The sequence below is a fragment of the Hemiscyllium ocellatum genome, chromosome 30 (assembly GCF_020745735.1).
Source record: "Hemiscyllium ocellatum isolate sHemOce1 chromosome 30, sHemOce1.pat.X.cur, whole genome shotgun sequence".
Lineage (NCBI taxonomy): Eukaryota > Metazoa > Chordata > Chondrichthyes > Orectolobiformes > Hemiscylliidae > Hemiscyllium > Hemiscyllium ocellatum.
Genome location: NC_083430.1, coordinates 55,248,385 through 55,371,051, shown reverse-complemented (window position 1 = coordinate 55,371,051; position 122,667 = coordinate 55,248,385). Strand labels below are relative to the sequence as shown.

General features: G+C 42.6%; 2 protein-coding genes across 11 annotated transcripts; one reads left to right on the top strand and one right to left on the bottom strand.

The window, feature by feature from the left end:
* The first annotated feature begins 11,655 nt into the window (after positions 1-11,655).
* LOC132830043 (histone-binding protein RBBP4) lies at positions 11,656-89,307 on the top strand. Of its 9 annotated transcripts, none has more exons than XM_060847505.1 (15): positions 11,656-11,823; positions 13,206-13,346; positions 15,565-15,712; positions 17,389-17,534; positions 20,442-20,615; positions 24,324-24,439; positions 25,033-25,193; positions 32,300-32,426; positions 40,039-40,116; positions 48,495-48,571; positions 55,125-55,182; positions 59,168-59,278; positions 62,274-62,325; positions 66,929-66,996; positions 89,170-89,307. In XM_060847505.1, the coding sequence occupies exons 1-14, from the start codon at positions 11,808-11,810 to the stop codon at positions 66,976-66,978; spliced, it is 1,455 nt and encodes a 484-aa protein (XP_060703488.1). In that variant the 5' UTR covers positions 11,656-11,807; the 3' UTR covers positions 66,979-66,996; positions 89,170-89,307. The 9 variants fall into 9 exon arrangements, with proteins under 9 accessions (XP_060703488.1, XP_060703489.1, XP_060703487.1 ...); XM_060847506.1 differs by lacking the exon at positions 89,170-89,307 and adding an exon at positions 70,743-72,965 and having other exon boundaries at positions 15,568-15,712; XM_060847504.1 differs by lacking the exon at positions 89,170-89,307 and adding an exon at positions 70,743-72,965.
* On the bottom strand, positions 67,156-120,580 carry LOC132830045 (syncoilin-like). Of its 2 annotated transcripts, XM_060847514.1 has the most exons (5): positions 120,514-120,580; positions 102,891-103,670; positions 89,830-89,954; positions 73,378-73,500; positions 67,156-67,377 (listed from the first exon to the last, which is right to left on the bottom strand). In XM_060847514.1, the coding sequence occupies exons 2-4, from the start codon at positions 103,662-103,664 to the stop codon at positions 73,410-73,412; spliced, it is 990 nt and encodes a 329-aa protein (XP_060703497.1). In that variant the 5' UTR covers positions 103,665-103,670; positions 120,514-120,580; the 3' UTR covers positions 67,156-67,377; positions 73,378-73,409. The 2 variants fall into 2 exon arrangements, with proteins under 2 accessions (XP_060703497.1, XP_060703496.1); XM_060847513.1 differs by lacking the exon at positions 67,156-67,377 and having other exon boundaries at positions 73,102-73,500.
* Between the last annotated feature and the right edge of the window lie 2,087 nt (positions 120,581-122,667).

Below are 122,667 nucleotides of genomic sequence, written 5' to 3'. Positions count from 1 at the left end.
TTGACAGACAGGAAATTGCCTGAAAAGAAATGGGTCTTTTTCCAAGCAGTAGGCAGTGACTCTGCATGACACAAAGATGCTTGGATTCTAGTTATTCATGCTAGAAATAAATGACCAAAATAAGATAACCAAATGCAACACTTTCAAGTTTGCTGATAACATGAAACTGGGCAGGATTGTGAGTTGTGAGGAGGATGTAAGGATGCTTCAAGGTAATTTAGACAAGTTGGATTTGTGGGGCAACACATGACAAATTCAGTACAATATGTCCAAATGTGAAATTATGCATTTCTGTGTGAAAAACAGAAAAGTACAATTTAAATTATTACAAAAAAAAATGCTGGAAAAGCTCAGCAGGTCTGGCAGCATCTGTGGAGAGGAATTAGAGTTAATGTTTCAGGTTCAGTGACCCTTCCTCAGAACTAATGGTAGTGAGGAAAACGGTGTTTAAACAGAAACTAACAATGAGGAGGATGGGGTTGGGAGTAAACAATGGGTGGAGATAGAGCCCAAAGAGAGAGAAGGATAGTCGGACAGACAAAGGAGTGGATAATGATCAGGCTTGGAGGATAAATAGCTATTAATGGGGACTGTTAGCAGCTAACAGTTGTGTGTAATAGCACACTGTACAATAACAAGGCTTGGTGTGTGGGATTGGTGTAAGGACACTTCAACACACCATCTTGTTCCCTGGCCAACATCTCTGTCTCTGGTTTGTTACAGTGCTCCAGAGAAGCTCAGCACAAGCTGGAAGAACAGCACTTCATTTTCTACTTGGGAACTCTGCAGCCTTCTGGACTCAATATCGAGTTCAATAACTTCAGGGCTGGAGCTTCTCCCAAATTCTGGTTGCCACACTAGCAGAAAGATATGGATGCTTTAGAGAGGGTGCAGAGAAGGTTTACTGGGATGTTGCCTGATCTGGAGGGTTTTAGTTATGAGGAGAGCTTGAATAAATTCAGATTGTTTTTCATTGGAAAGACGGAGGCTGAGGGGCAAACTGATAGAAGTCTACAAAGTTATGAGAGGTTTAGATAAGTTTGATAGTCAGGGCTTTTTCCCGAGATGGAAAGGTAAACTACAAGAGAGCACAGGTTCAAGATGAGAGGGGGAAGGTTGAAGGGAAACGTGCGGGAAAAAGTTTTTCACCCAGAGAATGTTGGGTGACTGGAACACACTGACAGTGGAAATATTAAAAGCAGGTATATTAGCAATGTTTAAGGCATATATTGATAGACACATGAACAGGAAGCGGACAGAAACTGCGCACTGGTAGTATGTAGTGGGTCTAAATAAGGATTGGAAAATCAGTGCAGGCTTTGTGGGCCGAAGGGTTTTTGTCCTATATTGAATTGAAAATAAAATTCACTTTCGCTATTTCCTTCCCTTGTATATATTTGGAGAAGCTATCCATTTTTATATTTTGCATTTGTTTTCCTTCATAATTAACCTTTGTTCTTTTTGTTTGGTGTCTGCAATACGTTAAGCCTTAGCTTTTGTCTTTATGTTATCTTACGTTTCTTGCTTAGCCATGGATTTTTTTACCCACCTTTTACAATCTTTCTTCCTCTCTGAAATATATTTTAGATGGGAGGAATTGAATATTTCCTTTAACATTTATCATTATTCATCAACTGTCCTTTTTTTTTAAGTTTTCCTGCCCAATGAATTGGGGCCAAATCTGCCAATGTTTTCAAGAGGATCATTTCCAATGAGATGATTAATTATTCCCACCCCATGACACAATATCAAATTCAAGAGGTGAGATGAGAAGCTACCTTTTAAGCTATTTTGCTTAATCCAGTCTATATGGGTATTAAAATCACCCATGATTATTACGGTAACTTACAAGGCCCAGTATTTCATGGTTATACATTGCCCATCTGCAGAATTACTATTTGGAGATCTACAGAATACTCCCACAAAGGACTTATTTCCCTTGCTATTTCTTATTTCTACCCAGACCAATTCTGCGTCATAATCTCTAGTGCTGATATAATTTTCACGACAGCACTGATCTTGTTCTTTACTAACAATGCTACACCATCTCCTTTCCCTTCTTTTAAAACACTGAGTTTGCACAGCCTTTAAGTTTGTTCCATTATCAGAGTTCCCATCTCTTGTATGATTCCTTGGTGCAATATGACCTGCATAAGTTCTGTTCCTTGCTTTTATTTTCTGGTAACAATAAACCCCATCAATCGCTTACCTCATCACTAATTCCCACCTTATCCTTTAACTTTGATTGTCAAAGTTTCCATGCAAATGAACCCTTCCAAACCCCAGTTATAATTTAAAATCCTACATATTGCCCTAGTTTTGTGATTCACCCAGACATTGCTCCCAACATGATTCAGCTGGAGCATATCCCATCAGAACAGATCCTGCCTCCTGCAACACTGGGTGCCAATGTTCTATGAATTCAAATGTCCCATTTCTCCTGCATCAATTTTTGAACCACACATTTAACATTTTAATCTGATTAACCTTGTCAATTAGCTGGCGGCTCAGGTAGCAATCTGGAGATTATTAACTTTTTGGTTCTTTTTAATTTAGACTCTAGCTGCTCAATAGAACATTTTTCCTCATTCTGCCTAAAGCTTTGGCACCTACATGGATGATGACTACTGGATCTTACCTCTCTGTTTCCAAATGACTTTGCAATGAGTTATCCTGAACTCTGACTTGAGGCAGGCAAAACAGCTTTCAGGACTCTCAACCCTGGCCACAGAGAGCATTATCAAGATTAGAGTGGTGATGAAGGGGTCCTGCCTGAAACATCGATTTTTCCTGCTCCTCGAATACTGCCTGACCTGCTGTGCACTTTCAGCACCACTCTAATCATGAATCTAATCTCCAGCATCTGCAGTCATCACTCTCTATGTCCATAACTACGTATACCATCCCTGAATATAAAAACTTTGTTGTTTTCTTCCCCCACATGAATGGTTCCTGGTTTGTGACCATGGTGTTGTGGTCAGTTTGCTCATCCTCCCTACCGTCCCCCTCTCATCTGCAAAGGGACCAAGAATCTTGAACCTTTTGGACAACGGCAAGGGCTTAGGCTCCTGCAACACTACTTTGTGGATTCCTCTACCTGCCTCACTCATGGTCACAGCTCCCTCCCTGACCACAAGTCAAATAGGTAATTAATTTAAGGGGTGTGACTCTGTCCTGAAATGTAATCTATATAACTCTCCCACTCCCTGATATGTAACAGTATTCAAAGCTCAGACCCTAGCTCATTAACATTGAGGCAGATTTCTTCAAGCAAATACCATTTACTGGATGACATGGTGGCTGAGTGGTTATCACTGCTGCCTCACAGCACCAGGACACAAGTCTGATTCCAGCCTCAGGCTGTGTGGAGTTTGCACATTCTCCCTGTGTCTGCGTGGGTTTCCTCCCACAATCCAAAGATGCGTAGGTTAGGTGAATTGGCCATGCTAAATTGCCCATAGTGTTCAGGAATGTGTAGGTTAGGTGCATTAATTAGGGGTAGATATAGGATAGGGGAATGGGTTTATGTGGATTACTCTTCAGAGGATTTTTTTTTATTTCAAAAATATACTTTATTCATAAAATATGCATAGAATAATTTGATACACTGTACATTAGGTAATGCCATTCATATTTCCACATTTACATACACAGCTCCGAATTATCATTATTATATACAGATCAGTGCATTTCTCACTCATATATTGAGCTGAGGCGTCAGCGGAGCCCAAATGACTGCATGGGCCCCCTGCTTTTCTTTAGACAGGCAGATGTTAAACGGTGGTCTTTCCCCACCGCGCCTTGGCGGCAGCTGCCCAAGCTTCAGCGCGTCCCTCAACACGTAGTCCTGGACCTTGGAATGTGCCAGTCTGCAACACTCAGTCGGGGTCAACTCCTTCAGCTGGAAGATCAACAGGTTTCGGACCACCCAGAGAGCGTCCTTCACCGAGCTGATGATCCTCCAGGCGCAGTTGATGTTCGTCTCGGTGTGCGTCCCGGGGAACAGGCCGTAGAGCACGGAGTCCCGCGTCACGGCGCTGCTTGGGACGAACCTCGACAAATACCACTGCATTCCTCTCCAGACTTCCTCTGCATAGGCACATTCCAGAAGGAGGTGTGTGACAGTCTCGTCCCCCCCCGCAGCCGCTTCGAGGGCAGCGTGCGGTGCGGCTGAGAGTCCGGGCGTGCATAAACGATCTCACAGGTAGAGCCCTTCTCACCACCAGCCAAGCCATGTCTTGGTGCTTGTTGGAAAGTCCTGGCGATGAGGCATTCTGCCAAATTGCTTTGACAGTCTGCTCAGGGAACCACTCAACAGGATCCGCCCTCTCCTTTTCCCGAAGGGTCTCGAGGACGCTACGTGCTGACCACTTCCTGATGGACTTGTGATCAAAGGTGTTTTTCTTCAGAAATTTCTCCACGAAGGACAGGTGGTACGGAACGGTCCAACTACTCGGAGCGTTCCGCGGCAGCGAGGCCAGGCCCATCCTTCGCAACACCGGGGACAGGTAGAACCTCAGTACGTAGTGACACTTGGTGTTTGCGTACCGGGGATCCACACACAGCTTGATGCAGCCACACACAAAGGTGGCCATCAGGGTGAGGGTGGCATTGGGTGTATTTTTTCCCCCGTTGCCCAGATCTTTGTATAGTGAGTCCCTTCGGACCCGGTCCATCTTTGAACTCCATATGAACTGGAAGATGGCCCGGGCAACTGCAGCGGCGCAGGTTCTGGGAATAGGCCAGACCTGTGCCACGTACAACAGCAATGACAGTGCCTCACACCTGATGACCAGGTTTTTTCCTGTGATGGAGAGCGACCGTAGCCTCCATCTGCCCAGTTTCTGCCTCACTTTGCTGATACGCTCCTCCCAAGACTTGGCGCACGCCCCAGCCCCCCCGAACCAAATACCCAGCACCTTCAGGTGGTCGGTCCTGACGGTGAAGGGGATCGAGGATTGGTCGGCCCAGTTCCCGAAGAGCATGGCCTCGCTCTTGCCTCGGTTTACCTTGGCCCCCGAGGCCCGTTCGAACTGGTCACAAATGCACATGAGTCTGCGCACGGACAGCGGATCCGAGCAGAAAACGGCGACGTCATCCATGTACAGGGAGGCCTTAACCTGCAGGCCCCCGCTGCCCGGAATGGTCACCCCTCTCAGGCTCGCATCCTTCCTGATGGACTCGGCAAATGGCTCTATGCAGCACACAAACAAGGCTGGAGAGAGAGGGCAGCCCTGTCTGACTCCAGATCTGACTGGGAAGCTATCTGATTCCCACCCATTGATTGAGACTGCACTGACGATGTTGGTGTAGAGCAGTCTGATCCAATTGCAGATTCCCTCCCCAAAGCCCATTTTGGAGAGAACATCTCTCATATACATGTGTGGTATCCTGTCAAAGGCTTTCTCCTGGTCCAGGCTGATCAGGCAGGCGTCCAACCCTCTGTCCTGCACGTAGGCGATCGTATCCTGAAGAGTGCGAGACTCTCAGCGATCTTCCTGCCTGGCACAGCACAGGTTTGGTCAGGGTGAATCACCGACCCCAGAGCAGACCTGACCCGGTTGGCAATTACCTTTGACAGGATTTTGTAATCTGCATTCAACAGTGTGATCGGTCTCCAATTTTTGAGTTCCTCCCTCTCCCCCTTCCGCTTATAGATGAGGGTGATGATGCCTTTCCTCATGGATTTGCTCATGGTACCTGCCCGAAGCATACTGACATACACCTCCAGCAGGTCCTGGCCAATCAAGTCCCACAGAGCGGAATAGAGCTCGAGCGGTAAGCCATCGCTTCCGGGAGTTTTATTCTTTTCGAAGGACTCGAGGGCCTTGGTCAGCTCGTCCAGAGATAGCGGCTGGTCCAGCCTCTCGCGTGTTCTGTCGTCTAAGACCTCCGTGATAGACGACAGGAACGACTGGGAGGCCGCGCTGTCGGTCGGCTTCGCGTCATACAGACTGGCATAGAAGGATTTACTGATCCTCATGACGTCAGCCTGAGATGACGTTGTCGAGCCGTCTTCTTCCTTCAGGCTGCTGAGCACAGAGCTCTCTTTGTGCACCTTCTGGAAGAAGAAACGTGAGCACGTCTCGTCCTGCTCCACCGAGCGGACCCTGGACCGGAAGATTATCTTGGAGGCCTCTGAGGCAAAGAGCGAGGCTTGCTGGCCCTTCACCTCCTTGAGGTCCTCTGTGACATTGACCCCCATCGTCTGCAGCAGGAGCAGGTTCTGCATACTTTCCTGGAGCTGGGACAGTTTTCCCCGCCTCTCTCTCGCCTCCTGAACACCTTTGAGGATGAAGAACCTCTTGATGTTCCCTTTAACTGTTTCCCACCAGTCTGCTGGAGACTCAAAGAGGGGCATCACGGTTCTCCAACCTGCGTAGTCCCTCTTGAGCTCCTCAATGTTTCCCGGGGTCAACAGCTTAGTGTTCAGCTTCCACGTTCCCTTACCCGCCCGCTGCTCGTCCTGTAGGTGACAGTCGGCCAGCAGGAGGCAGTGGTCAGAGAAGAACACCGGCTTGACGTCGGTGGATCTGACCGAGAGCGTTCGGGACACAAACAGGTAATCTATCCTTGAGCGGATAGACCCGTCTGCCCGTGACCAGGTGTATCTACGCTGCGCTCCGTCTGCAGGGGTGCTGAAGACGTCGTGCAGCTTGGCATCTTTTACCGCGTCCATCAGGGCTCTGGACGTGGCGTCCAGTTTACTGTCCCCTCCGCCGGATCGTCCATCTGCATCAATGATACAGTTGAAGTCTCCGGCCAGAATGACCGGCCTGGACGTAGCCAGCAACAGTGGAAGCTGCTGCAGGACGGCCAACCGTTCACTCTTACCCACTGGGGCGTACACATTGATCAGTCTCAGGGGAGCATTCCTGTACATAACGTCGGCGACGAGGAGGCGCCCGCCCACCACCTCCTTAACCTCGGAGATGGTGAAGTTGCTTCCTCGCAACAGGATACCCAGGCCGGAGGCGCGGCTATCGTTGCCTCCCGACCAAACTGACTGCCCATGGGCCCACAAGCTCGACCATCTCCTGTAGCTGCTGAGGTGCGGTATCCCACACTCCTGCAGAAACAGGAGGTCGGCTTTAACGCTGGCCAGGAAGGCCATCGTTGAAACACATCGCGTAGCCGATTTGATGCTACGCACATTGATGCTGGCAACTTTAAACCCCATTTTAACAATTTACAAGGTTAATAGTGTCCATTTGCTGCTGGTGTTGCTCCTCTGGGGTAGCTGTGTGCATCCCCGTGGTGACGGCAAACTGCTGGACCATCCCAGGGCTGAGGTAGCTGTCCGGCTCCACGCTGGAGCCATTTCCCCGCTCTGGTGTCTTTGTGTCAAGCCCAGGGTCCGCACCGTCCAGTTCTCCATCTGACAGCGAGGCTGTCACAGGACCGCTGCTCCCAGTTACCTGGAGCTGTGGGCCGGTGGACACCTCTTGGTTCTCACCGGGTAGGGGGAGGCCTTTACCCATCCCCACAGAGGGATCGTCTTTCCCTTCTTGGGTGGTGCTGCCCTCCTTTCTCCCCATGGCGCTCTGTCTCTTCCTCTGGTGGCGACCCTTCTTGCGCCCGTCCTCACCATCAGGACCTTTTGGCTTGGAATATGTGTAGTTCCTGAGGTCCAGAGGAAGAGATTCTGCTCGAGAGCTGCAGGTTCGACGCTGCGGAAGTGCGCTGGCGGGAGAAAAACCAAGGGGTTCGTGTTGCGAGTCGTTGGAGCTGCTGGAGACCATCGCTGGATCGTGATTGGCCGCTGGAGGATCGTTTGGTTGTGCTGACCTGCTCTTGGTGGATCTTTATGCTGGCTTCGGCCTAACGCCAATTCAGGTATCAGCCAACCTCAGAGCTATGGCCTCAGCAGCCGCTCGCAGCCCTGGCCAGGGCATTCGCAACACAGTCAGGGTGACTGTGAAGAAGGTGGAGGAGCACACACCGGTCGATCGGACGGTGTTTGTGAAGAAGGTTTTGCTGGAGTGCTGTGGGTTTGCAGCAGCGGACGTGTACTGCCTGCAGGATTTCCCTGGGGCAGGCTACTTCGACGTGACCTTCAGGAGCGTGAAGCATTGTGAGCAGCTCCTGAAGGTCTTCAAGGAGAAGGAAGGGGAACCTCTGTTCTCCATCTTGTCGGTGGTCCCGTTGTGTGTGCTTCCTGCGCAGAGGAGTCGGGTTGTGACAATCCAAATGTACAACCCTTACGTCCCAGCGGCAGATGTTCTCACCTTCTTGAAGAGGTATGTCCAGGTGGAAGGCGAAAGCACTGATGTGGTCGATCCTTTCGGGATCTGGACCAGTAAGCGGCAGGTCAAGGTAACCCTGAGGGTCGATGGCAGCGGGAACATCCTCCACCCACCCTCCAGCTTCGCCATCGGAGGAAGCAGAGGTTACCTGACATACGCAGGGCAGCCGAAGGTGTGCCGAACCTGCGGGAGGTCAGGCCACATGGCGGCCGACTGTAAGGTGACTGTATGCCGAAATTGCAAACAGGAAGGCCACCTGACCAAGGATTGCAAGGAGGCCAAGAACTGTAACCCGTGCGGAGAGGCAGGGCACATGTACAAGGACTGCCCAAGACGAGGAGCCGCCACCTACGCACAGATGGCCAGAGGTGGCAACACGAGCCGGGGACTGCCAAAGCCCAGCAGGGCACCACAAGATAGCACGGAAACGGTGGCTGGAGACACCCAGAAGGAAGAGCAGGCGGTAGCGGAGCAGACGGCAGACAGCGGGGAGGTACAGCAGCTGATCCAAGCTCCTTCAAGGCAGGCGGAGGAAATGGAAGAGGAGGAATCAAAGGAGGCAGATGACTGGATCACAGTCAGAAATAGGAAGAGGAAACCTGTCTCGGGCCCCAAAGTCACCCAGAGAAGGGGGAAACGACACCTCCAAGTCGAGGATACAGGCAGCTCTTCTGATTACTCTTCAGAGGATAGATGAGGACTTGCTGGGCAAAGGGTCTGTTTCCACACTGTGGGGATTCTATGATTCAGATATGGTCACTATGAACCACAACAAGGTCAACACATTGCTTGATCCTGATTTTCTATTTTTTCAATTAATTTAGAACTTGTTCCATAAAATCCCATACTAGTCTTTAGTTTTTTTATATGTAAAATATTTTACCTACCTACCTTTTAATCTGAATGCAATTTAGAATAGATATTCAAATTAGCAGTTATTTACCAATCAATGAACTTACAGTTGATTCCCCATGCAGTAAGATTGATTTGACTGGGCCTGTATCCAAAAAAATAGAATAATAAGAGGGAAACATAAAATTCTAACAGGACTAGTCAGACGAGATGCAGAGAAAATGATTCTACTGGTTGGGAAATGTAGAATCAGGGTCTTAGGACAGGTGTACATCATTTAGGACAGAAATGAGGAAAAAGTTTACTAACTCAGGTTAGTAAACCTGTGGAATTATCTACCACAGAGGGCAGCACGGTAGCTCCGTGTTAGCACTAATGCCTCACCGTACTAGGGATCCAGGTTCAATTCTAATCTTGGGTGACTGTGTGAAGTTTGTGTATTCTGCCTGTGTTTGCCTGGTTTTCTGTCAGGTGCTCTGCTTCCCTCCCGTAGCCCAGGGATATATAGGATTAGCCATGGGAAAAACAGGGGTAGGATAGGGAGTTGTGTCTGGGTGGGATGCTGTTTGGAGGGTTGGTGGACTGAATAGCCTGCTTCTCCATTGCAGGGATTCTGTGGAGACCAAGCCACTAACTGTTCAAGAAAGAGATAGATTTTTTATTTTAAAGGTAAAAATCACACAACACCAGGCTATAGTCCAGGTGTATATATACTAGGTTTATTCGGAAGCACTAGCTTTCGGAGTGCTGCTCCTTCATCGGGTGGTCGTGGGGTCCAAGATTGGAAAACACAAGAGTTTAAAGCAAAGTTTTACAGTGTGATGCATCATCCAAATAAACCTGTTGGACTATAATCTGGTGTTTGTGATTTTTAACTTTGCAGAAGTGGGTACTGCAGATGCTGGAGATTAGAGTCAAGATTAGAGTGCTGCTGGAAAAGCACAGCAAGTCAGGCAGCATTTGAAGAACGGGAAAATCGACGTTTTGGGCAAAAGCCCTTCATCAGGAATGGGGCTGAGAGCCGTGGGGTGGTGAAATAAATGGGAGGGGGGTTGGGGTTGGGGCTGGGATGAAGGTAGCTGAAAGTGCAATAGGTAGATGGAGGTATGGTAATAGTGATAGGTCGGAGAGGAGGGTGGAGCGGATAGGTGGGAAGAGAGATGGTAAAAACAATGACTGCAGATGCTGGAAACCAGATTCTGGATCAGTGGTGCTGGAAGAGCACAGCAGTTCAGGAAGCATCCAACGAGCAGCGAAATTGACGTTTCGGGCAAAAGCCCTTCATCAAGAATAAAGGGAGATGGACAAATTGGACTGGTCATGACGGTGGTGCCTGGTTGGAATTGGGGTAAGGTGGGGAATGGGGAAAGAAACTAGTGAAATCCACATTGATGCCGTGGGGTTGGTGGGTCCCGAGGCAGAAGATGAGGTGTTCTACCTCCAGGCATCGGGTGGTTAGGGAGTGGTGATGGAGGATGCCCAGGTCCTGCATGTCCTTGGTGGCATGGAAGGGGGAATTGAAGTGTTCGGCCAAAGGGCGGTGGGGTTGGTTGGTGCGGGTGTCCTGGAGATATTCTCTGAAGTGCTCTGCGAGTAGGCACCCTGTCTCCCTAATGTAAAGGAGACCACATTGGGAGCAATGGATACAATAAATGATGTGTGGGAGTGCGGGTAAAATTTGATGGATGTAGAAGGCTTCTCTGGGGCCTTGGACAGAGGTGAGGTGGGAGGTGTGGGCGCAGGTTTTGCAATTCCTGTGGTGGTAGGGGAAGTTGGTGAGGGGCGTGGACTAGACGAGGGAGTCACAGAGAGAATGATCTTCATGAAAAGCGGATAGGGGTGAGGAAGGAAATATATCTCTGGTGGTGGGGTCTATTTGTTGGAGGTGGAAATGGTAGAGGGTAATGGGATGTATACAGAGGTTGGTGGGGTGGAAGGTGGGGACCGGGGGGTTCTGTCCTTGTTGCGGTTGGGGAGGGTGAGGTTTGAAGGCAGTGGGAAGTGGTTGAGATGCGCTGGAGGGTATCATCAACCACATGGGAGGGGAAATTGCCGTCTTTAAAGAAGGGGGCCATCTGTGGTGGAACTGGTCCTCCTGGGAGAAGAGGTGGCAGGGACCAAATGTCAAAGGGGCTGAATGGTCTCCTGATGCAGCCAAAAGTGAGGTCTGCTATTGCTGGAAACCAGAGTTTAGATCAGAGTGGTGCTGGAAAAGCACAGCAGGTCAGGCAGCATCCGAGGAGCAGGAGAACTGACGTTTCAGGCAAAAGCCCTTCATCAAGAATAGAGGCAGGAAGCCTCCAGCGTGGAGGCTTGCTCCTCAGATGCGGCCTAACCTGCTGTGCCCTTCCAGTACCACACTGATCTAAACTGGTCTCCTCATGCCGCCAGCATCTGGGGGCGGGGTCCCCTGCCGGCCATCACCTTACAACTATCCAATGGTAGGGAGCACCGACACCTGGCGCGCCGTTGTCTCGGTAACCATCCTGATTGGCAGCTCTTCAGCGCCTTGTGATTGGACAGCTGTGCTGGGGCTACCGGCTCAGTGGTTTGGCGCGCAAACGGTAGTGGCGGCGCAGGCGCAGGGACAGGCACAAAGGCGGCGGTAGTGGTGGAGGAAGAAGCCGAGCTCCTGGACTGAGACCGTCAGGTTTCCTGACCGCCCCCTTCCTTCCTCCCTCCCTCCCCATTCCCCCGTGAGCTGCAGGCATGACCGACAAAGAAGGTAATCGACAGCTTGGCTGGGCGGCCTCGCGCAACAGCAGCCTCCATCTTGATTCAGCCCTGTCCACATTAGGGGCCGACATGTTGCGGAATCGTGATTGTGGGCCCGGGCCCTCCCGGGGGTCTCGGGCCCAGGGCTTCCCGCCGCCTTGGGCCTCGCGCTGCCGTTCCTCCCTCTGTCGGCGTTTTTCTGGGCCGCAGGGATTCGCGCCGCTGTCTGTGAAGGAGCTGGTTGTGGGCCCTGGCGCTGTTGGCTCAGGCCCGGCCCGGCCCGGCCCCGGCTCCGGCTCCGGCTCCTTTCCGCCCTGTCCCGGTGTGCGGCCCGAGGCTTCCAGCGGAATGTCGCTGCGATCAGAGCGCGGTTTCTGGAGATGGGAAGATGATGAAGTGAGCGGAGGGTGAATTCCTTGTTCCAGTTGATTGTGGACTATGAAAGCGCCTTCTGTTCGCTTGTTGACTGCATTGGCGATGACACATTTGTAATTTTTAAAGCTCGTGTGAAAATCTTATTTGTACAATAGCGACCCCTTGGGAACGACGACTTCTATCAGCAATGCAACAGATTTTGTCTTTGATATGAATTTCACTTTTGGAAGATTTGCCCTCGTTGACGTTTGGAAATTGGCACAGATTTGCCTTCTGCCTACAGTGCCCAATATGTCAATGATCCACTGTCTCGTGCCACCAGCCTATTTAATCAATGTACAGTTCAGAATTTCATAAATGAATTTAAAACTGTTTAGCCCATTTGCTAGAATAGTATTTGAATATTTTTCCTGTTGTATTTAAAGTAGTTCTGAAGTTTAACTGCAAGTAGCCGTCATGCTCACTTTATTTTGAATTTGTATTGTGCTTTATTACAAAAGTGATTATACAAAGTCGTTTGTACAAAATGATTACAGAATGACTTGTGTGTCTAGAAATAAACTAGTCCCCTTCTGCAAATCTGTGTTTTCCTTCTCAGTTAGGAGAGTGGGATGTTGCTGCCAGTATCCCTCTGTTCAAACTATTAGTAGGTGCACTTGATAAATGTAGAAAGGAACACTTGTCAGCCAGTTTTCTTGTTTCATCATCCCAGATGATTTAGCATTTAAAAAAAACTCCTTACCTAGGTTCTGTCTCCACTGTCATGTCTAAAATTAAAATGTCTGAGCACGGATTTTGGTCTTGAGTGACAGTCAAATTCTTGTGCTCCAGCTCTATACATTGGGCCTTAGCAACACTATATTTTAAGGGGATATGAGAAAAGAATTAATTACAATGTAAATATATAATGTATGCAAGGTACTCTGTCCTGCATTTTATGTAAATTTGTCTCCCTGTAAACTGCATGTACTATTTTCAGACTGTTCAGATTATTTTTCTTTAATTTTGCACCTCTAGCATCAGATGCCCATTATGATGTTACACCTGTGACGTCACACACCCACTGTTCTTCATTACTGACGGCCGCCTCACCTGTGCAGTCCACTCATCTCGACACGACGCCAGCCATTTGTCATGAATGGAAACGAGGAAAAAAAAGTACCTTGTATATATTATACAAAATAACGGATGGTCAGGAGATGAATTAGAGACGTGCATGGGAAACACCATTACATTTTGGCCTTGGGTATTCACTAGTGGCTGTAACACAAAGTTCTCACATTAATCCCCAATTCAACCAAAGCCCAAATACACATCTGTAATTCACCTCATGCCATTGATTATTTGTTCTAATGTAAAACGTGACAACTGTTCAACAAATGTACTTTAATGCTTTTCAGTGTGTAAATTGTACTGTTATACATCTCCCCTTAAAATTAAGTGTTTTGTAAGTTTGTCACATGGCCCTTTCCAATTTAACTTATAGTAAGTGATTCATGAGTAAGGGCGAGGATGATAGTTTATAGATACACTATGCAGAAATTCTGTGGGTTACAGGCATGTAGTACTGTATCAGTGTGAGATTAATGAAGTAAATGGCCTTTAATGAGAATTTGTGTAGGTGGTTTCTCTAAGCCTGATCACTTTACTGGGTCTTGGAGGTAGCATAAAGATTATGGCCCCTGCATATCATTTTCTTTATACTCTGTTTCCTGCTAGAGAAGTGCTTTGATTGTTGAGACTACCTAGTCATTCATTCCTTGCAAAAACTATACATGAAATGTTTTTTTCCCTTTCCTGAGCTGAAACTACATTGTGCCTTGGCATGCTGTTACCAAATGCCCTTGCTTACATCTGTCATGAAAATCTTCGAGGAAAAAGTGAGGTCTGCAGATGTTGGAGATCAGAGCTGAAAATGTGTTGCTGGTTAAAGCGCAGCAGGTCAGGCAGCATCCAAGGAACAAGAAATTCCTGATGAAGGGCTTATGCCTGAAACGTCGAATGTCCTGTTCCTTGGATGCTGCCTGACCTGCTGCACTTTAACCAGCAACACATTTTCAGATCTGTCATGAAAAGTTTGGTTAAAAGTTTGCATTCAGTCTTTTAAGTCAGTATTCACCCATATCATCTTTCTTCATACTCGCCAATCTTATGACAGTGCAGTTGGTTCTGAAAGGCATCTTTCTGTAATATTATCAGAAATATTTGAGGTTTTGAGAACAGCTTATAACTGGCCATGGTGTTGTAAATAAACAAATGTAAAAGCATGTTGATATTTTAAAAAGTTTGTGGGTTCAGCTACATACTGCATAATTTTAGCTGACATGCTGACACTGTGTTGTGGTATTATGTGAAGGGAGTCTTGCGTTGTAATGACCATATTGTTGAAACCTTTCTGCTCCCAGTTTGTTTTTTGTTTTGTAGACTGATGTTATATTTGTGACTGACTTTGTGCAGTGACCTCAGGAGTTCTTATCTGTTTTGAAATATTCAATTGGTAGAAGTGCTGAGTCTCCAATACAGTTCCACTGGAGTCACCATTAGTCAATTCTGCCAATTGGAATAAATATCTGCTATGCCTACTTTAGTAGGAGAAAGTGAGGTCTGTGGATGCGAGAGATCAGAGTCAGAAAGTGTGGTGGTGGAAAAGCACAGCAGGTCAGGCAGTGTCCAAGGCGCAGGAGAATCGACATTTTGGGCATAAACCCTTCATCAGGAACGTTCTGATGAAAGGCTTATATCCGAAATGTCGGTTCTCCTGCTCCTCGGATGCTGTCTGACATGCTGTGCTTTTCCAGCGCAACACCTTTTGACTTTGCCTATTTTACATGTGTCTTAGCAATTTCATACTCATTTCAATAGGTCCTCTCCATTTCCAATGCTTAATTTTTAAATCTTCTCTGAAATTTTATTGACTACCTTCTGAAAGTTCACATAGGTTTTATATCTGCCATATCAGTTACCTTTGCAAAGCATTCAATTGTTAGCCATGACATGCGTTGCATATTCATTTGCTCCAAGTTTTTTCCTTTGGTGACTGCATCTTCTCTTTGGTCTTTCCCCTGTTGCCTTGCCCAAGATAAAATGCAGATCAGGATTTGTTTCTTAAGTTCTATTGAAGTTGCATTCTAAATTATTTGATCAGTGAGCCTTTTTGAATAAATTTACGTAGTTTACTAATGACTGGAGGTTTATTGTTAGCTTGTATTTTGTAATAATAGATATGCACAGTAGTACTGAGTAGAAACTTTGGTGACTGCTTCAAAAGAAAAATGCTAGCAGCTGGTAGGAAATAAATGTTTGCCCAGTGGTGCATAGGAATAACTTGAATTGATGCACTTCTGTATGCTGTTAATGACAAGTTGTGCATTTGCAGCAGCCTTTGATGATGCCGTGGAAGAACGTGTCATTAATGAAGAATACAAGATCTGGAAGAAAAATACTCCCTTTTTGTATGACCTGGTAATGACGCATGCTCTGGAATGGCCAAGCCTGACTGCACAGTGGTTGCCTGACGTTTCTAGGTATGAACGTTTGAAGGATAATTGATGTGAATGTCAGTATTATTTGGTAAATGAAGATGTCTATGCTGCGTATGCATTTAGATTCCACTTTGGGCTAAAAGGCTATGTCCTCGAATGTACCTCGTGTTCTTGTAACTTCTGACTTTTAAATAGCTTGAAGTAGAAGAGTTTTACCCAATCTCGGTCACTTATCTGCAGTATTCTTTGTGTTTTTGTCTCCATTCCATTTATTACTAACTTATCTTGTTTCCTCGTTGAAACACATTGACGCTGTTTGTTCTGCCACCTGTGAGAATACATTCCTCTGATTTTTCTATTTTCTTTGTCTTGACTTTGTAAATGTGACCACTTGTACTTACCTTTTTGTCAAATACAGAATTTAGCTTCAACCCAGTTATTCCAAATCCATCAGATTGAACACTTCTATGAATTCCTTTTGTAATCTTTATTTTGAGGTAAAAACACAGACTGCTTAAATTTTCTATCTGTTGTGTCCTTCAGTTCAGCAATCTAAATAATTTGCATAGTCCTTCTGTGTCCTCTCCAATAATTCTTTCCCGTCAGACATAGGGCAATGTAAACTACATGAAGAATTCCACATGTTTCTTTAGGATTGAATACAGTTTTGTTATTATCTATGAATTTATGGAGTATTCTTTGCTATGCATCTTGATATTCTGATTTGCTTTCTTCTAATAGAATAGGTACAATAGAAATAGCAGGAGTAGACCATATGACTACTTGAACATGCTTTGCTCTGCAATAAGGTCAATTCTCATGTGATCCTGGCTCCATTTTCATTTTCTTGCCTGTCTTCCATAATGTTTGACTACGTTATGAATCAAAAGTCTGTCTGGACCTATAGTTAATTTGGTAGTAGAAATTTAATTCATTTGCCTGTTCAGCAGCCTACAATGTACAGTAATATGAAGGGTCTTCCTGAAGTCCAGTTAAATAACATGTATAATATTGTTGATCTGCATACTATGCTTGTTATCAAACTAAGTCCATATTTCCAGCCTTTGGAATATTGCAATTACGTGCTTAAAATTTTGTCTTTTGGATTTATGATCTCTTTTCCTGAAGTTGACTAGTTGGGAACAGTAATAATACCCACATCTCACCTAGAAAGAGCAAAATTTGGTATGTAAACTGTTTTGTTTTGCCTGTCACAGATGATTCAAAGTGCTATCACACTGGAAAATCCTTGCTTGATATTGTCTCATGCAGCTTTATTTATATTAACATTACTGACCAAGTAGAGCCCTGCATTCTTATTGCAATATTGCTGTTTCATATTAACATCAGTATATGCCTGGATGTTCCCAGGTTGTGTTTGAGAGCTGGGTGTCTAGTAAAGCGGGGAGCAGGATATCTTTGGAGAGTGTTTTTGAGCTTCAAACATTTTCGCATAATTGGTTTTGCGTGACATCAGGTTTTCCAGGAAGCACTTCATCTTTAAAGAAAGACTTTGTGTCCTTGAACCAGACCTATTTTCCAGCGTCAGCTCTTACATTGACTGCAGTCAATTTTTGATGTTTTCAAGATGTTTTGGTCTGAACACTGAATAAGATTTGCATCAGGTTGCAACTGTTCGCAATGTCCTATTTTAATATTGTTTTTGCAGGCAAAAATGTATGACTGAATAATTTAGTAACACCATATTTAATCTGCAGACCTGAGGGAAAGGACTACAGTGTTCATAGACTGGTGCTGGGAACCCACACATCTGATGAGCAAAACCATTTGGTCATAGCCAGTGTTCAACTGCCAAATGATGATGCGCAGTTTGATGCTTCACATTACGATAGTGAGAAAGGAGGTAAGAGGTTTTTTAAACCCCTTTTATGCGTATGGTGTTGTGACCTATATAGATAGATGAGCAAAATAGCATGGCAGTTAGTTGCTTTAAATTTATGGTTCACTCAGGTGAGCACATGTTAAAGTGCAGCTGACTTAAAACATCCAGTTTTTCTTACTGTGATGTCGAAAACGTTATTTAAGAGCTTTTAAACTTTTCTCTAGAAGTCCTGTAGTTGCCAAATGTTTTTTGATGGGTGGTACCTTTTTGGCATATGACACTTTGGAGACTGAGTAGATAACGTATTTAGAAAGTGAACAGTCTCATTCCATGACATTTAGTTTTTAAAGATACTGCCATGTTTGTTGAGTCACTGTGTGTGACAAACGTGAGGTTATTATTTGTGTTGCATAATTTTACAACCTATCTTAATCACAAGAGCCCTGTCAATTCACTGTGGCAGGTCTAAGTGTGAATAAAGTCTTTGAAGTGGTTCTGTGAATACAAATGCTTGTTTTTATGAAACATTAAAAATGTGAATGGAATTCTTTTTGTCTAGCGAACGAGTTCTTAATGCTTTTTTAATATTCTAAAATATTATCTGCAGCAGACACTTTGAACTTTTATTTCTTCTTGGATTGAGTCTGAGGCTGTGATGAAAGTTGGGTGATTCATGTGGAGGGTAATGAAACAGCATGTCGTGCATGGAGGCATGAGTCTGAAGAAGGGCATTAAAGGGTTCTGGGGTTCATGTACAGGAGTATGTGACAAGAGTAGGAAGACGATTAAGTCCCGAAAGCAGATCTTGGAGGGTGTAGGAAAGAAATTAAAAAGCAGAACCACCAGATCTCAATGTCAGGATTACTCCCAGTGCCATGTGCTCGTGGGCAATAAAATCAGGAACATTGATTGAACACTTGGCTGGCCATCAGATTTGAGGCATCGAGACCAGTGCTAGGGCAGGTGAGATGAATTTCAACTTGACATGCCTACGACTGATTCTCGCAGGGAGATTTGCTAGTGCTGCCATTGGAAGGAAGTAAATTTGGTAACTGATGGTACAAAATTTGTTTGGGAGAATAGAAGGCAGGAAAAATAAACCTGGGCATAAAGGCAGTCTATCTAAAGGGGCACAGCATTTGCAAGTAGTAGATAATCTAAAAGTACAAATGAAGTTAAATGGGTGTGGTCTAATTGCTATTACAGAAACATGGCTGTATGATCAAAGTTTGCGAGAAGATTTGTAGCTCGGGTGCTCGTTGTTGTGGTTCTGTTCGCCGAGCTGGGAATTTGTGTTGCAGACGTTTCGTCCCCTGTCTAGGTGACATCCTCAGTGCTTGGGAGCCTCCTGTGAAGCATTTCTGTGATCTCTCCTCCGGCACTTGTAGTGGTTTGAATCTGCTGCTTCTGGTTGTCAATTCCAGCTGTCCGCTGCAGTGGACTGCACAAAACACTACTTAGGGCAAACAGGAATACAGCTAACGACCCGCATCCATGAACACCAACTAGCCACGAAACGATATGACCAGCTATCCTTAGTAGCTACGCACGCAGATGACAAGCAACATGAATTCGACTGGGACAACACTACTATTATAGGACAAGCCAAACACAGAACAGCCAGGGAATTCCTAGAGGCATGGCACTCATCCACAGATTCAATTTGTGGGCGGCACAGTGGTTAGCACTGCTGCCTCACAGCGCCTGAGACCCGGGTTCAATTCCCGACTCAGGCGACTGACTGTGTGGAGTTTGCACGTTCTCCCCATGCCTGCGTGGGTTTCCTCCGGGTGCTCCGGTTTCCTCCCACAGTCCAAAGATGTGCGGGTCAGGTGAATTGGCCATGCTAAATTGCCCGTAGTGTTACGTAAGAGGTAAAATGTAGGGGTATGGGTGGGTTGCGCTTCGGCGGGTCAGTGTGGACTTGTTGGGCCGAAGGGCCTGTTGCCACACTGTAAGTAATCTAATCTAATATAATCTAATCTAACCTAATCAATAAGCACATCGACCAGGACCCAGTATACCGACCACTGCAAAGGACAGCTGGAACTGACAACCGGAAGCGGCAGATTCAAACCACTACAAATGCCGGAGAAAAGATCACAGAAGCGCTTCACAGGAGGCTCCCAAGCACTGGGGATGTCATCTAGACAGGGGACGAAACGTCAGCAACACAAATTCCCAGTTCGGCGAACGGAACCACAACAATGGCTGTATGATGACCAGGACTAGGATCTGAACAGCCGAATGTAATACATATCGACTGATTTGGATGTGGGGACCATATGTAATAATTCCAAAGTTACAAATGATACAAAGCTATGTAGGAATGTTAGTTGTAAGGAAGATGTAAAATAATTTAAGCAGAATTTGGAAACTTACTGACTTGGTGAGAACATCACAGATGCACAATTATGTGGGAACATTGAGTTAGCATATGCATTTCAGCTGGTATTCGTAGAAAACATTGTGAGACTAGGATTACTCAATATTATAGAGTCATCTGCTATGTGCTTTTAGGACGTTTGGGTGAGTAAAAGGAACAACTTGCAAACAGCATTGCTCTGCTAACTTGAACCCATCAGACCCTTGCCCTTGCCTCACTGTTTAAAGGTACTTTTGAAACGAGCACCCGTATACTTTTGAAACGTTTGTAGTCTTAGCATACAGATATTGTTGAAATCCCTGAAGGGATAGTATGATTTGTAAAAACTGTTTTTGTGTAAGTGCATTGAACCAAAGGGTCTGTTTCCGTGCTGTACATTACTGACTGCATGACTCCTCATTAATTGAGTTAAGATATTCAAAGTTGAAAATAAATATAAGGTGACATTTGCCTTTGATTTACTGACCGCTTAGTTTATAAGATTGCCACTGGGTTGTTTAGTGAACCATGAAACCTATTTCTGCTTGTTGCTTCTATTACAGAATTTGGTGGATTTGGTTCTGTTAGTGGAAAGATAGAGATTGAAATAAAAATAAACCACGAAGGGGAAGTAAATCGTGCTCGTTACATGCCTCAGAATCCTTGCATTATTGCTACTAAGACTCCCTCCAGTGATGTGTTGGTCTTTGATTATACGAAACATCCTTCCAAACCAGGTAAGCAGGTTGAATTGGGAGATCAGGACATGGTATTATGAATCAAATTGATTTTCTTGTCTTTCTGTTTAAATTTTGGAAACTTTGTTTTGCCAGTACCATCCTTGTAGAAGAGCATCAATTACCTTAATCTCTAGAATAAGTTCATTTCATTCATGAAGCAGAAGTTGCTTCTTGACTGATGGTGTTCTCCAAATCTTTACAAGCTGAACTGGTGTGGCAACCCTTGACAGCTCTAACTGCCTCGTATCCTATCCCTTGTAAAGAGCCAAATGAATAATCTTAAAATATAAAATCATTGACTCAGAATACTTTTGTGAAATAAAGTGCAATCTTAAAAAAAATACATCATTGACTATACACAGTATTTTCTAGACAGTCATTTATGGCATAGAAGAAGGTCATTTAGCCACTCATCCATAGCTTGAACCCCACAGATAATTCTGGTCTCTCCATTCCCATAACTCTGCTAGTTCATTTATTCAAGTGTCTCTCCAGTTTCTTTTCAAATCATTATTTTTAGTACAGCACAGTACAGGCCCACGATGTTGTGCCGAGCATTTATCTTAATCTAAGATCAACTTAAACTACACACTCCTTAATTTACTGTTGTTCATGTGCCCGTCCAGCTTAAATGTCCCTAATGTCTCTGTCTATGACTCTACTACCACCACAGTCTGTGCATTCCATGCACCCACCACTGCTTGCACTTCTCATGGGTAGTATTTACCAGGTCATTAATTCTTACTGCATGTAAAAGAAAAAGATTTCTTCTGTTTTCGCTCCTCTTCCTTCTTTAATTTTAAATCTGTGTTCCATGGTTGATAGTTCCACAGTCAGCTGCAATAGTTTTTCTTTGTCTACCTTGATCTAAGATTTGTCATAATCTTGTAAGCTAAAGTTTTAAACTCTGTTTTTGCTTGAAAAGACTGGACATGGTAGAGATACTCATCTGGTCTGTTCTGCCAAGGTCACCACTTGTCTTGTGCTGCCTGCTGGTCCACTCTCGAATGTTTTAAAAACTCCGTTTTCTTCAGCTTTTCAACTTCTGGTCTCTTTGAGGCTGAAGATGGATACAGAAAAAGGAGAAACTGTGTCTCCACTCTGCACCAGAGCTCCAGTTTCTGAACAGGAATAGGTTTCTAATTTTTGAACCGAATAACTGGAACCATTCTTACAGGCTCCTTTTTCAATTGGTAGCTACCATATCTAAGAAATAAATTTCAGGCTTAGCCTTTTGACTGAACAACTTCTTTATCCAGAAGGAAATTTTAGTTTTCTTTGAAGTAAAATAAATTCACATGCTGTTTTTGCAGAACAGCTCCCATTTTAATTTCACAATGTTTACTTAAATGGCTTTTCCATGTGTGAGCACTCACCTGTGAATCATTGTCTCTTCCACTGTTATGCTGAAATCGTGTTTGCATTTGCCCTTGCAGCTGTTACAAAATCTTCTGGCCCCTTACCCCATTTTGATCTTTTCATTGAGAATTCTTGATGAGGCATTGGCTATCTCTATTTCTTTGCGCCCCCGCCATCCACACTAACTGCTTCCCTTTTGACCTTACTGCAATACGTTCACTCAGGGCTCACCCTGATGTTTTTTCAAAATGCACTACCTTGCTCTCATGATTACATTTCTGTCTGCGGTCATCTATAATGTTCCGACGTAACCCAACTCAAGAACAGCAGCCCATTTTTATAATTTGGCACTTTACAGCCTCAACACTTTTACGTTCAACTTAGGGCCCAGTTCATGATCTTATCAGTCAAAGCATTTAATACATTAGCCAAGGAGGTTATGATGTAACTGTGTATAACATTATTTAGGCCACAACTGGAGTATTGTGTGCATTTCTGGTCGCTACACTAAGGAAGAATGCAATTGCGCTAGACAGTGGTGCGGAGAAGTTTCTCCAGGATGCTGCTTAAGTTGGATTCATCTATGAAGAGACTAGACTGTGGTTTTCCTTGGAGAAGGCTGAGGGGGAAGAATCTGATTGAGGTGTACAAAGTTCTGAGGGGCATATGCAGAGTAGATCGAATCCTTTTCACTTGGTAGATGGGTGAATAACCAAATGGCACAGTTGTAAGGAGCAGGATGTCTAGAGGAGAATTGAGGAATTATTTTTAACATCTTGTGGGTTGTGAGTATTTGAATTTCCCAGCCTAAAAGGGTGGTAGAGGTGGAAACCCTCAGAAGTTTAAGAACTATTTGAATGAACACTTGGTACACATACATATTACAAGGTTATGGGTCAAGGATTAGCAAATATGTTTGGATATGATAGACTCTTCTGCCTATCTTAAAATAAATTCTGACCAGTTCAGCTCTTAGTGAGATTTGAGAAGATTTGTAGCTCAGGTTGAGGTTCTGGATGTAGGTTTGCTTGCTGAGCTGGAAGCTTCATTTCCAGAAGTTATGTCACCCAACTTCAGTGGGCCTCCAGGTGAAGCAAGCACTGTTGATAATTCCTGCTTTCTATTTATATGTTTGGGTTTCTTTGGGTTGGTGACATCATTTCCTGTGGTGATGTCATTTACTGTTCTCTTCTCAGGGGGTGATTAGTTTCCCGACAGTGTGGAAACAGGCCCTTCGGCCCAACCAGTCCACACCGAACCTCTGAAGAGTAACCCACCCAGACCCATTTCCCTCTGATTAATGCACTCGCCCAGACTCATTTCCCTCTGACTAATACACCTAACACTATGGGCAATTTAGTATGGCCAATTCACCTGACCTGCACATCTTTGGACTGTGGCAGGAAACGGACCACCCGGAGGAAACCCACGTAGATACGGGGAGAATGTGTCTGGAGTTTGCACAGTCACCCAACGATGGAATCTAACCTGGGACCCTGATGCTGTGAGGCAGCACCTGAGGCTAACCACTGTGCCACTGTGCCGTGGGCTGGTGGATAGGGTCCAAGTCAATGTGTTTGTTGAGAGTTCTGTTTGGAATGCCATGCTTCTAGGAATTCTCGTGCGTGTCTCTGTTTGGCTTGTCCTATAATGGATGCGTTGTCCCAATCGAACTGGTGTCCTTTCTCATCTGTATGTAAGGATACTAATGAGAGAGGGTCATGTTGTTTACTAGCTAGTTGATGTTCTTGTATCCTGGTGGCTAGTTTTCTGCCTGTTTGTCGTGTAGTATTTGTTACAGTTCTTGCATGGTAATTTGTAAATGATATTTAGTTTTGCTTGTTGTCTATATAGGATCTTTCAAGTTCATTAGGTGCTGTTTTAGTGTATTGGTGGGTTTGTGGGCTACCATGATGCCAAGGGGTCTGAGTAGTCTGGCAGTCATTTCCGAGATGTGTTTGATGTAGGGGAGAGTAGCTAGGGTTTCTAGACACATTTGCTTCTTTAGGTTTGTTGCTGAGAAATCTGCGGACTGTGCTCATTGGGTACCTATTCTTTTTGAATACACTGGATTTGGATGGAATACAGAAGCAATCATCCCAGCTTAAACCTTGAATTTTTCCAAATAATGGCAATAATTGAAACTAATTAAAAGTTCAACTTTGCTCTACTCCCTGTTAACATCTTAAACTATTTAAATTTAATTGGTGGTGAAGATTTCAACAAGCCTGTTAATTGTCAGCCTTTTGACTTATCCATCAAATGTGGTATATTTTGTAAAATATTGCATGATTTATTTATTTTGGCGTAAAGTGGAAAAATGATTACTTTACTACAACTACACAGATCCCTCTGGTGAGTGCAGTCCAGATCTTCGGTTACGTGGGCACCAGAAAGAAGGCTATGGGCTCTCATGGAATCCGAATCTAAGTGGCCATCTACTTAGCGCTTCAGATGATCATGTGAGCATTGTCTTGTCACTTTTGTATTGTGGATTTTAGAAAGCAAAATGTATCTTGAGTGCCAAGGTCAGTATAGTTACCTACTTAAAGGATGGCCATTTTATATTTGTTCTAAAAGCAATGTATTTTTTATTATAAAAATCCAATCTGAATACTGGTTAGTAGATATGCATTTCAACAGTCATGTTTTAGTTGGTTGGACTTTGGACTCCACTATTTCATTTAGCAATAAATGTAGTCTGTCTTGAAAGTGGTAGTTTTGTTTTGTTTTGTTTTGGAAAAGTAAAACATCAAAATTGCATGCGCACTCATTCTGAATAAATATATCCTTTTTTTTAATTAAAAAAAAGCAGACTGCAATTCAAGCAAGGTATTTCAGATATTTCCAAATTTTAGAGGTGTATGCATTTCTGAATGAAATTCCGGCTTATGTAAGTTAGTTTTTTAGGTTAATGTGCTGCAAGCAAATAAAATGTTGATGTAAAGTTACTGATGAAATAAGTGCGCATGTCAGCTGACTAGAAATCGATACCAATATATAAGTTAACATCGCATTATAAACCTGATCTGTAACTGTTTTTGTTCTCCCCCAGACTATCTGCTTATGGGATATTAGTGCGGTACCTAAAGAAGGAAAAATAGTTGATGCGAAAACTATCTTTACTGGTCATACAGCAGTAGTAGAAGATGTGTCATGGCACTTGCTGCATGAGTCACTGTTTGGTTCAGTGGCAGATGATCAGAAACTAATGATGTAAGTTGATGAATTTTTCTCTCTCATTCATAGTGTCAATGTGGACTTGTTGGGCTGAAGGACCTGTTTTCACATTGTAGGGATTCTATAGTTTTAAAGTCTTTCAAGGTAGCAAAAGGCAAAATGGTGCAAATCTGAGACGAAAGCAACAAATGCTCAGAATAGTCAGGTTAACCACCCTCCACAGGAGAAGAGGGTAAGGTTAACTGTTCAGGTTTGTAAATGACTTAAGTGAAATGGGGAGGGAGGTGGTAGAGATGAGTGCAGCTAAGAGATACCTAAAAGAATTGAATAGAATTTGAAACTGACTGATTAGAGTTGAAAATCTAGCGTCTATCACTCAAAGTTGTCAAATGATGAATAATTGGGGAAAAGTATGAGGTTGTTCATTTCCAAAGGGAGAACAAAAGAATACTATAATTTAAATGGAGAGAAAACTACAGAAAGCTACAATACCGATTTGGGGACACGTGAATGAATCTCAAAGCTAGCCTATGGATGCAATGGATAATAAGGAAGACTAATGGAATGTTGGCCCTTATTTCATGTGAGTTGGAGTATAATAGTCATGGAGATGCACAGCATGGAAACAGACCCTTCGGTCCAACCCTTCCATGCTGACCAGATATCCAAACCCTAGTCACACCTACCAGAACCCAGTCCATATCCCTCCAAACCCTTCCTATTCATATACCCATCCAAATGCCTTGTAAATGTTGCAATTGTACCAGCCTCCACCAATTCCTCTGGCAGCTCATTCCATACATATACTACCCTCTGTGTGGAAAACATTGCCTCTTAGGTCTCTTTTATGTATTTCCCCTCTCACCCTAAATCTATGCTCTCTAGTTCCGGACTCCTCAACCCCAGGGAAAAGATTTTGTCTATTTATCCTATCCATGCCCTTCAATAATTTTGTAAACCTCTATAAGGTCACCCCTCCACCCCTGACACTCCAAGGAAAACAGCCCTAGCTTGTTCAACCTCTCCCTATAGCTCAAATCCTCCAAGCCTGACAACATCCTTGCAAACCTTTTCTGAACACTTTCAAGTTTCACAACATCTTTCCGATAGGAAGGAGACCAGAATTGCATGCAATATTCCAACAGTGGCCTAACCAAGGTCCTGTACAGCTCCCCCAACTCCTGTACTCAATACTCTGACCAATAAAGGAAAGCATATTAAATGCCGTCTTTGATATCCTATCTACCTGCGACTCCACTTTCAAGGAGCTATGAACCTGCACTCCAAGGTCGCTTTGTTCAGCAACACTCCCTAGGATCTTACCATTAAGTGTATAAGTCCTGCTAAGATATTTGCTTTTCCAAAATGCAGCACCTGTCTTTTATCTGAATCTGCCACTTCTCAGCCCATTGGTCCATCTGGTCAAGGTCCTGTTGTAATCTGAGGTAACCCTCTTCGCTGTTCACTACACCTCCACTTTTAGTTAATAAGTTTGCAGATGACACTGTACCCCTTATGCTCACATCCAAATCATTTATGTAAATGACAAAAAGTAGAGGATACAGCCCCGATCCTTGTGGCACTTCACTGGTCACAGGCGTCCTATCTGAAAAACAATCCTCCTCCAGCACCTTTTGTCTTCTACTTTTTTGAGCCAGTTCTGTATCCACATAGCTAGTTCTCCTTGTATTCCGTGAGATCTAAGCTTGCTAACCAGTCTCCCATGGGGAACCTTGTCGAATGCCTTACTGAAGTCCATATAGATCACATCTACCACTCTGCCCTCATCAATCCTCTGTCAAGCTATCCTGTCTATACCTGACATATGCTTCCTTCCTTTTCTCAACCAAACTCTCAATTTTTTTAGTCGTCCTGCATTCCCTAAAACTACCAGCCTTTCCTTTCACCCTGACAGGAATATACTTTCTCTGGATTCTCGTTATCTCATTTCTAAAGGCTTGCCATTTTCCAGCTGCCCCTTTACCTGCAAACATCTGCTCCCAATCAGCTTTTGAAAGCTCTTGCCTAATACTGTCAAAATTGGCCTTCTCCATTTTAGATCTTCAACTTTTAGATCTTGTCTATCCTTTTCCATCACTATTTTAAAACTAATGGAATTATGGTTGCTGGCCCCAAAGTGCTCCCCCACTGACACCTCAGTTACCTGTCCTGTTTTATTTTCCAAGAGTAGGTCAAGTTTTGCACCTTCTCTAGTAGGTATATCCACATACTGAATCAGAAGACTTACTTGGACTCACTAAAAAAGTTCCCCTCCATCTACACCCTTAACACTATAGCAGTCCCAGTCTATGTTTGGAAAGTTAAAATTCTCTCTCTCGTGCTCGCGCGCGCCGCCCTCTCTCTCTCGCGCGCGCCGCCCTCTCTCTCTCGCGCGCGCCGCCCTCTCTCTCTCGCACGCGCCGCCGCCTCACTCTCGTATGCGCGTTCTCTTGCTCGCCGTCCGCCCTCCCCGTCTCTCTCTTGCGCTCTCTCTGTCTCGCGCGCATGCGCGCCCTCTCTTTCTCATGCCCCCCCCTTTTCTCTCTCTCGCGCCCAACACCCCCGCTCTCTCTCTCGGGCGTCCTCCCAGTCTCTTAATCATGTGCTTCCTTTGTCTGTTCTTCTCCCTTTTAAAACTGCTGCTGTTTTGACATTTTTTTATTCCAAAGTTCAAAAACAATGCAACAGCATACAAAACAGTATTTGCTGCTCCTGGAATTCAAGGAAATCGCCTCCAACACCTAAAATACCTCAAAAAAAGTGAAATTTTACTGCGACTGATGTGGAGTACTTTGAGCAGTTTTGGTCCCATATTTAAGTAAATATATTATTTCATTAGAGGCAGTTTAGAGAAGGTTCACTAGTGTGAGCCAGACATGGAGGGATTGCGTTATGAGCAATGGTTAAAAAGGTTGGGACTGTACTCATTGGCATTTAGAGTGAGAGATGCTATCATTGAAGCATCTAGGATTCTTAATAGGTTTGACAGGAGAAATTTGACAGGATGCTTCCTCTCATAGGAATGTCTTGGACTAGAGGTCTTAGTCTCAGAATTAAGGGGTGCCAATTTTAGACTGAGATGAGAAGGCCTTTCTTCAAGAGTGGAGAATATTTAGAACTCTTGCACAAAACGGGGCAGGAAAGTGGACGTGAGGAGTGTTCCACCTGGCACGAGGAGCTGAGCAACCTACTCTTGTTCCTATTTTGTACAGTTATATTCCATGTTTCCTCAGTAGAAACGTAACAATGTGATATTCGTTCTTGACTCAAACAAATTATTTTTAAAAAGTTTGATCTTTACGAACATGTAACCTTGATCACTACTCTCATTCTTTCCTTATTTATCATGGCCTGATGAGACAGTTGTAGAAATTAAGTAATTTCTGCCACATCATGTGATACAAACCAGGTGCCAATATCTTGTTATCTATCTCAACTGTCTCCTCTTCACTGTTTTAAATTTGTTCCTGGAATGGATTGTCCATCCATAAATATTATTCCCCCCAAAGAAGTGTGCAATCCTTGTATAGATACACTCTGTAATATTGATCCAGTGGCAGAAGGAACTGAAATATTGTTGCAATTCAGGATGGTATTTGGCTTGCAGGAACTCGAGAACTGCTGCCCTCATTCCTCTAACTTGTGCAGGTTGTTTGGAAAATGCTATCTTTGAGTTGTTGCCATACATCATCTACACCTTTTTTTCTTCTGTTGGTTTTACTAAGTTGGTCATTGTATTTTTAAAAAGCCCTTCATGAATGAATTGTAGGTTGTTAGGTAGCAGTTCACACCAGTTAGATCCATGCTTTTTACTTATTTATTTTCATTTTTTGGCTGTTGATTGACTTTGACTTTGGTTACTTAATCTCCAGTCACCATCTTATGACAGACCTTCTCTTGTTTTTCATTATTCCCTTTCTTTGGTTCTGAAAGCACGTCATTGATCTGAAACGGTATCTTTGTTTCTCTGTACACATAGCTGGAGTTGTTTCAGCATATTTGCTTTTATTTATGGAGTTGTGTTTTATTGTTGTTTTGCATTGATGTTGGTTAGCTCAGTTGATTGGATGATGACAAGAATGAGGTGTTGAATGATGGCAGTAAAGCAACCCAATCCTCTGTAATGGCTGTAGTATGTCATGAACATCTGCACCTTGTTTTGCTCCCCAGCTTGAAACAGAGATTCCACTCAAGTTGCATAACCATTTCATATATAATCATGTATTACAAAAGAGGCTCTTCAGCCCATCAAATATATACTGCTAAAAATAAAAGATTACCGATATGTGGACTTCACCAATTTCTTCATTTTTCCCCTCCCTCTCTTCCCCTTCCCCCCCACCTTATCCCAGTTCTAACCTGCCATCCTCATGACCTGTCCTACCTGCCAGTCTTCCTTCCCACCCATCCCGTCCTCCCTCCTCTCTGACCAATCACCTTCACCCCCCCCCCCATTCACCTATTGTACTGTTAGCTATCAGGTCCCGTTTCAACTGCCTCTGCCTGAAAGAAACGACCCAAGCTTATTCAGTCTCTCTTCATAACTGAAATACTCCATCGCATGCAACACCAAGGTAAATTGCCTTTGCCGCATCCCCCCTCCAGTGCAATCACATCCTTCCTATATGTGTTGACCAGAGTTGCATGCAGTACTCCAGCTGTGGCCTAACTTGAACAATTCTGACCTGCCTTCCTTACGCTTATTATCCATGCTGTCACTGTTAAAGGCAAGAATCATATAGCAGCTTTAACTACCCTATTAACTTTTTTTGCCACCTTCTAGGACCTGTGAATGTGCACCCTACGATCCCTCTGTTACTCTGAGCTTCCTCATTTAGTTATTTGTTGAGTATTCCCATGTCTCACTTCCTCTTCAAAGTGCATCATCTCACATAAGGGGGGCAGCTGGTCAGTGGATGGGTGGAGACAGGGCTCAGAGAAGGTCAGACAGGCCAACGTAGGAATTGTTGATAGTAAGTTGGGGAAGAAGAAAAGCTGATAAGGGGCAATGAGTAGATGAAAATGGGCTTGCTGTGCTGAAAGCAGTTTGTCATGACCGGGTGTCAAGGTGGGTAAAGAACCTGTAAGGAGGTGTTCACGCTCTAAAACTTCAGCTGACCCAAGACAGAAATGTGGCCGGGAACATGGTGATGCATTGAAGTGGCAGGCTGACCACATCACCTACTTTTTGTGCATAAAAATGATCAGGTTTCCATTTGGCCATTTGAAAGACAGAAGGAATGCCCACCAATCACCTATCTGTTTTCCTGCAATGATACTTTGGTGATTTAAAAAAAAACAAATGTTATCTTCAGCTCCTGTTTTTTATTCTTGCTGTTGGCCTTCTCAGGCAGGTCTGCTCTCTTTACGAAGCTGCTTACTCGTACTGCCATGTTGCTTGAGAAGCCGTTGACTTTGTGCGCTCCCCTGCTCTGTATGAAACTGTTGTCCCAACACCAGTGCACTGTTTTATGAGCTCCGGCTCCTCCTCTCTTGCTTAGTGTGCTTCAAAGTGATGCAGCCTCACAACGATACTAACTCACTGAAGGCACCTCCCAGACCCCTTAACTTCTCATGTTACCTTCAATTCATGCACCCCTATTCCTAGCTGTCCCTCTTGCAGTGCTTTAGAATTGATTGAGAACTTGTCTGCTTGAAATTGTATCATCCCTCTCATCACTTCACAATTTTTGTTCATTCATGCATTAATTTCTTTTTCCCTGTTAGCTGCTCAGTCTACAGACTGTCTACATCCTGTTGACATCTATCACTATCCTCAGTTTTAAACTTTGAAATGTGGTTCTGCACAGCCAAATACAGTTCATTAATATGGATCAAGAAGAGTAGAGTTCCTGGTACTGACTTACCAATATACTCTGCTGCATCCTGGGAGGTGACAAGAGTCAACCATTTAACCTTCACATCTTGTTCTGCAGGTTGATTAAATTGTAGTTGATCATCTACTTCGCGTCCACTTGCCAATGCTATCTCTATATTCCTTGATGTTGGTCTCCAGAAATTTATCAATGTTTGTCTTTAACATGTTGTATGATAAGTAATCTAATCTAATCTAATTGCAGTTACATGATCTTTTGGGGAAGAGAATTCCAAAGATTCACCACTTTTGGGAGGGGGAGAAAGTTCCTTCTCTACTCAGTCTTAAATGGCCAGTCTTTTATTCTGAAATTATGTCCACAGTTTCTAGACTCACCAGCAAATAGTCATTGAATCTATATTTGTCTTTTTTATCTGAAATCATTCTTCATTATACTTGTTCCTTATTTAAAGTCCTACCCCACCACCTTTTTCATATTGCTTGTGCTCCACGTGCCAATCTTGGATGTCCACTGTCTCTGCAGTGACAATTAAATGATACCCATTTACATTTGTGCATTCAAGTCATCAGTCCTTTTTAACAGATGACATTGTTATAAGCCAGATCATTCAAGCACTCTTGCGCATTCACTCAAAATATAGGAAGGAGACACGGCATTGTGGTTGACTCTTAACTGCCTTCTGATAATTAGGATTCAGCAATAAATGCTGTGTAGCCAGTGATGCCCTCATCCCATGAATGAATGAATGAATAAAAAAATCCTCTCCGCTCCATGGTTGGGTCTAGACTGCTTCCCCTTGCTCCTGTTCTGGGTCACCTGACCCACACTTTTAAGGCAACACACCCAACTACATAGATAACAGGAAGGCAGGAGGTTTAGAGGGGATTTGAAGAAAATGTTCTTCACCCAGAGAGTGGTGGGGATCTGGAATGCATTACTTGAGTGGATGGTTGAGGCAGGAGAGATTTCAAACTGTAAAAGTACTTAGATGAACGTGTAAAATGTCATAACATTCAAGTTTTTGGACCAATGTAAGAAGTAGGATATTTTTGGCACTGCAGACTTGATGGGCAAAAGGGATTCTTCTGTATTGTATGATTCTTTGATACCACTAAGTGTCCATTTAAGAGTTTTCAGAAATTTCTGACCATGTTACAGTTGAGAGAAAAATGCCTGCGTATAGCCAGACTCGTGTTAGTTTTGTAAGATATACTCTTAGAAAAAATATTGTATTCCATGGTGCAGTGTTTGGAAGAGAAGCATGATTTTCTTTTGCCTTCATTTTAAATTAATCTTTTCATGCAGCTGGGATACAAGATCTAACAATACATCTAAGCCAAGTCACTCCGTTGATGCACATACAGCAGAAGTGAACTGTCTCTCATTCAATCCTTACAGTGAATTTATCTTAGCAACTGGTTCTGCTGATAAGGTAAGACGTTTTTTCATAAATTCAACACACCAGGTAGTGAGGGCATGCTTTATACAGTGATTATTTTCGCTGTACTTAACTGCAACTCTGAATTCAACTTTTAAATGAAACCATTAATTACTAAGTGCATTCTTAATTTTTTTTTCAGTTATCTTCATACTGATGTCTTTACAGTGAAAAATGTACCAAATTGTTTCTTGGTTAGATTGGGAGAGAATGAGCAAAACCTGATATTTAAGAGGAGTAGAGCAACGCTGAAATACTTAATGAGTATTTTGTTGGTATTTATGAAGAAAAAGAAAACTAACGAGAAACAAAAGTGGCTAATGAAATTGATGAGGAAATGGATGAATGAAAATTGAGGGGCAGGACATTCTGACAAGAGTAGTTAATACTCAAGAAGGGGAAACTTTCTGGTCTGAATGGCCTGCTTCCCAGGTCTTAAAAGCAAGTAGGATTGGAGATAGTAAAAGGTTTACACATATGAGAACAAGGGTTGAGTGGTCTCTCCCTCTTCCCACTCTTCATTTAACTGCAATTTTTGAAAAGGATCTGTCAATTTGAGAGTATTTTAACTCTTAAGTACCGTGATAAAAGACAAAATAAAGCAGGATTTTTGAGTTTCTTTAAGGATTATTATTGGGTTCAACTCTGTCTAACTAAGATAATAAAGAATGAACTCAGTCTTTTACATGAATGTTCACATACATCACATTACGGAATGAGAGGATCGATTCAGCAATTTAGGGTCCAGTAAAATTAAAGGAGCTCTAGAACATAGAACTTGGATATAGGACTAGGCAATTTGGCTGTTTGAATTCTCTTCAGTATTCAGTAAGATTATGGTTGATCTGATTGTGGTCTCGGGTCCTTTCCTGTCTGGCCCCCATAACCCTCAGCTCTCTTGCTTATCAAAGATTTATCTAACTATCCCTTTAATACAGACACCCAGCCTACATTGTTCTCTGAAGAAGAGAATCCTACACTCTAACAACCCGCTGAATGGAAAAAATACCTCATCTGTTTTAGTATTCTTTAGTAACCTCCTGATCTTAGTGTCTCCCACAAGATGAAGCATCTGCTGGCTACCATACCAATCCCCTCCCACCTGAATGTTTCTATACAATCACCTCTCATTCTTATAAACTACAATGGATATAAACCTAACTTGTTCAAGTATTCTTCATGGTCTGAACCCATCATTCCAGGAATGAATTGAATTAACCTCTTGTGAACTGTTTCCAAAGGAGTAATGGCCCAAGTTTCTGGACAATTGGAGACTGGCCGTAACCCTGAAAGATGTGCCGAGGCTATGCAGAAATGCTGATGCCGCTGACAAAAAGAAATTGGAAGTTGATACATCGTAGTTTCAATGTTAAATGATCATTAAAGGGGTACAGTCAGTATGCGAGATTTCATTTGAGCTCAAGAAAGCCTTAGTGATTAAATCTGGGAATTTGGTTTGAAATCTGAATTCAGTATATGGAGGAAAGAGGAGCTTTAAGCAAGATGTAGTGTGCTGAGTCAGATGTTTGATGAAGTGTCAGGAGGAGCCTTGTTTAATATCACTATTTATGGGTAGCAAATTATTTTGAACATGACATCTGTCAATAATTGCTTGCATCTATAAGTCATAGAGATGTACGGCACGGGAACAGACCCTTCGGTCCAACTTGTCCATGCCGACCAGATTTCCCAACCCAATCTAGTCCCACCTGCCAGCACTCGGCCCATATCCCTACAAATCCCTCCTATTCATACACCCATCCAGATGCCTTTTAAATATTGCAATTGTACTTGCCTCCACCACTTCCTCTGGCACCTCATTCCATGCATGTACCATCCTCTGATTGAAAAATTTGCCCCTTAGGTCCCTTTTATATCTTTCCCCTTAAACCTATGTCCTCTAGCTCTGGACACTACTACCCCAGGAAAAAGACTTTGTCTATTTACCCGACCCATGCCCCTAATTTTATAAACCTCTATAAGGTCACTTCTCAGCCTCCAACGCTCCAAGGAAAACAGCCCCAGCCTATTCGACTTCTCTCAATCGCTCAAATCCTCCAACCCCGGCAACATCCTTCTAAGTCTTTTCTGAACCCTTTTAAGTCTACAACATCTTTCCGATAGGAAGGAGACCAGAATTGCATGCAATATTCCAACAATGGCTTAACCAATGTCCTGTATTCAGTATTCTGGCCAATAAAGGAAAACATACCAAACACCTTCACTATCCTATCTAACTGAGATTCCACTTTCAAGGAGCTATGAACGTGCACTTCAAGGTCTCTTTGTTCAGCAACACTCCCTCGGATCTTACCATTAAGTGTATAAGTCCTGCTAAGGTTTGCTTTCCCAAAATGCAGCACTTTCTATTTATCTAAATTAAACTCCATCTGCCACTTCTCAGTCCATTGGCCCATGTGATCAAGATCCCGTTGTAATCAGAGGTAAGCTTCTTTGAGGTGTCCACTACACCTCAAATTTTGGTGTCATCTGCAAATTTGCTAACTGTACCTCTTAAGGTCACATCCAAATTAATAATATAAATGATGAATAGTGGTGGACCCAGCATGGATCCTTGCGGCACTTCACTGGTCACAGGCCTCAAATCTGAGAAACAACCTTCCAACACCATCCGCTGTCTTCTACCTTTGAGCCAATTCTGTATCCAAACGACCAGTTCCCAGCTTATTCCATGAGTTACAACCTTGCTAACCAGTCTCCCTGAGGCAGCACCTGTTTCTTCACCACGAAAACCTGCTCAGCATCTACAAGGCACAAGTCAGGAATGTGATAGAATACATGGGTGGCATGGTTGCTCAGTGGTTAGCACTGCTGCACAGCACCAGGGATCCAGCTTTGATTCCAGCCTGGGGCGAATGTCTGTGTAGAGTTTGCATATTCTCCTCGTGTCTGCATGGATTTCGTCTGGGTGTTCTGGTTTCCTCCCACAGTCCAAAGATGTGCAGGTTAGGTGAATTGGCCGAGCTCAATTGCCCATAGGGTCCAGGGATGTGCAGGTTAGGTGCATTGGTCAGGGGAAATGTAGGGAATTGCTCTGGATAAGACCCTCCCTGGAGGGTCAGTGTGGGCATGTTGGGCTGAAGGGCCTGTATCCACACTGTAGGGATTTTATTCTATGAAAGCACCTTCCAAACACGTGGCCTTGACTATGTTGACGAGGAAGTGTAACAGACACCTGAAATACTATCACTACACGTTCTTCTCCAAGACCCCATTGTGCCTTTGAAGTATAATCACCACTTCTTCAGTGTTACAAAATCAAAATCCTGCAACTCCCCTCCCAGTAGCACTTTGTGTATATTTGTACGAGATGAACTGCAGCAGTTCAAACTGGTGCTCATCAACACCACCTCAAGGATATTGGGGAAAACAGCCTAGTTGCCTTTGCATGCATCCCATGAACGCATTAAAAATGTAGTGTAAATAAAGTTAAGACTGAGGTGCAACAGAGTAAGGTAGCATAGTAGTTGTTACTATTTTAAGGCATAGACTGAAGACCATTTCAAATTTTGCTTGAGTAGGTGGGAAACTAAATAACTAATCAAATCGGCAACATTTGTAAGGGTGACCACAAAACTACTGAATTATAATATATATTTTTCAAAAACTGGTTTATTAATAGGGAAGGAGACAAAATAGGGCTAAAAGTAAGCAATTTGGCCCCTTATGTCTTCTATATTTAGCCCCTCAAATCTGTACTGCCATTCCATAAAATTCTGGCTGATCTGAATATAACCTAAAACACACATGCTTGCCTACACTGACAACATTTTAACCTCTTAGTAAGAATTTATCAGTTTCTACCTTTAAAATATTCACATGCAGTGCTTTCTTTTCCAGAGGAATGTTCCAAAGAGGTTTACCTTTACCTGCGTAATGTGTAGTTCCAATCTCCTGTCCCTGAAGTGTGACTACCTCCTAGTACAAAGAATTCAGTTAACATTCCTACTTGCTGATGCGTCAGTGTGGTAGTTCAGCTTCCATCTTGTAGTTTGAGCAGAAGCTGTTCAAACTGCCATAGACATGCTTGGTTCAGATTAAGCTTGTATCCAGGAACTACCATGCACTGCAACTGTGAAACATTACCTGTCTAACCATCGTTAATGTGTTTTAAGGAACTAACTAATTATTGTGTTCAGTGTTATACGGATCTCTTTTTATTAAGCTTGCAACCAATTCCTATATTTTGAGCTTCAGAAATAGAATAAAACCTAATCATTTACCAGGTACTTAACAGTTAAGCAAAGTAAGAATCTAGTTTGGGAGGTTAAACAAGTTTAGATAAAAGCAACAGAGCATCTTTTTGCTTTCCTCACCTTTAACTGTCTGAAGTATTTTACTCTAGCACTCTGTTCCAAGGCACACTCCTGTGCTAAGCCACATAAAGTTGGCTCCTAACATCAAAGTCTGATTCACTTAATGAATATCCAGTTTAATCTGGCTCTTAGTTACAGTGCTCTTTCAGTGGACTCGTTACAAAAACCTTAAGGCTGGCAACTGTAGAATTTAAACTGTAGATTTCAGTTTCATGCTAACTATAAACCACAAACTAAATTAAATTTGTACAGAATAAAAATCTTCGACTTGCTTACCTAACCACTGTATTCACTCAGTCTAATCAATAAGATGACGGTTGATCTGTTTGTTTTGCATTCCAAATTGCATCTACCCACTAAGCTTTGATTCCTTTTTGTAAGAATCTATCCACCATTGTCTTAAAAATATTCCATGATGTCACCTCCATCACCTTCTGAGGCAGAGTGTTTCAAAGTTGTACAACTCTGAGAATTTCTTCTCATCTCTATACTGAAAGGATGACCCCATTTTTAAAATTCTGTCCCTTAGTTCTGGACTTACCTATAAGAGGAAACATCCTTTCCCTATCCGCCATGTCAAGATCTTTGACAATAGTCAATAGGTGCAGGAGTAGGCCATTTTGCCCTTTGAGCCTGCACCACCATTCAATATGATCATGGCTGATCATCCTTAATTAGTATCCTGTTCCTGCCTTATCTCCATAACCCTTGATTCCACAATCCTTGAGAGCTCTATCCAACTCTTTCGTAAGTGAATCCAGAGACTGGGCCTCCACTGGGGCAGAGTATTCCACACAGCCACCACTCTCTGGATGAAGAAGTTTCTCCTCATCTCTGTCCTAAATGGTCTACCCCATATTTTTAAGCTGTGTCCTCTGTTTCGGCACTCACCCATCAGCGGAAACATGTTTCCTGCCTCCAGAGTGTCCTATCCTTTAATAATCTTGTATGTCTCAATCAGATCCCCTCTCAGTCTTCTAAACTCAAGGGTAAACAAGCCCAGTTGCTCCAGTCTTTCAGCATAAGGTAGTCCTGCCATTCCAGGAATTGACCTCGTAAACCTACGCTGCACTCCCTCAATAGCCAGAATGTCTTTCCTCAAATTTGGAGACCGAAACTGCACACAATACTCCAGGTGTGGTCTCACCAAGACCCTGTACAGCTGCAGAAGAACCTCTTTTTGCTTCTATACTCAATCCCTCTTGTTATGAAGGCCAGCATGCTATTAGCCTTCTTCACTACCTGCTGTACCTGCATGCTGGCCTTCATTGACTGGTGTACAAGAACACCCAGATCTCTCTGTATGCCCCTTTACCTAAATTGATTCCATTTAGGTAATAATCTGCCTTCCTGTTCTTGCCACCAAAGTGAATAACCATACATTTATCCACATTAAACTGCATCTGCCCACTCACCTAACTTGTCCAGGTCACCCTGTAATCTCCTAACATCCTCATCACATTTCACCCTGCCACCCAGATTAGTATCATCAGCAAATTTGCTAATGTTATTACTAATACCATCTTCTACCTCATTAACATATATTGTAAAAAGCTGCGGTCCCAGTACTGATCCCTGCGGTACCCCACTGGTCACTGCCTGCCATTCCGAAATGGAGCCGTTTATCACTACTCTTTGCTTCCTATCAGCCAACCAACTTTCAATCCAAGTTGGTTCTTTGCCCCCAATACCATGCGCCCTAATTTTGCTCACTACCTTCCTATGTGGGACTTTATCAAAAGCTTTCTGAAAGTCCAGGTACACTACATCTACAGGATCTCCCTCGTCCATCCAGATGTGTTGTAATTTCATCCTTTATAATAGACTCCAGCATCTTTCCCACCACTGAGGTCAGAATAACTGGTCTATAATTTCCTGCTTTCTCTCTCCCACCTTTTTTAAAAAGTGGTACAACATTAGCCACCCTCCAATCCGCAGGAACTGATCCCGAATCTATCGAACTCTGGAAAATAATCACCAACGCATCCACGATTTCTCGAGCCACCTCCTTCAGTACCCTGGGATGTAGACCATCAGGCCGCGGGGACTTATCAACCTTCAGACCTAACAGTCTCTCCAACACCAATTCCTGGTGGGAACTTGTAGGCTTCAATCAGATCATCCCTCACTCTTTTAATCTTCACAGGAACATGCTCAGTCTGCCCAAACTATCCTAGACAATTAACTCATTCCAAGTTTAAAGCTACAATGAATTCTGCTGAAGAGACATATCAGACTCGGTATTAACATTTTCTCCATCCACAGGTGCTGCCAGACTTGCTGAGTTTGTTCATTTTTTTTTTGTTTTTGTCAATCTAGGATACCTCCTGCACTATCTCTAATGTATTTGTATCTTCCTCTACATAAGATCAAAACTCTGGATGTAGATTTGCTCACTGAGCTGGAAGGTTCAGTTTCAGAAGTTTTGTTACCATATTAGGTAACATCTTCCGAATGAAGCACTGGTGTTGTAACCTGCTTTCTATTTATATGTTTGCGTTTCCTAGGGTTGGTAATGTCATTTTCTGTGGTGACATCATTTCCTATGGTGAAGTCATTTCCTATGCTTTTTCTCGGGGTGGTAAATGGGGTCCAAGTCAATGTGTTTGTTGATAAAATTCTGGTTGGAATGCCATGCTTCTAGGAATTCTCGTGCGTGTCTTTGTTCGGCTTGTCCTAGCAGGGATGTGTTGTCCCAGTCAAAGTTATGTCTTTCCCTATACATCCTGCAACTCAACTTTCAAGGAACAATGAACCTGCACTCCTATGGTCTGTGTTCAGCAACAATGCCTCGGACCTTACCATTAAGTGTATAAGTCCTGCTGTGATTTGCTTTTCCAGAATGTAGCACCTCATCTATCTAAATTAAACTCCATCTGCCACTCTCAACCCGTTGGTCCATCTGTCAGGTAACCTTCTTCGCTGAGGTAACCTTCTTTGCTGTCCACTACACTTCCAATTTTGGTGACATCTGCAAACTTACTATACTTCCCATGATCACATCCAAATCGTTTATATAAAATGATGAAAAGTGAACACAGCACCAGTGGATTAGTGTTAAGAATTCTGAAAGTGATGCTTTGTGTACAATAATTACATTTTAGCTAGAAGCTCCTTTTCATATTTGCGTTTTCAGCTTTGTGTCTGCACTTTGGATGTTAAATAGGTTTATTTAATTATTGATAGTCTTTATCTTATTTTGTTAATCCTTCTTTCTAGTTAATTATTAATGTGTAATTCTAAAAAGGTACATGTTTTATTTTTTACAGACTGTAGCATTGTGGGATTTAAGAAACCTGAAACTAAAGTTACATTCCTTTGAGTCACACAAGGATGAAATTTTCCAGGTACAGCTGTTACTTATGCAGCTTTGGGTACGGGGACGAAAGCATATGAAATAATTATTGAGAGATATGCTGAGTTAGAGAACCGTCCTTTATCTTGGGTCCGCTAGGGTAAATGTCCCATTCTTTCTTTGCAATTGTTACACCGGAAGGAATAAGTTTGTCAAGTCTGAATCCTGCTCCTTACTTGAAAGTGTAATTTCATGAGAAGCAGTTCAAAGATTAGGTCACCGACCTCCCAGGAAGAAGTGATTATTCTAAAAGTTGGACATCCTGCCATAGTCATTATCATGGCATCATATTTTGCATGCAGTGTCACAGGCATCACTATCCCAGAGTACTTTTTGTAGCATTGTGGTCCACAGGGTGGAGTGATTACCTTGGAAGCCCTCAATGTTGACTGTGGGCCACATGAAGATTCATGACACCAGGTGAAACCTGGGAAAGGAACCTCCCACTGACAACCACTTGCTGTGTCCCTTTCGACACCTCTCTGATAAATCGTTGCTTTTCAATGTTGAAAATCAATTAAAAGAAGCGTGGTGGGAATCAGGGGCACAAAATGTACTGAGTGGGTTTCAGGGTCATCACCAAGATTGACTTGGTAGTACTGCTACAGACTAACTGATCAAGCCATAAAGAACGGAGCTGCTAGACTGGGTCTGTGGCAGACTGAGGGAACCAAATACAGGTCGTTCTGTTAAAACATGTTTGTCAATGCAAATTGGCTATAATGCGATTCACAAATTGTGGACACTGTTTGGATAACGTGAATTTTCTACTGAACAGGTAAAGCATTTTTTTTTTTACAGTCGTTTTCTACTCCGTGATTTTGTATAGTGGTTTCCCATAGCGTGATTTTCTGTAGCATGAGATCGCAGAGGAAGGCAACCATCACGTTATATCAGAAGACCCTGTCGAGAGAAAAGGATACTTGACCTAATTCTCTCCAATCTGTATGTTGCAAATGATTCCTGACTTTCTTGGCAGGAGTAGTCACTGCCCATTCCTTGTAGAGACAGAGTCTTTATCATGGTGAAACCCCCTTAATTGTGTTGTGTGGCTCTTGCACCATGCTAACTTGGGTAGACGTTGAACGGATCTAGCAATTTAAACTGGGTGGTTGATTTGTAGTGTACTGTAATGCCAATAGCATTGATTCAATTCTTGCCCCAGCTGAGGTTACCATGAAGGAGTCTTCTTGACTACTGTCTCTGCATGAGGCAAGGTGACCTTGGGTTAACTCACCACCAGTTGTCTGTTTCTGTTAAGAGTGCAGCCCTAGGGTCTAGTGGAATATGGTCACTTCACCCTTTATAAACAATTTCCACAAGTGACTTCTTACCTTTGCTATTTCTCATTTCTTCCCAAACACACACTACGTCATGATCCCCAAAACCAAAGTCAGCTCTCTTTTGTACTGATGCCTTGTTTAAAAGCTCTTTCTCCACATTTTTCTACTTTTCTGTCCTACCTAATTGTCATTAATTTTTGACCAAGGCCATTAGAGGAATGGCTACAAGTTCACCTATTCATTATTTAAATTTGTTATTAATCCACTTATTTTGTTATAAATGATCTGTCTTTCAGATACAGAACCTTTCGTTCATATTCTCTCTCTCTCTCTCTCTCTCTCTCTCTCTCTCTCTCTTCCCTCCCCTCTCTCAATATGTCAACTGTCTAGCCCCATCTATTGTGATATTGAGGTTTGTATACTTTATCCTTTCCTGTCAGTCATTGAGCACAGAAACCGACCCTTTGGTCCAACTTGTCCATGCCGACCAAGTTTCCCAAACTAAACTACTCCCTCTCATTTGCCTGCATTTGATCAAATCCCTCTAAACCTTTCTTACTCATGTACCTATCCAGATGTCTTATAAATGCTCTACCTGTACCTGCATCTGTCAATTAATTTCACACACAAGCCACTCTGTGGAAAAAGTTGCTCTTCATAGAGTCATACAGCACAGAAACAGACACTGGTCCAGCCTGTCCATGTCAACCATAATCCCAAACTAAACCAGTCCCACCTGCGTGTGCTTGGCCCACATGTCCCATTTAAAGCTTTCTCCTCTCCCCTTAAAAAAATGCCCCCCAGTTTTGTTTTCAAACAATGTTAAGAAAAGACCTCTGCTGTTCATCTTATCTATGCCTCTCCTGATTTTATAAACCTCTATAAGATTAGATTACTTACAATGTGGAAACAGGCCCTTCGGCCCAACAAGTCCACACCGACCTGCCGAAGCGCAACCCATCCATACCCCTACATTTGCCCCTTACCTAACACTACGGGCAATTTAGCATGGCCAATTCACCTGACCTGCACATCTTTGGACTGTGGGAGGAAACCGGAGCACCCGGAGAAAACCCACGCAGACGCGGGGAGAATGTGCACACTCCACACAGTCAGTCGCCTGAGGCGGGAATTGAACCCAGGTCTCAGGTGCTGTGAGGCAGCAGTGCTAACCACTGTGCCACCGTGCCGCCCACTAAGGTCACCACTCAAATCTCCTACGCTGCAGTGAAAAGTGTCCCAGCCTATCCAGCGTCTCCTTATAACTCAAACCCTGCAGTTCTGGCAACATCCTGGTGAATCTTTTCTGAACCCTCTCCAATGTATTATCCTTCCCAGAGGAGGGTGACCAGATCTGTATGCAGTACTCCAAAAGTGGCCTCATCAACATAATGTCCAACCTCAACATGATGTCCCAACACCTATGCTCAATCTTTTGAACAATGAATGCTGGTATGCTAACTGCATTTTGTAACCAGCCTGTCTATCTGTGATGCATCTTTCAAAGAACAATGCACCTGAACCTCGAACAACACTATCTAGGCCTGACCATTAATTGGACAAGTCCTGCCCTTGTTTGACCACAATGCAATACCTTGCATTTATCTAAATTAAACTCTGTATGCTACACCTCAGCCCATTGGCCCAAATGATTAAAATTCTTTTATAATCTTGGATGATCTTCCTCATGGTTGACTATACCACCAATTTTGGTGTCATCCACGAACTTATTAACAGTGTGTCCTAAATTCCCATCCAAATCATTTTCTATAAGTTACAAACAAAAGTGGACCCAGCACTGGTTCCTGCAGAACAAAACTGACCACCGGCATCCAGTTCAAAACAAACAACTTCAACTTCCACCGCCACCCTCTGTCTCCTACTGTCAACCAATTTTTATATCCAGTTGGCAAGCTCTCCCTGAATAACATTTAATTTTACTGATGCGTTTACATTATTTCCATATTGTTGCCATGCTCTTCTCTATTTCATAAAATCCTGACCGTGTGGAAGCAAGCCATTTGGCCCATCAAGTCCACACTGACCCTCTGAAAAGCATCCCTGTAACCCCACATTTATCATGGCCAATTCACCTAGCCCACACGTCCCTGGACACGATAGGCAATTTAGCAAGATTTGTCTATCTACCCTGCCCATAATTGGTCTGTATGAAGAAATCGGAGCACCCAGAGGAAACCCATGCAGGTACGGGGAGCATTTGCAAACTCATCATAATTGTCTGAGGATGGAGTGGTGTTTGTTGTGAAGTAGCAGTGCTAACCATTGTGCCACACATCCATCAGATCTTGCCAAACTTTTTTCCTGCACCCTACTATTTACCTTAAAATCCTCTGTTCTGCTCAAGTTATGCAAATCACCAGAAAACTAGCCTCAGCAAGGGTCAAGTAAAGACTATACAGTGGTGCAGCTTTCATTTTCCCCAGTACAGGTTCATGTGCCTTTTAATTTTTGAGATGTCTTTTTGTAGAAGTTGCAGAATATTGTGATTTTTGTGCAAGACTGAGTCTTTTATAAATTGTTCATAAATAATACTCTTATTTAATGTAAAAGTTAGTGAGACAATTAAATCACTATCAAGTTATAATTAGGCTAATTAGTCAAGTTAGATTCAGGGAGAGCTTGCCAATTGGATGCCAAATTGGCTTGAAAGTAGGAGACACAGGGTGGTGAGGGAGGGTTATTTTTTGGACTGGACACATAGGGTTAAGGAGAATCCAACAGGTTTTTTACAAATATGTTAAGGACAAAAGGGTAACCAGGGAGAGAATAGGCCCCTCGGAGATCAGCACGGCGGCTTTTGTGTGGAGCCGCAGATGGTGGGGGAGATACTAAACAAGTATTTTGCATCAGTGTTTTCTGTGGAGAAGGACGTGGAAGATATAGAATGTAGGAAAATAGATGGTGACATCTTGGAAAATGTCGATATTAGAGGCGGGAGTGCTCGCTGTTTTGAAATGCATAAAAGTGGATAAATCCCCAGGACCTGAGAACTCTGTGTGAAGCTAGGGAAGTGATTGCTGGGCCCCTTGCTGAGGTATTTGTATCATCAATAGTCACAGGTGAGGAGCCAGAAGACTGGAGGTTGGCTAACGTGGTGCCACTATTTAAGAAGGGTGGTAAGGACAAGCCAGGGAACTATAGACCGGTGAGCCTGACGTTGGTGGTGGGCAAGTTTGAGGGAATCCTCAGGGACAGGATGTGCATGTATTTTGAAAGGCAAGGACTGGTTAGGGATAGTCAACATGGCTTTGTGCGTGGGCAAATCATGTCCCGCAAACTTGATTGAAATTTTGAAGAAGTAACAAAGAGGATTTATGAGGGCAGAGCGGGAGGTGTGATCTATATGGACTTCAGTGAGGCGTTCGACAAGTCCCCCATGGGAGACTGGTTAGCAAGGTTAGATTTCACAGAATACAGGGAGAATTTGCCATTTGGCTACAGAACTGGCTCAAAGAAAACAGAGGGCTCTGGTGGAGGGTTGTTTTTCAGACTGGAAGCCTGTGAGTGCCACAAAGATCGGTGCTGGGTCCACTACTTTTCGTCATTTATATAAATAGAGTCATAGAGATGTACAGTGTGGAAACAGACCCTTCGATCCAACCCGTCCATGCCGACCAGATATCCCAACCCAATCTAGTCCCACCTGTCAGCACCCGGCCCATATCCCTCCAAACCCTTCCTATTTATATACCCATCCAAATTCCTCTTAAATGTTACAATTGTACCAGCCTCCACCACATCCTCTGGCAGCTCATTCCCATACACGTACCACCCTCTGCGTGAAAAAATTGCACTTTAGGTCTCTTTTATATTTTTCCCCTCTCACCCTAAACCTATACCCTTTAGTTCTGGACTCCCCGACCCCAGGGAAAAGACTTTGTCTATTTATCCTATCCATGCCCCTCATAATTTTGTAAACCTCTATAAGGTCACCCCTCAGCTTCCGACGCTCCAGGGAAAACAGCCCCAGCCTGTTCAGCCTGTTCCTGTAGCTCAGATCCTCCAACCCTGGCAACATCCTTGTAAATGTTTTCTGAACCTTTTCAAGCTTCACAACATCTTTCTGATAGGAAGGAGACTAGAATTGCATGCAATATTCCAACAGTGGCCTAACCAATGTCCTGTACAGACGTAACATGACTTCCCAACTCCTGTACTCAATACTCTGACCAATAAAAGAAAGCGTACCAAATGCCGCCTTCACTATCCTATCTACCTGCGACTCCACTTTCAAGGAGCTATGAACCTGCACTCCAAGGTCTCTTTGTTCAGCAACACTCCCTAGGACCTTACCATTAAGTGTATAAGTCCTGTTAAGATTTGCTTTCCCAAAATGCAGCATCTCGCATTTACCTGATGAGATCATAAGAGTTAGTAAGTTTGCAGATGACACAAAAATTGGAGGTGTAGTGGACAGCGATTACCTCAGATTTGAACGGGATCTTGATCAGATGGGCCAGTGGGTTGAGGAGTGGCGGATAGAGTTTAATTTAGATAAATGCACGGTGCTGCATTTTAGGTAGGCAATTCTTAGCAGGACTTAGCACTTGATGGTAAGGTCCCAGGGAGTGTTGCTGAACAAAGAGACCTTGGACTACAGGTTCATAGCTCCTTGAAAGTAGGGTTGCAGGTAGATACGATGGTGAAGAGAAGGTGTTTGGTATGTTTTCCTTCATTGGTTAGACTATTGAGTATAGGAGTTGGGAGGTCATGTTGCGGCTGTACAGGACATTGGTTAGGCCACTGTTGGAATATTGCGTGCAATTCTGGTCTCCTTCCTATCGGAAGGATGTTGTGAAACATGAAAGGATTCAGAAAAGATTTACAAGGATGTTGCCAGGGAGAACATAGAAAAATACAGCGCAGTACAGGCCCTTCGGCCCTCGATGTTGCACTGATCCTAGCCCACTATCCTCCATATGTCTATCGAATGCCCATTTAAATGCCCATAAAGAGGGAGGGAGAGTCCACCACTGCTACTGACAGGGCATTCCATGAACTCACGACTCGCTGAGTAAAGAATCTACCCCTAACATCTGTCCTATACCTACCGCCCCTTAATTTAAAGCTATGTCCCCTTGTAACAGCTGACTCCATACATGGAAAAAGGTTCTCATGGTCAACCCTATCTAAACCCCTAATCATCTTGTACACCTCTATCAAGTCACCCCTAAACCTTCTTTTCTCCAATGAAAACAGCCCCAAGTGCCTTAGCCTTTCCTCATACGATCTTCCTACCATACCAGGCAACATCCTGGCAAACCTCCTCTGCACCCGTTCCAGTGCCTCCACATCCTTCCTATAGTATGGCGACCAAAACTGCACACAATACTCCAGATGCGGCCGCACCAGAGTCTTATACAACTGCAACATGACCTCAGGACTCTGGAACTCAATTCCTCTACCAATAAATGCCAGTACGCCATATGCCGCCTTCACAGCACTATTTACCTGGGTGGCAACTTTCAGAGATCTGTGTACATGGACACCAAGATCCCTCTGCTCATCCACACTACCAAGTGTCCGACCATTAGCCCAGTACTCCCATCTTCTTGTTACTCTTACCAAAGTGAATCACTTCACACTTAGCTACATTGAACTCCATTTGCCACCTTTCTGCTCCGCTGTAACCTGCCACATCCTTCCTCACTGTCAACAACTCCACCGACTTTCGTATCATCCGCAAACTTGCTCACCCAACCTTCTAGCCCCTTCTCCAGGTCATTTATAAAAATGACGAACAGCAATGGTCCCAAAACAGATCCGTGCGGAACACTGCTGGTAACTGCACTCCAAGATGAACCTTTACCATCAACTGCTACCCTCTGTCTTCTTCCAGCCAGCCAATTCCTAATCCAAACCTCTAATGCACCCTCAATGTCATACCTCCGTAGTTTTTGCAGTAGCCTACCATGGGGTACCTTATCGAACGCCTTGCTAAAATCCATATACACCACATCTACTGCTTTACCCTCGTCCACTTCCTTGGTCACCTTCTCAAAGAACTCAATAAGGTTTGTGAGGCATGACTTGCCCTTCACAAAACCATGCTGACTATCACATTATTCCTATCCAGATGTTCATAAATCCTATTCCTTACAATTCTCTCTAAGACTTTGCCCACAACAAAAGTGAGACTCACCAGCCTATCGTTACTAGGGTTATCCCTACTCCCTTTCTTGAACATGGGAACCACATTTGCTATCCTAACCTATCCTAGGTTGGAGGATTTTAGCTATCAGGAGAGGTTGAATAGGCTGGGACTGTTTTCCCTGAAACATTGGAGGCTGAGGCTGTGAGGTGACCTTCTAGAGGTTTATAAAATCATGAGGGGCATAGATGGGATAATTGACAAAGTCTTTTCCTTGGGGTGGGGGAGTCCAGAACTAGAGGGCATAGATGTAGGGTGAGAGAGGAAAGATATAAACGGGACCTAATGGGCAACCTTTTCATACAATGGGTGAATACATGAATAGGAAGGGAATACAAGGATATGGATCCTGTAAGTGAAGACAGTTCCAGTATGGAAAGGCAAAATGTGTCAGTTCAGGCTTGGAGGCCCAAAGGGCCTGTTCCTGTGCTGTGTTGTTCTTTGTCTTTTTTGAAGGATAAAGGTAAAGTGAAGAGCGGTGTATTTCCCCTCGGGTGGGGGGTGCGGGGTTTAAGGTGAGAGGAGAAAGATTTTTTAAAAAGCATGAGGGGCTTTATATAGAATAGTTTGTGTACGGAATTACAAATTTCAGAAAAAATATTGGATTTGGAGATGGTTACAATGTTTTTAAAAGACATTTTGATGATTGCATGAATAAGAAATATTTGGAGGGATATGTGCCAAGTGCAGGCTGATGGGGCTAGCTTAGTTTGGGAATATGATCGGCATAGACTGATTGGACTGAATGGTGTGTTTCCATGCTGTATGATTCTGACAACATCTTTAAAGCACCTTTTCTCTTTTCTTTCTTTTTGAAAATAGTTATTTTTTGAGTGCTGAAAGAAAATGGGATAATTATTTCACTTTTTCCTCTTGCACACTTTATTCACAAAAGACTTTTTGTATTACCAACAGGTTCAGTGGTCTCCTCATAACGAAACAATCCTGGCATCAAGTGGAACAGATCGCAGACTAAATGTGTGGGATTTGAGGTAGGAGTTCTTCTATCTGACTGCAGTCACTGATCTTCGAATTCTTCAACCTTCTATAGGTTCTTAACTGTGCTTTGTCCTCCCACATATGCCTATTTTATAGTACTTTTAGGATTGGGAAGTGCAGTACAAATGCAGTCGAGCTTTAAGAAAACAAGGGCAGTAGATTGGTAAAGAGAGAGAGTTGAAGTTACTTGAGCAAATAGATTTTTTTTTCCTAACTGTGAAATGCACATAGATTGTTTCTCTGTTCTTACTGAAGATAATTGTTTTCTCCTCAAAAATAGATTAAAAATCCTCAAAATATAGTGATGACCACCTTTATAAAAGTTTGTGGAGATTGGGCAACTCACAGATTGAACACTACTATTTGAGGCCCTTCAATATGATTCGTCTGAGGCTGTAGACCTCTTATGTTATAGAGGTCCCAATTTAAATGAACTTAGATAATCACTAAATATTGTTGAGCATGACCTTACTATACGAAACATGCAAATTGGCAAACTCCTATGATTCAAGAGAGTGGTGCTGGAAAAGCACAGCAGGTCAGGCAGCATTTAAGGAGCGGGAGAATTGACGTTTCGGGCAAAAGCCCTTCATCCTAAGTCCGAAACAGCGATTCTCCTGCTCCTCTGATACTGCCTGACCTGCTGTACTTTTCCAGTACCACATTCTCGACTTTGATCTACAGTCCTCACTCTCTCCTAGTTGATTTTACAGTCTTATAATTGCAAGCTTTGTTGTAGAGATGTACGATGGTCATTTTTTAGGGTATGTTTCTGTTGAAGGAATAATTAAGTATCACAAAGTTTTCTTCTGCTCAGTACACAGTAGCAATAAATTCTAAAAATTGTTTGTAGGTATAAGTTATTAGGCTATTCTCAATGGATCTTTATCAGAGTTTGCTTATTTCGGTGCCAACTGTCTACAAGTGCTACTTTCCTCATGTGGCACTGTCTATGTTGGGGCTGATTGGAAATGAAAGAAACAAAATCAGTATTTTTTTTTGACAGCCACTGTTAGGACATTGCTGCTTTTAATACACTGAATTGTATAAATTTTTGCCACCTTTGACAGAAAATAGAAATTGAGTCCTTTCTGCTATTCAGTGTCACTATGGTTGATCGTGCAACTCAGTAACGTGTTCCCACTTTCTCCTCTTACCCTTTGATCCCTTTCTCCTCTTACCCTTTGATTCCTAAGAACTATATCTAACTCTTCCGTGAAAATCTCTCATCGTGAAAATTCTCAATTAGTGGCCTGGTGAATATTCTCTACAGCCTCTCCAGTCCAGTCATGTCCTTTTAGTAGTATGGTGACTGGAACTGCAAACAGTATTCCAGCTGTGGCTTAGCCAGTGACCTATAAATTTGTGACTAGACTTCCTTGCTGCTATATTCTACACCATCGCTAATGAAGGCAAGCATCCCACATAGTTACTTCACCACCCTGTCTATCTGTGCTGATTCCTTAAGGAATCTGTAGAAATGTACACCTTCGTTCCTCAGCACTCCCTGGGGACCTATCATTCATTATGTATATACTTAGCTTTATTAGACTTTTCAAAATATATCACTTCGCACTTGAGATTAAATGATCTGCCATTGCTCTATCCAGTTTACCAGCTGATTGATATTAGATTGTAGCCTGAGACCAACAACCTCACTGTTAATAACACCATCAATTTTTGTATCATGTGCAAACTTCTACATTCATATCCAAGTTGTTACTGTACACTACAAACAGCAAGGGTCCTTGTGGAATACCACTGGTCACAGGCTTCCAATTACAAAAACGGCTGTCCTCCATCACCCTTTGTCACCTGTTTTTGATCCAATTTGGCACTTGCCTTGGATCCCATGGGTATTTAATATTGGACTAGCCTATCACATGGGGCCTTGTCAGAGGCCTTACTGAAGTCTATGTAAACCACATCAACTGCAATATTCTCGTCAATAGATAGTTTTTTTTCAAAAGATGACAATTAAAATAGTAAGACAAGGTAATCTTCTAACAAATCTGTGCTGACTATCTCTGATCAATCCCTGCCTTTGCAAACATTGAATCCTGTCCTTCACAATTATTTTGATTAATTTCTCTACCACTAACATCAGGGTAACTGGTCTGTAATTACCTGGCCTACCCCTGCTGCCCTTTAGCAAAGGAGCAACATTAACTGTCCTCTGGTCATTTGGCACTTTGCCTGTGGCCACAGCAATAATAAATACATCTACCAGGCCCAACAATCTCCTCACTTGCCTCTCATTGCAGCCTGCGATACATTCCATAACACCCTGGGGAATTATGCACCTGTATGCTTGCTAAAATATCTAATACCACTTTGAATGTGTTCTAGAACCTCCCCCTTCCAGCTGATATCCCCAGCTACAATGTCTTTCTCTGTAAATACAGATGAGAAATATTAATTTATAACCTCACCCACTTCCACTGGTGCCATGCACAAGTTGCCCCTTTGGTCATTAATAGGTCCCATTCTTTTCCTGGTAATCCTCTTACTCTTAATATATCTATTAAAAAAAACCTTAGTTTTCCTTGATCCTATCTACCAAAGAGATTTCATGGCCCATTTTTGCCCTTAGAATTTGCTTTTTAAGCAGCATTCTACAGTCTATGATTTGGAAATGCCTCCCCTGTTTTTAATGTGCTATACCTGACATGCGCTTTCTTATTTTCCTTCATCAGACTCTCTATCCTAAACAGCTAGGGACCTACTGCTCTTGTCCAGTACATTCCTCTAAGAATGATAGACATGAATTTTCACTATACAACTTTTACAATACTTCAGTTTCCAAATGTAGACTTAGACTGGGAGCAGCTACTTGCAGTTATTTGCCAGATCCTAATATTGAAGTTGGCCCTTTCCCCAATTCAGGTATTTAACTTATGCACTATCCTTAATCTTTTCCATATTGACTTTGAAACTTATGGTGACTATTCTGAAAATGGAAGAAGGTTTGCTTGCTGAGCTGGAAGGTTCGTTTTCAGATGTTTTGTCACCATATTAGGTAACATCTTCACTAAGCCTCTGAATGAAGCACTGGTGGTGTATCCGGCTTTCTATTTTTTGTTTGAGTTTCCTAAGGTTGGTGATGTCATCTCTTGTGGTGACATCATTTCCTATGGTGAAGTAATTTCCTGTTCTTTTTCTCAGGGGGTGGTAAATGGGATTTCAGTCCATGTGTTTGTTGATAGAGTTCTGGTTGGACTGTCATGCTTCTAGCCAGTGGAATACCAATGAACACGTTCTACCAATTTCTGAGCAGTAAACCCAAACAAGCAGATAAAACACATCCAGAAACCCTCGCCACTCTCTGACATTAAAGACATCTCTGAAATGACTGCCAGACTGCTCAGACCCCTTGGCATCATGGTAGCCCACAAAAACAGCAGCCAATGAACTTGAAAGACCCTATACAGACAAGCAAAACTAATGTCATCTACTAAATACCTTGCAAAAACGGTGACAAACAGGCAGAAAACTAGCCACCAGGCTACATGAACATCAACCAGCCACAAAACAACGAGACCCACTCTCACTAGTATCCTTACATAAGGGTGAGGAAGGACACCACTTCAACTGGGACAACACAGCCATCCTAGGACAAGCCAAACAGAGACATGCACGAGAATTCCTAGAAGTATGGCATTCCAACGAGAACTCTGTCAACAAACACATTGACTTGGACCCCATTTATCATTTGAGAAAAAGAAACGGGCCATAAAATTACCATAGGAAATGATGTCACTACAGGAAATGACATCACCAACTGCAAATGTGTTGCTGGTCAAAGCACAGCAGGTTAGGCAGCATCTCAGGAATAGAGAATTCGACGTTTCGAGCATAAGCCCTTCATCAGGAATAAGAGAGAGAGAGCCAAGCAGGCTGAGATAAAAGGTAGGGAGGAGGGACTAGGGGGAGGGGCGATGGAGGTGGGATAGGTGGAAGGAGGTCAAGGTGAGGGTGATAGGCCGGAGTGGGGTGGGGGCGGAGAGGTCAGGAAGAGGATTGCAGGTTAGGAGGGCGGTGCTGAGTTGAGGGAACCGACTGAGACAAGGTGGGGGGAGGGGAAATGAGGAAGCTGGAGAAATCTGAATTCATACCTTGTGGTTGGAGGGTTCCCAGGCGGAAGATGAGGCGCTCCTCCTCCAGCCGTCGTGTAGTTGTGTTCTGCCGGTGGAGGAGTCCAAGGACCTGCATGTCCTCGGTGGAGTGGGAGGGGGAGTTAAAGTGTTGAGCCACGGGGTGATTGGGTTGGTTGGTTCGGGCGGCCCAGAGGTGTTCTCTGAAGCGTTCCGCAAGTAAGCGGCCTGTCTCACCAATATAGAGGAGGCCACATCGGGTGCAGCGGATGCAATAGATGATGTGTGTGGAGGTACAGGTGAACTTGTGGCGGATATGGAAGGATCCCTTGGGGCCTTGGAGGGCCCTCCAAGGCCCCAAGGACCCACACCTCCACACTCACTTCCCTCCAAGGCCCCAAGGGATCCTTCCATATCCGCCACAAGTTCACCTGTACCTCCACACACATCATCTATTGCATCCGCTGCACCCGATGTGGCCTCCTCTATATTGGTGAGACAGGCCGCTTACTTGCGGAACGCTTCAGAGAACACCTCTGGGCCGCCCGAACCAACCAACCCAATCACCCCGTGGCTCAACACTTTAACTCCCCCTCCCACTCCACCGAGGACATGCAGGTCCTTGGACTCCTCCACCGGCAGAACACAACTACACGACGGCTGGAGGAGGAGCGCCTCATCTTCCGCCTGGGAACCCTCCAACCACAAGGTATGAATTCAGATTTCTCCAGCTTCCTCATTTCCCCTCCCCCCACCTTGTCTCAGTCGGTTCCCTCAACTCAGCACCGCCCTCCTAACCTGCAATCCTCTTCCTGACCTCTCCGCCCCCACCCCACTCCGGCCTATCACCCTCACCTTGACCTCCTTCCACCTATCCCACCTCCATCGCCCCTCCCCCTAGTCCCTCCTCCCTACCTTTTATCTCAGCCTGCTTGGCTCTCTCTCTCTTATTCCTGATGAAGGGCTTATGCTCGAAACGTCGAATTCTCTATTCCTGAGATGCTGCCTAACCTGCTGTGCTTTGACCAGCAACACATTTGCAGCTGTGATCTCCAGCATCTGCAGACCTCATTTTTTACTCAATGACATCACCAACCCAAGGAAACTCAAACATGTAAATAGAAAGTGGGCTACATCACCAGTGCTTCATTCGGAGGCTCACTGAAGATGATACCTAGTATGATGACAAAATGTCTCAAAACTAACCTTGCAGCGAGCAAACCTACATCCAGAACCTCAACCTGAGCTACAAAGCTTATCAAAATTCGCAATCCCTAAAATGCTCACCCATTGAAACTTCATTCACTTGGCTGGCTGTGTTCCCTAGGATTAAGCCTGGCACTGTCATCCCTAGTTGGACTTTCTGTACTAATGCAAAATGCTCTCCTGGAGGCATTTTAAAAATTCTACTCCATCTAATCTTTTCTCACATGGGTGATCTCAGTTACTGTTTAAAAAGTTGAAGTCTGCTGCAACTATAACCCTTTTCCTCTCGCGCCTTTCTGTAATATGCCCTACATATCTGCTCTTCCATCTAGCTGTTAGTGTTGGGACCTGTTGTATAATCCCAGGAGGGCAGTCACCCTCTTTTTATTTCTCACCTCCATCCAGATGACCTTATTTGAAGACCCTTCTAGGATGACTGCCGTTATGACTGCAGTGCTGATTTCCTTTGTCAATAATGCAATTCATCCACCTGCACTCTCTCCTTCCCTCCACCCAAATTGTGCCTGAAACTCCTATATGTTGGAATGTTGAGCTGCCAGTCCTGTCCTTCAACTATGTCTCAGTGATTGTAGCAATATAATTTTCCCACATGCTGATCTATGTTCTAAGTTCATCAACCATAATCTGTCAAGTTGCTTACATTAAAATAGATAACAATTTAACTTTCTAGACATTCCATGTCCTGACCATGTCTTATCTGCCTCCTGGATTGTCCTATATCTGATTGGACCTTGCTACTGATTTTTACACCAACTCTGTGTCTCACCCCTACCAAGTTAGTTTAAAACCTCCCCAACAGCACAAGCAAAGCTCTCTGCAAGGATACCTGTCCGGTTCAGGTGCAACCCATTCAGTTTGTACATGTCTCACCTGCCCCCAGAAGCTGCCCCAGTGATCCAAAGACATTCAAATAGGTCTATCTGAGAGGGTCTCCTGCACTGTGTGCTCAAACTTACTAGTCTTTATGATGGTCACCCAGTGCTTTTCTGCCTGTGTAGTCCTGATGGTGTGACCAGCTTGCGAAACACGCTATCCACACTATCCTCAACATCATGGATGTTTTAAAGTGAGTCCATCCACAGCTCGAACTACTTCACACAATCAGGAGCTGCACATCTTCTACATAAATGATCCCTGATTTCCCACTTGTTACACGAAGCAGAGTTCTCCCGCCAATTTTGAAGCTAATGCTGACCTTAACAGGTTCATTTTTCCCCCTTCCTAGTAAAATTGGAGAAGAACAGTCACCTGAAGATGCCGAAGATGGTCCTCCAGAACTGTTGGTAAGCATGCATTATAAATTTCGTCAATTAATCTTCCTCCTTTTCACTTCTGATTTTCCTCAATGACTTGTTTAAGAGCGAAGTCCCTTAGGTGGATGTATATATTTGAAGTATTACCTGATATTACTTGTGTGTGTGTGCAAACCCAGAGAATCAGACAGTCTGAACTTAGCAGGTATGAACTGAAATGTTCTTCAGTGTGCTTAGTATACTATCTCAATTGGTACCTCTTACGACCATTTTATTTTCCTTGTTGAATGTTACTGTCACCATCTTCAGTCTTTAACTTCTCCATCTTCCTTGTTGAGAACAGCTAACTTAGTGTTGACTGGAGGACCTAGCTTGGGACCTTCCTTGTCTATCTTTGTATTCAGGATTCTGGTCATTAATGAATCCACTCACAGTTGCCATAGGACAGATAATTCCTGGATCTTTCTCTATTGTTGAGAATTCCAGTATGCTTGATTACCAGCAGAATGCATCAAACAATACAGAATTCTTCATGTATGAAGTTGATTTTATTCTGATTTGAAATAAATCCTGTGAGGAATATGGATCCTTTACTGCTACTTACAGTTTGAAAGTATTATATAATATGAAACTCCGCAACCACATTTAGTTTTTTGAAGCATTTGGTATTAATTCCATTGTGGCATGTAAGGGCAAATTGAATAATTTAACAGAATTGTAAAATGGTTGTAACATAGGAGACCTTTTAATCCAACAGGTCTGTGCTGATTCTGAAAGGGTGCACCGCTACCTCCTTGTATACTCCTACATCTTATTCAGAAATGTTCCCTTACTATCCTGAAGAGCGTTGCTCACAAGGTTATTTAACTTGGTACAAATACGTGACAGCATTTCACATGTAATTTATTCCCCTTTCTTACAGCTCAAAATTCATTCTCGCTTTTCATTTGGAATTTTGTCTACAATTGTGGACCTTGATGCCCTTGTAATGTGAAATTTTTTTTGTGTTTTGTTAAAACTCAAGTGATGGGAGGACAATAGTTATAGTTTAGATGTCATTTTCCTTCACAACAGTGGGAATACTACATGAATTTTGTTTTAAACGTGTGGCATGACTGGGTCACTGGCTAGGCCAATATTTATTACTCACCCTTATTTGCCCAGAAGGCAGTTGAGATATTCACATTGCTGTGTGTCAGGAGTCACATGCAGGCTAGACCAAGGTAAGGTTAGCAATTTTCTTCCTTAAAGGGCATTAGTGAACCAGGTGGGTTTTTCCAACAATGGTTCATGGTCATCATTCGGCCTCTCAATTCCAGATCTATTTATTGAATTCAAATTCCACTATCTGCTGGGCAGGATTCGAACTTGGGTCCCAAGAAAGTTAGTTGGATTTCTGGATTAACAGTCGAGAATGGGGTGCTGGAAAAGCACAGCTGGTCAGGCAGCATCTGTGGAGCAGGAGAATCCATGTTTCGGGCAAGAGCCCTTCATTAAGAATGGGGCTTGTGAGCTGAGGGATGAATGGAGTGGGGGTGAGGAGCTGAGAGTGCGATAGGTAGACGGAGATGGGGGTAATGGTGATAGGTCGAGAGGAGGGTGGAATGGATAGGTGGGTAAGAAGATGGACAGGTAGGACTGTTCATGAGGGCGGTGCCAAGTTGGAAGGTTGGAACTGGGATAAGGTGAAGGAAGGGGGAATGAGGAAACCGGTGAAATCCACATTGATGCCCATGGAAGGAAATTCAAGGCTTTGAGAACTGGAAGAAATATGGTGAATCTACTAATTTAGATAGTTGAAGCAGAAAAATTCAGATTCATACAGCTCAGGAAAGGCCCTTTGGCCCATTTTGAGTCTGCACTGACATAACTATCACTAAAGGTATGCTTGTCCCATATCCTTGAACGCTATGATGATTGAAGTGCTCATCCAAATATTTTTTTAAAGTTTGTAAGACTTCTGATCTCCACTACCTTGCCAGACAGTGCATTCAAGATTCTGACCACCCACTGAGTGAAAACATTTTTTCCCAAATCACATCTGAATCTCACTGCCTTTTAACATAAACCTGTTCCCTGTCATGATTGATTGCTTAACTAAGGGAACAGCTGCTCCTTATTTACCCTGTCCATACCGCTCATAAACTTATACACCTTAATCATGTCCCCCTTCAACCTTCCCTGCTCTAGGAAAAACGGTCCAAGCATATCTAGTCTTCCTGTGGCTCAATTTCTCCATCCCAGGCACATCCTGGTGAACTTCCTCTCTATCCCCTCTGCTGTTATCATATCCTTTCTGTGGGGAGGTGACCAGAACTGCACACAGTATTCCAGCTATGACCTGACCAATGCTCTGCACAGCTACAACATTACCTCTTTGCTCTTATACTCTTTAGGTATGACTGATTATGCATGGATAATGTGAATACACTCAGTCTTTTTCCCAGAGTTGGAGAATAGAAGGCATAAGTTTAAAGTTAATGGGGAAAGAGTAAAAGGGAACCTGAGGGACAGCTTTTTTATACACAGGGTGGTATGCGTATGGAATGAGATGCCAGTGGAAGTGGTTGAGGCAAGTACAACATTTAAAAGGCGTTTGGAAAAATGCATGGATGGGATAAGTATTAGAAAGATATTGGCCAAGTGCAGGGAAATGGGGTTAGCTTGGGCGTCATGGACCAGTTTGGGCCACAGGGCCTGTCTCCACACTGTGTAGGTCTCTGACTCGAAGTGTCCCATGTACTACCTTTACTATCTTATTCAGGAGCTCTGCTGATTTGGGGATGTGTGATTAATTACCCCCAAATCTCTGTGTTCCTTTAAGCTATCCAGTGTCCTGCCATTCATTTAAATACACCTTCATTTTGTTTGTTCTTCCAATGTGCATCACCTTACCCTTATCAGGGTTAAATACCATCTAGATGGGTCGGTCTGTCCATCTGACCAACCCATCTATATTTTCCTGTAACCTCCAATCATTGCTATTAACCACCCTACCAATCTTGGACTTACCTGCAAATTTGCTTAACATTCCTCCCATATTTTCATCTGTATCATTTATGTATATAGCGAACAATGGGTCCCAGTACTGATCCTTTTCATACACTGCTGAACACCAGCGTCCAGTCACTCTCGGCCTTCTAACGTTACCTTTTGTGTCCTATGACTAAGCCAGTTCTGATCCATCTTGCCAAGTTTCTTTTGAATTTCATGTGCTTTAACCTTCTCAATAAGTCTCCCTTGTGGCACCTTGTCAAAAGTTTTCCTGAACTTGATAAAAACTACATCAACTGAACTTTCCTCATCCACAGGGATTTTAAAAAAAACTGCTGGTGCTGGAATTCAAAGTAGACAAACAAGAGGCTGGAAGATCACAGCAAGCCAGACAGCATCAGGAGGTGGAGAAGTTGACATTTCTGGTTGAGACCCTTCATCGGCCCTAATAAATTCTAATAAATTTGTGGGGCATGACTTGCCTCTGACAAAACCATGATGATTATCTTTAATTAACTCATGCCTTTCCAAGTGGGTGTTAATTTCCTCTGTCAGAATTTTCTCTAGTAGGTTCCCTGTCACTGATGTGAGACCCACTGGTCTGTGATTTCCTAGTTCATCTCTACCGATCTTCTTAAAATATGGAACCATTTAAGTTATCCTCAAATCCTCTTGTCTGCGTGCAGCTCCCGACACACACACTTTGTGTCAGCATCCCTGCAACTTCCTGGCTCACCTTTTCACAGCAGCCTGCCAGAGGTATCCTTTGTTTTTAAGTCTCTCAAAGTCTCCAAAAACCTCCCCATTTCCTATGGCAAAATGTGCAAGTTCCTCAGTCCTGTTTCCTGAATTCCCTACCCATATTCTCCTTTTCCAGAGTGAAGCTGAAGAGAAGTATGCATTCAACACCCTACCAATATGTGGTTTCTCTCTCACATTGGTCTCTTGGTCCCTAATGGGCTCAACTCTTTCCCTGGTTAACTTTTCTTTTAATGTATTTATAATGCTCTTTGTATTTCAGTTTATTCATGGTGGTCACACAGCTAAGATCTCAGATTTTTCTTGGAATCCAAATGAACCATGGGTAATTTGCTCTGTATCTGAAGACAATATCATGCAAGTTTGGCAGATGGTGAGTCCTGATGCATTACTATGTATCTATATTTTTCTCTTTGACAATTGAAAGCACTTCCATGTGAGTGGTAGATTGTGTTTATTGGCATAAGTGTTGAGGCAGCTCAGCTAATGCTCTTTACTGGTTATATTTAATGTATTCAAGGTACAGTGAAATTATTGATCCTTGCATTATCCAAAATGCATGGCATGAGTTGCATGTGTATGTTGATGACACCTATCACCACGACAACATCACCTCTGACTCTCCATTGTTGCTAAATATTAGACTGCTAATACTGGGGGTTTTGCTGGATGAGCAGAAATTTTCCTGTTTGTTAAATACTGCAACGGTTTAAGCCACCGCCTTAAAAACCCTTCCTGAAATTATGTTCTCAAACTACCAACTACATCCCTTTTCCTGACAACTGGGACTAAACTTGGCTATTAGTACATTTGATGTCATATTTGACCCCAAGATGAGCTTTCAACATTGTATTAATCATCATCTAAGAATATCTATTTCTACCTCCATAATTTTGTCCTATCTCAGTTCATCTATTGCTGAACTCCTTGCCAATTCCTTTGTTAATTTGTAATTTAAGGTTCATAAAATTATTGTTTGGGCTCTAAAGTGGAGGAATCCTATATAGCCATAAGTTTGATCTGTATTACTATATGGAGAAAGTGAGGTCTGCAGATGCTGGAGATCAGAGCTGAAAATGTGTTGCTGGAAAAGCGCAGCAGGTCAGGCAGCATCCAAGGAATAGGAGATTCGACGTTTCGGGCATAAGCCCTTCTTCAGAAGCCCTCCTGAAGAAGGGCTTCTGCCTGAAATGTCGAATCTCCTGTTCCTTGGATGCTGCCTGACCTGCTGTGCTTTTCCAGCAACACATTTTCAGCTCTCTATTACTATATACCTGGTTCTGATAAAACAATAATTCTGTTCTCATGCGATCTTGTGTTGTAAGAAAAACACGCAATAGCCACTCCATTTAAACTAATGGGGGTGGAATCATCTGTAGCCAATACAGGTAATGAAAGTTTGTCGTCTTTGAATAACAGTCTAAATTCTTCAATGAGATTTAAGCCATTTCGTGTTGAAGAAACACTGGTTATAGTAGATAGAACTGAATTGTGTTAAGGCTTTTAGATTCATTTTAAATTTGTTCTGAGTTATGCAGGGGTGTTTGGAGGTTTGCTTATGTTTTAAAATTAGGTCTTTTCTACTCCACCTCTATTAGCTGTTCCTCTCAGGGTTTGAGGGGAGGCTATGGTGACTGGTGTCCAGTATCTCAAAGGCAGAAATGTCAAGAAGCAGTCAGGCAATGTGCTGGTTAATTTGGAAAGTAAAGGTCTGTAGCAGCAGAAGTGTTGATGGGTTAGCTGTCTCCATAACGGAACAGAAGGAGAAGTCCTGAGTGCCTTGGAAGAACCACACTGGTTACTGGACTAGTGTTAAATAGGTGAGCTGTGACAAAGATGTTGTCTCATTGAAATAGCCACTGAGTGAATGTGGGAAAAAAAAACATCTGTCACCATGCCAAAGGAGATTAAAGTAGAGACAAGTGAACTGTCAGAGCATATAAGGATTGAATCTTTATTTCTGATGTTTGTAATTAGATGACTTCAAATAGTCCTTTTATAGTGTAACAGATTTTGTTTTCTCTTCCTGTGTCATAAATTTGAATGTTTTGCTACAAGTATATTGGCAATCTCTTCTGAATATGTTCAATGACTGACCGCTATGGTGAAATTAGCATTTGTTGTCTGTCGACCCAGCTTTCATACTAGGATCTGATTTGTCTCGTATCATTGTCAGCTGAGACCATAACAATCTTAATTTTTTTTACTCTGCTACTGGCCTCCTTTTGTTTGACTGAGAGCCAATGTCCTTTAATTTGAAAATTCTCCATATGTTCAAATCTCTCCCTAATATTACCCTAAATCCTATACTTCTTTTGCCTCCCTTTAAGATATTTTAAAGGCTTTTGGCCATCTCAGGTTTGATGTCCTTAATTTTAGTGAATTTTGCAACACTTGAGACACCTGAGCATATTTTTATTACAACAAATATTTATTGTTGTGCAATACTTCAATTTAATACCGGTAGGCACAACACTTGAATGCACACAGTTGCAATGTGTTTTGGCTATATAAGCTTAAAAGTTTGTGTTTGACCTCAGTGTCATTACATATACAGCTAATGTTCTTACATTTCATTTGGTTGTAATTAAGATATTTTAAAATTATAACCTGGCATATATTCAGTGCTTTCAGCCCCTGAGTTGATAACCAGATGAAACATACATTTGAAATAGTTATTTGTAGAATTTTAATACATAATTTGGACAGTTACATAAAAAGGGATGAGAAGGACATAGGCTAAATGCAGGGAAATGGTGTTAGCGTTGACTGGCATTTTGATCGGCTTGGGTCAAAGGGCCTGTCTCTATGCTGTAGGACTCTATGACTCTATAATAGGAAATGGTCAAAGTTCAAGTCTGATTGTACTTTTTGCTGCTTAGGTAACAAAAACTTTAGTTTATTCTTTCTCTGTTCTGCATTTATGTTCTTATGGTCTGAGTTGTACAGTTTCTGAACAAATGATAGCTGAAATATAACATTGGGAAGTTCGCACTTTTTAAAAATTTTGTTTTGTTTATTTGTTTTTTGGAAAAAAAGTGTTCGCTATCTTTTTTTTTCAAACCTCCAACTGAGTTCTTCACTGGAAGACTTAGACATTGTTTACAACACCTTTTAACAGTAATCCTGGGTATGATTTATCAGCACGCACCAGGAATCAAATGTGGCTTTTATAACACTGGAGGAACTGTTGTTGAAAGATCCAATTACTATTTTTCTAATACTTCAGTTCTTGATGCAGAAATGGAGTGGTCTAAAATGTTTGCTATTCTAACAATATTTTTAACAAGACTGTAACTTCAACGAACAGCTGTTCTATAAACTTTACTACTGCTTTAATTTTTAATTACCTTGTTTTTTATTTTCAGGCTGAAAATATTTACAATGATGAAGATCCTGAGGGAGCTCCTGATCCGGAAGGTCAAGGCTCATAGTTGATTCTAGTTTTCAATCATTCTTTTTCTACACAAACATGAAATTCTGCTAATGCTGTTTTGGGAGAGCTGGTTGGTGTAAAACCACCATCTCCTACTGAGAGAGTTTGGATAAAATGTGTGTCCTCCAGAAAGGACGTAAAAGTTTTTATGATTGCCTGTTCCCCATATGTGCCAGTCATAGTATTGTACTGATATGTCTGCATTCCTTCAAAAGCAAAATATTCTGGATGCTGGAAATCTGAAATAAGAACAGTGCTGAAAATGTAGCACCTGTGGAGAGAAAAGCAATTATTGTTTCTGGTGTGTCTATCACCTTTCTTTACAATGGTTCTGATCAGTTTTCACAGAGCTTAAGTTAACAATGAGCTGGCTGTGCCCCTCTGCTGGGTGTGTTTTTGATAGGTGGGCATGGTGAACCCACAATATTCTACGCAGCACCAAACTCTTGCCCTCAATATGCATCAAAATTAGCAGCCCAACCATCATGTGTAATAATTGAGTCATTCAAGCTTGCTAAAAGCTTTAAAGCAAAATATCGTGGATGCCTGAAGTCTGAAACAAACACAAAAAATGCTGGAGAAACCGGGTAGGCTGGTAGCATTTGTGGGGAGACCAGTAGAGTTAATGTTTTTGAGTCCAGGATAACCGTTCAGGAAAGTCTTGCAAAGTCATTGTGGACTCAAATGTTAACTTGGTTTCTGTCTCCACAGAGGCTGCCAGACCTGTTGAGTTTCTCCAGCGTTCTGCATGTTGATTTAAAAACTCAATTGACCAACTAATACTAGAGACATAAAACTGCAGATGCTGGAATCCAACGTAGGCAAACAGGAAGCTGGAAGAACACAGTTCTTCTATAATACGATGAGTTCTTGTGCAACCCCACATCATAGAACAATTGTGCTTTAGAAATAGTGCTTAATGTGTTGGTGAAACAGCGTTACAGCCAACACAAGTTTTAAAGTTTGCGTTGTAGAAACAGTGCCCCAATTTGTCAATCGCGCTACAGCAAATTTCTGTTAATGAAACATGCATTATAGCAGAACGACCTGTAATATGTTGCAGAATGTAGTTGATATGGGCAATTGGCAAAATGTGGACAGTGTCTTTAAAGCAGATTCCAAAATTGTGGGAAGAAGGGTGGGTTGCATCCGTCAGAGCATCCCCCCCCCCGGAGGTTGTGCACTGTTATTTCCCTGGGCTTCCAGGATCCATGTTGAGTTCCTCATGGGCCTGCTAGTAGTCTCCCCAATGAGTTCATGGTACTGCTGCAGCTCCTGAATGTAGGGTGTCCTTTTCATTGAGGGGCACATGTCCCGCAATCAGACCGCAGAGTGAGCCTGCAGCATGCTCTGGCTGCTATGGCAGGCTTCTTTCTGGCTCATTGGCTCACTACCAACTTTCCTTTTTTTTGGAGGATGGGGATTGGCAGTAGTCAGCCCACTCCATGCTATCAGCCCTATGTTTTTCATTGCACAGATGTTGCCTGACGTGGATGTTTTCAGCATTTTCTGTTTTTATACCTGCATTTCTATTTTGCTAATAGAACATAAGCAGTTTGATATCCTGTTGCGTACCTTGCATATTTAAAGCTTGCCCCGACTATCTGGATGCTGCAGTGTGTTGTGCTTATTGTTTCTTTTTGAGATACGAGTCAGTTAAACCAATTGAATATTCTCTATGAGAGGGTCTTGCTAAACAAGTGTATTGCTCCCAATAAAATGGATGTTTTTCTACATAATATTAAATGTGAATTTCTTTACCTGTCTTTTGTTAAATTGCCTTTCTCTGGTTCATAAATTGCTGCAGTCTGTCAGAATACAAGAAGTGCGCAACTCTAGTTTAAAAAAAATCCTCTTTGCTCAGTTTTTAATAATTGGGTCTCTTACCCTGAGACTATGCCCCTTAGTTTTAGACAATCCAGTTAGTGAAAGCAACTTTCCAACATCTTCCATGCAAAGTCCACTCGAGTTTTATTTCAGTTCAATCACCTCTCATTCATCTAAACCTCAAACATGAAGCTCACTCTGAAGGATCTCCTCAAAGGGACAGTCCTTTACTACAGCAGTCACTATTTTGAGACTTTGTAGCGCTTCCTCCAAGGCAAGTATTCCATTCTTGAATAAGGAATCTGAGATTCTGTGTCTTACTCCAGTGTGGTTCTCAGCAAAGCTCTGTGCGATTGTAAATCTGAATTCTTGTATTCCTAAATGTTATCTTTGTTTCTTGTACAAGGATGCTCAAATCTCCCAAAACACCAAAATTTATTTTTCAACATTTTACTGTTTTTCCAACCAGAGTAAATAACTTAATGCTCCCCATATTATATTCCAGCTGCCATCTTATTGCTCACTCAGTAACCAATCAATGTTTTCTTGCAGCCTTTGTGTCCCCTCAACATGTACCCACATGGCATTAATTCATTTAACAAAGTTAGATTACTCTGGTCCTTTCATATTAAGTGATTAATGTAGATTTTAAATAGCTGAGGTCATAGAACTGATGCTTGCAACATTCCATTTAAATGCTTCCAACTTGGACTTCTCTTAATTTATTAACCATTAACCAATCTTTAATACATTCATATTAACCCAGCCCCATGAGCTATTTGCCTCATGTAATGTTTTAATGTGGTACTTCTTATATTTAGATTTCCAGAAGATATTTAATAAGGAGTAATTCCTGTATTTGTATCCCACTAGTTATGCCCACAAAATCTAATATTGTCGGATAGTATTTCCTTTTCATAAACTTCGTTCTGTCTTGTCAACACATTCCTAATAATACATTCCCGAACTTAACACAGTGGAAGGTTAACTGATCAGTTGGGGCTTCTCTTTTCAATACTGGGATCCTTTGGAAAATTTAACCTACCACAAATGAATTTGGAAATTAAAAATACAGATTGCTGTCTTTACTTTTTCCCTGTTTGATCCTTACAGCAAAATGCACTCTCAATACTGTGTTCTGAAGAAGGTTCACTGGACTTGAAACGTTAAGAATCCTAGAGTTCTACAATGTAGGAGCAGGCCATTTTGCCCATTGAGTCCACACTGACCCCTCAGAAGAGCATCCCATCCAGAATCCCACCCCCTTATCCGTGTAACCCTGCATTTTCCATGGCTTATCCACCTAGCCTGCACACTGGGCAATTTAGCATGGCCAATCCACAAAACCTGTGCATCTATAGACTGTAGTAGGATACAAGCACCCAGAGGAAACCTACCCAGGCATAGGGAGAACCTTTGTGTGGAGTTTACACAGTCATCCAAGGGTGGAATTGAACCCAGGTTCTTGGTGCTGAGAGGCAGCTGGGCTAACCACTGAGCTATCGTGTTGCTATTAACTCTGCTCTCTGTCCACAGATGATGCCAGACCTGCTGAGTTTCCTGAGCAATATCTTTTTGTTTCACTAAACAAGCCCATTATCTGCAGCCATCTCTTTTGGAAGCTTAGGAGGTAGTTTGCATGGATCCAGAGAATGTCAGAGTTTAGTCAGTTATAACGGCACAAAAGGTTATTTGGCTCAATTTGCATTGATTAGAAGCAAGTCACATTAGGCTGTTGTAGTCCATACTCATTCACTATATAAAGAAAATCCTCAAGTCTGCTCTGCCATTCAATGAGATCATACCTGAATGTACTTAATGCTGTTTCCCTTGCATGATGCCAGTACCCTTCAAGTTTTAAGATGCGGGCATTTAATCTCCATTTTAAGTATCAATTGAGCCTCTACAAAAGATGTCCACAGCCTCTAAAGGAGCAAATCCCTCCTGATCTCAGGCCTAAAATGGTCTTCCCCTTCTTCTGGGTCTCTTCTCCATCACTCAACATGCACCCACCCACCCAGTGGAAGCATCCTTCCTGTGATTTTCCTTGCAGAATTTTGTATTCTTGAATGAGATCATTCTTTAAAGCGTGTCAAAACATTGGATTGTTTTCTCCTTATCTGATTCCAAAGGAATACTGATGCTTGGCACCATTCTTGAACCTTACCAAAATGGGTCCCCTCAAGCTTGAACAATAACTGAATAGGCTGTCTAATATCAAAGTATCAATCAACACTCGATCCAATCAGAAATCCAGCACCTATCCACACGAGACGCAATTAATCAAGCAGTACATCTTGTAATGATGCAGCAACACTGCTGGACTTTCCCTGTTGTAGCGTAGGAGCACTCAATGATGCAAATGAGATGTATGCAAATTTGGAGATTGGGTTAGCGCATTAAAGTCCCAGCGTGCTGGGCTGTTTGGTGTTTAGATGCAGGTTTCAGCTTTGAACAATTGTGTAGTTGCTTTAGTTGATGTATGTTTTGTTACGTTATGTATCAGATGAAATTGAGCATTGATCTGGTACAAAAGCTTATTTCAATATCTGGACTAAATGGTTGTGTAGGATATTTAATGTTGATTATAGCTAAACCAAATTAAATCAGTTGAAATGTTAATATCTATTCAGAAAGAAATTTGCATGGGTTAGGAGCAAATCACATTTGCCTCTTGTAGTTCGTGCTGATAAAAATATTTTAAAAATCTGCCTGATTCTAAACTAATCTATATATTAATTCCATCTACTACCTCATTAGGCCTACCAAAGATGCATCAATTTCAGACTGGGCATTTTCAATTAACTTGACCAGAACCGCTTTTGGGAGTGAGTACCTGATTTTTCATTTGTCATCAGCGTTTTCAAACATTTCTCATGAAATACCTAACTTTTTAAGGTAATACCACTGTATCCTGAACTCTGTTTGCCAGAGACTATTAATTTATTTTATTGACATTGTCAACTTTAATCATCTCAAACACCTCCATTTAATTCATCCTTAATCTTCTATAATCAAAGTAATAGAGTCATACAACATGGAAACGGACCCTTCAATCCAATTTGTCCATCCTTACCAGATATCTTAAATTAATCCAGTTCCATTTGCCTCTTAAGTCCTTCCTTTTCATATATTCATCCCATTACCTTTTAAATGTGTGATCGTACCAGCCTCCACCTCTTCCTCTGGCAGTCAGAATTGAGAACTATCTAAAGAAGGGAAAAAAGTTACAGCTACAAGGAAACGGTTGGGACAAGCCAATTTGCTCTTGAGGACCAACACAGATTTGATTTACCAAATGGCCTCTGTTTTTAATCATTCTATAATTGTAAAAGACCAATTTTTCCAAGTATTGTGTTGTACACTGTGATTTTGTATTTTAATGTCTCTCAAGCTTCATACCAAAACAAACAAAGACATGAAGCAAGGCTCGTTCTTATAATGACACTACATTTTAACCAACTGTTTCGGTGTTTGATCTACACATTGATTAATTATTTCACTAATGGACTTAACCATACAACAACAAAAATTGTAATCTTACACTGCAAGATAAAATAACCAATATAAATGATTGTCAAAAAGCAAACACAAAACAAATGCTCACCAAGATAAATATGACAAACAGCAAAAGTGAGCAAAAACATCCTGAATGTAATGTTATATATGAACGTGAAACTACGTTGTTGATCCATGAGCAGCATACATATATTTTCCATGATTAGGAAGAAAAGAATGTGAACGTGGGCAAATATAACTTGAGACACTAAATACTTTAATGCACTGTGCTGCTGCCTCACAGTGTCAGGGACCCAGGTTTGATTCTAGCCACAGGCGACTGCCTGTGTGGAGTTTGCACATTCTCCCCTTGTCTGCGTGGGTTTCCTCTGGGTGATCCAGTTTCCTCCCACAGTCTAAAGATGTGCAAGTCAGGTGAATTGGCCATGCTAAATTGCCCATAGTGTTAGGTGCATGAGTCAGAGGGAAATAGGTCTGCGACGGTTAGTCTTCAAAGGGTCAGTATGGGATATGCTGGGGCGAAGGACCTGTATCCACACTGTAGGGAATCTAATCTAAAATAACTTCACTTTGTTCTATACAATTTGCAACATGAAGCAGTGAACCCATTGTAATTTAGTCCACTTTGAAATAAAGTTATCACCATGACCACCTGCAATTGGTGAATAATTCCGATAAAATTAATCCACTGAACAGCTTAATCCTTTACAAACTTACAAGGCAATGTATCCGAGAGGGTGATTTTGCTGGTTAGTCAGAAATACCTAAACTCTTTTCATTGTCAGCTCTACTGCAAATAAATGTTTTAAAAATAATTTTTATTTCGATCTGAAAGAAAACAAGTTAGGAAAAGCCTATACATCTCCAACTCTCTCGTTTTTCCTGTATCAATTCTTTAACTTGTGGCCTGTATAATGGACTGAGGACATGAAGAGAAATCCCAAAGAAAACTGTCCTATATTTCTGTTTATGTTATAGACAATAGATACGGGGGTAGGCCATTTGGTTCTTTGAGCCAGCACCAGCATTCATTATGATCATGGCTGATTATCCAAACGGTATCCTGTTCCTGCCTTATCCCCATAACCCTTGATTCCACTATCTTTAAGAGCTCTATCCATCTCTATCTTGAAAATATCCAAAGTCTTGGCCTCCACTGCCTTCTGGGGCAAAGTATTCCATGTATGTTAAAAATGGACAATCTTTGCTGGACTTCTTAAACAGCTGAGGCAACTATATGATCAAATTTCCAGAAGCTTCTGAGCTCCCTACATTGTTTAGCTTAAGTTGACACAAAGTTCTCCCCACCTCTTCCTCCGCTACATTGATGACTGCATTGGCGCCACCTCGTGCTCCCGCAAGGAGGTTGAGCAATTCATCAACTTCACCAACACATTCCATCCTGACCTTAAATTCACCTGGACCATCTCTGATACCTCCCTCCCCTTCCTGGACCTCTCCATCTCCATTAATGATGACCGACTTGACACTGACATTTTTTACAAACCCACCGACTCCCACAGCTATCTGGATTACATCTCTTCCCACCCTATCTCTTGCAAAAATGCCATCCCGTATTCCCAATTCCTCCACCTCTGCCATATCTGCTCCCAGGAGGACCAGTTCCACCATAGAACACACCAGACGGCCGCCTCCTTTAGAGACCGCAATTTCCCTTCCCACGTGGTTAAAGATGCCCTCCAATGCATCTCGTCCACATCCCGCACCTCTGCCCTCAGACCACATCCCTCCAACCGTAACAAGGACAGAACGCCCCTGGTGCTCACCTTCCACCCTACCAACCTTCGCATAAACCAAATCATCCGCCGACATTTCCGCCACCTCCAAAAAGACCCCACCATCAGGGATATATTTCCCTCCCCACCCCTTTCCACCTTCCGCAAAGACCATTCCCTCCGTGACTACCTGGTCAGGTCCATGCCCCCCTACAACCCACCCTCCCATCCTGGCACTTTCCCCTGCCACTGCAGGAACTGTAAAACCTGTGCCCATACCTCCTCCCTCACCTCTATCCAAGGCCCTGAAGGAGCCTTCCACATCCATCAAAGTTTTACCAGCACATCCACTAATATCATTTATTGTATCCGTTGCTCCCGATGCGGTCTCCTCTACATTGGGGAGACTGGGCGCCTCCTAGCAGAGCGCTTTAGGGAACATCTCCAAGATACCCGCACCAATCAACCACACCGCCCAGTGGCCCAACATTTCAACTCCCCCTCCCACTCTGCCGAGGACATGGAGGTCCTGGGCCTCCTTCACCGCCACTCCCTCACCACCAGACGCCTGGAGGAAGAACGCCTCATCTTCCGCCTCGGAACACTTCAACCCCAGGGCATCCAATGTGGACTTCCAACAGCTTCCTCATTTCCCCTTCCCCCACCTCATCCTAGTTTCAAACTTCCAGCTCAGCACTGTCACCATGACTTGTCCGGACTTGTCCAAACTGCCTATCTTCTTTTCCACTCCACCCTCTCCTCCCTGACCTATCACCTTCCTGTCCTCCCCCACTCACCCATTGTACTCTATGCTACTCTCTCCCCACCCCACCCCCCTCTAGCTTATCTCTCCATGCTTCCAGCTCACTGCCTTTATTCCTGATGAAGGGCTTTTGCCCGAAACGTTGATTTCGCTGCTCGTTGGATGCTGCCTGAATTGCTGTGCTCTTCCAGCACCACTGATCCAGAATCTGGTATCCAGCATCTGCAGTCATTGTTTTTACAAAGTTCTTGGTTCACCCTGGATAAGGAAAGCTTCAGAACCCATTATATTGAATGAGGTGCTAGTAATTGGCAGTAGCTCTTCACCTGCATTGGAAATCTGGACAGGTAAAGTGTTGGTTAATGACTTTCTAATTTGCTCAAGGTGGGTCCTCAGCCCCTAAAAACCTTGTCTTTATCACATGACTGATATCTGAGTTTAAGCTGTAATATACAAATCTGAGATTCTAGGTTGCTTGCTGTTTGACTCCTGACGAAAAGCAAGACTCCAGGCTGATTTGGTATTCTTACTTGGACTCTTTATCTTTGATTTCAAGTTACTGGATGGGAAGAGGCCTGCACAACTAAAGATGACAAAGCCCAGTTCACCAAAGAAGCTGTTATTATGTACTGATCTCCATGAAGTTATAATTCATGATTCATGTCAAATGACTTTTAAATACCTATGGATTTACCAAAATTTGTAGTTTCTCACCTATCTGCTATCTTATTGTCTTTAATCTCCTGGGAGCTTGTGTGTGTGATCGGTAACAGAGAAATCCCTCCATAATTTAACTGTTTTGATTGTATGTTAGTAAGAAGGGTAGCAGGGATAATTTGTAATTACAGACCTGTGAGCTTGATGTTAGTGGTAGGGAAGCTACTGGAGAAGATACAGCGGGATAGGGTATATACCCATTTGGAAGAAAATGGGCTTATCGGTGATAACATGATTTTGTGCAGGGAAGGTCATGTCTTACAAATCTAATAGAATTCTTCAAAGAGGTGACAAAGTTGATTGATGAGGGAAGGGATTTAGATGTCATATACATGGACTTCAGTTAAGCATTTGATAAGGTTCCCCATGAAAGGCTATTGAAGAAGGTGAAGTCGCATGGGGTCCAGGGTGTTCTAGCTAAATGGATGGAGAACTGTTTGGGCAACAGGAGACAGAATAGTAGTGGAATGAAGCTTCTCAAAATGGAGACCTGTGACCAATGGTGTCCACAGGAATCCGTGTTGGATCCATTGTTGTTTGTAATATACATAAATGATTTGGAGGAAGGTGTAGGTTGCCTCATTAGCAAATTTGTAGACGACACGAAGATTAGTGGAGTAGCAGATAGTGAAGAGGACTGTTAGAGAATACAGCAGAATATAGATAGTTTGGAGAATTAGGTAGAGAAATGGCAAATACTGTTCAATCCTGATAAATGCGAGGTGATGCATTTTGGAAGATGCAATTCCAGAGCAAACTGTACAGTAAGTGGAAAAGTTCTGGGGAAAATTGATGTGCTGAGAGAACTGGGTGTTCAGGTCCATTTTTCCCCAAAGGTGGCAACGCAGATCAATAGGATGGTCAAGAAGGCATACAGATGCTTTCCTTCATCAGACGGAGTATTGAGTATAAGAGTTGGCAGATCATGTTATAGTTGTATAAGACTTTGGTTGAAAGAACAAAGACCAGCCACATTTGGAAAACTGCATACAGTTCTGGTCGCCACATTAGCAAAAGTATGTAGATTCTTTAGAGAGAGTGCAGAAGAGATTCAACAGGATGTTGCCTGGTATGGAGGGTGCTAGCGAGGAGAAGTTGAGTAGATTAAGATTTTTTTTTAATTGGAAAGGAGGAGGTTGAGGGGGATCTGATTGAAGCCTACAAAATCATGAGAGGTTTAGACAGAGTGGATGGCAAGAAACTTCTTTTCCCAGAGTGGAGGACTTAATTACTAGTGGTCAAAAGTTCAAAGTGACAGGGGAAAAGTTTAGAGGAGATATACTTGGAAAGTTCTTCACGCAGAGGGTGGTGGGTGCCTGGAATGCGTTACCAGCGGAGGTGGTAGGGACAGAATTATAGCGTTGTTTAAGATGTGTCTAGATCGATACGTGAATAGGCAGGGAGCACAGGGATACGGATCCTTAGAAAGTAGGCGGCAGATTTGGATAGAAGATATGAATTGGTGCAGGCTTGCATGGCCGAAGGACCTGTTCCTGTGCTGTAATGTTCTTTGTCTTTTGGGAAAATGGCAGCATTTGAAGAACATCCATACAACTACTTCAGTGAGGGACAGAAGTCATTCATTGGGGCAGTCCTATAGGTGACCCTAATACATATTTCACTATGTAATTCACTTCTATTTCTCAAACCATGTTGTTATAAGTTTACAGTTTCTGCTATGTTGCAATACCATATTATATCATGAAAGCCTACTCTGAAGAATTAGGAGTTGGCAGAAGGTGGGGATGCAAAATAAGGAGTGACTTCTCAGAGCCCGCGGCAGCAGTGGGAGTGACTTCCAAGGGCCTGCGGTGACACTGAGACTTGAGGTTTTGGGGAGGGAAGCCCAGCTATAGCAATAAGACTTAGATTCAGATGCTTCACCCTTTCTTCTTGGCTCATTTTTATTTTGTTTTTCAGATTTTGTTTTGTTTTTTGTATCTTAGATGATTGTTTTGGTTTTTGTAGCTAAAATGGCTGTTTTCTTAAAATTCGGGTTTTTGTACCTAAGCTGGTGACGTTGTACACTTTTCACTGTATTCTTTTACTTCACTTGAATATATGTGACAATAAAACTTAATTCTACAAGGGAAAAGGAATAAACAATGCCTTACTGTCTCCTGCTTAAGAATTGAAAATTGATTATACTATACATTCACATCCCTTTTATGGTAGGTTTTTAATCAGGTGACCTTGCATTACCTTTTCTGGCTGAGTTTTAAAAAAAATTCTCTTGAGATGTGGCTGTCGCTGCTGGCCAGCATTTATTGCCTGTTGTCAATCGCCCTTGAGTCTCACTGTTTTAAAAAGTTGTGAAGTGCAAAGAAAATAGGCTAGGAGGAGGCCATTCAGCCTGAATTCTGTTCTCCCATTTAATGAGATCATGAGGGATGTTGTATCACCTTAAAGACGTTATAAGAACTCATTTGCATATAAGTAAGAGATGCTCTTGAACATAAAGTCTACGCAAGTACCTTGACCAATTTAATTGGAAAAATGCATGTGACTAGTATTGAGGATTTTCTTGAAATTTTGAATTCTTCAAATCCGACTTGTTTGAAGATTCTGTAGAAGTTCCAAATGCTGTTAAACATTCCCTGCAAAGGAAAACACATTGTCAAGAAGTTTTTCATATAGAAAGTAAAATTGAATTATCTTCAATGAATCATTCTTTTTCCCCTTCTCAAGGTAAACTGCATTTGTAAAAACCACATCTTTATTTTTCTGTATATTTGACTGGACTGAAAGGATCAAGCATCTTAAATGATGCTATCACCTTTTCCCTCACCTTCATCCACCTATTGCTTTCCCAGCTACCTCTCCCCAATCCCACCCATCTCCCACTTATCTCTCATTCCTGAAACATTGATTCTTCTGTCCTCAGATGCTGCCTGACCTGCTGTGCTTTTCTAGCACCACATCACACCCTGAAAAAGTCAATGACAATTGATAAATGGCTCCAACTAATTATTGAACGGAATTTTTTCGACAGCAGTTAAGCACTAAACTGAAATGTTTGTTTCCATTAAGAATGAGTTAAACATATTTCTATACATTTGTTTGTGTCAAGAGTGCACTTTTCAATATTGTCATTATCAATAGACTGCTAACGTTATTTCCTGTTAGGGTGCCTTTTGATTACAGTCCATGCTGGGTAATGGATGATTTTGAAAAATTCATTCACTCAATAAAGGCATTTATTGCCTATCCCTAATTAACCAGAAGGCAGTTAAAGGTCACCCCACCCCGCCCCAACATTGCTGTGGGTCTGGAGTCACATGTAGTTCAGACTGGATAAGGATGGCAGTTTCCTTCCCTAAATGACATTAGCAAATCAGTTTTTCAGATAATCGACAGTGGATTCATGGTCATCATTCCAGATTTTTATTAAATTCAAATTCCACCATCTGCCAAAATTGTGATTCAAACCCAGGTCCCCAGAACATTACCTGGATCTCCAGATTAACTCCACTAGGTAATTAATAGCAGTGATAGTACCACTAAGCCATTGCCTCCCCTCTGTCACGAGTATATGGGAATGAGGGGCTATGGGAAACTGGGAGAATGACATGGTAGGAAGCATGATGCTTGGATATAGGGGCATAGTTGGCATGGATGGCACATGGAGAGTATAGGGATGAGAGCAGAAAAACAAGTTCTGTTTCAGTTTTTATTTTGCAACTTTTAACATGGCTGGTACCTTGAGACAGATTCGAGCTCTTTCTCAGTCATCTGACCAGACTTCCAACACCCTTTCCATATGGTTGAAAACCAGAAGAAATATTGTTTGACTCTGGAGTTTCCTGCTTCTGGGGCTTTTTGAGTTAGTTAGAAGGGAATATCATTAACAAGACTTCCTCCACTAGAGCTCACATTTTGTGTTACTAATCATAGGTTCATAGAGCCCATGAACCCATCAAGTCTGTATCACCAAAGATATTTTAGTGCTTTTTACCAAAACCCTCTGTCTCCTACCACTTATCCAATTTTGGATATGACTTGCCAAGTTATCCTGGATTCCAGCTTATACCAATTGCTCAAGAACTTCACAGTCCACCTTCTTGAATTCTGTGCTTTCATCCACCTCCTTCTGAGTAAAGACAGATGTGAACTACTCATTTAGCATTCTGCCAATGTCTTTTGGCTTCAAACACACTTTGTTCCCTTGGTTGCAACAGGCCCTTCCTTTTTCCAGGTTACTGTCTTCCCCTCAATATACTTGTAGAATTTCTTGGGATTCTCCTGTACTTTTCTCATTGGTGTTTTCTCACGCCCTTCTACTCTAAATTGCTATCTTGAACTCCCTTGCACTTTGTATATTCCTTTAGTGCCTTAATTGTTTTGCTTCCTTTGTACCTACTCTCTCTCTTTTCCTTTTTATCTAGCCATGAATATTCCTAAACATCTAGAGTTCTGTGGGCTTGTTGCTCCTACATTTGAACCTAAAGGGAACATGGGCATGTATTCCTCCAAGCGCATTTTTGAATGTCCCTCAATATTCTGCTATAATTTAACCACAAATAGCTGTTCCCAGTCTATTTTGGCCACATCTTACCTTATTTTAATAAAATCTGCCCTCCCCAATCCAAAGCCCTTTCTTGCAAATCATCTTTTTCTACTTCCATAACAAACTTAAAATGTATGATGGTGTGATCACTAGCACTAAAATGTTCCTCTACTGTCACCTCAAACTTCAGCTTCATCCCCCAGAATTCAGTTCAGCACTGCGCTGTCCCTTGTAGGACCATCTACATGTTGACAAAGAAAGCTTCCCTATGTATATTACAAAATATTTGCTCCCTCTAAACTCTTTATGAAATTACTCCGTATAATCACCCTAATTTTGTTTTTACGCACTTTAGTGAATTGACAACATATCTGTTCCTCAATTGCCTGCTGACTGGGTTCGAGAGTGTGCTGGAAAAGTACAGCAGGTCAGGCAGCATTCAAGGAGCAGGGGAGTCGATGTTTCGGGCATAAGCCCTTCATCAGGAATGACCTGTGCTTTTCCAGCACCACACTCGACTCTGATGTCCAGCATCTGCAGTCCCCACTTTCTACTTGCTGACTGGGGACCTATAATATGTTCCTAACAATATGATTGCCCAAATCCTAGCCAAAGGCCTCTCTGGATGACTCTTTCAAAATATTATCCCTCTTCACTGCAATAACTGACATCTTCACTAATAGTACAACACCACCTTCTCTTTTGCACCTGGCCCGTCCTGTCTGAAGTTCCTTTACCCAAGAATGTTATCTTGCCACTACCTTAACCATATTTCTTTGATGGCAATAGCATTGCATTTATAGTCATAGAGATGTATAGAATGGAAACATACCCTTCAGTCCAACTCGTCCATGCCGACCAGATATCCAAACCTAATCTAGTCCGACCTGCCAGCACCTGGCCCATATCCCTGTAAGCCCATCCTATTCATATATGCATCCAGATGCCTTTTAAATGTTAAAAATCTCACACCACCAGGCTATAGTCCAACAGGTTTATTTGGAAGCACTAGCTTTCGGACTGCTGCGCCTTCATCATGTAGTTGTGTCTGATGACCTGATGAAGGAGCAGCGCTCAAAAAGCTATGCTTCCAGGTAAACCTGTTGGACTATAACCCGGTGTTGTGTGATTTTTAACTTTGTACACCCCAGTTCAACACTGACATCTCCTAATTATGACTTTTAAATGTTGCAATTGTACCAGCCTCCACCACTTCCTCTGGCAGCTCATTTCATACATGCACCACCTTCTGCATGAAAAAGCTGCCTCTTAGGTCTCTTTTATATCTTTTCCCCTCTCACCCTAAACCATGCCCTGTAGTTCTGGATTCCCCCACCACAGGGAAAAGACTTTGTCTATTGATCCTATCCATGCCCTTTATAATTTTATAAACCTCTAACAAAACCCCTCTGCCTCTGACGCTCCAGGGAAAACAGAACCAGCCTATTCAACCTCTCCCTATAGGTCAATCCTCCAACCCTGGCAACATTCTTTAAATCTTTTCTGAACTCTTTCAAGTTTTACAACATCGTTTGGATAGGAAGGCGATCCAAATTGCATGCAATATTCCAGCAGTGGCCTAACCAATGTCCTGTACAGCTGCAATATGACCTCCCAACTCCTATACTCAATGCTCTGACCAGTAAAGGAAAGCATACCAAATGCCTCCTTCACCATTTTATCTACCTACAACTCTACTTTCAAGGAGCTATGAACCTTCACTCCAAGGTGCCTTAGTTTAGCAACACTCCCTAGGACCTTACCTTTAAGTGTATGAGTCTTGCTCTGATTTGCTTTCCAAAATGCAGCACCTCGCGTTTATCTAAATTAAACTCCATCTCCTACTTCACAGCCCACTAGCCCATCTGAGGTAACCTTCACTGTCCACTACACCTCCAGCTTTGGTGTCATCTGCAAACTTATTTAGTATACCACCCATGTTCACATCCAAACCATTTATATAAATGATGAAAAGTAGTGGACCTAGACCGATCCTTGGGGCGCACACTGCTGGTTACAGGCCTTCAGTCCGTTTTCTATGAGCCAGTTCTGTATCTAAATGGCAGGTTCTCCCTGTATTCCGTGAGGTCTGACCTTGCTAACCAGTCTCCCATGGGGAACCTTGTCAAATGCCTTAATGAAGTTCATATAGATCACGTCTACCACTCTGCCCTCATCAATCCTCTCTGATACTTCTTCAAAAAACCCAATTAAATCTTCGCACAAACTTTAAACCCAATCAAGTTCGTGAGACAGGATTTCCCATGCACAAAGCCATGTTGATGATCCCGCATCAGTCCTTACCTTTCCAAATACATGTAAATCCTATCCCTCCGGGCTCTCTCCAACAACTTGCCCATCACTGACATCAGGCTCACTGGTCTATAGTTCCCTGGCTTGTCCTTACCACCTTTTTTTTTACAGTCCCCTAATCTGAGGAGATTCTGAATCTCCTGTTGATTTTTTTTCTGTTTGTATTGTTTAATAAAATATTATATAGTTTACAAAGCAATTAACAATAACAGCTGTATACAAAGAAACAGCAATTTTATAAGGGAGAGGAATGGCAAAGCCAGGCCCTAAACCCTACCATTTTCAGGGAAATGAGGACAAACCTGAAATCCCAGTTTCAATCATTACAAAACAGTAACAATGACAATTTTTCATAAGACAGTGCAATTGCATAAAAAAGTATACATAATACCGACCCCAAGAACCCAGCAAGGCCCCCTCCCTCTCACCTTCCGGCCACTCTCAGGCAGCACGCCCCTATGCACCTTTCTGCTCTCGGTCCACCCCATGTCCCTTCCAATTCTCAGTTCGTCCTGACACACCTTCCGACCACCTCTAAGGCAGCCCGTCCTGCCTCCCCAATCCCCCAGGACTTACCAGCTTTCTTAAATAGTGGTGACCTCCTGTCTTCCAGCACCTCACCTGTGACTATCAACAATACAAATAGCAAGGGGCTCAGCAATTGCTTTTTACAGAGTTCTAGAGTACACCTGATCAGGTCCTGTGGATTTATCCACCTTTATGCGTTTCAAGATATCCAGCACTTACTCCTCTGTAGTATGTTACAAAGATGGGGGTGTACCTTTAAGAGAGTGAAGGACTTGGCAAGTACAGAGTGCTAGAGAATTTACTAAGTAACATGTGATTCAAAACAACAGCACTCGCTGAGTTGCTATGAGATAAAAACACAAATTTGAATTCAGCCTATCAGTTTAAATTATACTCTAAAAAATATCAAACTCCAATCCGATTTAAATTGAGTATATTGACAATCCTAAAAGCCAATGACACAATCCGATGCTTTGGAGGCATAAGACCAGGGAAAATTGAGCAGTTGAGAGGAGAACTGCCAAGCCCAACATGTAATCAGACTGCTTGAAAATATGATTCGGAAGACTTGAAAATATCTCTCTTAAAAGTACCTTATCGATCAGTAACCTGTGACGTAGAAATTCCTAAGAAGATGATACAGGAAGATCTGAATAAAAGCATGAAAGCTGTCCAGTTTTGAGATAAGCATGGTTTTGTAAATCTTATTTGGGAGTTTTATCAGACTAATATTATAGAAGGGAAGGTAAAAGATAGCTTAGCGGAAGAAATTGTAAATGATAGTAAGTTAATTATTCTCTATTATACCCTAAGAAATAAAGTTGTTAATTTTTACTTTAAATGGTTCTTGGCAACTCGGACTTTTACAGATTACTGCACGGGATAAATCTTTTCTGTGTTGCTGGTTTTAAATTAAGCAGGCGAGTTTACCTGGTGTCGTTACTGTTTGGGGGCTCATCTGAGATCTGCACTGGTTTAGACAGATTTTAATAGATTTGGGGATATGAAAATTCCCAGCAGATTTAAACACTTGCAGGTTAGTGTCTTTAATCTATAAATACAAAATAGGTGAGACAATTTGTTTAATTTTGGTGATTTGTGGTTGATTAAATTAAAAGTGAGAGAAATGGCTCTTAAAATTGCTAAAGAGGTTCTGGGATTTGAAGATGATTCTCAGATTTACCAAGATAGTTTAGAAGGAAAGAAAAAGGCCATACTTTTGGAATTAGCAAATAAGTTAGATTTGGGTTTAACCAAGGATAAAAGTAACGCTGAAATTCTAAGGGAATTACTCAAACACTTACGTGTGTCAGAGAAACAGACAAGTGCAGTAGAGGTAGAAAAACTGAAATTATAATTGAAGAAAATGGAATTAGTAGATAAACAAGAGAGAGAGGGTTCTTGGCTGAGCAAAGAGAGAGAGAATTTGAACTTGAGAAGTTGCGACAGTCAGCAAAGTCCAGTTAACAGGATGGAGATTAAAAGAGAAGGTAATGAGATATATAAATATGTCAGAACGCTGCCACATTTTGATGAGAAAGATGTTGAAGCCTTCTTTATATCATTTGAAAAATTGACGAGGCAGATGGAGTGGTCTGAGGATTTATGGGTAATGCTAGTTCATACTAAACTGGTAGGTAGAGCTAGTGAGGTATTTGCCGCGATGTCAGTTGAGAGGTCAAGAGATTATGAAGAGGTTAAACAGGCTATTTTAAGTGTTTATGTGTTGGTACCAGAAGCAAATAGATAGTGGTTCAGAAACACAAAGAACCAGGTCAGACGTACGTTGAGTTTGAAAGAATTAAACATAGTCATTTTGATCGATGGATGCCTGCTTTCAAGATAGATAAGACATTTGAGGCTCTAAGAGAGATTATTCTGCTGGAGGAGTTTAAAAACTCACTTCCAGAAATGGTAAGAATTCACATAGAGGAACAGAAAGTTCAGGAACTGACAAATGAATGCGTTGCTGGTGCATATGACAAACTTCCGGCCAGAATTTCGTCTTGTGAAGGATAGAGGTTGGGAGAAGGGGAGATCCTACACTACGAGTGCACAGTTAAGATTTTACCACAGGTTAAAGAAGCCCAAGAGGGTGGACAGGAGATGAAAGGCCTCAGGTGGTTTCACTGTAATGGAGTGGGATACAGAAAATTGTGGTTTCAGAAGGGCACTGGGAAAAGGTGTTCTCACTGCCAGAAGGTGGGACACGTAAAGACACAGTGCTAGTTGTTAAAGAAAGGTGCTGTGGGAAGAGATGTGGTAAAAGACACTAAGCCAATGGCATTGGTGAAGGTAGTAAAGGAGGCCCAAGAAGAGCTGACGAGCTGCAGGAGAGTGCACAGCCTAGGCAGAGGGTATGGTAGTACCTGATCCCAAAAAAGAATTTGCCTCTGTGGGTAAAGTTTACTCAGAAAGAACAGAGGGAAGTTATAATTTTGAGACATACAGGATCTAACCAGTTGCTGGGAGTAAGGGATGAGCAAATATGCACTCTTTTTGATCTGTTACCCTTGAGTGTGGTAATTTGTGGAAAAGATGGACAGGAATTTAGCATTCCCCTATGTAAAATCAGGTTGGTGTGCCAACTTAAGACTGGAGAAGTTACAGTGGGAGTGTTTGATAAAGCACCAGTTCCAGGAATTCAGGATCCAAGTTGGGAGTGACACCCTTGTTGTGGAAAGCCCAAGGAAAACCAAGAAATGAAAGAATTAAAACAGAAATATCCTGGTATTTTCCCAGATTGTGTAGTAACCAGATCCTACTATCACAGCACGAAACAAAATGAAGCATAAAAAGAAAGATGAAGGAGTTGAGGTTCAGTTAGCGGATACCCTGTTTGATGTAATGGTGCAGGAAAAACCTGAACAGGCAGAGGGTCAGACAGAAGTGTTTAGTCCTGATACTTGCAACAGCAAGACAATAAAAGATGTATATGTGGATGCATACTCTGAAAGAGAGAATCTTCAGACAGAAATGGAGACCGCGGCAGATTAATGCAGAGGAGAAATGGACTGAAGTGCACCAGACTGTGTTGCCAGTAGCATCCAGACAGGAGGTGTTACGGTAGTGCACATGAACTACCTGTTGGATGTCACCTAGGGATACGAAAGACTCAGGCTAAGGTACAAAAACAATTTTATTGGCCTGGAGTGCACAAGGATGTGGTTAACTTTTGCCATACGTGTCATACATGCCAAATGGTAGGTAAGTTACGGGCGCTAACAAAACCAGCACCTTTGTTGCCAATTCCCACATTTGAAGAACCTTTCACATGGGTTATAATTGATCGTGTAGGTCCCCTCCTGAGAACTAAAAATGGGAACCAGTACTTGTTAACCATTATGGTTTTTGGAGATTTCTGGAGGCAATTCCATCACGGAGTATCAAGACAAAAAGGGTCATAGAGGATTTAGTAGCTTTCCTCACATGGTATGAGCTACCCAGACATATTCAGTCAGGTAAACGGTCTGATTTTACTGCTAGGCTGTTTAAGGAGGTTATGGATAGCTTGGGTATATAGCACTTTAAACCCAGCGCGTATCATCCTGAATCCCAGGGAGCTTTAGAAAGGTGGCATCAGATCTCGAAGACTATGTTGAAAGTATACTGTCAGGATTACCCGAAAGATTGGGATAAAGATGCCCCAAACAAATCTACTCAGTTTACTCCTTTTGAGTTAATGTTCAATTATGAAGTAAGAGGCCCTTTGAAATTAATTGAAGAAAAATTGACAGGACCACACTTACATTATATATTGGAGGTGAGGGAGAGACTAAATCTAGTAGATGAGTTAGCTAAACAGCACCTAAAGAGGGCACAATTTAGAATGAAGCAGGTGGCAGATTAAAGCTCTGAGACTCAGATGTTTTTCCAAGAGGATAATGTGTTAATACTATTATCAGTGATAGGAGATCCCTTCAAAGCCATGTTTAGTGGTCCCTATTAAATTGAGAAAAAGTTGAGTCAAGGTGAACTGTTTAGTAAAGATGCCAGATAGGAAAAAAACATGTCGGGTATGTCATGTGAATATGTTGAAACCGTATTACACAAGATGGAAAGAACTGGAGAAACAGAGCCGCAGAGTGAGGAATCAAATGCAGATGGTATGGATTTTGAGATACCTCAAAATAGATTAAAAAATAAAGAAGTCACTGAGGAGTGGGATAGATTAGTAAGCTATCTGTCTAAGGAGCATAGAACAGAGTTGAAAGATTTGTTGCTACAGTACAAGCTGCATTTTGGGAAAGCAAATCTTAGCAGGACTTATACACTTAATGGTAAGATCCTAGGGAGTGTTGCTGAACAAAGAGACCTTGGAGTGCAGGTTCATAGCTCCTTGAAAGTGGAGTCATAGGTAGATAGGATAGTGAAGAAGGCGTTTGTATGCTTTCCTTTATTGGTCAGAGTATTGAGTGCAGGTGTTGGGAGGTCATGTACAGGACATCGTTTAGGCCACTGTTGGAATATTGTGTGCAATTCTGGTCTCCCTCTTATCAGAAATATGTTGTGAAACTTTAAAGAGTTCAGAAAAGATTTACGAGGATGTTGCTAGGGCTGGAGGATTTGAGCTATCGGGAGAGGTTTAACAGGCTGGGGCTGGAGCGTCGGAGACTGAGGGTTGACCTTATAGAGGTTTATAAAATCACGAGGGGCATGGATAGGATAAATAGGCAAAGTCTTTTCCCTGGAGTTGGGTAGTCCAGAACTAGAGGGCATAGATTTAGGGTGAGAGGGGAAAGATATCAAAGAAATCTAAGGGGCAACTTTTTCACTCAGAGGGTGGTACGGGTATGGAATGAGCCGCCAGAGGAAGTGGTGGAGGTGGGTACAATTGCAACATTTAAGAGGCATCTGGATGGGTATATGAATAGGAAGGGTTTGGAGGGATATGGGCCAGGTGCTGGCAGGTGGGACTAGATTGGGTTGGGATATCATGTTGGCATGGACAGGTTGGACTGAAAGGTCTGTTTCCATGCTGTACATCTCTATGACTCTACGGACATTTGTACGAATCAGATGGGGAGGACTAATGCTATTATACATGAAGTAAACATAGGAAATACTGCTCCGATAAAACAACACCCATATTGGCTTAATCCTCTCAAAACCAGACAGATCCAGATGGAGGTGGAGACCATGCTTGACAAGAACATCCTTGAAACAAGCCAGAGCTAGTGGAGTTCGCCGATCGTCTTAGTTCCCAAACGGGACGACTCAACAATTCTGCGTGGATTATCGGAAGGTCAACGCCATTACAAAATCAGATTCATATCAATTCCTAGATTGGCAGTCTGTATCAAGAAAGTTGGACAAGCTATTTATATCACCAAGTTTGATTTAATGCGTGGTTACTGGCAGATACCTTTATCAGAGTTGGCGAAAGAAATTTCTGTGTTTGTAACACCAAATGTGCTATATCAGTTTAAAGTGATGCCCTTTGGAATGAAGAACACACCCATCACATTCCAAAGACTCATGAACAGAGTTGTGGCTGTGTAGTGTATTTGGACGATGTAGTGATCTTTCGTACGTCCTAGAAAGATCACAGCGTACATTTGGCAGAGCTCATTGAATGATTACAAGAAACAAAATTCGTGATAAACTTAAAATGGAATTCACGAAAGCAGAGGTGACGTTCTTGGGACATAACATCGGTCATGGAAGGTTGAGCCCACGGAATGCAAAGACGAAGGCCATTGAAGAATTTCCACAACCAACCTCGAAGAAAGAGGTGCTTTGATTCTTCAGACTCAGCGGATTCTATTCGGAGGATTGTTCCAAACTTCAGCAGTGTAGTGGCACTGTTAACCGATTTGCTGAAGAAGAACACAAAGTTTCGGTGGACAGAACCATGCCATGAGGCATTCGACCATTTGAAATCAATATTAACCACCAAACCAGTTTTAGCTACACCAAACTTTTCAAAATGTTTTAAAGTCGCCATCGATGCTAGTGACAATGGAGTTGGAGCTGTACTCCTACAGGAAGATGAGGATGGGATTGAACTGCCAGTTAATTATTTTTCAAAGAAGAACAACATCCACCAGAGAAAATACTCCACAATTGAAAATTAACTATTGAGTTTGGTACTAGCCTTATAATATTTTAATGTGTCATAGACAGTTGTGTACACTGACCACAATCCTCTTCACAGAGTCATAGAGATGTACAGCATGGGAACAGACCTTTCAGTCCAACCCGTCCATGCCGACATGATATCCCAACCCAATCTAGTCCCACCTGCCAGCACCTGGTCCATATCCCTCCAAACCCTTCCTATTCATATACCCATCCAGATGCCTCTTAAATGTTGCAATTGTACCAGCCTCCACCACTTCCTCTGGCGGCTCATTCCATACCCGTACCACCCTCTGAGTGAAAAAGTTGCCTCTTAGATTTCTTTTATATCTTTCCTCTCTCACCCTAAACCTATACCCTCTAGTTCTGGACTCCCCAACCCCAGAGAAAAGATTTTGCCTAATTATCCTATCCATGCCCCTCATGATTTTATAAACCTCTTTCAGGTCAACCCTCAGCCTCCGATGCTCCAGCCCCAGCTGTTAAACGTCTCCTTATAGCTCAAATCCTCCAATCCTGGCAACATCCTCGTAAATCTTTTCTGAACTCTTTCAAGTTTCACAATGTCTGTCTGATAAGAAGGAGACCAGAATTGCACACAATATGCCAACAGTGGCCTAAACAATGTCCTGTACAGCTGCAACATGACCTCCCATCTCCTGTACCCAATACTCTGACCATTAAAGGAAAGCATATCAAACACCTTCTTCACTATCTTATTTACCTACGACTCCACTTTCAAGGAGCTATGAACCTGCACTCCAAGGTCTCTTTGTTCAGCAACTCTCCCTGGTACCTTATCATTAAGCGTATAAGTCCTGCTAAGATTTGCTGTCCCAAAATGCAGTACCACTACACTTCCAATTTTGGTGTCATCAGCAAACATACTAACTGTAGCTCTTATGCTCACATCCAAATCATTTATATAAATGATGAAAAGTAATGGACCCAGCAATGATCCTTGTGGCACTCCACTGGTCGCAAGCCTCCAGTCTGAAAAACAACCCTCCGCCACCCCCTGTCTTCTACCTTTGAGCCAGTTCTGTATCCAAATGTTGAGGTCTCCCTGTATTCCATGAGATCTAATCTTGCTCATCAGTTTTCCACGGGGAACCTTGTTGAATACCTTACTGAAGTCCATATAGATCACATCTACTGCTCTGCCCTCATCAATCCTCTTTGTTACTTTAAAGAACTCAGTCAAGTTTGTGAGACATGATTTCCCACACATAGAGCCAGGTTGACTATCCCTAATCAGTCCTTGCCTTTCCAAATATATGTACATCCTGTCCCTCAAGATTCCCTCCAACAACCTGCCCACCACCGACACCAGGCTCACTGGTCTATAGTTCCCTGGCTTGTTCTTACTACCTTTCTTAAACAGTGGTACCACGTTAGCCAACCTCCAGTCTTCCAGCACCTCATCTGTGACTATCGATGATACAAATATCTCAGCAAGGGGCCCAGCAATCATTTCGTTAGCTTCCCACAGAGTTCTAGGGTACACCTTATCCGGTCCAGGGGATTCATCCACTTTTATGCGTTTCAAGACATCCAGCAGTTCCTCATCTGTAATGTGGACATTTTTCAAGATGTCACCATCTATTTCCCAACAGTCTATATCTTCCATGACCTTTTCCACAGCAAACGCTGATGCAAGCTACTCATTTAGTATCTGCCCTATCTCCTGCAGCTCCACACAAAGGCTGCCTTGCTGATCTTTGAGGGCCCCTATTCTCTCCCTAGTTACCCTTTTGTTCCTAATGTATTTGCAAAAACCCTTTGGATTCTCCTTAACTCTATTTGCCAAAGCTATCTCATGTCCCCTTTTTGCCCTCCTGATTTCCCTCTTAAATATATTCCTACTGCCTTTTTATACTCTTCTAAGGATTCACTTGATCTATCCTGTCTATACTTAACATATGCTTCCTTCTTTTTCTTAACCAAACCCTCAATTTCTTTAGTCATCCAGCATTCCCTACACCTACCATCCTTTCCTTTCACCTTAACAGGTATATACTTTCTCTGGACTTTTCTAATTTCTGAAGACTTCCCATTTTTCAGCCATCCCTTTACCTGTGAACACCTGCGCCCAATCAGCTTTCGAAAATTCTTGCCTAATACCGTCAAAATTGGCTGTTCATGCTATGTTCCCCTGAGAATCCATCACCCTCTACATTTTCCAAAACAGCATATGTATTTGAAATGGGGATAGCCACAGAAGTCTCCTGCACTACCTGCCTACCTCTCTTACCTTTCCTGAAGTCAACCCATCTATGTGACTATATCTGCGGCTTTTCTCCCTTCCTATAACTGTCATCCATCACATCCCCTTGCTCTTATAAATTCCTCATTGCTTCTGTTGCTCCAACTGATCCATTTGATCTGATAGGATTTGCAACCAATGGCATTTGTTTCAGATATAATCCTCAGTAAGGTATAAACTCTCCCTAAACTCCCACATCAGACAAGAAGAGCGCATCACTCTACTGAAGGTCATTTTGCTTCTTCCAATCCTCCAGAAAATAGCACTGTCTTATTCCTCTACAAAACACTGCTGCAGGCTAACTTAATACTTCTGACTTAAGAGACATATTTCAATAAAACATATCATCAAGAAAGAACCCACTCTACTCACTATTGTAAATTTACAGCAAGACTATACTTAAAACTCTTCACTTATCTGTTTTTGTGCTGTGACCTCTCCCAAACAGGTTCCTCCAAGATCAGTTATGAATTTTGCTGTTTGTTAAGTTTTCCTAGATGCCCTCCAATGTCCAGCGATACATGAATTCAAACAGCAAAGGCGGTAACTGCACAGGTTCACTGCTGTGTCAGTGAGCAATGTGGGTTTCTTTGTCTCCCTCTGTCCTGCACAGACCATGTGCTGCTTATTGTCTGTCCTTCTCCCTTTTAAAAGTGCTGTTGTTATGACTTTTTTATTTCTCCAAAGTTCTAAAAGAATGCAACAGCATATAAAACAATAATTGCTGCTCCTGGAATTCGAGAAAATCACCTCCAACACCTAAAATACCTCAAGAAAGGAGCAGCCTGTTCCAGCCAGAAATGTTTCCCATCCTCCATCTTGGATTACCCAGAATCCTCTTCTCACATATAAGTCCATATCCTTAAATTGCCTCTCTTACTTTCAATACTTCTAACATTAAAGTAGAGGTCGTGCAGCCTCACCTTCCTCCCTTGAGACACAACATGTCTAAACTCACTCCCTTAGAAAAGGAACCAAAAGTTATCTTGTGCTGCTATTGAACTAATGCACTGTGTCCCTTGTCTCTGCTGGCTAGTTTAAACTCTTCCCAATAGCAGAAGCAAACTCTCCTGTGAGGATGTTGATTTCATTTTGGTTCAGGTGCAGACTATACCACTTATAGATATAGGTCATTCTGCTATAATGCAATGTTTTGTCAGCACAAATTGGCTATAATGTGATTGATGAATTGTCAATGTTTAGATAATGCAAACTTTCTCCTGGATGGGTATAGCAATTTTCTATTAGTGATCTTTTACAGCGCTACTTTCTCTGAAATATGAGGTTGCAAAGGAACACAACTGTCGTTTTATAGCAGAACGACCTGTATAGAAACATAGAAGAGAGGAGCAGGAGCAGGCCATTCTACCCCTCAAGCCTGTTCCACCATTCAATATAATCATGGCTGATTATCAAGCTCAGTACCCTAACCCCAATCCCCCAATATCCCTTAATCCCTTTAGCCAATAGAGCTGTATCTACCCCCTCCTTGAAAACATGTAACATTTTAGCCTCAGCAACATTCTGTGGTAGTGAATTCCACAGGGTCATCACTCTTTGGATGAAGAGATTTCTCCTGATATCAGTCCTAAAAGGTTTACCTCTTATCCTTAAACCATGATCCTTGGTCCAGGCTCCCCCACCATCAGGAGCATCCTCCCTGCATCTGCCTTGTCAAGTTATGTTAGAACTTTATAGAATTTTTTGAGATCCCCCTGATTCTTCTAAATTCTGGTGAATACAATCATAACTGACTCAATCTCTTCAACATACTGTCTAACTATCACGATTGTTAACAGCTAACCCGAGAATGCAACTTTTTAAAAAAAGGTTTTGTGATTTACACATGAAAAAAGTGAAACTATCACGGTATTCTAACAGATGAAAGGCTTAACAGACAATTAATTTTTCAATGTATAATTTCAATTACATCACACTGTAAGTTTTTGCTATAAATTCTGTGTGTTAGGATTGAGCCCTCCACTATCACCTGATGAAGGAGCGATTCTCTGAAAGCTTAGCGTGCTTCCAATTAAACTGTTGGACTATAACCTGGTGTTGTGTGATGTATAGCTTTTACATTGTCAGCATTAGTATCTTTCCTCAATATTGTGTTAATATCTTTAATTAGTAATGCAACTCCACTGCCTTTTTCTTTTTGCCTTCCTAAATACTGAATACTCCTGGATATTCAGTTCTTACTCCTGATCACCATGCAGTAATATCGAAGTCCCAACTTCTCCAGAAACAGTCCCAGTGATTCCGGAACTTAAAACCTTCCCTCCTGCACCAATGCTCGAGCCAAGTATTCGCCTATCTCGTTCTCCTATTTCTGTACTTGCTCAAACATAGCACCAGGAATGGCAGAGATTTCAACCTTTATGGGTCTGCCGTTTAGTTCACTGCATAGCTCCCTGAGTTTTTGATGCAAGACCGCATCCCTAATTCTCTCTATATTGTTGGTATAAATGTGTTCTATGATCCGGAGTTGCATCTGCCACCACAGAAACACCTGTCTCTTCCCCTAACCTAATGTTGTTTCTGCTTTCTGATTCCTCCCTTTCTGTACAGTTGGCCTGTTTGTGCCAGAAACTTGGCTCTATCTGCATTCCCTCGAAAACCATCATCAGCTTCCAACATGGAAAACGGACTTATAAGCGGGACCCCAGGAGACTCCTGCACGACTTGCTTGATTCACTTTGACTGCCTGGTGGACCTGATAATAGTAACCTATATTCTTGTAAATTCAGAAAATACGAATTAAAAATAATGAACTTAATTTTTATAAATTGGGTAAGGAATTAAGAATAGATGGGATGAGAAAATGCTGTTTTTTAATTGTTCAGACTCTCATTACTGATAGAAAATGACACTAGCTTCATGTCATTCTTGTGAAAATGGAATGGTATTATATTTTTTTCCCAATATAAATTTTGGGAAGCACCATCTAGATGAATTATTTTTCATACAAACCTACGAATTGGGAGTAGGAAGAGGCCATTCAATCCCGTGAGATTGTTCTGCCATAATAATTATGTGGCTGTTCTGATTATAGCAGCAAGTCTACTTTTCTGCCTACTTCTTATAACCTTTGAATCTCTTTTCAGTCAATAATCTATCAAACACACTTAAATATTCAATTATTTTATTTCATGGCAAAAACCTTTCAAAACATTGCTTGGATGTGTTTTTCAAACTGCAGCTAGTTTTAAATGTAGATCTGGCACTTACTTGTAAACAAATAATTCCTCAGAGAGACTCTCTTTCAAGTGTTTAATGTTGTTGTTCTTTTGCTTCTGCACACCAAGTTCAGTTTTCAAGAGACTGACTTTTTCTTGCAGTTGCCTTTTTTGTTCCTGTTAAAATCATAAATCTCCATTGGATGTGACACTTCAAAGCATTTCAGGAATCTCATACATATTAAAACAATAATGCTGCAGAAGTATACAATACAGAAGTATACAATACCTCCAGAGTAAAGGTGCAGAAAATTCTTACTTTTGGCATAGTAGAACAAATTGAACTGCTTTAAAGTTAGATCGATAGGAACAGGGGTAGGCCCATAGAGCCTGCTCTGTCATTCAATGTGATCATGGCTGATCAAACACTTGAAAGCCTTTTACTCACATTATCTCCATGACCCTTTACACCATTGATAATCAAAAATTTATTAACCTCTACTTTTAGACATATTCAAGGACTGAGCTTCTACAGCCCTCTGGGACAGATTCACAACCCTCTGTGTCAAAACAAAACTCACCTTGGTCCTAAATGTCTTATTTTTAAGATTTGACCCTTGGTATTAGAATCCCCAATCAGGGGAACATCTTCCTTGCATCCATTTAGGTTTTGGTGCCATTTTTGCAGTGATTGAGTCTTTGCACATTGAAAGAATGTACAATTGCTGTAATCCATGTAATAGTTCTTGAAAGGCCATTCATAGCTCATGTACAGCTATTCTTTTAATGTGTTTCCTAGTCCCATATGGTTTACCCAACCTATATGAAGATTGAAGTCATCCGTGATGACCATTATATATGCTACAAATCTTTCTCATCTCCTGATTAATATCTTATCTCCCTCTATCACTACTGTTTAGTGGCCTTGGAGTTATTCCAACAGTAAGTTCCACCCAAATAGACTTCATATAGCCTCCTGACTGAAGATCCTTTACTAATGTACTGATCCCATCTTACATTATCAGTCTGACTCCACCACCTCTTCCTTTTTGCAGCAGAGAGTGGTGGGAGCTGGGCGGAAGTGAAGTTGGAGCGCAAAGCTGGTCGGGAAGGTAAGTGATTGTTATTTGAGTGGGTATGTTCTAGACCCAAGGTCCTACAAAGTAGGGCCTCCTCTAACCTAAATTAAAAGTCCACAGATTTGCCCCAAAAAGAGGGTCCAAGGAAGTTCCTGTGGATTGAAGAGTGAGGCTTTGGCTCAGGAGTCTTTGACAAGCAAGTTGAGTGAAGTGATTATGCCACAGTTGAAGAGGGTGAAGACATGACTGCCATGCTGGTTCAGTGTGCTACGTGCTTGATGTGAGAGGTCAACAACTCTGGTGTGTCTGGCTCGTATAAGTGTGGAAAGTGTGTGCACGTTCAGCTACTGGCAGAGCATATTGCAGCACCGATGAAAGAACTCGAGGACCTTCGGCTCATCCGAGAGAACGAGATCTTTCTGGACAAGACCTTCAGCGAGGTTATTACACCGACCATACCAGAAGAGAGCAGACGATGAGGAAGGCAGAGAGGAGACAGGTGCAAGAGACCCCAGGGGAAGTACCTGTCAGGAACAAGTTGAATCTTTTGGAAACAGTAGAGACAGATGACACTGCCAGTCCGCGAGGCGGCCAGGTCTGTCAATCAAACATTGGCGTAGAGACAGAGCGAAAGAGTGGGACATCGCACAGAGTTGTGGTAATAGGGGACTCCATAGTGAGAGGAACTGACTGGGGCTTTTGTGGCAGCAGGCGGGACTTAAGGATGGGGTGTTGCCTTCCTGGTGCCAGGGTTAAAGACATCACAGACAGAGTGCAGGAAATCCTCAAGGATGAAGGTGAAGAGCCAGAGGTAGTGGTACATGTCGGCACAAATGATGTCGGGAAGAAGAGGAGGATCATACTACAGTGGGACTTCGGAGAACTAGGAAGAAGGCTGAAAAGCAGGACGTCCAAGGTGGTTATTTCCGGTTTGCTTCCAGTTCCTCGGGCTGGTGAGGCCAGAAACAGGGAGAAAATGGACTGGAACGCGTGGCTGGGGAACTGGTGCAGGAAGCAAGGATTTAAATTCTTGTATCACTGAGGTATGTTTTGTGGTAAGCATAAATTATATAAGAGAGACGGTTTGCACCTTAATAGGTTAGGGACCAGCATTCTGGCAGGCAGGTTTGCTACTGCAACACAGCTACGTTTAAACTAAATAGCAGGGGGGGGGAGGCGACAAACTGGATGTTTAAGAAGGAAATTGAAGGAAAAGTTAGAACAAGGGACGTCAAGAAAGACAACTGTATCAATGAGGCAGAAAACTCAAAAAGGGATCATGCTGTAAGGTTGAGTGAAATAGGAGTTGATGGGAAGGGTGAGGGCAGTAACAAATTAAAAATACCATATATGAATGCACAAAGCATTAGAAATAAGATGGATGAGCTTGAGGTTCTTTCGGATCTTGGCAGATACGATATTGTGGTGATAACTGAGACGTGGCTTCAAGTGGACAGGGCCTGGGAAATGAATATTCAAGGCTATCATAAGGACAGACTGACGGGCAGAGGGGGTGGGATGGTCATGTTGGTAAGGGATGATATTCAGTCCCTTGCGTGGGGGGACCTAGAATCAGGGGATGTAGAGTCAGTATGATTAGATTAGATTACTTACAGTGTGGAAACAGGCCCTTCGGCCCAACAAGTCCACACTGACCCGCCGAAGCGCAACCCACCCATACCCCTACCTTACACTACGGGCAATTTAGCATGGCCAATTCACCTGACCCGCACGTCTTTGGAATGTGGGAGGAAACCGGAGCACCCGGAGGAAACCCACGCACACACGGGGAGAACGTGCAAAATCCACACAGTCTGTCGCCTGAGTCGGGAATTGAACCCAGGTCTCAGGCGCTGTGAGGCAGCAGTGCTAACCACTGTGCCACCGTGCCGCCCACGAATATGCATAGAGCTGAGAAATTCTAAGGGTAAAAAGACCCTCTTGGGAGTTATCTACAGGCCCCCAAACAGTAGTCTGGATGTAGGGTGTAAGTTGAATCAGGAGCTGAAATTGGCCTGTCGCAAAGATGTTACTACAGTTGTTATGGGGGATTTCAACATGCAGGTAGACTGGGAGAATCAGGATGGTATTGGACCTCAAGAAAGAGACATTGTGGAATGCCTCTGAGATGGATTCTTAGAACAGCTGGTGCTGGAGCCTACCAGGGAGAAGGCAATTCTGGATCTTGTATTGTGCAACAAACCAGAATTGATCAGGGACCTCGAAGTGAAGGAGCCATTGGGAAGTAGTGACCATAATACAATAAGCTTCAATCTGCAATTTGAGAGGGAGAGGGTACAATCGGAAGTGACAATATTTCTGTTGAATAAAGGGAACTATGGAGCTATGAGGGAGGAGCTGGCCAAAGTTCAATGGTGCAATACCTTAGCAGGGATGACAGTGGAGGAACAATGGCAGATATTTCTGTATATAATGCAGAAGATGCAGGATCAGTTCATTCCAAAAAGGAAGAAAGATCCTAGGAGGAGGCTTGGGTGGCTGTGGCTGACGAGGGAAGTTAAGAAATACATAAAGTTAACAGAAAAAAGTATAACATAGCAAAGATAAGTGGGAAAACGGAGGACTGGGAAGCTTTTAAGGAACAACAAAGCATTACTAAGAAGGAAATATGCAGAGAAAAAAATGAGGTACGAAGGTAAACTGGCCAAAAATATGAAGGAGGATAGTAAAAGCTTTTTTAGGTATGTGAAAGGCAAAAAAGAAAGGTTAAGACTAAAATTGGGCCCTTGAAGACAGAAACAGGGGAATATATTACAGGGAACAAAGAAATGGCAGAAGAATTGAATTGGTACTTCAGATCTGTGTTCACTGGGGAAGACACAAGCAATCTCCCTGAGGTAACAGTGGCTGAAGGACCTGAACTGAAGGGAATTCATATTTGCCAGGAATTGGTGTTGAAGTGACTGTTAGGTCTGAAGGTTGATAAGTCCCCGCGGCCTGATGGTCTACATCCCAGGGTACTGAAGGAGGTGGCTCGAGAAATCATGGATGCGTTGGTGATTATTTTCCAGAGTTCGATAGATTCAGGATCAGTTCCTGCGGATTGGAGGGTGGCTAATGTTGTACCACTTTTTTAAAAAGGTGGGAGAGAGAAAGCAGGAAATTATAGACCAGTTAGTCTGACCTCAGTGGTGGGAAAGATGCTGGAGTCAATTATAAAGGATGAAATTAGGACACACCTGGATAGTAGTAACAGGATGGTCAGAGTCAACATGGATTTATTGAAGGGGAAATCATGCTTGACTAATCTAGAATTTTTTGAGGATGTAACTCTGAAGGTGGATGAGGGAGATCCAGTAGATGTAGTGTACCTGGACTTTCAGAAAGCTTTTGATAAAGTCCCACATAGGAAGATAGTGAGCAAAATTAGGGCGCATGGTATTGGGGGCAAAATACTACCTTGGATTGAAAGTTGGTTGGCTGACAGGAAACAAAGAGTAGTGATAAACGGCTCCATTTCGGAATGGCAGGCAGTGACCAGTGGAGTACCACAGGGTTCAGTACTGGGATCGCAGCTTTTTACAATATATGTTAATGATATAGAAGATGGTATTAGTAATAACATTAGCAAATTTGCTGATGATACTAAGCTGGGTGGCAGAGTGAAATGTGAGGAGGATGTTAGGAGATTACAGGATGACCTGGACAGATTAGGTGAGTGGTCAGATGCATGGCAGATGCAGTTTAATGTGGATAAATGTATGGTTATCCACTTTGGTGGCAAGAACAGGAAGGCAGATTACTACCTCAATGGAATCAATTTAGGTAAAGGGGCAGTACAAAGAGATCTGGGTGTTCTTGTACACCAGTCAATGAAGGTAAGCATGCAGGTACAGCAGGTAGTGAAGAAGGCTAATAGCATGCTGGCCTTCATAACAAGAGGAATTGAGTATAGAAGCAAAGACGTTCTTCTGCAGCTGTACAGGGCCCTGGTGAGACCACACCTGGAATACTGTGTGCAGTTCTGGTCTCCAAATTTGAGGAAAGACATACTGGCTATTGAGGGAGTAGGTTCACGAGGTCAATTCCTGGAATGGAGGGATTTCACCTTACACTAAAAGACTGGAGCGACTGGGCTTGTATACCCTTGAGTTTAGAAGACTGAAAGGGGATCTGATTGAGACATATAAGATTATTAATGGATTTAACACTCTGGAGGCAGGAAACATGTTTCCGCTGATGGGTGAGTGCCGAATCAGAGGACACAGCTTAAAAATACGGGGTAGACCATTTAGGATAGAGATGAGGAGAAACATCTTCACCCAGAGAGTGGTGGCTGTGTGGAATGCTCTGCCCCAGAGGGCAGAGAAGGCCCAGTCTCTGGATTCACTTAAGAAAGAGTTGGATAGAGCTCTCAAGGATTGTGGAATCAAGGGTTATGGAGATAAGGCAGGAACAGGATACTGATTAAGGATGATCAGCCATGATCATATTGAATGGCGGTACAGGCTCGAAGGGCTGAATGGCCTACTCCTGCGCCTATTGTCTATTGTCTATTGAGGTTAAAACCTCGTTTGAAGTGGCACAAGCTCCATCTTGTGGCTTATTTCTGTAAATACAGGGACATCTTTGTATAATCATTAACAATCATTTAACAAGTGAAATAAATTCAAGGTTTTATGTAGAGATTGGTTTCATTGGTGTCTGCCTATTTTCTATAAGAGGTCTTGCTCATTCTTCATACTCCTTTCCTTGAAGGTCACTCCTCAGGCTGAGGCCAATACCTCACTCGCAGTCAGTCAGGAAGATCCAAGGACAATAGTGAGGTTTCAGGATCTGGTCAAAGTGACTGCTTTCCTACGCTGAAGGAAGCTGTTTTGCAGTATGGGTTGAACTTACTCCTATTCTCGTCTGATATTCAACATGCCAATTCCAGGCTGGGATCATGCAATAAGCTGAAAATGTGTTGCTGGAAAAGCGCAGCAGGTCAGGCAGCATCCAAGGAACAGGAAATTCGACGTTTCGGGCTTAAGCCCTTCATCAGCCCTTCCTGGGCTTCGAAAACTTCGAATTTCCTGTTCCTTGGATGCTGCCTGACCTGCTGCGCTTTTCCAGCAACACATTTTCAGCTCTGATACTCCAGCATCTGCAGACCTCACTTTCTCCTGGGATCATGCAATAGCCAACAAGTGTGGGAGGTCTGCACTTCTGTTGTTTGCTTCTCCCTCCGTGAGGAACTCTGAGCTCAACAAGAATAACAAATATTAATCAACATAGACCTGAATGTGAACTTGGAAGTTTTCTAATCTCAAAACATAAACAATGGGGACACAATTAGGCCAATGGGCTCTTTGAGCCTGCTTTAGCATTCCAGAAAGTGATGCTCTCATCTCCACCATCCTGTGCACCATGCGGCCAGCAATCCTCACCCCAACCCGCAGACCTCAAATACCACATAACTTTTGACTCCCTTAGAGGTCAAAAATCCATTTACTTCACCACTGACAATATTGGATGACCCTGCCTGTGCTGCTGTTTATGAAGAGAATTCAACAATCTAACAACTCTCTGAGAGAACAGATTCTTTTTCATCTCTGTTTTAAATTGGAGTGTCCTTCTTTTGAAATTCTGCAGGCTTGCTCTTGATTTCTCTGTTATATAAGGGTCTGAAAAAGTTAATGTCAAAGAGTGGCTTTAATATCACCAACTGTGATGATCTCATAAGTGCGCATGGAGAGAGCAGGAATAAGGCTGACCACTTGGGTCTCTCATTGTCTCTGTCATGATGTTTCATATTAATGTACTTTTTTTTTGCTATCCTACAATAAACTCCACCTTGTTAAGACAAGATCCTGTTCTCTGATTACTAAGCAATTTCTCTGTCCCACATCAGGCAAAGCAGATTGTGTTGTAGATCCCTACCAGGAAAGGGAATGGTAGCAGCAAATTGACCTGCTTGTGAGCAGGGTACAGATTGCTCATATGAACTGGGGGCACCTGGTGCAGGTTCCTACACCGTGGGAGCAATAACGGCCTAGTGATATCTTCAGACACAGATTTAAGAAAGTGCACACATGGAAGCTGGAAGAGCTCAACTTTCACAGCCCCTTCAGAAGGGAACCTTGTGGTAAAAATCAGTGAAGTTTACAGAGAAAGTTGGAACAGGTGTAGGCACTTTGCCCCTTTGAACCTGCTCTGCTATTCAATATGATCTTGGGTGATCATCCAACTCATTCCCTTGTGCCCACTTCCTCCCCATACCCTTTGATCCCTTTAGCCCAAAAACTACATCTGATTTTTCCTTGAAAATGTTCAATGTTTTGTGCCTCAACTGCTTTCTGTGGCAGTGAATTCCAAGGACTCACCCTTCTCTGGGTGAAGACATTTCTTGTCCTCTCAGTCCTAAATGACTTCCCTGTTTTTTAGACAATGAACCTTGGTTCTGGACTCCCTGGTCATTGGAACATTCTTCCTGTGTTCACTCTGTCTAGTCCTATTTTCTAGATTTCTATGAGGTCTGTGAGTCTCTACAGTCAGTGGTAAAAGCATTCTAGACCTGTGAAGAGACACATTGCAGCAAGAGAGAGCTCAGATCTCCCTGGAGCTGAGTATTGATCTCTCACTAAGTTCCAGATTACATCAGAGGATCTATGAGTGAAGTAAAAATCTCTGGTGGCCAAGGGAAGACATTAACAAAAGGGACAGATTTCCAGGTTGGGATAGTGAGAAGTGAAGAAAAGAACTTACAGCTCATACACAGTGGGCAACACAAGGTAGTGCTACAGTAAGGGAAATCAAAGAGCATAAAAGCAATTTAAAATGAGGCTTTATACCAGGGAATGGCATGGAGCCAGAATTAACCTGATAAACAGGTAGATTGGGACTAGATTGGGTTGGTATATCTGGTCAGCACGGACGGGTTGGACAGAAGGGTCTGTTTCCATGCTGTACCTCTCTATGACTCTATATGGCACAGTGTTTAGCCCTGCTGCCTCACAGCACCTGAGCCCTGAGTTCAATTCCAGCCTCGGGTGACTGTCTGTGTGGAGTGTGTATATTCTCTCTCAGTCAGCGTGGGTTTCCTCCAGTTGGCTTGACCATGCTAAATTGCCCTATAGTGTTCAGACATGTGCAGGTTAGGTGGGTTAGCCATGGGGATAAGGCGGGTCTGTCTGGGAATGCTCATCTGAGGGTTGGTACAGTCTCAATGGCCTGAGTGGCCTCTATCTAGACTGTAAAGATTCTATGATATTGATGATTCTAAGTCTAATGGAAGAAGAAATTTAAGTTAAACTGTGGTAAGGGTGGGAAGTAGTTGTTCAAATTGCAGACAACAGGAATTATCTAGAAAAATTATTAAGGGAAGGAAATTTATCTCATAAAAACATGAATATTAAAAGCTATTTACAGAAATGGTGATCAGAAAGGGAATAGAACATAGAATAATACAGCGCAGAACAGTCCCTTTGACCCTTGATGTTGCGCTGACCTGTGAACTATTCTCAGCTCATCTCCCTACACTATCCCAAAATCATCCATGTACTTAGCTAAGAACTGTTTAAATCTCCTTAATGTGGCTGAGTTGACTACATTAACAGGTAGGGCATTCCACGCCCTTACCACTCTCTGTGTAAAGAACCTGCCTCTGACATCTGTCTTGAATCTATCACCCCTCAATTTGTAGTTATGCCCCCTCGTACATGCTGACGTCATCATCCCAGGAAAAGGTCTTTCACTGTCTACCCTATCTAATTCTCTGATCATCTTGTAAGTCTCTATCAAATCCCCCCTTAGCCGCCTTCTTTCCAATGAGAACAGACCCAAGTCTCTCAGCCTTTCCTCATAAGACCTTCCCTCCAGATCAGGCAACATCCTGGTAAATCTCCTCTGTACCTTTTCCAATGCTCCCACATCCTTCCTGTAACGGGGCAACCAGAACTGTACACAATATTCCAAGTATGGCTGCACCAGCGTTTTGTATAGTTGCAGCATGATATTATGGTTCCAGAACTCAATCCCTCTACCAATGAAACCTAACACACCGCATGCCTTCTTAACAGCACTATCCACTTGGGTGGCAACTTTCAGAGATCTATGCACATGGACTCCAGGATCCCTCCAAGAATTGTTTGTTAAAGCTGAAGACAGAGTGATTAAATCAGTGAAGTCTGTTAAGGAAACAGAAATTGTTCCAGGCAAGTCCTTAGAATGACGTTTTTTCTTTAAGGTCACTCACAGGATGTGAGCATTACCCATCCCTAATTGCCCAAAGGGCAGTTAACAGTCGACCACATTGCTGTGGGTCTAGAGTCACATGTAGGCCAGATCAGGTAAGATTGGCAGTTTCCTTCCCGAAAGGACATTAGTGAATCAGATGGATTCTCTGACAATTGACAATGGTTTCAAGGTCATGATTAGACCCTTAACTCCAAGTTCTTGACTGAATTCAAATTAACCATCTGCCATGGCAGGATTTGAACCCGAATTCTCCAGAACATTACCTGGGTCTCTAGATTAATACTGTAATAATACCGCTAGGTCTTTGCCAGTAATAACATTGCTCAGAAGATTTCATTTCAGAGATGGGCCAATTTGAACACAGTGTTGAACCTTTGGAGCAGAAGACTTTACGAATACAGAATAGCTTCCAAATTCAATACTCGACAAGAAGCTGAACAAGTTCATACACTTCTTCTACAATTGGGATATACCTGATGAAGCCATTGCTCCATGAAGGAAATCTAAGCAATAAAATGTTATCTGGTTGAATTGTTCTGGGCGATAAGTGAAATCTCGAGACCTGAAACTGTGAGGTCAGAGACTTGGGGGAGATGCAGTTGTGGTTAAAGTAATTACATACATTATCTGTATATTATACAACATATATTTACTGTAAACCAAAATATATATGCATTTATCATGGGAAAAATTTGGGAGAAATAGTGTATAAGGATGTAAAGGGCTGAAAGGGTTAATGTTGAGGAGTGCCTGTTAGGCCTATCCATGACTGAGCAGCACAAAATGGCTGCCGGCTATTTATGGAGAATGAAGCAGAACGTGGCTGATAGTAGTTAGAGCCCTTGGGAAAATATTTATTTAATATAGTCTTCACAAGTGGAACAATAGTAGCTCTGTAGACTCAAGGTTACTGGACTAAGATAGAATATACAGCTGCAGTTGCTTATACATAAGACATAGATAAGAACATTTCACACTAATTAGTTGTTTCTCTTGAATTATTTAGTCAATCTACTGTAATATTAAGAGTAGGTTTTAGTGAAGATTCTTTAGATAATCATAGATGTAGATTCCAAAGTAGTTATCGATCCACTTAGATCCACTTATTCTTCTGTATTTCCTGTAATGAGCAATTTAAACGGTCCTGAAGTAATGGGCAAATATCCAATTAATGGGCAGTTAATACAGTTAGTGATATTAAAGAGTTAATTTGCTCTGCTGACCTGCAGGAAATTGGAAGTCCTGAGGCCAGGGTGGGATGTCTCTGACTTACAGGTAGATTGTAAGGAAGTTATATTACCATCCCTTGCCACTCAGAACCAGTTACATTGTCACCATCTCCTATTCAGAAATCAATAAGAACATTACATTTGGAATTCCAACTACTCCCTGTAGTTAAGAAATGATTCACAATAGATTTGACTATTAAAGGATGATTTACATTATATTGTTTCTGGAGATGATTGGGTCACTACATTATGTCTTGAGTGGCATGTGACTGTGGGGGAGAAGCTGGGGTTGTCTTGTGGCATTACTGACTGTGATGTGAAGATTCTTTATAAAGGAAGGACTGTTTCCTTTGTTCAGAGAAACTTTCGACATGTGTGAAGAATTTCTCAAAAGTTTGTATTGTATTTACTTAACAAAATTTAATTGTTCTCAGAAGTTGGCATATTGCAGTTGCATCAAGTGCCTAAGAATCTCAGAAAAAAATAACTTAACAGGTTCAGCTGGCAAATGATCACCGAATAACTATCCATTTTGAAAAGCCTCAAGAAGGGAGATAAGACAGTCTGGTAACATCATGAAACTATGGACAACCAGAGGTGAGCCACAAGCCTGCCCATCTCTTTGTTGTTCAGTGATATGATTAGCTTACTTGGAAATACACTGAAATTGCTGAGTGTGGTAATACTTCCTTCAGGTTAAAGACCATCAACAGTTACACAGTGTCAGGTAAATTGCTGTGGCAAGCTTGAACTGTATAAGTTACTTTACCAGAGAGCCAATTGCGAAGGGATAACTTTGCACTGCTGACCAATAGCAAACAAGGTGGGGGTGCGGATGTGCATGTTCACTCTAAGTTTTTACTGTGTAAGTTAAGATATTCTGAAGCTTTTTGTGTGTCTTATTGAAGAAATGAAGCTGTATTGAAAACAAAGCTGCAATAAAGACAACCTGAAATCAACCCTCCACTTGGATCTTATTGGAAACTATGAGATCTAACAATGTCTTAAGCACTGTCCATTCTGAAGTTATTCATGTACACTCACATGGACAACAGCTTCAGAATCCCCAAAGCGGTAAGACGCACAATCTGAATCTCCCACCCAGTCTCTATCACAGTGTCCCTCACATTGGTGTAACTTGTTGCTATCCTGCAACAAACAGCATTTTGTTTATGACTGGAGCCTGTTCTCATTAGACCCCTTCGGGGTTTTCCTCTCCCACAGCGGACTCTGTAAGCCCTATTGTAGACCGCCACCCTGAAAGAGAGTACCTTATATTGAGCAATGGTCCAAAGAGCTCAGCCACCATGATGAGCGGGTTATGGTTATTTATTTATACAACATCCCTCAAAGGGGGATAATTCTTCTCTATGTTTACCCTGTCAATTCGCCATAGAATTTTATATGATTCATTTCGGTCACCTCCCATGCTTCTCAATGTCAATCAGTTAAAACCAAACCAGCTCAACTTTTCCTCATTCTTTCCACGAATTTGCCTGGTGATCCTTCTCTGAACTGTCTCTAATGCTGGTACATCACTTTTATATAAAGAGACCAAACAATACATTACTCTGGATATGGTTGCACCCATTCCCTGTGCCATACGATTAATGCTCCCTTACTTTAGCAGGAGCAGATGGTGGTGTCGTGGTCATGTCACTAGGGGTTAGAATCCGCAGGTGCAGGTTAAGGTCCTGGCGATAGGGCTTCAAATTTCATCCTTGGTCTGAATTCAGTCCGGCAATTCTTAAAGAACATATTCATGTTGTGGAATGTGGGCATCAGTGGCTGGTCAGCCTTTATTGCCCATCTCTAGTTGCCCTGTCTGGGATATTAACCCAGGAATAAAAGCTGCTAATTGCTGAGAATCACACAGTAGCATTCTGGCCATTGATAAATTTGTACTAGTCCCAATATAACTGATGCCAAACTAACACTAAAATCCATACCCTCTGTTATTTAACGTTGGGGTGGGGTACAATGTCTTTATGGAATAATAGAAGCCTCCTATTAGTAGAAAATACCACTTGCAAATCTGCTCCCCTGTAGCAGCGTGGAATGGTGTGTTAAACCTGTTTTCCAAATTACCCAGGAGTTTTGAGAAGCTGTCACACTCTTGCTTTCTCCATCACAATGACGCAGCCGGAGTCAATTTGCCAATTGTTTGAAATATTGCATTTGTCCTGGTGAGTGTTAGAAGATAATCTTCAAAAAAACCACATCTCTCATTTCAGCAAGATTTAACTTCTATATGACAACAGAACATGTATTTGTAAATAACAAACCAGAAATTGCTGGAAAGGCTCAGCAGGTATGGCAGCATCCATGAAGAGAAAACAGAGGTAACGTTTAGGGTCCAGTGACCCTCCCTCTTGTGTTCTGATGGTGCCAGACCTGCTGAGCTTTTCCAGCAATTTCTGTTTTTCTTTCTGATTTACAGTACCTGCAGTTCTTTTAGTTTTTATAATGTATTTATAGTCTATAGATCCTATTAGAAATTAAAATAAGAAAGATCAAACTAAAATCAAAGTGAGAATGTTTTTTGGATGTTTTGTTTAACTCTCACCTTGGATACAATGAATTCTTAAAATATTCTGTTTCTTTACCTGATATTGCAGAATGTCCTCAGCCCATTTTCTCTGAATAAATTGCATCTGCTCTTCAAGACATCGTCTCCTTATGTTTAGTTTTGTTACCTGCTCCTGTAGAGGTTGCAACTGTTTTCTGAAGCCTTCAATTTCATGCAGTGTGTGTTTAAGTGATTCAGCCCTGGTCTTACTCCAGTTCAGGAGATTTCTCACTTTAGGTTCATAGTGTTTCTCCAGCCATTGCCAATGTTCTCCAAACAAACTTTGAAATTCTTCATTTGTTTGATGACTGTTTGTCAGGGACAGCGTATTCCTTTCATTTTTAATACTCTCCAACCGATTAATCATTTGATTTAATTCTTTCTGATGGCAATGTTTAAGTCCAGCCAATTCATCAGCAAGTCTCTGTGCCTCAGATTCCATTACTTCCTGTTGTGATGTAATTAGAGACAAGTCCTGTTTATTGATGTGTAGTTCATATTTACAAGTAATTTGAGCTTTAGTGATCTTAAACAAGTTTCTTTTTGTGCATGTTATTTCTTCCTTGAAGTTATCACATTCAATCTCTGTCTTTGATTTAGCTTGGTAAAGTTTCAAGAGTTCAGTCCTAAGGTTACCAATCTCTTTATGCACTGGCTCCTTCATGAAGTTTAATTCTTTCATAAGATTCTCCCTTTCTTCCAGAAGTTCTCCAACATTGTCTATACATTCCTGGAAACGTTTTCCTACTGCTTGCAGTGAATCAACAGTTGTGATAATGTCACCAGTAGTATCCTCTTGGAAGTCATTCATTGTATCCTGGGATACAAAAGTGAAATAATGAGATTATCTTCATAGAATCCCTACAGTGCAGAAAGAGGCTAATCAGCTCATAGAATCTGCACTGGCCCTCTGAAAAGCATCCCTTCCTGGTTCACTAATGTTCTTAGGGAAGAAAAGCTGCCATCTTCATCTGGTTGGCCTATCATATGACTCCAGACCCACAGCAAAGTGGTTGATTCTTAATTGCCCTCTGAAATGGCCGAGCAAGCCATTCAGTTGTACCAATCGCTACAAAGTCTCAAAGGAATGAAACTGGACGGATCACCGGGCATTGACTTAGGCACCAGAAAAGACAATGTTAGAAACAGCCCTGTCGACCGTGCAAAGTCCTCCTCACTAACATCTAGGGGCAAAATTGAGAAAGCTGTCACATAGACTAGTCAAGTAACAGCCTGATACAGTCATACTCACAGACTCATACTTTATAGGTAATGTCCGAGACATCACCATCACCATCCCTGGATATGTCCTGTCCCACCGGCAGGAAGACCCAGCAGAGATGGCAGCACAGTGGGATACAGTTGGGAGGGAGTTGCCCTGGGAGTCTTCATGATGTTTTGTGGTTTCAGGTTAAACATCAGCAAGGAAACCTCCTGCTAATTACTACATACCATCCTTCCTCAGCTGATGAATCGGTACTCCTCCGTGCTGAACAACACTTAGAGGAAGCACTGAGGATGGTAAGGGCACAAAATGTCCTCTGGGTGGGGGATTTCAATGTCCACGACCAAGAGTGGCTCAGCAGCAGCATTACTGATCGAGCTGGTTGGGTCCTAAAGGACATTGCTGCTAGACTGGGTCTGCAGCTGAGTGGCTGCAAATGTGTTGCTGGTCAAAGCACAGCAGGCCAGGCAGCATCTCAGGAACAGAGAATTCGACGTTTCGAGCATGAGCCCTCCTCTCTTATTCCTGATGAAGGGCTCATGCTCGAAACGTCGAATTCTCTGTTCCTGAGATGCTGCCTGGCCTGCTGTGCTTTGACCAGCAACACATTTGCAGCTGTGATCTCCAGCATCTGCAGACCTCATTTTTTACTGCAGCTGAGTGGCCCTGGCAGAACCCAAATTGGGTGTCACTGAGCAGGTTATTGCTGAGCAGGTGCTGCTTGATAGCACTGTTGATGACACCTTCCATCACTTTCCTGATGATCGAGAATAGACTGATGGGGTGGTAACTGGTTGGTTAGATTTATCCTGGCTTTTATATTAACACAGAACATAGAAAAGTACAGCACAGAACAGGCCCTTGGGTGCACGATGTTGTGCCGAGGATTAATCCTAATGTAAAATATAATAACTTAACCTACACATTCCCCAACTCACTGCTATCCATGTGCATGTCCAGCAGTCGTTTAAATGTCCCAATGACTCTGCTTCCACCACCACAGCTGGCAATGCATTCCATGCATTCGCAACTCACTGCATAAAGAACCTACCTCTGATATCTCCTCTATACCTTTCTCCTAATATCTTACAAGTATGACCCTCGTACCAGTCAATCCTGCCCTGGGGTAAAGTCTCTGCCTATTGACTCTATCTATTCCTCTCATTATCTTGCATACCTAAGGACATACCTGGCAATTTTCCACATTGTCGGCTAGATGCCAGTGTTGTAACTGTCCTGGAAGAGCTTGCCTAGCGAAACAGCAAGTTATGGAGCACAATCTTCAGTATTATTGCCCGAATGTTGTCAAGGCCGTAGTCTTTGCAGAATCCAGTACCTCCAACCGATTATCCAATAAAGTACTCCTCACCCGTGCCATTTAGATAATCAAGGTTCCTCTGTACTGGCCACTCAGCGGCACCCACTTCCCATGAATGAATAAATTTTTAAAAATCCAGACCCAACTCCCTACTCTATCCTCATAACCCTGCATTTACCATTGCTAACCCACCTAACCTGTACACTATCGGCAATTTTTAGAATGACCAATCCACTTAATCTGCACATCTTCGGACTGTGGGAGGAAACCAGAGCACTCGGAAGAAACCCAAGCAGACACGGGGAAAACGTGCAAACTCCACACGGACAGTCATCTGAGGCTGGGGTTGAACCCAGGTCCCTGGCACTGTGAGGCATTAATGCTAACCACTGATTAACTGTTGATGTTAATGTTGATTAGAGATGGTATGGGTTCAATGAAAACATTACTTAGTATTAAAAGTATCCAATCCAAGCTATACAGTATTATTCATTTGTGATTGTATAATTATCTCATCAGAAATAATTCTCAGATGGTAATAAAATAACTGCAGTTACAGATCGTATGCTCAGGTACTGAAGCCTGTATCCCATGAATGAATAAAAAAATTTATGTTGCATTCAGTTTACAACACCTTCAATATAGACTGAGGTCACCAATTCACAGGCAAGTTGCTTAATTCATTTATCTTGTTACAAATATTATATGCTTTTAAATAAAGAGGAACTACTTTGCCTTTTCGTTATTTTCCCTCTTTCATACTTATTTGCTGTTTTTGTTTATGTTTATACAGTGTTCCACACTGGATATCATTACTTACTTATCAGCCCTACACTCCTGCTGTATCTCAGTGTAATCCTTGTACCATTCCCCCTCTAGAAAGCTCCCCACTTCTACAATTTAAAGAGCTCTATTAATAGTAATGTGATTTATTTCACCCACTCACTCAACCTATCTATACCGCTTGCAATTTCCCTGTGTTCTCATCTCAACATGCCCTCCCAAATATTTCTGTATCATCAAGAAATTTGAATGCATTACACTGTGGGAATGGAGAGTTAAATGTTCACAATCAATGGCTAAATGAGGGATTGCAAAGAAACTTGGGAGATGTAGAGTAAAGGCTTAATCACACACTTGCTCTAAGAATGTAAGAAGGATGTTGTGAAACTTGGAAGGGTTCAGAAAAGATTTACAATAAAGTTGTCGGGGTTGCAGGGTTTGAACTATAGGGAATTCAGCTATAGCTGAATAGGCTTGAGTTGTTTTCCTTGGTGCATCAGAGGCTGAGCGGTGACCTTATAGAAGTTGAGAAAATCATGAAGGGCATTGATAGGATAAGTAGACAAGGTTCTTTTCCCTCTGTTAGGGGAGTCCGGAACTAGAGGGTTTAGGGTGAGAGGGGAAAGATTTAAAAGGGATCTAAGGGGCAACTTTTTTCACACAGAGGGTGGCGTGTGTATGGAATGAGCTGGTAGAGGAAGTGGTGGAGGTTGGTTTAATTACAACATTTAAAAGACATCTGGATGGATACATGAATAGGAAGGGTTTAGACAGATATGGACCAAGTGATGGCAAATGGGATTAGATTAATTTAGGATATCTGGTTGGCATTGACAAATTGGATTTAAGGGTTTGTTTCCGTGCTGTACATCTCTATGAATCTATGGCTGTGAGAACTACTGAGCTTGTGCAAAAGCTGTTATAACATATTGACATCAGATCATATAGAATTGGATCCTGGGACTGTCTGAATGTCCTCTCTTACAATGTCCTGGAAATATTTAGGTTTAATAAAGCCTGTCGATCACTCACACAAATCCAGGCATCAGATTGCCACAAAAACCAAAGCAATTTGTTTTCATACATTAATGTAGGGGACCACTGGTAGGAATTTCAAAGGAATTTTCATTGTTGTAGTTCTGTTCGCCAAGCTGGGAGTTTTTGTTGCAAACGTTTCATCCCCTTTCTAGGTGACATCCTCAGTGCTTGGGAGTCTCCTGTGAAGCGCTTCTGTCATATTTCCTTCGGCATTTATAGTGGCTTGTCTCTGCCGCTTCCGGTTGTCAATTGCTGCAGTGGCCGGTACATTGGGTCCAGGTCGATGTGTTTGTTGATAGAATCAGCGGATGAGTGCCATGCCTCTAGGAATTCCCATCCTAGAGGCATGGCACTCATCCACTGATTCTATCAACAAGCACATCGACCTGGACCTAATATACCGGCCACTGCAGCGGACAGCAACTGACAACCGGAAGCGGCAGAGACAAGCCACCATAAATGCCGGAGGAAACATCACAGAAGCGCTTCACAGGAGACTCCCAAGCACTGAGGATGTCACCTAGAAAGGGGACGAAACGTTTGCAACAAAAACTCCCAGCTCGGCGAACAGAAACACAACAACGAGCACCCAAGCTACAGATTTTCTCCCAAACTTTGGAATTTTCATTGCCATAGTTAATTTGTATATTTTATGGGATTTGTTTTGGGTCCACTGCTGTTTGTCATTTTCATAAATGACCTGAATGAGGCGTAGAAGGATGGGTTAGTAAATTTGCGGACGACACTAAGGTTGGTGGAGTTGTGGATGGTCCTGAAAGATGTTATAGGTTACAGAGAGACTCAGGTAAGCTGCAGAGCTGGGTTGAGAGGTGGCAAATGGAGTTTAATGCAGAAAGTATGAGGTGATTCACTTTGGAAGAAGTAACAGGAATGCTGAGTACTGGGCAAATAGTAAGGCACTATTCTTGGCACTACCAAGAATCTTACTTAGTGTAGATGAGCAGAGAAATATCCGTGGCCATGTATATAGATCCCTCAAAGTTGCCAACCAGGTTGATAGGATTGTTAAACAGGCATATGGTGTGTTAGCTTTTATGGTAGAGGGATTGAGTTTCAGAGCCATGAGGTCATGCTGTAGCTGTACAAAAGTTTGGGTTGGCTGCACTTGGAGTATTGTGTACAGTTCTGGTCACTGTATTATAGGAATGATGTGGAAGCTTTGGAGAAAGTTCAGAGGATGCTGTTGCCTGGTCTGGGGAGGGAAGGTCTTGCGAGGAAAGGCTGAGGGACTTCAGACTGTTTTCTTTAGAGAGATGAAAGTTGAGAGGTGACTTAATTGAGATATATAAGATAATCAGAGGGTTAGATAGTGTGGACAGTGAGAGCCTTTTTCCTCGGAAGGTAAAAGCTAGCACGAGGGGACATAGCTTTAAATCGAGGGGTGATAGATATAGTCGACGTTTCGGGCATGAGCCCTTCTTCGACTCTCCTGCTCCTTGGATGCTGCCTGACCTGCGCTTTTCCAGCAACACATTTTCAGCTCTGATCTCCAGCATCTGCAGTCCTCACTTTCTCCTGGGTGATAGATATAGGACAGATGTCCGAGGTAGGTTTTTTACTCAGAGATTAGTAGGGGCATGGAATGCACTGTCTGTAACAATTGTAGATTCGCCAACTTTATGGGCAGTTAAATGGTCTTTGGATAGACATATTGATGAGAATGGAATAGTGTAGGTTAGATGGGCTTCCGATTGGTTTCACAGGTGCTGCAACATTGAGGGCCAAAGGGCCTGTACTGCACTGTCATGTTCTATGTTCTATTTAAAATCTCTGATATTCCTCTTGGGGTTCCTGGTTTCCTTGTGAGAAGACAGTTGAATATACAAGAAGTTAAGAATATAAGGAACAGGAGCAAGACCACTGTATGAAAAATGTCTGACATTTTCGCTTGTGCAGTAGTTCTAGGAATTTGTTGGTTGTCTTGTCAGAGATGAAACCTCATTCGATAGTTAGCAACTTTTAGCATAGAGTAATGTACTAAGAATGTGCCCAAATGGGGAATTTGGCGTAGTGAGAATGAATGATGTGAGTGAGCAGGTGACTGATACGATAATAATCCAGGCAGGATGTTGTGCTGGACTCTGGGTGCAGTGAATTATGAGCACAGTATACACAGGAGACCTTCTGAGTCACGAGGTGAGTAATTATGTCACTGGTTAATTAAGTTGGTTTTCACATATAGGCATCACAATAAAAAGAGACATATTTATATCGCATCTAGAGGCGCTTCACTACTAAAAAAGTCACTGTTGTCATATGAGGATATCAACAGTGTAAATACCACAGGGCAGATAAACATATTGTTGCCATATAAATCTGCTAAAAATAACATTTTCATTTTGAATAAACAAACCAACACCTTTTGGAATTGTCACCTCTTTTTAAAGGAACTTCTGGACTGGACAGTTTAATCTTTGGGTGATTGTAAGGACAATTTCTAAAATAGTAAACTGGACACTTGAGGGGTTAAACTGATGCTGTCTGGACTAGTCAGGATTTGGGACTGCATGTTCAACCAACTGCCAATATGATAATGACCATTCTGCAACACCATCCCGTGTTGGAGTAGGTTTAGGATTCAGAGATTCCTGTTATTACCCACAGCCTCAGAAAGATTTAACCAGGGAAAGAAAGCTGCCAGTCTTGAGCAAATGTAAACAGCCAATTATTTCAATTAGTGCAACCACGCAATCAAATTAAATGGTTGATTTGCTTTTCACTGAGAATTCACTGTAAACGAATCAGCATCAACTCTGTGTGTCACTGAATTGCAATATCAAACTGACAGATTATCATAAAGATACAAATTAAAAAGATGAAATATTAATTTCAAAACTTGTAGGTTTTGCAAGGGTGAAAATCTGGAAACAAGATACTAAATAGAACATTACAGCGCAGTACAGACCTTCTGCCTTCAATGTTGCGCTGACCTGTGGAACCAACCTGAAGCTCATCTAACCTACACTATTCCATTCTCATCCTTATGATTATCCAATGACCATTTAAATACCCTTAAAGTTGCTGAGTCTACTAATGTTGCAGGCAGGGCATTCCATGCCCCTACTACTCTCTGAGTAAAGAAACTGCCTCTGACATCTGTCCTATATCTATCATTCCTCAATTTAAAGCTATGTCCCCTCATGCTAGCCATCACCATCCAAGGAAAAAGGCTCTCACTGTCCACCCTCTCTAACCCTCTGATTTTCTTATATGTCTCAATTAAGTAATCTCTCAAACTTCTCTGGAATGAAAACAGCCTCAGGTCTTTCAGCTTTTCCTCATAAGACCTTCCCTCCATACCAGGCAACATCCTAGTAAATCTCCTCTGAACCCTTTCCAAAGCTTCCACATTGTTCCTATAATACAGTGACCAGAACTGTAAGCAATACTTCAAGTGTGGCTGCACCAGAGTTTTGTACAGCTGCAGCATGACCTCATAGCTCTGAAACTCAATCCCCCTACCAATAAAAACTAACACACCATATGCCTTCTTAACAACTTTCTTAAAGTTGGTGGAGTAGTGGACAGTTTGGAAGAATGTTACAGGTTGCAGGGGGACTTGGATAAACTGCAGAATTGGTGGCAAATGGAGTTCAGTGCAGCTAAACGTGAGGTAATGCACTTTTGGAAGAATAACAGGAAGGCAGAGTACTGGGTTAATGGAAAGATTCTTGGTAGTGTGGATGTGCAGTGGGATCTTGGAGTCCATTTACAGAGATCCATGAAAGTTGCCACCCAGGTGGATAGTGTTGTTAAGAAGGAATACAGTGTGTTGGGTTTTATTGGTAGAGGGATTATACAAAATGTTGGTGCGGTCAGACTTGGAATATTGTGTAGAGTCCTGGTCGCTATATTTCGGGAAGTTTGTGGAAGCATTGGAAAAGGTACAGAGGAGATTTACCAGGATTTTGCCTGGTTGAGAGGGAAGGTCTTATGAGGAAAGGCTGAGAGACTTAGGTCTGTTCTCATTGGAGAGAAGAAGGCTAAGGGGGGATTTGATAGAGACATACACAATGATCAGAGGATTAGATAGGGTAGACAATGAAAGTCTTTATCCTAGGATGATGATGTCAGCTTGTATGAGGGGGCATAACTACAAATAGATTTAAGACAGATGTCAGAGCCAGGTTCATTACTCAGAGAGTGGTAAGGGTGTGGAATGTCCTGCCCACCAATGTAGTTAACTCAGCCACATTAGGGAGGTTTAAACAATCCTTGGATAAGCACATGGATGATGATGGGATAGTGTAGGGGGATGAGCTGAGAATAGTTCACAGGTCGGCACAATATCGAGGGCCGAAGGGCTTGTTCTGCGCTGTATTGTTCTATGTTCTATGTTCTATGTTCTAACCCTATCAACTTCGATGGCAACTTTAAGGGATCTATGTACATGGACACTGATATCTCTCTGCTCATCTACACTACCAAGAATCTTACCATTAGCCCAGTACTCTTTATTCCTGTTGCTCCTTCCAAAGTGAATCACCCCACATTTTTCTGCCTTAAACTCCATTTGCCACCTCTCAGCCCAGCTCTGCAGCTTATCTATGTCCATCTGTAACTTACAACATCCTTCGGCACTATCCACAACTCTACTGACCTTACTGTCATCTGCAAATTTACTAACCCATCCTTCTCCGCCCTCATCAAGGTCATTTATAAAAATGACAAACAGCAGTGGCTCCAAACATATCCTTGCAGTATACCACTAGTAATTGAACTCCGGGATGAACATTTCCCATTAACCACTACCCTCTGTCTTCTTTCAGTGAGCCAATTTCTGATCCAAACCGCTCAATCACACTCAATTGCATGTCTCCATATTTTGTGCAATAGCTTACGATGGGGAACCTTATCAAATGCCTTACTGAAATCCAAATACACCACATTAAATGCTTTTCCCTCATCCACCTGTTTTGTCACCTTCTTGAAGAACTCAATAAGTTTGTGAGGCATGATCAACCCTTCACAAAACCGTGTTGACTGTCCTTATTCTTCTGTAGATGATTATAAATCCTATCTCTTATAACCTTTTCCAATACTTTACATGCTAGCGAAGTAAGGCTCACAGTCTATAATTACCAGGGTTGTCTCTACTCCCCTCCTTGAACATTTGCTATCCTCTAGTCTACTGGCACTATTCCTGTAGACAATGACGACATAAAGATCAAAGCCAAAGGCTTGGCAATCTTCCAGCTGGCTTGCCAGAGTCCCAGGATAAATCCCAGCTGGCCCAGGGGACTTATCCACTTTCACACCTTCTAGAATTGATAACACCTCCTCCTTACTAACCTCAATCATTTCAAGTCTCATGGCCCATATCTCATTCTTCTCTACAATATTCTCCTTTTCCTCAGTGCAAACATATGAGAAATATTCATTTCGCACCTCTCCAATTTCCAAAGGGTCCACACACAACTTTCCACTTCTGTCTTTGACTGGCCCTATTCCTACCCTCATCATCCTTTTATTTCTCACATACCTATAGAAAGCTTTAGGGTTCTCCTTTATTCTACCTGCTAAAGACTGCTCGTGTCCCCTCCTTGCTCTTTTTAACTCTCTCTTTAAATACTTTCTAGCTAGTCTGTAACTCTCCATCGCCATATCTGAACCATCTCGCCTCAACATTATATATGCCTCTCTCTTCCGCTTAACAAGAGATACAATTTCTTTAGTAAACTATTTACCATCGCCTTGGAAAGGGAAAGGAGCAGCTACCAAGGGAAGATATTTAATTGGGTAAAAGGAAATTATGACGCTATCAGACAGGAGTTGGGGCGTACAGACTGGGAGTAATTGTTCCACAGAAAGGGTACAACAGACAAATGGAGAATATTAAGGAACAGTTGTTGTGAGTGATGCACGAATTTGTTCCTCTGAGACAGATAAGAAGGGGTAAGATTAAGGAACCTTGGATGACGAGAATAGAGGAGCTTCTTGTCAAAAGGAAGTAGGCAGCTTATGTAATGTGGAGGAAGCAAGGATCTAGCACAGCTTTAGAGGATTACAGGCTTGCTAGAAAGGAGCTCAGAAATGGACTGAGGAGAGCCAGGAGGGGGCACGAAAAAGGCTTGGCAAGAAGGATTAGGGAGAACCCAAAGGCATTTTACTCATACATGAGGAATAAGCGAATGATCAGGGAGAAGGTAGGGCTGATCAGGGATTGTTTAGGGAACTTGTGTGTGGAGTCTGAGCAGATAGGGGAAGCCCTAAATGTGTTTTTTGCTTCAGTTTTCACTAAGGAAAGGGACCTTGTTGTGAATGAAAACTTTGAGGAGCTGGGAAACAGGCTTGATGAGATCAAAATTAATGAAGTTGATGTGCTAGAAATTTTGGAAAACATTAGGATTAATAAGTCCACAGGGCCAGACCAGATTTATCCCAGGCTGCTCCGGGAAGCGAGAAAGGAGGTTGCTAAGCGCTGGCGAGGATCTTTGCCACCTCACTCTCCACGGGAGTCGTACTGTAGGATTGGAAGGAGGCAAATGTTCCTCTTTTCAAGGGCAATAGGGAAATCCCTGGCAATTACAGACCAGTCAGTCTTACGTCTGTGATCAGACGTTTTGGAAAGAATTCTGAGGGATTGGATTTATGACTATTTGGCAAAGCATAGTGTGATTAAAGGCAGTCAGCATGGCTTCGTGAGGGGCAGGTCATGCCTCACAAATCTTTTTGAGTTCTGTGAGGAGGAGACAAGACAGATCAACGAAGGTCGAGCAGTGGATGTGGTGCATGTGGACTTCAGCAAGGCATTTGATAAGGTTCCCCATGGTAGGCTCATTCATAAAGTCTGGAAGTATGGGATACAGGGAGATTTGGCTATCTGGATTCAGAATTGGCTGGCTGACAGAAGGCAGAGAGTGGTTGTAGATGGAAAGTATTCTGCCTGGAGGTCAGTGTTGAGTGGGGTCCCGCAGGGCTCTGTTCTTGGGTTTCTGCTCTTTGTAGTTTTTATAAATGACTTGGATGAGGAGGTTGAGGGGTGGGTTAGTAAATTTGCAGATGATACAAAGGTTGGAAGTGCTGTCGATAGTATTGAGGGCTACTGCAGGCTGCAGCACGACATAGACAGGATGCAGAGCTGGGCTGAGAAATGGCAGATGGAGTTCAACCTGGATAAATGCGAAATGATGCATTTTGGAAGGTCGAACTTGAATGCTGAATGTAGGATTAAACACAGGATTCTTGGCAGTGTGGAGGAACAGAGGGATCTGGGTGTGCAACTACATAGATCCCTCAAAGTTGCCACCCAAGTGGATAGGGTTGTTAAGAAAGCATATGGTGTTTTAGCTTTCATTAACAGGGGGATCGAGTTTAAGAGCCATGAGGTTTTGCTGCAGCTCTACAAGTCCTTGGTGAGACCACACTTGGAATACTGTGTCCAGTTCTGGTTGCCCTACTATAGGAAAGATACAGAGGTTTGGAGAGGGTGCAAAGAAGGTTTACCAGAATGGTGTCTGGACTGGAGGGCTTGCCTTATGAAGAAAGGTTGAATAAACTCAGACTTTTCTCTCTGGAGAGAAGGAGAAAGAGAGGAGATCTGATCGAGGTATACAAGGTAATGAGAGGAATAGACAGAATCAATAGCCAGAGACTTTTCCTCAGGGCAGGATTGACTGGTACATGGGGTCATAGTTGTAAGATATTAGGAGGAAGGTATAAAGGAGACGTCAGAGGTAGGTTATTTATGCAGAGAGTTGTGAATGCATGGAATGTGTTGCCAGCTGTGGTGGTGGAAGCAGGGTCATTGGGGACATTTAAGTGACTGCTAGACATGCACATGGATAGCAGTGAGTTGAGGAATGTGTAGGTTAAGTTACTATATTTTACATTAGGATCAAACCTTGGCTGAAGGGCCTGTTCTGTGTTGTACTTATCTATACTCTACGTTCTAAACCACGGTTCTCTTACCTTTTCACTTCCTCCTTGCCTGACAGGGACATACCTAACAAAGGCACGTAATATCTGTTCCTTAAACCAGCTCCACATTTCAATTGTCTCCATCCTCTATATTTTGCTGCCCCATTCTATGCCTCCTTAGTCTTGCCTAATCGCATTATAATTGCCCTTTCCCCATTTATAACTCTTGCCCTGTGGCATGTACCTATCCCTTTCCATCACTAAACTAAACGTAACTGAATTATGGTCACTCTCTCCAAAGTGCTCACCTACAACTAAATCAAACACCTGGCCTGGTTCATTACCGAGCACCAGATCCAGTGTGACCTCCCCTCTTGTTGGCCCTTCGATATATTGTGTCAGGAAACCCTCCTGTACAGATTGGACAAAAACTGATCCTTCTGATGTACTAGAGTTACAGCATTTCCAATCAATGTTGGGGAAGTTAAAGACCCCCATAATGACCACCCTGTTCCTTTCACTCCTACCCAGAATTATTTTGCTGATCCTCTCCTCCACCTCTCTGGAACTCTGTGGAGGCCTATAAAAAACTCACGGCAGTGTGACCTGTCCTCTCCTGTTTCTAACCTCAGCCCATACCACCTCAATAGACGAGTCCTCGCAAATGTTCTTTCAGCCACTGTTATACTGTCCTTGACGAACAAAGCCACACCTCCCCCTCTTTTACCACCTTCCCTGATTTTGATGAAAGATCTAAACCCTGGAACCTGCAACATCCATTCCTGACCCTGCTCTATCCATGTCTCCGAAATGGCCACAACATCAAAGTTCCAGGTACCTATCCATGCTGTAAGCTCACCTACCTTATTCTGGATACTCCTGGCGTTAAAGTAGACACACTTCAAACCAGTTTGCTGTATGCCAGCACACTCCTGTGACCATGCAATCCTGTCCCTGTCCTCCCTATTCTCATCCTCCTGTGCACTGGAACTACAACACAGGTTCCTATCCCCAGCTGAGCTCGTTTAAACCCACCCAAATAACACTAGCAAATTTCCCACCCAGGATATTAGTACCCCTCTGGTTCAAGTGAAGACCGTCCTGTTTGTAGAGTCCCACCTTCCCCAGAATGTGCCCCAATTATCCATATACCTGAAACCCTCCCTCCTGCACCATCCCTGCAGCCATGAGTTCAGCTGATATCTCTCCCTTTTCTTCACCTCACTATCATGTGGAACGGGTAACATTCCAGAGATAACAACTCTGTTCTCACTCTCAGCTTCCACCTTAGCTCCCTGAAACCCTGTCTTACATCCCTGTCCATCTTTCTATGTGGACCATGACTTGGGGCTGGTCACCCTCTCCCTTCAGGACCCTAAAGACACAATCTCAGACATCACAGACCCTGGCATCTGGGAGGCAACGCACCAATCGTGAGTCCCTTTTGTTCCCAGCAAACCTTCTATCTGACCCTCTATCTACCGAGTTCCCAATAACTGACACTCTCCTCCTTCCCCTCCTTCCTTTCTGTGCAACAGGAACAGACTCTGTGCCAGGGACCTGTACCCCACTGCATGCCCCTGGTAAGTTGAACCCCTGGTAAGTTGCACCCCTGGTAAGTCGCACCCCCCTAGTAGTATCCAAAACGGTATACTTGTTTTTCAGGGGAGCTTACCTGATGTGTCCCTGGTTTTTAAGGTTAGAGAAAGTGGATGGGTGGGAGGCCCTACAAGGGTAGGGGCTGAAAATGTGTTGCTGGAAAAGTGCAGCAGGTCAGGCAGCATCCAAGGAGCAGGAGAATCAACGTTTCGGGCATGAGCCCTTCTTCAGGCTCCTCAGGCGTAATTCTGCTGCTCCTTGGATGCTGCCTGATCTGCTGTGCTTTTCCAGCAACACATTTTCAGCTCTGATCTCCAGCATCTGCAGTCCTCATTTTCTCCGACAAGGGTAGGGACTCAGGTTTAGAAAACACTCACTTATATAGCTGAGGAGATAGAAAAGTCCCTCCTTTTCCAGAAAGCTCTGCTCTCTGAGGCGCTGCTGCTGCTGACACTCGAAGTAAGCTTTTAAAGTTTTAAATCAGTGACTCACCTTACCTGACAGGCTCCCGATCATAATTGCCTTTCCCTCAGCAATAACTCTTGTCCTGTGGTATATACCTATCCCTTTCCATTCCTAAAGTAAACATAACCAAATTGTGGTCACTATCACCAAAGTGCTCACCTACCTTCAAATCTAATATCTGGCCAGGTTCATTACCCCAGTACCAAATCCAATGTGGCCTCGCCTTCTGTTGGCTTGTATATACACTGTGTCAGGACGCACCTGCACACACTGGACAAAAACTGACCCATCTAATTTACTTGACCTATAGTATTTCCAGTCAATATTTGAAAAGTTAAAGACCCCATAACAACTACCCTGTTACTCTCGCTCCTAGCCAGAATCATCTTTGCGATCCTTTCCTCCACATCTCTGGAACTATTTGGAGGCCCTATAGAAAACCCCCAACAGAGTGAACTCTCCTTTCTTGTTTCTAACCTCAGCCCAAACTATCTCAGTAGACAAGTCCTCAAATGTCCTTTCTGCCACCATAATACTGTCCTTGACTAACAATGCTACACCCCTCCCTCTTTTACCAACTTCTCTCTTCTTATTGAAACGTCTAAATCCCGGAACCTGTAACAACCATTCCTGTCTCTGCTTTATCCATGTCTCCGAAATGGCCACAACATCGAAGTCCCAGGTACCAACCCAGGCTGCAAGTTCACCCACTTTACTCTGGATGCTCCTGGCGGTAAAGTAGACACACTTCAAACCACCTTCCTGCTTGTCGGTGAACTCTTGCGACTTGAAATTTCATTTCTGAACTCATTACTCTCAACCTCCTGGACATTGGAACTCCAATTTATGTCCCATTTCCCTGCTGAATTAGTTTAAACCTCCCAAAGAGCATCAGCAAATTTTCCCCTCAGGATATTGGTATCCCTCTGGTTCAGGTGTAGATCATCCTGCTTCTAGAGGTCCCACCTACCCCAGAATGAGCCTCAATTATCCAGGTATCCAAAACTCTCCGTCCTTCATGTAGCCATGTGTTCAACTCCTCTCTTTCCTTATCAAAATCTTCCAAATCCTTTCCTGTTACACTTCCTCCTTTAAGCTACAGCTGTTAAAACTTTGATTATATTTTCACTAGTAATTGATTTACTTTATTAACCATCTATTCTTTTCAGCCTTATCAGCGATTTGTCATACGTCTTGATCTTTTTTCAATGTTTTACAATTTTAAAAATCCTGCCCATCTGTTTTTCCCTCAGATACTCTGATTAAGGTCTGCATCTTGCCATTTGGGAGCAGTAGGTACATGGGAGGAGGTCTTTCAGCCCATCGAGTCTGTTCCTCATTCAATATATGAGCACAGCTGGTCGAAGACTTTACTGCCTATTACCTGCCTCAACCCCATAACCCTGTACACTGCTGAAATCTATCAATCTCAACCTTAAACATGCTCAAAGACGGAGCTGCCACAGTTTTCTGTGGTAATGAATTCCAAAGGTTCACAACCCTTTGAGAAAAATAATTTCTCCTCTCTAGACCTAAGTGGTATCTCTACCATTTTTAAATTGTGACTCCTGATCTTAGACTCTCCAACCAGGAGAAATATCTTAGTTGTGTTGATCCTGTCTATCCATTTTAAGTATTTTGTAAGTCTCAATGAGATAATCTCTGATCTTTCAAAATTCATGAGAACACAAGCCCATTAGCTCAATCTCTCTTCATAGGACACACCTACCATCCATAAACAGGTCTGGTGAACCTTTGTTGTACTCCCTCTGTGGTGATGATATTTTTCCTGAGACAAGACAATCAAAACTGCAGTGAGTACTCCAGGTGTAATCTAATCAAGCTTCTCTACAATTGAAGCAAAATTTTATTATTCCTGTACTCAAGACCTCTTGCAATGAAGATTAAAATGCCATTATCCTTCCTAATAGCTTGCTGCACCTGCATGTTAGCCTTCGGACAGTTATCGACAAGGACACCGAGGTCCCTTTGTAATACCAACACTTTGTAACCTCTTACTTTTTAAGAAATGTGCTGCACATTGGTTTCTTTTACCCCGTGAAGAACCTCACATCGTTTCATATTACATTTTGTCTGCCATGTTCCTTTCCATTTCCTCAGCCTAACCAAACTTTCCTGAAGCCACTTTCTATCTTCCTCACACATTCTCATTTAATTTCGTATCATTCACAGATTTGGAAATAGTACATTTGGTCCCCAAGTCAAAATCAGTAATTTAAGACTGTTTATAACTGTAATCTCAATGTTTTATATTGTCTCAATGCATGCTCAGCTCTGCACCAGGTCATCATAGGTTTAGCTTAAGGAAACAAAATATTATTACATCACCATCTTTTATTTTAAGGTCATAGGTATTTGAATTAGTTATTTCAGTATTAAAAATCAGTTTAAAGGCTATTAAGCAAATTCCAGCACCTATTTTATATGATCAGAATGTAGTGTTTCAGTAAGTGTCTACATTTGTTTCTTTCACATCATCCATTTCCCCTTTGGGGATTTATTTTTGAAGCATTAACAGGCTTATTATTAATCTGCCAAACAGAATCATGAACATTTCCTTCTATGGTGAACACATCTTGCATGGGACTCAAATCCTGAAGCTCTGACTAAGAGGCAGGTGAACACTATGTACTGAACCGCAAGAACTTTGACAGCTAGAGTCCATTTCTCCATGCTATTCATCATTGCACAGTTTCTTCCATTGTGAATTCATTCTTTCAGTCAATTCAAGTCAATTTCATGTCAGAATTAGTAAAAACCAATGGTTCAACATGTTTTAAAGTCTCATTTGTGCTATAGTACTCCACAAATTTGAACAATGTATTTATTTAAATGCATTTGAAATTCTTAAACTATTTAGATTAAAATAAAAAGAATCAAAATTAAAGCAACATTTTCACTGACCACTACAAATTACTTTATCACTGAATATGAATTCACGTGTCTTACATATCTAGCCATATTTTTAATGCAGTAAATTAAACATGACAGATGCAATAAAATGTATGGAAAAATACATGAAATCCAATTGTAGATTTATTCTGATATCTAACTCATCTAAATCTCCAAATGTTGCAGTTCAAGGAATCTGCTGAGACCGAAATTGTGCTGTGGTTACACAAACAGACAAAATAAAGAAAGAGATGGTTTTTCAAACTTTAGCTGGTGTGCTCTGGTTTTGACAGCTCTCAGTCATGTTTAACCTTTCATTAAAATTGACAAGTAATTACCTGCAGATATTGAAAAGGACAAATTTAAACTCTCTGTTAAAACTTATTAGAATACTATTAAGAATATATACAGCAGGATAAAGCAAAGACCTTACTGTACCTTGTGTGAGCCCCACACAGCTTCCACGTAAGATTTAGCCAATGCTAAAATAAAGTATTGACTGTTGTTAAGAATAGCCAGCAGGGAATGAAGTTGACCTCAGAGGCAGATTAACTTACTTCATCAGCTGCTAACTGATACTTCATAACTATGGTATTTTGTTTGGATCATAATTCAAAATTACTTGAGTGCATTAGTTTCACATGGAATATCTAATTGAACAAATACATTATTATCAACAGAACTTTTGTGTTTAATTAGGACATATCTTTTGGAGAATTAATTATTTTCACCAGTCAGTTTAAACGAAATAGCACACAAATATTTTTAGCTTCTTTAATAAATTCATGGGACATGGATTCCTGTCTGACCAAATGCTCCTAACAAGCTGGATGTTGAGAAAACACGATATGGAGTTTGCACCATGTGAATTCCCACTTGGTCTGAATGAACTCCATGCTGTAGGAGATCAAACTGCATCTCAGCACACAATCCATGAGCACCAGCTGCATGCACCCTGATAACGGACAGTGCCATCCAACCCTGATGACCATCATTACACCTTTCTGATCACTTCTCGGTCACTCAGGAAGGGCAGACCTGCATTGTAGCTTTCACCAACAACTAACACTGACAGGCTGCATTACAAACACTTTGCACATATAGACAGATACCCAGCTCCCAGACTGGACCAGCCTACCCCCAGGCTACACCCTCTCATTGTGCTCATTCATTTAGTCTCTATCTGGATGTTCACAGTGCCCTACCTTGCTGTGGCCCTGTCACACAGGGTGATGCCTGCTAGTGTCTTGATGCTTCAGGCAGAGTCTGAAGACTGTCTGTGCTGCTGGATTGAAATACTGCTTTGCATATAGATAGCCAGGGAGACAGACAGACAGACACAGAGACACAGACACAGAGACAGACAGACACAGAAACAACTGGTCATTCTGGATCTGCCTGGTGAGGGCGGTGGGGACGACAGTTCCATTCATTGAGACATCAATCTAACACCTGCCTGTGCAGCAAACACACTGCCCGCTTATTCAACCAATCGGCCATGTCCGAAAGGGGGTGGTGGCTACTCCTGATCCCCAACAGGAGGTACTGCTGTCAGTCAGTGAGTCCCAGTCGTGTCCGTCACTGGAGGACTCCACATACAATTCAGGGACTTGGCCACTGTCAATCAGTCACGGTCAGCGGATATGTCACAATCCAGGGGAGTGGGCAGTGGTCACTGCTGTACGGTCAGTGGATGTGTCACAGTCTGGGGGAGTGGGCAATGGTCACTGCTGTACGGTCAGTGGATGTGTCACAATCCAGGGGAGTGGTCAGTGGTCAGTGCTGTACGGTCAGTGATTGTGTCACCGTGTGGGGGAGTGGGCAGTGGTCACTGCTGTACGGTCAGTGGATGTGTCACAGTCCGGGGGAGTGGGCAATGGTCACTGCTGTACGGTCAGTGATTGTGTCACCGTGTGGGGGAGTGGGCAGTGGTCACTGCTGTACGGTCAGCAGATGTGACACCATCTGGGGGAGTGGGCAGTGGTCACTGCTGTACGGTCAGCAGATGTGACACCGTCTGGGGGAGTGGGCAGTGGTCACTGCAGTACAGTCAGTGGATGTGTCACAGTCCAGAGGAATGGACAGTGGTCAGTGCTGTACGCTCAGTAATTGTGTCACCGTGTGGGGGGGTGGGCAGTGGTCACTGCTCTATGTTCAGTGGATGTGTCATAGACTGGGGGATTAGGCAGTGGTCACTGCTCTACGGTCAGTAGATGTGTCATAGTCTTGGGGAATGGGCAGTGGTTACCTCTGTACGGTCAGCGGATGTGTCACAGTCCGGGGGAGTGGGCAGTGGTCAGTGCTCGATGGTCAGTGGATGTGTCATAGTCTGGGGGAGTGGGCAGTGGTCACTTCTGTATGGTCAGTGGATGTGTTACAGTCCAAGGGAGTGGGCAGTGGTCACTGCTGTACAGCCAGCGGATGTGTCACGATCTGAGAGAGTGGGCAGTGGTCACTGCAGTATGGTCACTGGATGTGTCACAGTCTGGGGGACTGGGCAGTGGTCACTGCTGTACGGTCAGTGGATGTGTTACAGTCCGGGGGAGTGGGCAGTGGTCACTGCTGTATGGTCAGTAGATGTGTCACAGTCGG

Coding starts and splice junctions, on each gene's coding strand:
- LOC132830043 (XM_060847505.1), top strand. Junction 55,183..59,167: donor ATGGTCCTCCAGAACTGTTG/GTAAGCATGCAT, acceptor TTTGTATTTCAG/TTTATTCATGGTGGTCACAC. Junction 59,279..62,273: donor TCATGCAAGTTTGGCAGATG/GTGAGTCCTGAT, acceptor TTTTATTTTCAG/GCTGAAAATATTTACAATGA.
- LOC132830045 (XM_060847514.1), bottom strand. CDS start 103,664: ATGAATGACTTCCAAGAGGATACTACTGGTGACATTATCACAACTGTT. Junction 89,955..102,890: donor AGGACATTCTGCAATATCAG/GTAAAGAAACAG, acceptor TGATTTTAACAG/GAACAAAAAAGGCAACTGCA. Junction 73,501..89,829: donor GAGGAATTATTTGTTTACAA/GTAAGTGCCAGA, acceptor TTTCCTTTGCAG/GGAATGTTTAACAGCATTTG.